Consider the following 114,759-nt stretch of genomic DNA (forward strand, 5'->3'; position numbering starts at 1 on the left):
ACTTCTTGTTCTACTGCACCGAGAAGATAAATAATTATTTGCACTTCGGCGAATATTGAGATATAAATATCATTTTGTGGAACAAACTTCGTGTTTCATTGCATCGAGAAAGGGAACATGAAAATTGATATATAAGTCACTCCATATCGGACTCAGAGTCACTGTCGCTGGATGCGGCACTACGCGCAGCAGCATGTATTGAAGCCGTGTCCACAGCTAGGTTCGACTGCACATACACAAGCTTTCGAACGCGTTCCACTGAAAGCCTGTTGCGAATCCTTATATGGACGTTTCCGAAACGTGACCAGTTTCGTTCGCAGCTGGGGGATGATGGTGGTATCTGCAGCAGTCGGCAAGAGTTCGCGGCTGGTTGGTGCAAAGGCCTTGCCACCAGGTAGATGGGGCCACGTGCTTCGCTGAAGATCCTTGTCCTGGACCAAATTCCTGCGGATGTCCTTTACTCTGCTACGTTGGAAATCTAGAAGCTAGGCTTGTATTTGGCTAAAACCGCGTACGTGCACAGCAGCCTATGTGCACGTATGTGCACATAGGCTGTATGTGCCATGTGTGTAGTGCTGTAGAATTTGCAGCCATTTTGTTCTACTTCAGCTGTGAGTTCAAGTATTAGTGTGTTTTTAAGTCAAGCCTGGGTCTTATACGTGACCTGGCTTTCAACCCGCGTACTCGCAGCATGAACATTTTATAAAGCACTACCTGGAACCGGCGATGCCGACTTCTCCAATCGTTCAACGATGCACGCTGTAATGGTTTTAAAAGCAAAAACAAAAACCTACACTAAAAGCAAGCAATCATAAAACCTTGAAATTTCATTCTGAAATTTTCGATGTTTCTTTCCATTTTTAAAACCTCGTCTGAAAGAAACGAAAAAAAAAACGTTTTTTTTTTCAAAATTGCAGTGTTTTTTTCAGGCCTTCACATCTCTATTCGGGTTGCTGTTGTTAGAGTGATAAACGCCAGAGGCTGCTCACGGTGAGCTTTTGCGGCGCCCCGCCAGCAACCACTGGTGCTTATCTGGGAACCAACAGCAATGACTTATCCGTGTCGTGGACAGCGCTGAAGGCGTGAGGCTGGCAGCGCTTTAGCAAGCCGCAGTTGAGAGCGCTGTAATTGCGGTGCATTCCTGAATGGAGTCCCTGGACCACCACTGGCTGTCCCCACTTTGTGCAACCTCCAGCTTTTGCTGGCCCGCTGTGCGTGGGAAAAACAGCCAGCGCTGGTCTTTTGTAAAGAGGGGTCCATCCGGAACGACAAATGTTTTTTTTTCCTTCATTTGATTAAAGTTTCAACTGTCTCTCATTCTGGTGAGCACGGTGCACGCTGTTAGGAAGTATTTTGTTTAAATTTCGCGGGAATCCATATTTAGAGGACCGCGCTAACGCTACCCCTTCGAAAGCGGTTGGGTCTCTTCATTTTCATGGCACTCAAAAAGTTCCCAATCCACACAAGATCAATGCACACAAGATCTGCGGTCGCTGCGGGACGCCGCCAGTTCTGTTGGTGGCGACTGTCTAGCGTATTGCATAAGCGAATCACCGATTTCGGGAGGTTCACCAGTACGAGCGTCCAGGACTTCTACGGCCGTGGGATTAATAGTTCATTAGAGTGTTACGATGTTCTCCTTCAGATCGGGGACCTGTATTTTGTATGTAGAGCAATCTATAAGCCGTCACTGAGTTCCCTCCTCGCACGTCGTTTTCCCCACTACATGCCTCGATGAATCCCTTCAGGGGCGGCAGGCCAGCGCACTGATGGAGTTCTGTGGTTCGCTTATTTCGTGGTCGTCCAGTGATTGCACGAAGCCACGTATGGAGTTCACTATGGAGGGTCTCTAGCAGTTTTGTTGGGTGTTGTGTTGACGATGAACCATGTAGCTCGGCAACACGCATTAAAAATGAGGGCGGCAAGACAGAATGGGTTGTTAGTGCAGGCTCCCGCACCTTCAATGCGACTACCGATGCTCCTGATTAAATAAAGATGCCTTCGCCAGGCTAACCGGAGCGATGAATGATAATCTTTCAGATATCATTACGGAATGCTCAATAAAAGTGATGGCTAGGCGATTTGGAGATTAAAAATGCGAATTCTCAGAAAAGAGCAAAAAAAAAAAATCCCTGTGTGAAACCTCTAACGGAGATATATATGGACTAACAAAACTGTCAAAGCTAATCAAGAATAGTAGGTAACCGACGTATGGAGCACACTATAGAGAGAATCGAACACGTTCTAAACAATTAATGCAACCTAAAAGTGGTGAAGAGGAAACTAGCTATAATAAAAGAAAGTAAGGACGATCAATTGGACTGATGCGGAGCTAAAGTGAGAGCAATTTTTTCAATTGTGATTGTATTTCATTAATGATATTGTTCCATTTCGGGTTCTATTCTGAACTTATTTTTGTTATATTTTTATTTGTAATCACTCTTTTTTTCATTTGTACTAAGTCAACCATTTTCATTTTAGGAGAGCCATTCTTTGTCCTGTGTCTCTCTCATTTCCCTTACAAGTAGAGAGGGAGAGGACTGTTAACAGGTTGAAAGTGGAGAGAGGGAAATCTCACTACAGCCACCGACCACGGCTGGTCCTGCAGGTTTCACATCGGTGCCGACGTTTACGCCAAACAGTTTTCGGCTTCATAACCGAATCAAATGTACGGAATGCCATGTCACTTATTAAGGCGGAATGCAATTTACGGAGACAGGAAAATCGGGTGTACAGAGTGAAATATGGTAGCTGATATAGATAACACGGTTAAAGCAGCCGAGGAATTCTAGATAGATTTCTTGAGTAGCCTGAATAATCAGGACGCCACTGACGGAGCCAGAGTTGACAAGGAATGGGACATCCAGCTAGTAACGAAACGGGAAGTAGAGAAAGCCTTACATGCAGTGCAAAGGGGACAGAGGATGGCAAGGAGAAGGTAACTGCAGATCCGGTCAAGGCCGGTTGAAAATTGTGCTATGAAATTGTTTACCCTGCTTACGGAATTCTTCGTGACCTTCAGTGCAACCGGAACCTGAATATCAATTATTAAGAAAAAGGGACGCCTTGGAGCTTGAAAAATTGGACAAATCAGCTAGTTAGTCAACTATAAGATGTTTACGAAGGGGATTTGTAATAGAATTATTTAGCTGCCGCGGTGGCTTAGTGGTTATGCTATTCGGCTGCTGACCCGAAAGACGCCGGTTTGATTCTGACACGCGCACGCACACGCGCACGCACACGCTCACGCACGCACACACACACACACACACACACACACACACACACACACACACACACACACACACACACACGTACGCACACACACGCACACACGCACACACACACACACACACACAGAATTATAAGATCTTTACATTTCAGTCAATAAAAGCACAAAGTAGGCTCCCAGGAATGCTACTAGAGAATGGACAGGTGTGCCGCAACCAATCAGGTGATACACAAATGAATCATATATAACAGACTGCTATTTGGCATAGATTAAGAGCGAACCGATGAATCAGTTGAAATCTCAGCATTTGAGGTGGCATTGTGAAACCAGGGTGAAGAAATCGGACGTGTAAAGGTAGTGGAGAGTATAGCATGTGTTTGGAAACTGTTACCGAAAAAGAAAATTTAGAAATTTGGTCCACCTTCGATCTTGCAGCCCCTCAATGTCGCAATATAACTCTGGCCCCTGACATGAAAAAATGACAGTTGATTCGCTAAATTTAGTTAAGTTTGTAATTAATGAACTCTATCAGGCACAAAATGCCCGCAATTCTTTGGAATGAGCTCGTACAAACCGCATTGTCGTGCCTCTCATGCCTTTTTAAGCGAAAATCGGTATATTGTAATCTGAACGTCTGTAGAGCCCCCGTAGTCCCCCACAGAGAAACTCAAAAAATCCTAAACAGGAAGGGTGCACTGCAGGCAGACATTATCTCTTCAGTGCTATTTCCCGCGTGTTTACAAGCGGCATTCAGAAGATTCGAGTTCAAAGAGATGGGGATGAAAGTTCATGGAGAATATCTTGTAATTTCTGGTTTACTGATGAAATGTTCTTTGTAACTAACTCAGCGGAAGGACTGGAAAGCACGATCGAAGATCCCGGCAGACAAAGGAGAACGGTAGGAGTAAATAGCAATAAGAATAAATCTAAAAAATAGTGAAATAATCTCTCAAAGGCACAAAACATTACAGCCGAAGGGAAGCATTGGAAGTTGTCAGGAATGCAACTATTTAGGGCAGGCAGTAACCGCTTACACGGTCCACGAGAGTGATCTAATAAAGTAAATAAGAACTAGGTGGAGAGTATCCGATCACCGCTCTCGCGTCATGAGTAGCATATTATCAGTGACCCTCAAAAATGAAATATACAACCGTTGTATCATGCCATGGAGGACTAGCTCATAGCGCTTAAACATGTAGGTTAAAAAATGAATAAGGTCAGGTCAGCGCTGCTAGATGTGGAAGCGTGGCAGGGCGTGAAAGCAAGATAACCAATTTGGAGTGACTTCGAAGTGAAAGAAACATATCAGAAAGAGGCAGAAAGTTAAGTCGGTGGATACGATTATTAATCTCGCGGGAATAAGGTGGCTGCAGGTGCCCCAGAGCATGGTTAATTACAGGTTATATAAGAGGCCTTTTGTCTCCTGCAGTGGACTTATTTATGTAGACTAGGATGGTGACGAGCTATTAAATTGCTTTCTTAGTTGGTGTCTCCACCGCGTGAGATTATATATCGATCAATTTACTGTTCCAGATGCATCAAGCAGCACGCACTCTTAAAATGGAGTGAATAAGACTGCTTTTTCAACTCAGGAATAAAGCAGTAACTGCATCTAGGTGATTATGGTGGGTGACTCCAACATCACTATAATTGAATTGTTTTGTCTCCTGCCGATGCACTAACGGCATCGCATTGTGCAAAAACATCGCTCTGCTACCTTCAAATTTACAAAGTTAAGAGCGAAGTCTTATTCAGCATTGCCAATTTCGAACGAACCGAATAACTTACATACAAGGTGTGCGCAGAATTTCTTGGATCAGTCACATGAAGACAACATGCTGGCTAAAGACCATCACTGTGTTTCCCAGAGAGTACTGGGACAACCGTGGAGAGCTATTGCACTAACTTACAGCTCCTAAAGTGCTAATTGTTTATTTAAGAGGAATTTTTCCATTTATATTGTGCCCTTTTATTTACTTTCTTGCTGCAGACTGAGAGCGTTTATTGCACTGTTGAAAAAATACATCAGGTGACAAGCACTTCCAACTTCATACCTACAATAACAGCGTCGTTTATCACAGTGTTCGAAATTCACGAAAACGATTAAGTGTAGCCTGCCCATTGCAGTGTGCCGATTATTTCACAGATACTTCACACGACGGAGCACAGATGTACTCCAGATCATTAAAATTCTCGCCAAATTCAGGTCACGTGAGCTGCCGCCGAACAAACGCCAGATCCTGGCGGTGCCATTCCCGCAAGGTTCCACTTGCGATATTCTGCAGTTAATGGGGGTGCTGCTTTCCTCAACTTCGTTACAGCGGTCACGTTCATTCGAGGAGGAAAGAAATGCCGAAAATTCGCGTAGTAGAACCGAGGCGACATCGTTTTATCTTCCCAGTCTTCTCCCATCTAGTCCGCGTGTCATCGCTACCATCGGGGGTGATCGTACTGAAAATATTATTCCCTTATGTGGCCTTCGCTCTGTCGTTAGCGATGCGAACAAATGTCATACTGCACATTGGTTTCATACCCTTTCTCCTAGTGGCATACTCTCCGCCAGCACAGAGGTAGTCTATGTCGTGGTTCTGTGGATGAGAAAGGGCATGCGTACCTATTGTATTAATGAGCGAAACAGTATAAAATGGCTCGCCGCACCGAGTCGGTTAGCAGTTGGCTCAACACCACTCCAAAAGTAACCATGGTAAGGCAGCTTCTTTTGCTACCCAGCACAGTCTAAAGCAGGGCGTTGTTACAATGCTGGTATTTGCTATTTCTTTAGAATTTCCACTCCACCTCTAAGACTCCTAAGCCGAATTGTCAGATTTTAATATAAAGTATTATACTGTATTGGACAATAGCGACAAATGTGATTTGGATGCAAGAACTTACGTCAGCAACCAGGAGCGTAGCATCTCAAGGCTTTTAGGCTTTTGAAATGCTCGCATTTTTTTACATTGGGGGGTTTATCACAACTGCTAAGGTAGCGAACTCGTGCAAGTCGCAGTACGTTCTTAGAAAAGCGGCATTTCAATTTCGCCCGGGTTTGCAGGCAATCGTTGCAAGTGCGGCTCGAGTGCCAGGCATCTGTAGACTTATTGTAGAGCGGCAATTTGTCACGATTCTCAATTCATGATTTTCTTTATGTACGAATCACAGCGGATACGTGTGAAAGCCGGTACCACGCTGTGCAAACAATTAAAGGCTCCGGAAACCTTTATATGAAGTGAAACGGAATATTTCCAGTAGAGAATAAATTATGACTACAAGCCTACGTGCGACAGTCTAATAGGAACTTTTTAGGTCGGTCTTGCCAAAGACAATTCAGCACTTTTCTGTGCACTAACCCCAGACGCGAATCAAGCATTTTAACAAGCAAATATAAGACGTTTACGCGAACTTCAACTTCTAGCCGCGCCTACGGATGACGATCAAACCACCGCGACCCCGTGTCATCTCTGAGCACGGCCGCTCCTTGCATAGCACCCTAAAGCGATGAATGGATGGATTGGTGGAACCACGGGAGATAGGAGCGTCCCATTTAAAACGGGGTGGTGGAAGTGGTCACCATGTGCGGCTTTTTTTCCCACCTTTTTCTTGATATTTCTTTTGTTCAGTTTACGGGGGTTTAACGTCCTAAAGCAACCCAGGCTATGACATACTCCGCAGCGAAGGGCTCCAGAAATTTCGACCACCTTGTGTTCTTTAACGAGCACTGACATCGCACAGTACACAGGCCTCTAGCATTTCGACTCAATTAAAATGAGACCGCCACGGCTGGAATTGAACCCGCGTCTTTCGGGTCAGCAGCTGAGCGCCATAACCCCTGAACCACCACGGATGCCTTTAATATTTCTCTAAGGGTGTTATAAATCGGTCGTATATTCGCCATTTTCCTTAAATACATTTTAACCTTACGCTTCTAATGTTATGTCTGCTCTCTGATTTTGAGCCACTAGTCTTCCAATAGATTTTTGCTGCCTTCCACCGCAGATTTATTCACATGAGCATTGTTATCTCTAAAATCTACCGCCTCAAGGAGAGTGACTGCCTGAATCGATTCCCGGATGGATGCCATCACATTCGAAAATAAAATGGGTAATTGTTTCTCCATATTTACCACACACTGCACATGTCTACGAACGGCAAACGAGAATGAGGCATTCGCGAATCACGCGATCGAACCCATAAAGTCGCAACCTGTCACCTCTAGCGTTGTTGCTGAAAATCATGTTTTGGCGCTAATTTCGTTGACAGTCTTCATGAGCACAAAGAGCGGTACCTACGTTTTAAAACGGTGTTTCCCATAATGCAGTGACAAAGGAGTTTTCCCATCTACAATCTCTTGAAAAATTTTTTTCCAGTAAAGTCGGAATATTTCCTTTTCAGATCCGTGCCTGCATCCTCTTGGCTCTCGCCACCAGCGCTCTTGCTGGCTACACCGGCTACGGCCTTGGCTACGGTGGCCTCGGCTACGGTCTTGGCTATGGTGGCCTCGGCTACGGTCTTGGCTACGGAGGACATGGCTTCGGTCTTGGCTACACTGGCTACGCTCCATCTGTGGCCACCGTCGCCCACGCCCCAGCTGTCGCGACTGTTGCCCATGCTGCCCCAGCTGTCGCCACCTACGCTGCCGCTCCAGCCGTGACCAGGGTTGCCACCACCTACGCCGCTGCTCCAGCCGTCACCACAGTCGCCCACGCTGCCCCAGCTGTGGCTAGCTACGCCGTCGCCCCAGCTGTGACTCGTGTTGCCGCCTACCACGCTGCTCCAGCTGTCGCCACCTACGCTGCTGCTCCAGTTGTTGCCGCTGCTCCAGCTGTGACCAAGGTTGCCACCACCTACGCCGCTGCCCCAGCCTTTGCCACCTACGCTGCTGCCCCAGCTGTCGCCACCGTCGCTCACGCTGCTCCAGTCGCCGCCTACGCCGCTGCTCCAGTCGCCACCTACGCTGCTGCCCCAGCTGTCGCTGCCGTCCACGCCGCCCCAGCTGTTACCACCACCACCGTCCACCACGCCCCAGCTGTGGCCACCGTTGCCCACGCTGCCCCAGCCGTCGCTGCCTACCACGCCGCCCCAGTCTACGGCTACGGCGTTGGCACCCTCGGCTACGGTGCTGGCCACTACGGTTTCGGCCATGGTCTCCTCGGCTACGGCCTGAACTACGGCTATGGTCTTGGCTCTCCCTTCCACTACGGTGCTCTTCTCCGCAAGAAGAAGTGTAAGTAGCCTCCCTCCCCCTCTTTTTTTTCGTATTGAAGCTACCTTGAGGTGAACTACCTATTTGACCACACGATGGTTTGAATAAGTCCTGACCAACTGTGAACTCACCTACTCAAAGATGTCTCAGTACTCATTTTCCAAGCATTTCACCATAAAGAAGTCAAGCACAAGGCCAGGGGAAAGCTTGTCCACATTTTTCACGTTTCGTAACCATCAGCATTAGGAATCGAACATCGCAGCTAGTGCAGTGCGAAGCTCGTACCATTCAGCATGCGTTTTACAAAGAGGATTATAAGAATACCAGAAGTACAAATACAGAATTCTTCATATCTGTTGGTATCTATAAATACCTCTATTATATATGTCGAAGCATAATATTGTGTTGATTTTGTTTGGCATCGGTTGAGATTAATAATTCAATACGAAATTGATTTTTTCACACAGCTAGCAAAGAACGCGAGTTTTCAGCTTATCTGATGCAGTTTTGGTGATTCCTTTTCTTTTTCCACATTTCAGAAATTACCAGCTAGAGAGAGATCTGGATGACGTCTGCACGAGGATCAGCCCACCTTTCCTCGGACATTGGATACAAGATGCACAAATAAATGACTCTATGCGTACTTTCTTCTTGTTCGTTGGGAGCAGTTTACTGGCAGTTTACAGTCTGCTTCAATGTTCACCGAAACGCAAAGGTCTAAGTCTTGGTTTACAACCCGATAGATGGATAGAATAACTTTATTATCCAACATATACTGTGAGGGCTTTAGCCCTCCCGCCTGCACGACAGCTAGGAGTCCTTAGATCCCGGCGGCGACTTCGGCGTGTCCTACGGTCCGAAGTTGAGTCTCTGGGTCAGAGCTAAGTAGCAGGGACTACCTTGAGATGGCGCCATTAGGCATCCCCATATCGTATGGCTCAGGTTAGCCCTATGCTTTCATGACTTACACCTATCAGTGTACTGCCCCAATCGGAGTCTCATTCCATGCCCAAATCGAAATTAACGTCAAAAATAACATGGAATGAGAAAGAGTCTGCACCTGCGGAGCATCAACAGGCTTAAAGCAATCAAAAATAAAAGAACAGGGCCCAAGTGGCGAAAAGCCGAATTTCGTGGAAAAAGGCAATGGGAAAAATAAAGTAGGGCACGGTAACATTGTATCCTAAGGGCTCAACGAGCACAGAGAAATGATTGTTCGTGGGTGAGCGTCTTTTATTCAGAAAAACTATGACGGTGCCAAAGGAAGAAAAAAAAAGAGAAACTACCGCTCAACATGGTTTCCGTTCGGGCCTATCGTGTACAACTCAGCTCACTGAGTTCATCCATGATGTCGCGGAAGGTATAGATAGGGGTGTTCAAATAGACGCAGTTTTTCTTGATTTCCGCAAGGCTTTTCACGTGGTTTCGCATTCTCTGCTCTTAACAAAGTTATATTTAGGTATACCTTCTAGACTTCTTGGATGGATTCAAGAATATTTGTATGCACGGCAACAACGGGTACTTATAAATGGTGTCACTTCGCAGTCTGTTCAGGTTTTATCGGGTGTGCCGCAAGGCTCGGTACTTGGGCCTTTGTTCTTTCTTGTTTTTGTAAATGATTTGCCGAGTGATCTGTGCTCCCGTGTTAGGCTGTACGCCGATGACTGAGTTCTTTACCGTTCTGTCACGTGCGCAAATGATACCATTCTGTTGCAGTCTGACCTTGACACGGTATGTGCGTGGTGTGACAAATGGAAGATGACTCTCAACACCAGTAAATGTTACCTCATGCAGTTCACAAAAAAAAAGAAGATATGGGGCAACTATAATCTAAATCAATCTGTTGTACAGACAAAGGACAGAGTAAAGTATCTCGGGATCACATTTACAGCCAAGTTTGATTGGACCGCACACGTCGACGCGGTAACTGCCAACGCTTCCCGCGTTCTCAACATTTTTAAAAGAAACTTTAAACATACAACTCCACGCCTAAAAGAAACATTGTACGTTACGAATGTCAGGCCAATTCTCGAATATGGATGCTTATGTTGGGACCCGTTCACAAATATTTTAATAGACAAGCTAGAACGAGTTCAGAAGCGGGCAGCAAGGTTCGTAACTGGGAATTATAATTTTAAGGTTAGAAGTTCTGAACTTCGGGAAGCTCTTGGTTGGAAGTTATTATCCCACCGAAGAAAAGTTTTTAGAATAAAGTTTTTGTACGACATTTAAAATATTGAAACAGGAATTAATAAAAGCGCCTATTTAAGGCAACCTCACTACGTTTCAAGTAGAAGGGACAATACCATGAAAATTAGAGGATAATAACTGCCGGATTAATACATTTAAATATTCATTTTTCCCCAACACAATAAGTGACTGGAACCTGCTGCCTAATGAAGTGTTTGAGAGCGAGAATTTCCAGGCTGCAATTGACCATGCAGTAATCTGATTATGCTGTTGTCAGTGTTGGTTCTGCGTGTCGGGTGCAATCAGAATGCTTTTATCTTTATGGAGGTTCTTAACATTTTTCTGTAACTTTTCTTTCTGTTTTGTTCTCTTGTGCTGTATTGAATTTTACTGTTATTGTACTTACCCCCCTCCCCTACAATAATGCCTCACAAGGCGCTGTAGGTACCTTGAATAAATACATAAATAAATAAATAAAATAGAAAAAAGAAAGAAAGAAAAAAAACGAAACGAGGACGAACAAAAAAAAACAAAGGTAACACACACAAAAAAAAACAAAAAAACAACCACAAACAAACAACAAAAAAAGAAAAAAAAGAAATGAGAATAGAAAAGAGTGAAGGAAAGAAAAGTTAGAAATAATAAATAAACAAGAAATGAAAATATAAAAGAAAAGAAAAAGAAGTGTGATGGGTATGAAGCACGAGTGATGAGGAAAGGCACAAGTTGAAACCAGGTGATGAAGGTCGATGGCACGTGAATCTAGGCGGCAGGAGATGGAAGATCTCGAAGAGCGAGTAGAAAGGGAAAAACTCAAGATCTTAGCGGTGCAGTACACGGAATAAAAAATCTGTGGAGTAATAAAGGAGATGGGAAAGCAGCGGAAAAGAAAGGTATGCCAATTTAGATATGTTATGAGAATGTGCCTTTCCTACTTGATTTTCATGAAAGAGCAAAAGAATAGAAGCAAAAAAAGGAAAGTAAAGAAAAGTAAAAGGTTACGTAGGAATAAGAAATGTGTGAAAATTGTGTGCAGAATGTTAGAAAAGAAGAAAAATGTAGAGGAAATGTAAGTGTTGTGTAGGTGTAATGAAAGTGATGTCGATTGTCCTTGGCGAATGTGAAAAAGAGCGAAAGAATAGAGGCAAGGAAGAAAACGAAAAGGAAAAGAAAAGAATATGTGAAGAGAAAGCAGGTGCACGAGTGGTAAATAGGAACTGTAATTTAAAAATGAATCGAATAGGACAGGATGGAAAATAAGGTATGTGTAATTGTAGTATAAGTGTATTGAAAGGGATGTCAAATAAAAGAAAAGTATAATATGTAAGTGTGCTGAGTGACCAAGGCCCATAACTATAGAAACGCACAAATGCAAGCAGTGTAACTTAATTGAAGAATAAACAAAAGACAGTGTCGCTATGAAAAATGTCAGAATCTTGAGTGGAAGGGTGACGGTGTATTTCACAAACCGTTTCTGTATGAAACTAGGAATTGTGCAATATCACAAGTACACAAAGTAAATGGACCAAAAAAAGAGTTGTTCCTGGAAATGATTAAAGGAAGAACTTTGGTAAATTGGTTTCTGAGGAAAGGAAATGGCGCAGTATCTGTCTGACATATCTCGGCGGACACCGGAACTTCACCGTAATGGAAGAGAGGGAGGTGGGAGTGATAGAAGAAAGAGAGAACGAGATACCGATTTGGGGGTCTCCGGAATAATTTTGATCCCTTGGGGATCTTTAACGTGCACTGACAATGCACAGCACACGGGCGCCTCTTGCGTTCCGCCTCCATCGAAACGCGGCCGCCGCGGTCGAGTTAGAACCCGGGTACTCCGGCTCGGTAGACGGGCGCCTTAACCACTGAGCCACCGCAGCGGGTGAAGCACTTTGTAATAATGCCAATCTAGACGTTTCACTATGTGAAAAGAAGTGGACAACGGACGAACGCTACCTTTGTGTCGAGGGCCCAAAGAAACTTGTGACCTCATACAAGGTAGGAAAATTGATGGTAGCGCAATGCGCGAACGCACAAAAAATCATCAGACACTGTGCGTATCTCATGGTGAAGGTGCCGTGTACGAAATTTTCTTGTCATGCGGAATTCAGTAAATCGGACATACTGGGTTATTTTCCTATTTCCGCACCGTCGCAACAACAGCCGTGTTTTGTAAATTTTTCTAATTTTTCTTCCTACAGAACTCTGGTTAAATCATTTCATTAATGTAAAGCCACATAAACGCACTTTTTATTATGACATTCGCGAAGTGTTCGAAGCCGCACTTCCATGTTTTATGACCGAAAGCAAAGAATTCAGAAAACATTATCACAAAACGTGTAAAAACATGTTTACATTAACACATTTTTGAAACCTTTCGTAATATGCAGAATTTATGCCTACACAATAGTAGTAGTAGAAGGCCTTTATTCGACCATGATTTATAGGCCTAGCATGTCGACCGCCTGGGCGACCAGAAGTCGCTATTCTTTCTCCCCTTCATCGCCAAGCCAGTCGAGCCAGGTGGTGATGGATAAAGAAAGGGGGGGGTAGGAACCCGACTGGTGAGGAGCCGGACAATAGAAGAGGCAATGGGCAAGGTCCGTACAGATACAGGGGCAGTTAGGACAGGAAGGAATAAAAAATGCTGACAACATCACATTTGTTGCCCGAACGGATTTCCGCCTAGAAAACAACCACTTTATGCTCCAGAGTTTGGCAGGCCATTGGGCAAAACGAAGCCGGGTCAAGCCTCTTCCGCGTAGCCGGCATCAAATCCTGCCTCACTGATTTGAAAACGCTACAAAGCACACAAATAACATCAGTAACTAAAATATCATTTACCAAAACTGCCGCTGAGTCGAGCGAAATAGGCCAAAAGAAGAAACTAACGGGCGCCTCTTGCGTTCCGCCTCCATCGAAACGCGGCCGCCGCGGTCGAGTTAGAACCCTGGTAGTCCGGCTCGGTAGACGGGCGCCTTAACCACTGAGCCACCGCGGCGGGTGAAGCACTTTGTACTAATGCCAATCTAGACGTTTCACTATGTGAAAAGAAGTGGACAACGGACGAACGTTACCTTTGTGTCGAGGGCCCAAAGAAACTTGTGACCTCATACAAGGTAGGAAAATTGATGGTAGCGCAATGTGCGAATGCACAAAAAATCATCAGACACTGTGCGTATCTCATGGTGAAGGTGCCGTGTAAGAGGGTTCTCACGCAGCTTCCGCCCTCTCCGTTCGATGACGTTCTGCGTCACACCTGCGGTAACTCAGGACGTTCTACGTCCGCCGCTATTGAACGTGGGTGGCGCTGATGAACACTCTCCAGGTTGGGTTACTTGTAAACATAAATACCCCCGAAAGCAGAAGATTTGACAGCCGTCGCCGTAGCTCAGAGGTAGAGCACCAGACGCGTAATTCGGAGGTTGTGGATTCGGATCCCACTGGCGGCATGTGGTTGTTTTTTCTTCTGCTTTTCTAATCAATTTGCTTTAAGTGATAACATATTAAGTAATATTCTAAACTGATCAACACCACACAATAAATAAATAATTTAAAAAAATCCCCTGTGTCCTTTAGTTTTTGTGGCTGTTGGCTTCTGGCATATTTATAACGAGCCCCTCATTCCCTTTCTCTTGTTAGCTTAATTGCTTAGCGAGGGCCTCGGTTCTGGCAGCCTTGACGCCATAGGAAGCATAAGAGGGTTCTCACGCAGCTTCCACCCTCTCTGTTCGATGACGTTCTACGTCACACCTGCGGTAATTCAGGACGTTCGACGTCCGCCGCTTATGAACGTGGGTGGCGCTGATGAACACTCTCAAGGTTAGGTTACTTGTAAACATAAATACCCCCGAAAGCAGAAGATTTGACAGCCGTCGCCGTAGCTCAGAGGTAGAGCACCGGACGCGTAATTCGGAGGTCGTGGGTTCGGATCCGACCGGCGGCATGTGGTTGTTTTTTCTTCTACTTTTCTAATCAATTTGCTTTAAGCGATAACATATAAAGTAATATTCTAAATTGATCAACACCACACAATAAATAAATAAATAAAAAAAAATCCCCTGTGCACTTTAGTTTCTGTGGCTGTTGGCTTCTGGCATATTTATAACGAGCCCCTCATCCCCTTTCTCTTGTTAGCTTATGTACTGGGCAAGTACGTCGCGTCTGCTTCGTCCTCTCAACTAAAGTCGGATGCAAAGGCAGTATCCTCAGATTCACTGCTACATAGATCGCTGACAAAATCATCCATGAACGGGTCTGGGTCCTACGATTTGCCGCGCTTCAGGTCGCGTGCCATGCTGGCGGCGGCCATTCTCAACTTGCGGGCTCCGCTGACCTCACAAGGCGTTGAAAATGGGCGCTACAAGGAAGCGCGACAAGCGCGACAAGTAAGCAACTGTTACGTGTAAGCGCTTGTCGTGTGTGTTCATTTACTTTCGTCTCCGTCTTGTCGCGCTTTGGAACCCATCATGAATGTTAACCAACTTGCTCAACTTTTTGCCCTCCTTCAATGCATTTCTAGTACATCGGGCTCTGTTATGTGTAAGCGCTTGTCGTGTGCGTTCTTTTCATTTCGTCTCCGTCTTGTCGCGCTTTGGAACCAATCAGGAATGTTTACCAACTTGCCCAACTTTTTGCCCTCCTTCAATGCATTTCTAGTACATCGGTCTCTGTTATGTGTAAGCGCTCGTCGTGTGTGTTCTTTTACTTTCGTCTCCGTTTTGTCGCGCTTTGGAACCCATCATGAACGCAATTTATTATTGATCTAGCTTGCTATCAGCGAATGTCGATGCATCCCGATCGATGTATTCATGGGCTGAATGAATCGGTACAGTGCTGGGCGAAAATACCTTATCGATCCCGCAAATCACATTACCTCTAAAACCATGACAAGTACCCTGCGCTGGTTTTATGGCAGGAGTGCTAGTTCCAAACGAGGTGCCGGTACGAATTATAGATTGAGTTGTTAATTTACTCGGGCAGTTTTGTGCATTCGTACTTGGAGTTGTCAATACATCACACATTGCTTACTAGTGTCCAGCCAGTAGCCAATGTGACAGGTCTCTAAATTTGCTGAAAAATATTCCATCAACTTTCCGCCCATACAAATTAGTTTACCAGAGACATTGTCTAATCTCATGTCACTGCAGGTGAATTTAGAGCGGCGACAGAAATATTTCATTAGGCTTCAATTAAAGACAAAATATGGTACTGGCGATAAAATATTACAAATGCGGACACTTAAATCCACGTTACAGTGATGCTTTCGCCAAAGAAAACAAGAATTAGAGATTTTAAAACAATCGTTATCAAGAATTCAGTGCAGTGGTTTAATTCGCACGTTTTGTCAGCACGTGGCGCAATTCGTTGAGCATTAGAAATGCAGTCGCGTACGCTGGTGATGATATTTAGAAAAACAAATTGTAAAATAAAAATTTATACCTTGTCATCATAGCTTCCAGTCAGAGCCAGGACATGGCCTGCGATCATTTGCAAAATAGACATAGGCTAGCTTGGGCTGGCTCGCAACTGGCGGTTATTCTACGTCAGAGTTGATATTAGTAACAGGTGCGGATTAAAAATTACAGCGGTGCTTCCACCAGGCTGTAGTCGGCAGCAAGTACTTCTTTAAAGCTTATATTAATTACTGCGCTTATTGGTATTTCTTACTGATATTTGGTCGGCGGTAAAACTTCCGATGCCTTGTTATCTTGCAAAGTACAAAAATTGTACCTGCTACAGCCTGCTTGCAGACTGCTGCAGAACTGAAGGTGTTGCGATTTATTGGATTAATGCGTTTTTTTTCTATTCTAAGGAAGGTAAAGGATATATAGGATAACTCTTGAAAATTTTCAAACAGGTGTCTAAAGAAACGTTACATTGCTGACGTAGAGGAGAAATTGGCATCTGGACTCTTCAGAATTGTCTTAATGCAAATAACTATTTTTCGGTATAGAAAACATTCTTTATCAGATTACTTTATCTCCTGCTTTTTCTTAAAAAATTATTTTAAATGGGAAACAAACATATTTTCGTTCTCGCTGCTGACAGTCTTTTCTGACAGTCGATTCCATTGTAATAGTGCAAACAAAGAGAGCTTCCGCGCACATAACGATTCTGGTAATTTGTCCTGTGTTCTCTAGCTCAGACTGAATCTGCTCTTAGTTAAACACTTCCCGCACCAAATTTCTTACATCCCTCGGAGAAGGCTCCTTAATTATACAATAGCTGCGCGCCACATACATCCCACGCTTCTACGTAAATCACCGGTAATGACGTTTTTGACGACAAACTCTTTTCGTCCAACTTGTAGGCTAATCTAGATTAAAACTTTTTAATAAACATTAATAAAGTGGTGCAATAGGATGCATTTGCTATCTTTCATGTCCATTGGCGTTTGGTATCTTTCCTTTTTAGTTCTCTCCTTGTATGTTTTTCGTAAGCATCAACTAAATGGGGAGCAGTAATTATTGATATTAATACTTGCATAGAGCTTCCGAATGCATGTCACGTATAACTTTCAAAAAAAAGAACACGAACGAAATTTTTACAGAGGTACGAATTGCGCTTATTTGTCACCAAGCTGACTGCACTGTAAAAGAAAAAAAACTCTCACTTCTGTTCTGCATTGTTGAAAAAGCCCGATTTTTGATCCCCACGTTTTTCTTTTTCAAGCGTAACTGCCACTCCACACCAATTTTTTTCATACTGCCTGGTGTACAATGTTTCGAACAGGTAACTTCGTTTACTTTGCAAAAGCTGTGATATGCAGTAAGCAGCTGTCGCATTTTGCCGGACTGGGTGCACCATTACTGAATGATTAACTAAAATTGACCATGTACATTAAAAAAAATTTTTCGCTCTCCTGTTGCCTTACAAGTAAAAAAAAATTACCGACGATTACGTTACTTCCTAATGCGAAATTTGAGCGCAGCAAATAAGCTGTTTCACCTTTTCGATAGTGAGTCAACCCCAGCTGCGAAGTTGGTTTCAGGGACAACGCCGCCGATGCCGACACAAACAATATGATACCCTCGCTTCCGCAGCGCTAAGAACCAGGTCTAGCCGTGGGAAGGTGGTCACGTATTCGTCGACGTGCCGGGGCCTACGTGAAATAACCGGCGCGTCGGCAACTGAAGAGCACCCTATCCGCCACACAAGAACAGGGGGGGGGGGACCCTTTCCTCCTCTTTCTGCATGGCGGCGACGGTGTTCTATGCAGTCACGCTATCTTGACTCTCTAGCGGCGTCAGCGGCATCCAGCGGTATCAGTCGGTCGCTGCTAGCGCTGGGGGGATGAAAGGGGGGCGGAGCTGGTTACGAGGCCGACGACAACGCCGACGACGACGCGAAACCCAGGAACGGACGCCAAAGAGCTGCGCTCTAAAACAAAGAAAGCCTACCAAATCACCGTTCTCCATTGCGGCTGCTTACAGCTACTTCGTTCTTAAAATAAGTCATTTAATAACATTAATTAAACACTTTATTTAGGTATTCTAAGGATTCGGCTTATTTTCTTGCATCGTTGACACAGGCTTTATTTCGTTCTCAAGAAATGCGCCAAAGGCCAACGATACGATTTTTAATAACTATCTATTAAACAACGTCTCTTAACAAGCCGTTGAAAACTATGAAAACCAGTTAACTTCAGAGCTGCATTCACCCCGTGCAGATAAACCTACACAGGCCTGAACTGGCGAGGGCCTTTTTGCTGCTTAAAATTATCTTTGAATGCACTGCACGTCAGCGCCCGCTGAAAACATGTCATGTCTTGCCATTGCCATACCTGCACGTCCTTGTGTGCGTTTCTTCACAGTTAATGCTGGCGTTGATTTCCTCTAGTTCGTTACCACGGTCACGTTTCGTCGAGAATAAAAGAAATTCAGAAAACGTCCGTAGACGACAGCAGACTACGCTTTACCTTCTTCATCTCCTCACACTGGACCCCACGTGTCATCGCAGCCATCACGTTGATCGCGCACTGCAAATAATGCGGAACTTACTCGACCTTGGCGTCTTTTGGAGCGATACGAGCTGTTTTCTTTTACAGTACTGCTTTCACACCCTTTCTCCCAGCTGCACCCTCTACGTTTACCGAGAGGTTACACTGAAGGCCGCCACAAAGGCTTTCCACAATTCGGCTCTTTCGATGGGAAAGGGTACGTGAACCTGTCGCACAAGTGAGAGGCATAGTATAAAAGGCTCGACGCACCGACTCATTCAGCAGTTGGCTCAATACCACTCCTAAAGAAATCATGGTAAGACGCCATCTTCTGCATCTCTACCCTCTGTAATAGGCTTCGTCGTAATGATATTTCTTTTCTTTTTAGAGAAATTTAACTTTGTGAGACAAAGACAAACCCCTATTCCGACATGTCAGCCTTTAATAGCAAGGCCAATATTGTGCTTAATTTTCTACCAGTGAAGGAGAATATAGACCCTGCGTCAAGAAATGAAGAGACAGAATCTTCAAACTTTGTTTTTGAGAGTTAGCTAAGTTACTCTACTGCTTTGGGCTGACACGACAGCGAAAGCAAGCCGAAAATCGTCTTTAGTAGCGAGCTGCTTTAGGCCTTTAGTCATGGATATATGCAGGAACTCATTCAATGTTCCACTTGAGTGTTAACTGAGTGTACCTATAGTGTACCGTGCTCAGTAAAAATTATTCTCTTTTGCGTTCGTTGTTGTGCATCTCTACCCTTCTACCCACAACGTATGATGCTAGGGCTCACAACTAGCATTGCAGGCCTTGGGCAACCGCTATAGAAAGCGAAACGTCGCAATGGCACATCCATGAGATAAAATACTGCTGCGAAACGTTCCATTTTACTTCAGTTTGAAAGGCCAGTCAGCGCTTTCTGTGCAGAAGATAGCAATTACAAGGAACCCCTCATACTATTAAGCATATTCTGGAAAACATCCTGGCTGCAACATTACGAGGAACAGCATAAGTTATTTTATCCTTTATGTCATAATATATCGGCAAAACATTGTGCTAATCAACAGAGCGATATACTTGACGAAGGCAACAGCTGTGCGTGAGGGGGCCATCATACTATGAGTGAAATTCAGCAAACTTTTCCAGAAATCCTATGACATCTGACCTGTTTTGAGTGCCGCACAGGCAGCGGAGAAATCGTCATTCGTGGTTAATATGCATTAATAATTACAACACGAAAAACATCACCAAAAGCGTCACAAAAGTAAAGCGCGTATTTTACACTTGCTTTTCCAACATCGGTGACTGGTCTATTGCTGCAGCGAAGTCTGGCTTTAGCCAAAGCAGAGTAAAGCACCCTTACTGTGCCCTAAACCCTGGAGACAGAGCCTTAACCAAAGCGTTGGTCAGCACACCACCACTTAGTGCAAACCCCTTTCCAATAAGTGCAGCCTCAGGATACACCCGACAGGGCGAATGCACTGAAATGACCCCCGTAGGGCGCGCGCTTTGAGCCCCAGTACATTTGTACGTTTTAGTGCTGCTAGCAATTTCGCGCTCTTCTTCGTCAGAATTGCCGTACATAATGAAGGAGTTCAAAAGTGGAATGTTTGCTGGGGTTTTAAAAATGGTAACATTAGCATACATACAGTAACCCAGTACTCAAGTCTTCACTAGGTGTACATACATGCTCCTGACGAGTTCAACTTAACAAGCGCCTCGAGGTCCTGACCACTACTCCAAGGTTTCAGCCCTCTACCTGCTCTTTTCGCCGCAGCTCCCGTCATTGCCACCTTCAGTTAGATACACCGTTCTGTGACATCTCCTTTCTGTATTAAATGCAGTAAAAGGCATAATATGAGAGTTTCGAAGGCAAACCAGATAATCAATATAGCCTTTTGGCTTTGATCATGTGTGATTGTAGTTTGATAAGGTTCACCTGTATTAAATCGATATACTTCTTCAGATCCGTGCCTGCATCCTCTTGGCTCTTGCCACCAGCACTTTCGCTGGCTACACCGGCTTCGGCTACGGTGGTCTCGGCTACGGTGGTCTCGGCTACGGCCTTGGCTACGCTGGCTACGCCCCAGGTGTCGCGACCGTCGCCCATGCTGCCCCAGCAGTCGCTACCGTCGCCCACGCTGCCCCAGCCGTTGCAGCCTACCACACCGCCCCCGCTATCGCTACCTATGCCGCTGCTCCAGCTGTGACCAAGGTTGCTACCACTTACGCCGCTGCTCCAGCCGTCACCACTGTCGCCCACGCTGCCCCAGCCGTGGCTAGCTACGCCGTCGCCCCAGCTGTGACTCGCGTTGCCGCCTACCATGCTGCCCCAGCTGTCGCCACCTACGCTGCTGCTCCAGTTGTTGCCGCTGCTCCAGCTGTGACCAAGGTTGCCACCACCTACGCCGCTGCCCCAGCCGTTGCCACCTACGCTGCTGCCCCAGCTGTTGCCACCGTTGCTCACGCTGCTCCAGCCTTCGCCACCTACGCCGCTGCCCCAGCTGTTGCCACTACCGCCATCCACCACGCCCCAGCTGTGGCCACCGTTGCCCACGCTGCTCCAGCTGTCGCTGCCTACCACGCCGCCCCAGTCTACGGTTACGGTGTCAGCACCCTCGGCTATGGTGCCGGTCACTACGGCTTCGGTCACGGTCTCCTCGGCTACGGCCTGAACTACGGCTATGGCCTCGGCTCTCCCTTCCACTATGGCGCTCTCCTCCGCAAGAAGAAGTGTAAGTAATCCCGTCTGTTCTCATTGAAAGGATCCTTGTGAGAAATGCCTGGTAGAAATTCGTACAATGACGCTTAGATTTTACAAGCAGGATTATAAGAACTTTTAGGCGTCTCATGCAGATGATGTGATATTCTAATGTGTATGCAGCAAAGAAACTAGATATTGATTTTTTTATTTATTTATAAATAAAGCGAATTAGGCACTGCGAATCTAGCGAATCTAGCGAATTAGGCACAGCTAGCAGCTAATAGCTCAAAATATTGACACTGGCTGTCGCACGAACTATGGCAAGCAGATGCTTCTCCACAGGCTTCCTGTGCTACTTAATCAGCACTCACGCAATAGTCGAAAAGAATGAACCATTGTTCCCGTATAACAATTTCGTCAAATGTTTTTATGAACAATTTGTCTATGTCCCCATTAGTGTGTTTTACGTGATGTATTTTGATTCTTTTTTGTGCTTGCATTCTAAAACTGCATTCAATTTTAATTTATTGATGTAAAAAATTCAATCAGTTAATTTATCCTGCGCTGCCTAATGCCGTCAGTAAGGTGGTAGTCGCCGCGTCAAGCTGCTCTCCGAAGCAGCTTTTTCGCGGCTGATCCTTTCCTCGTAAAAGAGGAAAAATAAACAAGTTATTATAATTATTATGGTTGGTTTATGGGGTTTAACGTCCCAAAGCGACTAAGGCTATGATAGACGCCGTAGTGGAGGGCTCCGGAAATTTTGACCACCTGGGGTTCTTTAACGTGCACTGACATCGCACAATACACGGGCCTCTAGAATTTCTCCTCCAAAGAAATTCAACCGCCGCGGCCGGGATCGAACCCGCGACTTTCGGGTTCGATCCCGGCCGCGGCGGTTGAATTTCTTTGGAGGAGAAATTATTATAATAAAACGTCTTTGATTCTTCTCATTTGTTCGGCACAAATTGATACTTTCTTCGTTGGCTCACGCAATGAATTTTCTCAAATTTGTTTCGCTCTTTTACAGAATTTATGAAGTAAAGAGACATCCGGATGGCGTGTGCAAGAGGATCAATCCAACTTGCCTCGGACTTCGCATAGAAGATGTACAAATAAATCTTTCTATAAGTAGAGACTACTGCTCTTCGTGGTCACTGTTCAATCAATGGTTTAGTGCATTAGCACTCGAGCTTTCACTCAGACACTTAGTTTTTGTCTGTAGGGTCTCACTGCGTGCCCATTGGATTGTGGGCAAATTAGATGGGCCACTTGCCACCTAGGTTTCTAAGTTTTCAGAGTACTGCGTTTGATTTCCCCGCGGTGCCGGGCCTGTAAGAAACATGGCTGCCGTGGACAAATGTTGACAGAATATTTAACATAATAATTAGCAGGGACTTCCCACACAGAGGCAGGCTACCAAAGCCTCAGAGGATTTCTCTAGGACTAACACGCATGCGCAAGATGTGGTTTCAGCACGTTTAAAAAAATTTGCAGACGGTTTAGCATGGCTAGTCGTGGGATATTGTGTAGTGGCGGTAAAGTGGGCACTTAAGGTCCTTACGTGCTAAAGGCATTCGACCTAGAGGTCTTTACCGTAAAAAAAACTTATCCTAAAGGCCTCTACAAGGAAGACATTTACCGTAAAGGCAAATGATTAAGGCCTTTGACCTTGAGGTCTTTACCTTGAAGGCGTTTACCGAGGTTCACCCTTCACCCAGGTGAAGGCCTGCCAGATGAACACCAATGGTAGGTTGCCCCCAACCCGGTGGGCACGTGGCCCACTTGGTGCAGAGCAGGCTTCCGGGACGCCCTTGCATGATCGCCCACATCTAACGTGAACACCTATGCGCCACATGATCGATACTTGCAAACTAACGAGCAAGCGCAGAGAGCTCAGGGAGCGGCCTTGGTTGTCGCGCTTCGGCCATGTGCTAAGTAAAGTTTACATCAGTCTCGTGTGAGGGTTTGCAGAGATGTCATTTAACTTCACCACGCGTTCCTGGTTTCACATCAGAAGTGGACGACCCTGTACGTATGCCCAAAATCGGGAAATGCTCTAATATTGCTACCGCTCTAAAATTGTTTTTTCCAATTTATTGAGTGTCCGCTTATGTTATCTCCGAAGTTAGCTGTGGCAATCGCAAAAAAGTTTTAGTTGCGAAGCAGGATACACAGGGAGCAACGAATGCGACTGTAGTGTGCTGGGAATGTCAGTTAGCCTCGGGAAGCCTTGAAGCTTCCCGATCCGGAGGTCGGGAGGGAAGAATCATGGTGCCCTGAAAACTTATCCGATGACTCCAGTTATTTCTGCAATGATGATAGCAAAAGGGTGTAAACGTGCGCAAAGCCGTTTTGGCGAGGGAACGGTAGCGGAGGGAGAGTTTACAGAGTTATGTTGAGTGCTCAACGTGCGCTATGCGTACGTGTATCCAAATCGCACCAGCCGATTACAATGCGGCGTGCGAGAGTCGGCGCCCATATTTAGTAATGCAAAGGCATTACTAGGATATGTCGGCGGCTTTCTCTCATCAAATTTGTGTCCGCAGCCATTGTGTGAAGCTAGAAAGAGGTATCGTCTCATACGTGGTTATAATCGAAGGAGATTGATGTGAAGATGCGGCGAAAAAATTTTGTGCCGATCGGATGATTAATTATATAGTTAGAGCCAACAAAGTGACCAAAAGTAGGTGTGGTCGGGCCGGGAGTGGCGCAAAATTTGAATCGCCGGAAGTACGATGCCACGTGACACACCATGTGATGTAGCACGTGATTGGCCCACGTGACCGGAAAAGCGGGTGAAGCAAACGCGTGGCGCGAAATTTGAATGTCCGAAATAATTGGTTTGATTTATTGGGGTTTAACGTACCAAAGCGACTCAGGCTATGAGGGACGCCGTAATACAGAGGTGAAACGATGGGGGCTTTGAAGTTAATCGAAGTCTAATCAATAATAGCAAGTTATAGAAACGGCAGTTGTAAATGAAGATTAATTAAGGTGATTTAATTATAAATTAAGGTGGATTCATGTGGGTATAATGCGACTTAATGATACATTGGAATTAATTAAAGGTGAACTAAAGTAAATCACTTGCAAATTAATTGTGAAATACGAGTGAATTAAATTAATCAAATCCGAAATAATTGTATTAAGTGTGAATGAAATAAATTAATTTTGAATAAAACTTGACATAATTAGTCTAAGGTGAATTATGTGATTGGATTCTCAGACGCGACGTCACAATCGACAAAGATGCAAAGAGGAGCAATTAGAGGCAAAGAGGACCAATTAGAGGCGGCGAGGAGGCGTCAATGCTTTAGCATTAATCCAATGCTGTTTCCGCGGTGCCCTCTAACGTTTTTGTTTCCTCCGGGCTTTTGACATATTCTGCTCTCAGGTTTTATTTATGAATACTGTCAACCCTCATTTGAGGGTCATTACAGGGAGGGAAAGTGAAGAGACAAAAAAAATGCACATATAACCATGAATGAACAAGCTTCTTTGAGCATACAATACAAGAGAGCATTGAAACGCAATACAGTTCACACCACTGTAGAACCACCTGCTATACAAAAAGCAATTGTACATTATCCATACCTTTTAAAGCCTGTTTGCGGAATGCGATTTTCGTTTATTAGTGCGTACGAGCCTCCTGAAACCCGCAAAGCTAAAGCTGGAGGAGGGACCTTCCATAGCTTTGTGGTCATGAAGCTTCCGCGTAAAGCCATGAGAAAGCTTTCTGCAATGTCAGGGGTTGACGCCCCGCTAGTGCTCGCGTGGGGACCAGTGGTTGAAGGCGCCCGCTATCGACAGTGGAGTGATGCGTTGGCATCGTAACAAAATGACATGTAATTTCTGCGGTTCATTTTGTGTAGTGAGTGTGAAATGCTGATTGAGACCGCGACGATCAATGCGGGAGATGTGGAGTGCTGTAATGGGCAACGCCTCGGCAGGAAACCTTTGGTGTTTCTTTCGACTATCGGAACGTACACGCCTATATAAACCATATTGGCGCAAACGATATCAACCTTAACATCGAGGCTGCCGTCAGATGTTGCGTGGTAGCAGGTGAAACTCGCTGCTCCCGCTAAAAATACAGGACGGACGAACCGATGCCGTCTTCGCGGCTCCGGCCGGCTCGTAATCTCAGGCTTCGCGGAGTGTTTGCTGAAATCGGGATTGATTATTTGACATTTGACGCGTCAGAAATACGAAGAATGCAGTCTAAATCTGTCACCTTATTAGGCCACACCAGTAAGTGACGCCTATCCCGTGCTCAAACATGTCCAGCAAAATTGATATAAACGACGGCTCGTACGTAGCAGTACAGTAGCAGCTACGCGCTTCGCTTTCTACTCGTTTATTTCACCATCAGGTTCGCGCTGTGGACACTGGAGCTCTAAGTGCTTTAGCTTTGTTTTGTACTGATATCGCGAGTTAACACTGACACTTCATTTGCATGAGTATCGCCTATCAGCCACGCAAGTGCCAGACAGCGGACTACATTGTTCATCGCCCTGTAAAAGGGCACTACATCATTAGCATCCATCATTAGCTACATCCATTCAACCTGCTTTCACTTTTTCCGCGACCTTTCTCTCCAGAGATACCATGCCGTCTATTCTACAAAAAAAAAATGCATTCCAATCTTTTCTGCATAAAGAAAGAAATATATCAGGTGCCATTAAAATAGGACTTTTTGCTGCAGTTTCCTCAAGGCAAACCTGGCTTGTTTCATGTTTGATTACACGAGTTACGATTTCAGATGAGCTTTCTCTTGGCTTGAATTCCACGTGCAGCCTTCCAAAGAACAAACTTCCCTTCTAATACAAACTGCAAATATAAAACTGCAGCTCACAACGAGCTCTTAGTGAAGATACAAACCTCTATGTAAGCTATCCAAGCGAATGTTGGATAAAGCGGCCATAACTTGGCAAAAAATTTCTGCTTCTGTCGCAATGGAGAGTAGATGCAAGCATGAAATGGTTACGGGCATGCAAATGACGCAGCGCAGTAGCAGACTTGATTCTAAATGCCCGAACACGCTAAAAGTTGCTGCCGCCTCGACCGCCGGCGTCGGGTGGTCCACGCGCGTATGTGGGACCGTGGCGCCATCCTTGGGGGCGATGCGGAAGCCGTTCTTCCGCTCAGCGCCCCTCTTACCCTGGTGCCCCGCCTTACCCAAGAGCGGCGCTCTCTGCAATGTCTTGACAGCCAACGGATGGTAATGTATGGTATCACTTGTCCACAATATATTCTTACACCGTGCACGTGTCTGACTTTTCGATGGGTTATTAGAAATTGCAAATTAGAATTCAGCGTATTTTTATGCACAGCTTCAGAGATTTCCACAAACACTCGGAAGAAATTAGAAAGAATGATTTTTATAACTCTCTTGGTCAGTACATAGTGTTAGTATGCTGGTCCTGTACGAGGGCTTAGAGAGCGGGTAGCATATCTCGTAGTCTTGTTTGGTGCTCGGATGATATTCTTCCGGCTCCCAGGGGACGGTAGATCAGTGCTTGGATGTTTGCTTTTTGGCTTGATGTCACCTCAAGACCAACACGAAGTAAAAGCGTTTCGCACTTACAAACTGCGGCTGTATGGCCAGAACAGCGCTGCTGCCGTGGCTTCCTCCGTATCCCCAAGGGGAACAGAAATATTTTTCCATCAGTGTGGTTCTCTTGCATTGGCGCAATGTCTTTAAACAGAAGGGGGATCGATAGCTTGTTGCGTATTGTAGTACTTCAAATAATTTGGTGGATGCTTGAATCATCATAAAAATCTAAAATGCGTTTTTTTTCGTTCAATATTTCATGCCAAAAGAAAGTGTTGCTCTACTGGCATTTGCACTTCTTCGTAGTTGGATGACTCAGGAAGAATAACAAGAACTCCTCTCTCGGTTCTATGATGTGCTGTGGTGTTATGAGTGCCTGCGGCACTTTCGATATTTAGTTATGAATTTAGTTTAGTTATGAACCTCCTTATCCGATGTAAACGTAAGCGCAACACTTGATCAGAGCTGTGTCATATCAGAAAAGGAAGGCTTTTATTTCAGGAATACCAAAATCTTTGAGCATTAACGTTCTTCCTGCCCCTACAAGGACTGTGATTTGCATGGGAAAAGTGATCGAAGCCAAGATAAGTGTTCGAAGTGAAAAAGAAATGATTTATAAAGGTATAAGAGAAGGTATTACGCGTGAGAGTCAGCATGCGCTGCGAAATGAAAGCGGTTGGAAACAATCCCGTGACTTTTCACTGCGGCCTGCATGAAGTAAGCGAACTAGGCAAGTGAACAGTCGCCCAGCTGTTCATTTCTCGCGTACCGCTGAAGCGCAGCGGCACTAAGGTCGAGCGCACTGCACGCGTCTCGTCCTGCAGTACTGCGGAAATGCACTCGTCCTGAAGAAATGCAGTGCATTACTAAGTGCATTTCTTCAGTACTCGTCCTGCAGAAATGCAGTGCATTACTACGTGCATTTCTTCGCATAACTTGAGCTCATACTTAAAGATTACAAACAACAACCGGTTATTCGAGGTTGCGTAAGCCGACTGCTGGCCCAAGTGGCCCTTGTGAGTTTCTCATTCTCTGCTTTCTTGGCTTCGATTACCTTTCGAACAGGAGCTGACATTTTCCGATTTCGGCTTCGTAACAGTCATTATAATGAACACAGGTGAGCATGCTTGTCTAGAGTGTTCGAGTAGTGTGCGCGGGAGCAAATTAACTGAAGTATTGAGGTAGCTACTGTACTAGGGATAAGGTACGTGTGCCGTCCATGGTTTTTATGACTATCCGGTTGCGGTCGATGCGCAAATATAATATGTGAAACATGAGTTCTTGGTTTACTTTTGGCTTCCTCTCATCCGCAGAACGCAGCTCGAGCACTCCAAACCAGTGTGCTCACGTCTGTACGTAGCTTGCGGCAATACGTCGCACGAGGTGAAGTAACGAGCAGACATCTCCAAATGCTGGCTGCGTACTCTCATGTTGCGCCACCAATTAAATATTCGTACAGCAAAGTAGAGTTCAGGAAAAAACGTTTATTTGCCAAAATTGCATCGTAGATTAAGCAAAAGGAACTGTTGAGGTGCTCTTTCTGAAGGTCAATTTTCGCTGCGGGATTTCTGAAAAATGGCGAAGAAAAAGTTAACGACGCAAGCATTTTAAGTACTCGGAAATTTACAAAGCTAGCTAAATACGATTATTTGATAAAAAATACCATTTGCTGGCTCAACCTATCAGCCTTTACAAACATAGGAACGCACTGGTAATACAAATTTACTCGAGACCCATAAATACTTTGATCACATGTTTTGGTGAGAAAAGATTCTCATGACTACGTAACATATGTGGCTCCGTCATACCTTGCGAATTTACGCTTAGGGCACAACAATATATTTTAAAATAGCACTGATATATAGTGAATGATACCACGCCCCAAAACTATAAATGTACTCACACTTCCTCTTGCGAAAGAGAGCGCCGTAGTGGAAGGGGCTGCCGAGACCGTAGCCGTAGTTCAGGCCATAGCCGAGGAGACCGCTGCCATAACCGTAGTGACCGGCACCATAGCCAAGGGTGCCAACACCGTAACCGTAGACTGGTGCGGCGTGATAGGAAGCGACGGCTGGGGCAGCATGGGTAACGGAGGCCACAGCTGGGGTGTGATGGACGGTGGTGGAGGCAACAGCTGGTGCAGCATGGACGGCAGTGACGGCTGGGGCAGCAGCGTAGGTGGCGATGGCTGGGGCAGCGTGGTAGGCGGCAACACCCGTCACGGCCGGAGCCACGGCGTAGCTAGCGACGGCTGGGGCGGCGTGGGCGATAGTGGTGACAGCTGGAGCAGCATGGGCAACAGTGGCCACAGACGGGGCGTATCCGGCGTATCCAAGTCCGTAGCCAGCGTAGCCCAGGCCGTAGCCGAGGCCGTATCCAGCGTAGCCAGCAAAAGCGCTGGTGGCAAGAGCCAAGAGGATGCAGGCACGGATCTGCAAAAGATATTTTCGTTAGGCTATTTCTCAAAGTCTGTGGTATATTTCTCTCTTAGGTTCTTATCTTCAACAGCATTCTTAGCACAAGCCTCTGTTCGACTGAAAACTACGACTTCTGCAACTTTTTTTTTCATTATAAGCTTCTTAGAACATAGTAGCAAAATGGTCGAAACAGTATCCCGCAGTGTGGCAGATGCGTTTACCATGGTGTCTTGAAGCCGGTGTAGAGCCAACTGCTGCTCGAGCTGTCTTCTTCGGGGGCTTTTATACCCGGCTTGTTTCGGGTGTTACCTCAGGTGACAACCGACACTCTGTTCATAGCGGCAGGCAGAAAAGAAAGAATGCTCTTTGGGGGGGGGGTTACAGTGATGACCGACGCGTGAGATCTGTGCACAGTATTCATGAGAAAGTGGTACGCTTTCGGAACATTAATGGCACTCCACCCTGCCAGCTCAAATGCGTGACGAGAGTTTTCAAGGTTTGCAATGTAGCTATAATCTTCGGGCGGTGGCACGTGGACTTAAAGAAAGATGTAGCAGATAAGGCGCAGCTTGCCCCTTCGCTTCCTTGTGTTTGTGTGTCCCGACGTAACCGCAGTACGTGACAGTTCTAAGGAAACATCCCTGTAAAGTACATAACATTCTGGCCTATATGTTCGCATGAAGACTGATGTCATTGAAACAAAAGCTGGTGAAATGAGGTTTCCAACTTGTAGTTCTTCGTTTCGCCAGTGCTCTACCCTGTTAGTTCCAATTTCCCTGAACTGGTCGATAGTTTTTGGAGATTTTCCTTCGACAGCAGCCCAGTCCTGAATACGTAATTGTCCTTGATATCAAACAGCTGTTCCAACAAAGCAAAGTGAACAACACAGGTGCAAAATGAATTTTTTTTTAGCATAAGCATGGTTGACGAAAAAACTCCCATGCCGGTCAATGTACTTTGAAGAAAAGAACCATAAATTTGAAGCCATCAAACATGTTGTGGCGCTTAGTCGGTGGTGAAGAGATCATGGCCAGTAGAGTAAACATTATAATCCTGCGTGCCAGTCACCAATTCTTATGTTCCACCAGACTAAGAGCACCTTGTCCTAGGTTCCAGTAGGTTCTGATAAGCTTTCTCATACTGACGTAATGATGTGTTACATACTAACTTAGCAGGCCACAAACAAGGGCGACTTCTGTATCGGAAAGAGTTATATTTACACTACAGTTTTATCCGCCAGGAAAAGCTATAGTGGTTCATCAACTTGACGCAAAACCGGAAAAGTTGCTTCCAACGCCCTATCACAACATTATCAAACCGCAGGCCACTTCCCTAACTGCGATTCCGCCCGCATTTTCAAAAATCTTATCCGTGCGGCTGCTCAAGGAGACCCTTCACATTCAAATGACAAGCGAAGCGATAAACAGGACGCGGGGCAATCTGCTAAAATACAGATAAGCTCTGTACGCCACGTTTTTCCTCCATAAACAACGGGCCATTTGCTTCTGTCTCATTGTGAACGAGGCACCATTTGCGGTGCTCAAATATCAATGTTTTTACGTTTTTCTTCATAGTTCACCTGGAGGAGTGCTTGTTTCTTCCGATACAGAATTTAATTCGCGAGACGGGTTTTCGTGGAGCCCTGAACTATGTACTGCTCTTGATCAATAATGAAATAGGGTTAATTGGTGACCATAGCCTGAACATGACACTGAAACAGGTTTAAGCGCTAAATATTAAAACTATAAAAAGCATGCTGCGGGTAACATCTGTATGCCAGGACACCCACGGCCAAATATTGGGCGCAACAAACACTTGAAACATAATTTTATTCCTCACTAAAGAGCCCTTTCATAGTCTTTCTCTCTCTGGCGACATAAAGACATATGGGCCTTCCAACAACAGATGACAACAACAATGCTAGTGACCTCACGGCACAGTGGCTTGTCGTATTATGAGCGGCGACACGAGACACTAGTGCCCGCGGTAGATGGAAAGATCGGCAGATCCTGGTGCTGACGACGATACCAGCACGACAGTGGCTATTTATGAGAGTAGTGCGGTGTGTTTTTGAGGCCAACCGGTTGGCCAACGGTTGTCCGCTTCTTAACGGCAGAGCGGGGGTCGAGCAAAACCTTCACGCCGATGATATGATGGCCTCAGTAGTTTCACTGGCCTTTACCTAATTCTTATTACAAATACACAAGGGAAGTGACCGAGGACATTTCATGTATTTGTGCTTCAACACTAACCAGCAGCATACACTAAGCGATGTTTGAAACATCGCTTAGTGAAACATACACTCAGTGTCAGCGATGTTCGAAACAAAGAACACGCAAAAAAATGCTACGGCTTAGCTCAGCTAACCATGGTTATGCAAGCGAGAGTAATGCTTGCATAATCAACGTGAAGTCAAGCTGCGGCCTATTGCTGCAGTGCTGCCTGTCTGCCTCAACGATGCCAGCGCTAACGCATGCACCGCACGCATGCAGCTCACATCTTTCTGTCGCCACCGGCCATTCATCCCATCCCCAACCCAACCTGGGAGCACTTGGAGGCGACCCTGCTCGGCTGCCTCGACTTACAGACGCAACAAGCCCGAGAGGCGGCCACCACCACTGGGGTCCCAAACTATGGACCTTCTTTTTAGTGCAATTTTAAGGATCGGTCCCTTACGGGCTTATCCAAGCATACCTCCTGTCCCTACTTTATAGATGTATTCACCCCCACCACCACCGCCACATACCTCAAAGCGCGATGGAGCCCTCAACTGACCCAGGAAGTCAGTTATGCGCCCTTCCTTTCCTCAAAATCATCGGAGTGGATAACATTAAGGCCAACGCCAATAAACACAATAACGCCGACGGCCTAGAGCTTCAGTGTCGCGTTTCTGCCAGAACGTTGACAATAACAATCCATGCAGCGCACATCTGTCACCACTGTCACGTAGCTTAAGGCACGAATGAGGTGTCCACTTTCCCAAGGGGCCAGTCCTGCGCCTTTCCTTTGCTTTCGAAGCTCCCGCTCTTTGTCGGTTTCGGCTGCCAGTCTAGCGCGTTGACGCTCGCTGTCGATTGCTAAATCCCTCGAATGGTCGGCAACCTCGACCAGATGATCAGACTAGGCCCGACGTCTTCGAGTACCCCCTCTCGAGGACGTCGGCTCCGGCTAACTTGCTTCATACATAACTACACACTGGATAGGCAGTGAGTAGCGGTCCGCGCAGGGCCGTGGCGACGGCGCAGAGCGTGGCTGCAGCTGCTGCGAGTCACATGGTACGTCACGTGGTTACTTACGCAGCTCAGCTCCTCCTATTTAAGGTCATTCGTGGAGACACGGCGAAGTCCGCGCCGCTTGGCTAGTAAAGCTTTCGCTTTAAAAAGGGGTGTTTCTACTCCTTTAACTGCATTGCATCCAATTCTTACACTCCAGCTTACTTCCTCCCCTTTGTATATATCTGCATTAATTACTCTTTTAAATAAACGTATTCTTTAAGAGGCAGAAGTATTTCAGTAATTATTCGAGACAGTTTTTGAATTCCAACACTACTGAGCATTACTTTACATTGTACTCGTGTTAGGCCAGCCGGCAGCACTTTATGAATATATGCCGCCAATCTTTCGCTGCAGTTTCAGGCCTGATTTACTTAGCCCTGAAATGGCCTAGTTCATAGAGCTGCGTGTTTTTGGTGCAGCTGTCTCAAGGCCTCTGTAAATATGTACTGAGCAGCAACAAACGTACAGTGGGTGCCCCCTTAACGGCATTTCTGATTTCAGATTTGTCATTCCTCGCAAAGGCGATGGCAGCCGTTGCTCAGACCGCGAGAATGTTATCTTGCATTGTCACATATTCTTTCACAATGCTCTGATTGTAATATTTCTGGACGATTTCTCGTCTTTAAAATGAATAAAATGCGTTTTAGAGAACTACGAAGGATATAAAAGGCTATATGAAAGAACTTTATTTTTTATACATAGGCTAATGTCATTAGAATGACCTACTATTTAATATCCGCTCGGAGAAATGCTATTGTTTTATTTATATATCTCATTGATGGAATAATTTCACCTTGCATCAAATTTTTGAGCCACGTCGAGTGCGGTCTGCGTTCATAAAGTTGTTGCTGACATAACTCACCTTACTTCATATAATACCAGGCTCTATATGACTGACGATTAAACATCCTTAAACTCTGGCTTCTATTGTTTCATCATAGAGTAGCTAATACTGCGTACATTCTCTATTCATATGAGTCTCGATCTTTACGGTTTGGTTTATGAGCGTTTAAGGTCCCAAAGCGACTCAGGCTAAGGGGGGCGCCGTAGTGAAGGGCTCCGGAAATTTCGACCACCTGGGGTTCTTTAATATGCACTGACATCGCACAGTACACGGGTCTCTAGAATTTCGCCTCGATAGAAACTCAATCGCCGCGGCCGTTATCGAACCGGCGTTTGTCGGGTCAGCAGCCGAGCGCCATAACCACGGAGCCATCGCGGTGGCTCTCGTGCTCTACGCTTGATGCACACTTACACAGAGATATACGAAGCGTTTTGTGTTTTCATGCGTTTCTAGCGTAAACCCACTTGCGAAGACATCGCCCTATATAGTTTAAGCTTTAAGCGAGCTCAGGTTTTGGCACCGACACGTATAGAGCACAGAAATATTGCCGTTCTGAGAGTGTGTTCACTTCCAAGAGTATTGGCTCATTGTATTCGCTTAATCGCTTCCATGTGTATTCGCGATTAAGCCCGTTCCTGTGACCAACTGTTAAGATGTACTCACAACCACAAATTACTCGTCCCAGAATTGTGGTTCCACCTGGCCAAACGGGCAGCAAAGCACTAAAGGCTCCTTTGAACGTGGGGAATTCCACGGGTGCCAAATGATTCACAATAAACGGGTGACCCAACGCTCGGTATGGATCTGCGATGCTCAAAGCTGTTTGAAATGCACCGCACGCGACCTTACAAGTTGTCTCCTCCCGTCATAGGCGACTGTACTATTTGCCGCACTTCACTCCTTCCTTATAACTATCACGTGCCAGACTGACAGTAGGCACCAAAAAAAAGAAACAAAAAACGAAAAATAAAGCCTCAAAAGGGCACCATGTACGCGGCACTTGTTGCTTTAGGCTATGTGGCATTACTTGAATTATTCTGGCTGATGTTGAAATGTTGGAAACCTGCACTATTCTCCTTGCAAACCCTAGGGCAAAATACCATCAATCTTCTCACAGCCTACAGCGTTTCGATCACCACAGCGAGTAGGAGTCACGTGTCGGCTGTCCTTGTGGACACTCCTCAAAACAATTCCTTCTCCTTCACCCATTCCTACTATTAAATGACGTAGCGCGATATAAGACGAATCTTGCGCGGTGAGTATAAAAGGGTTCGGAGAACTGGCTCAGTCAGCAGCTCGCTCAGCACCGGAATTAAGGACACCATGGTAAGGCGACAGACTGCGGTATCTTAGCGTACTTATCACGCGGCTGTACTTTAAGAACCTTGGTAAGACGAAAATAACTGGCAAGCAGTAACTGAATGAAAGCAGCTTGCAGTTACAACCGAGAAAATAACTATAAATGAAGATATTATGACCGCTCGGTTTAACTGAAGTGTATGCTACTTGGTCAAATGTTTAAGAGAATCCCCCAAGGTGCTCTCTTCGTAAAAATGCACTCCAGCGTGGGGGATTCAACTAAATATTTGACCAACACTAATCCCACTTCGAGTTATTGATCTATTCGCTCCCTCCTACCATTAGCTTGCTCAGTTTGTAGAGCTCAGTTGGTTAGCTCAGTTGGTAAAGCGACTGCTCCGTTGAAGCGGTGGCCCCTTGCTCGAGCATCGGATCAGGACAAATTTTCCTTTAATTGCGAAGTTTCTGAGGAAGCTGTACAGCTTTCTTTTGTAGTCGTATGGCTGCGCTTAGGTGGATGTCACTGAGTAATTTCTCCCTTATTATATGCGCTACTTTCTTTTGCAGATCCGTACCTGCATTTTCCTGGCACTTGCCACCAGCGCCTTCGCTGGATACACCGGATACGGCCTCGGCTACGGTGCCGGCTACGCCGGCTACGGTGTTGGCTACGCTCCATCTGTGGCCACCGTTGCCCACACCCCAGCTGTCGCCACCTACCATGCTGCCCCAGCCGTCGCCAGCTACGCCGTGGCTCCAGCCGTGACCCGTGTTGCCGCCTACCACGCTGCTCCAGCCGTCGCTACATATGCTGCTGCCCCAGCCGTTGCAACCGTCGCGCATGCTGCTCCAGTAGCCACATACGCCGCTGCCCCAGCTGTTGCCACCACCACCGTCCACCACGCCCCAGCTGTGGGCACCGTTGCCCACGCTGCATACAGCGCCGCTCCAGTCTATGGCTACGGTGTTGGGAACATCGGTTACGGTGTCGGCCACTACGGTTACGGCAATGGTCTTCTCGGCTACGGCCTGAACTATGGCTACGGCCTCGGAAGCCCCTTCCACTATGGCGCTCTCCTTCGCAAGAGGAAATGTGAGTCGAGAAATTTAGATTACTTAATCTTTACTTCTGCTATATTTGGCTTCTCAGATTATCTCAGAAAAACATTTTTGTCCCAGAAAATGCAAAAAAGGATTTAGTGCTGTAGCCTACAGCTTAAAATATTGACTAGCAAAAAATGTGGCTCTTCTCGGCATCAGTTGTATAGTTCGCAGTTGATAGATCAATTAGGCAGTCTTCGAAATTTTCATGAATAATGCATTCAGATTGATCCCTTTACGTCACCATCACCTGTGCCATGGTTTCTTACTGTATTTTTTTGTGGATTTCAGAGGTTCCAACGCCCTGAGGCACCTTCAAGAACTGCACGGTACCTGCTCACCTGACCTCTGCCGACGGCAAGCAAGTTTCGAATTAAACATACCATGTTTCTTCACTCTGGTTTCATGTCGAAAATTTTATTCGGAGCTCCACCTAACAGAGAAAATAAGCATTTTCGAACATCCGTTTAATCCTGCCACCCGTGGCATGTTGTGCGGACACTGCCCAACCGCATTTGAGAACCTAAGCTGTCAGAATGTTATGCACTGTCGGTCCCCAGGTGCGGCTTTTGTTTCAAGCTGTTTCCTTCTGCAATGCAAAAATGTCATCTTTATTCTCTACGTGTTAATACGATTTCTAGTTCTTCATAAATCCCGAGGACTTTACACCTCTTTTTTCGTTAGGGCAGCTTTTTTATCATCAACCATTGAGGAGAAAGGTTGTTCTTGTGCAAGAATTCTGGACGTACAGTACATCCCAAGAATGCTTTTACCCATGCGAAAAACAAACATCTGTCTTCCGCGACGGGACAGAGGCTCAGCGGATGATTAATCTGGAGCGATTTTCGAAAGAAGGCTTTTTTTTTCACACTGAACTTGAGAAGTGTTTGTTTGGAGTCAGGTCAATACAACACTTTGAAAAGAACTGAGTACACTTGCTGAATTTTCGACTTCTGCAACCTTGCAAGTTCGAAGCAGTAGAATAGCAACAGTAGACATACATTTATATAAGCGTAAAACAAACCACAAACTATTACCGACAAGAACACATGCTCCCCGTCGTCATTTATCTTAAGATGCATTGCCAAAACGAGGGTTTGTATTATCACACATATTTCATGGCAAATCAGTCCATACGACTCCTAAATTTGCTATACTATTCTAAGACACTACAGTCGAACCCCGCAATTACGAAACCGCCGGGGCAGGAAAACCTTTTAGTTGTCGTGAGAATTTCGCTGTCGCGAAAATAGACTAATAAGCACACCCATTACCTTGCAGAACAAAAATTTAATGAAAAAAGTCGCTTATTTTGCTCTGCTTGACATTGCTGTGCAGGAGCTTGACGACTCTGGCTTCGCAGCTTGATAAGCTATGCATAGCTTCGTCGTCGTCATGGTCGCCGAGAAAAGTCCGGATAACGTCAAAAACATCAAGCACATCACGCGAGCTTACTTGCTTACCTTGTGTTTGGTTTTCGCAATCTTCGTCGTCACTCGCCTCATTTCCTTTGCGCACACTGTAGCGTCGTCGCTGAATTCCTCATGATGCCATTCTTTGATTTCAGAATCGTAGAAAGTGAGCTGGACGGGATACTGAACTCTTCCGCAATGTCCGTCTTCTTTCTGCCTTTTTCAGCTTCGGCGATGATTGCAGCCTTTTCCTGCAGCGTCAAAAACTTGCGCTTCTTTACATGAGGCGGCATGTTTCCGACAGTCAAAAAAACAACAAAAAACACTGTACACAAGCAAGTCGCGGGCGAATTCGGCTTGCACAAGGCGGACGGCGAGATCGGCGAGATAGCGTGGTCGGCGCACTAGCGAAAAGGAAAAAAAAAAGGGTTCCTTGCTCTTCCCCGGTTGGCCGGCGGTGTCGTCACGTGAAACGTCACGTGCGTGCGTAGTCGCCAACCATCGCCAACAGACGGGCTAGCAAAAATCAGCTTTCAGCGGGCAAAAAAAAATGCTTTGCTATCATCATCATTACCGAACCAACCGAAAGTAAACAAAAATGGCTGCGGGGGTGCTTGTTGGGAGGTGAAATGAACGGGCCCGACTTGTCGGATGAGTGTGCTGCTGCAGTTTTGCCCATTCTATGTTCCCGAGTGGCTGATGTGCCGAATAAATGTTGCAGATCACTACCTCAAACTTTCGTTAATGCGGGACTGCTTTTTAAAACCCTTCGCTGTTGAGAGGGGACAAATGCATTGAACCCTATGGGAGTTCGCCGGGGGTGCCAGAATTTTTCGTTGCCGCGAGAATTTCGTTCTTGAGGGCTTTCGTTATTGAGGGGTTCAACTGTATAATTATAGGTAAATTGAGGTAAATATATTCTTTTCAAACAAACAAACAAACAAACAAACAAAAAGGGCAAACATACAAGCAAGGTATGTAATAAGGGAGTAATTACTGATTGACATCCACCCGAGCGCAGCCAAACGGCTACAAAGGAAAGCTATGCAGCTTTCTCAGAAACTTCGTAGTTAAAGAAAAATTCGTTCAGGTCCGGGGTTCGAAACCGGGACCACTGCTTCACAGGAGCAGCAACTCAACGAATTGAGCTAAGCGGGACGGCAAACTTGTGGTAGGGCGGGAGCAAATTGATCCATTAGTCGAAGTGGGAACAGTATTGGTCAAATATTTACGCGAATCCCCCAAGGTGGAATAGGGGGATTCCCCTTCGCCATAGGGGATTCCCCTAAATATTTGACCAAACAAGGTATGGCATCTCATTCACTTCTGCTGTTATACATAAGCGACGTTGGTGCAGAAAGTGAGAAAATAGAGTGTTTCAGTGTAACGTAAGCGTGATTGCGGACCAAAGGCAAATGAAGTTAGCGTGCTGTACGCAACTTATATCGACACTGGGAGTTTTAGCATAGAGATCCGAACTTGTTAAACCAGATATTCATTACATGTAGAGGAAAGGTGCTGTTAAGATGGCCTCCACAACCCCTAATTCGCCAAAAGAGTACATGGCGGAACTTTTTGTAGCCTGTTAATAAAGGAACTCGCCTTTCCTCCTGCAAAACCCCTCAAAATGCTTCGGCGATCGAAAATATACTAAATAAGAAACCTGAACCTTGCTGCACCCTTTGAATAGGGGGATGCGAAGTAAAAGCCGTTCAAGAAGTAATACTTTCCACAAGCACACGCAATACTCAAAAACATGTGCAGTTTTAGCAATATTTGCTATGATAAATTATTGAAACACACAAAGCACTGTGAAAAAGCTCGAAACCTAATTATGTTGCGTTCCGAGCGGCTGCACATGGTTGCAGCGCAGCGGGAGGCCGCATTAGGCTTGAGCGCGCAGAACTGAGAGTGTTTCGCAAAAATTGGCAGGGGCTTAGCTTTGGTTAACCTCGTAGGTTGCGAAAGCAACAGTTCAGCGCCTCCAACTGAAGGAACGCAGAGCGCCGCGTCTACAGGTCACGCGTGGCTACCGGCCGCCGCTGCGCGACGACTGAAAGCGTCTTGGAACGCAGTGCGCCGCGTTTACAGGTCACGCGTGGCTATCGGCCGCCGCTGCGCGACGACTCAAAGCGTCTTCGGTCATTTTTTTATATTTTGTTTTTGATGTTGTTGCCACTGAGAGAAAGAAAACATAATCTACAGCTGGTATGACGTCACAGCGTGCCACAGGTGCGCAGCGCGGCAAACACACACCGTAACTGCAGCCGGGCTCTCTGAAGGAACGAGTTGGTCGCCCATATTCACTCCGCTAAAGGTCAAACGTAACTGCGGCCGGGTCACGCGAAGGCTTGAAAGTGCGACTAGTATTTGTTTTGCAATTAATATAACATAATCTACAGCTGGTATGACGTCACAGCGGCAGCAGCGCCACAGGTGCGCAGAGCTGCAAACACACACCGTAACTGCAGCCGGGCTATAGTGCCAGTATATTCTAGGCACTATAGCCGGGCTCTCCGAAGGAGCGAGTTGGTCGCCCATAATCTACAGCTGCTATGACGTCACAGCGGCAGTAGCGCCACAGGTGGGCGGCGCGGCGTAACTGCAGCCGGGTTGTCTGAAGGATCGAGTTGGTCGCCCATATTCACTCCGCTAAAGGTCAAACGTAACTGCGGTCGGGTCACGCGAAGGCTTGAAAGTGCGAGTAGTATTGCTTTCGCAATAAAAACTGGGCTAAATTGCAGCGTCAAATTTGTCGTTGAAAAATGAGGTTAGTCATAGCAAAAAGCAACGATACCAGTCGTTACCGGCATACGGGCCGACGGAGCCGCAAGGACTACTTATTCGACTGAAGCGGGCGGCTCTCGCTTTGAAGCACCGCTGTATGTTTTCACGCTAGAACGCGAAAGCCGCAACTGCCGCTACGCTAACTTCTGAAATATTCGGGCGTCAGCGCTAATTCGCCGTTAGCTTCCAGCGCATGCGAAGTCTCGATTAATTTTTGCGCTAAGCACGCACTCACGGAAAGCCCGCCGGCCTGAAATTTGATACCTGAAAATTTGCGTTATGAAAATTTGCGTCATATTGGTAAAGTGTTCGAACAATCCTCGCACTTAGCTAAGCGAATTGTAACTTCGACATGCGCAATGAGGTTTAGTGTTTGAAATTGTTAAATGTTTGGTGTGTTTCATTCCGAGAGGTAGACGGAATAGCTGTTGCAAACATTATCATTGACTATTGTCACAAACAATTTCAGGTGATAGCCCGTAGCCATCACTTTAAAATTGAACACTTATGCGAAAGGCCGCGTTTCTTCAAAAAACTCATAAATGCCTCGAGGCGAGGTACTGCATGTGAAATATCTGAAATGGAAGATGGTTTCTTGAAAAATTGTCCTAGAATTGTTTTGCTGGAGGGAATGCTTTATTTCTTTAACCTAACGTCGCATTTTCGGTATTCACAGCCGATTGTAGTCCAGCGTGGATGTTGCACAATGATGAAAAAAATATTAAGGCGGAAGCCTTTAATGTCTCATCGTTGTAAGCAGAAGTTGTCGACAGAAATATCACGCTTTTGAATTGGTCGAAACGGTCGTGACGTCACAGTGCGCGAATTTCAGACGGGGTTAATTGTACTTTGGCTAGTAACCATGCAACTAATTGAAGGGATCATATGGTGATGCTCCAAGTAAGTGGGACTGAGATTAGTTAATTGCTGAATTACCTAATTAGCCTAATTAACTTTCCAGTCAGGCCATATAAATAAATAAAACCGAGTAGGATATTGGTCGAGCTCAGGAATCGAACCCCGGTCTTCGGAGTGCGAGACGAGCATGCTATCCAGTCCGCCATGGCAGCTCTTTTTTTTTCTTTATTGCCTGTCTTTGGCTCATGACATTGCACAACAAAAATACACATAACGCTATATACATACGACACTGTCGTGGTCAGCCAGCACGAGACTGGCTTCGTCAGCTTAAAATTCCCGCAACATACACTACGGCTCTAGTCTTGAGAGCCACTCGGGAGGCTCCGCAGCTGCTTTTTGGATTGCAAGAAACAAGTCCATGCTTTCCCGAAAATAAATTCGGGCCGGTCGTGCGTCTTTGTCACAATGGTAGCCTGCCATTCTGGAGCGCCATATACAGTGGAGGCCCAAGAGCATTATGAGATCAAAAGGTGCCCCATCCTAATTATCAGTGCTTAAATAGCGAATTCCGTGCGCGTCAAGTGGTAGCTCTTTCTTTATGGTCCTTTGTAACACGTCCCAAAAATAAACCCCTTCCCAGCAATGCAAAAAAACATGGTCTATTGTTTCAGGCTGTTTACAAATTAAGCAGTTCGATCCCCACGGTAAAAAGAAATCCTTTCCCTCTAGAAACTGTTTAACTGCTAACGTCCCCGGTGTGTAACTTAAACGAAAGTCTTTACTCCTGGTGGCACCTGCATTTTCTTCACCCTTTTTAAAACATCCCCTCCCGGGCCTCCACTCTACAAGGCCCTGTACATGGGCTCTGGGAAAACAATATCACAAAGATCATTGTACAACTTTTTCCTTTTGCTTTTCCACAAATAATCGGTGGAAAAACGTGCCGAAAGAAACCTAACGCTTGCTACAATCTCTTTGTAGTAACCAAAAGCTCCACCAGAGAGCTCTTCTGTGGATACCACAAACTCCGGCAGCAATCGCCGCAGCTTCACTCGATGGCAGCTCGGTTTGGAATGAACAAAGGCGCGTCTAGTGAATACGGTGTCTTCGCTCACTCCCATCCTCCTCCCTTCCCTTCCGGTGAGGTTAAGGTGTCCACCCAGATATGAGAGACAGATACATTTCCTTTCCTCAAAAACCAATTTACCGACGAGCGAGGCGTAGAACCGAATGGGCAATGGCGTTATATGGACTCCCTGGCAGCGTTGCAAGACGCTGTCGCGTTCCACTCTCAGAGGCGAAGCTTAGCATCTTAACCACACATCAGCGACCGCACTTTAGGTCAAAAAATGGCTGAGGCTTAACTTGGTTAAGCCTGGAGAATGCGAAGCATCATCGTGTCGCGTAATTTGGAGGCGCACAACCACAGCGACGGCGCGAGGTGGGCCCCCGTTTCTCCACTGTCGTGACGTCATCAAGTCATGTGGTGTGACGTCATGTATCACGTGATTTGGAGGCGCACAACTACAGCGACGGCGCGAAGTGGGCCCCCGTTTCTCCACTGTCGTGACGTCATCGTGTCACGTGGTGTGACGTCGTTGTCGTGACGTCATCGTGTCACGTGGTGTGACGTTGTGTCACGTGATTTGGAGGCGCACAACCCCAGCGACAGCGCGAGGTGGGCCCCCGTTTCTCCACTGTCGTGACGTCATCGTGTCACGTGGTGTGACGTCATGTATCACGTGATTTGGAGGCGCATAACCACGGTGAAGGGCTGAAGTGGTAGCTAAAGTAGTATGCTTCGCATAAAAAGTGCCCCCTGAATTTCCACGGGTGTCCACCGAGATTGTGAGACAGTTACTGCGTAATTTCCTAGCCACAAATACAATTTTCATTTTCTTCATTACGGGCCCTGTTTGTCTTTCTTCTTTCACTCCCACTTCCTCCCTTCCTCTACGCTGCGGTTCAGGTGTCCACCGAGATGACAGAGAATTACTGCGCCATTTCCTTTCCTCAAAAAGCGTTGCGTTCAAAAGGCAAGGGCATTGCGCCGAACGGGTGGTGGTGTCCGTGGACTGCCTGGCAGCGCTACAACACGCTGTCGCGTTCCACTCCTAAAAGCGAAGCTGAAGCGTAATTAATTAGCAGTTAATTAGTATTCAGGCATTAATCAGTAATTAACCATTAATTAGTGATCTGTCATAACTTAGTAATTAGTACTCAATTATATGTGACGCCACGGTACTCACCTATGGGGCAGAAACGTCGAGGCTAGCAAATAGAGTTCAGCTGAAGTTGAGGACAACGCAGCGAGCTATGGGAAGAAAAATGATAGGTGTAACGGTAAGAGATCGGAAGCGGGCGGAGTGGGTGAGAGAACAAACGCGCGTTAATGATATCCTAGTTGAAATCAAGAGGAAGAAGTGGGCTTGAGCAGGGCATGTAATGCAAAGGTCTTTAAGGGACCTGAAGGGTAACGGAGTGGATTCCAAGTGAAGGTAAACGTGGCAGGGGGCGGCAGAAAATTAGGTGAGCGGATGAGATTAAGAAATTTGCGGGAATATGGTGGCCGCAGCTGGCGAAGGACAGGGGTAATTGGAGAGACATGAGAGAGGCCTTTGCCCTGCAGTGGGCCTAGTCAGGCTGCTGCTGATGATGATGATTATAATTATTTTTGTTCTTGTTTTCGGTCGCCGGCTAGCTTGTTCCCGTTTTCATTCGACGCTGACAGTATCTAAGACGTAGGCGCCCTGTGAGCGTCATGCGAAACGCGAACCTAAAGAGTTTAAAGGAAACATTAAACTAAAAAGTTTCGACTAGCGTCAGACTGCATATAATTCAACCTGATTTCCACTTTGATAGTTTCAAGACCCCAGCGTGGAAGCGTCACAGAGCTTCTTCCACATCTACTTAACTAGATATTTGTGTTATCGTTACTGAGTTGTTTAAATGGTGTTTTTTATGGTAACGGTAGCATGCCATAGACGTGAAGTGGCTAACATGATGATGATGACCAATTTATTGGCGCAAGGGCATCTGTGGCCAAAGAGCTCCATGGCACATGATTTTTTCTTCTACTCAAGGTGAGGTCAAAGACCTATTTTCCAAGCATTTCACTCTAAAGAAGCCGAGCATCAGGCAGGGGAAAGCTTCTACCCATTGTATCACCGGTTGGTGCCCGGCGGCACTGGGGATCGAACCCCGCCCTTCCCTCATGCGAGGCGGAGGCTCAAACGACTAGGCCACCGCAGTGGTCAAGTGGTCAACAAAAAACCATTGAAATTGGAATTTAAAGACTGCACTAATTTCGTACAGCTTCTGTTCAGTGTATGTTTCTGCCTTTCGGCAAGTGGAGCAGTGTGTCACGGTTCGTTAGCATGACAGCAAGGATTACGTCACATGGGTGGAACTGAAATTCTGGCTTGTTTTATTCATGCGTCTGTGAGGAGGAGCATCGTGAGATAGCTCGTTTTTTGCGACGTGAGAATTTTAAAAAAGTCGATAATGATCGAAATATGCAGAAGTAGAGGGACGCCTGGCGGTCGCTTCTAAATATTCCTGAGCAACACAGAAAGCTTGCTGCAGTGCTTCGACAGTCCCTTAACGAAACACGCTCCGGACATCAATCTACTGCTACTACGCCCGATCTTATTGCTACTGTGAAAGTAATGGTATTTGACGACCAATGGATAACTATCGACTAGGTGGATCAAGGATTGAATATTAGACAAGGCGGAGAGCATGAGATTATCTGCGTGGTCTTCCACTAGCGCAACTGAAGCCACACCTTACTGTCAAGTAAGAAAAACTTTGGCGGTGCTGCGAAGCTTATTGAGATCACTTCGTGTATCATATAGGGGCAGGAAACTAATCCTGGGTCCACTAATTCCAGTCACAGCCTAAACAAGCAAACAAGGAGTGGTTTTATCTATCCCCGCCGAAAGTGTAGAAATTTCTTGCAAGTCTCGACTTGCAAATCAGAATTTTCAAGGCCTGGAGACCGCCAATCGTGGTGCATTACATGATAAAAGGGGTTACTGAAGGAAGCAGGAAATCGCTTCTAAACGCCATACGTAACATCAGCGTTAAACAGGGAGGAGTTTGCACCATTCATCACCTCCTTCAAAGCTTTGTTACATGGGCTCGCATGACATTCAGAGGCAAATATTGCGGAACACGTGGGGTGCTACGACCGGTCTACCTAATGGAATAGTGTAGAGCGCGACCAACATTAAGTTTTGGTTACAAATATGAATGCCGCCTGCAGTAAGACGTTTATTCGTTTATATTTTTCAAAAACACACGAGAAAAAACAATGTTTTGGTACATCTCAGCGCTTCTTTTTAAATTACAAAAGCCTAGTTTTGAGCACCTCTCAAAAATAGCTCGAACCTGGTCAAGGGCACAGTGCTTATTTTTCAGCAAATACCTGAGCTGCCTATCACCCGACTTTATCATTTGGTAAAAAAAAAAGAGATTGGCGATTCGTACTAATCAAAATTGTAGAATATTCTCTATAAACAGCTTCATATATGCACCAATTAACCATTCCCTCCATGAATGGAAAGAACGCTAACACGTATGGCATATTACTTTTTTCTGCTGTTACTTTCGCGTAATGTTCGACGCAAAGTGTAAAACCATGCGGGCCATTTACTTTGGCTGGCGAAGGGGGTAACAACTGCAGTTCGCATGGAATATTCGGTGCAGTTCGGTACTAAGACCTTCGCCAGCGAAATTGGGCTGATCATTTAACGACGCACATAGGAAGCAACATTGTTGTATTCATCATGCAAGAAAGACCGCAGTACTAATCTGCCTATGAACGCAGTTCGATGAATAGTTCAGTGATGCTGATGTTGTTACACAATTCCTTTTGAAAATGCTTTGTCATTCCCGTGAAGCACGTGACAAGCTTGCTACGAGAAAGGAAGCGGTGACATTCACGAAAGGCTGTGGGCTCAAAACAGGTTGGCGCTAAGAGTACGCGGTCCCATGTATAGTGTTTCTTGCCGCATATTTCAAAAATCAAAATCAAAACAGCCAACATTGGTTCTGGCCTTCTGCAGCGTGCCGTGACACTCTACTGAAAAGCACTCAATACGTCCTCCTTCGTTTAAGCGTTCCTTTAACTCCCAGATTTTTCTGACAGTGTGCTGCACCAAGGAGTGAATTAAGTGTTTACGATGAATTTAGCATCCTTCAGTTCGCAAATAGCATAGTTTTTTTTGCGTGTGCTTGTCGCGTAGCGAATGCCGTATTTTCGAAAAATGGCGAGCAGGGTACTACATCACCCGCCTTTTTTTTTTTTGCTAACAAATCTTACTGTAAGTAATAACATTAGATTTCTTTCGCAGCTCCAAGAGCACTGTTCTTTCTAACACAATGCTTTCAGTATGAACCATTCCTCTGCCGCCGCGGTGGCTTAGCGGTTATGGTGCTCGGCTGCTGACCCAAAAGACGCGGGTTCGATCCCGGCCGCGGCGGCTAGAATTTCTTTGGAGGAGAAATTCTAGAGGCCCGTGTACTGTGCGATGTCAGTGCACGTTAAAGAACCCCAGGTGGTCGAAATTTCCGGAGCCCTCCACTACGACGTCTCTCATAGCCTTAGTCGCTTTGGGACGTTTAAACCCCATAAACCAAACCAAACCAAACCAAACCATTCCTCTTGATAATGCATGAGCGGTAGAGTATTTTGTACAGATACCTTTTATCGCTCGGCATTTAGGCATTTTGAGGAAAGCTGGAAGCTTACAGCAGGCCCACCATGCCTTTGGGGAACGCGCCAGTTTTGGAAGGTTGTGGCTGTCATGCACGAACTTGGTTACTGCCTTGCTGGCGTGCTCGGCCAACTACACAAATACGAACCAATGGCGAACTGAAAGCCCACTGCCTCGCATTAATCAGCGCCGGTCAGTCACGATGCAGGTGCAGGTTACGCCTCTGCAGCCAGAATTACCACCCCAGTCGACCACCAGACACAAGAATCTGGACTCATGGGAGCCAACACCGGGCCGTGTAGGCATTTATAGCCTACACAGGTCTGCATATGCACACATAACTTATGTCGAAGGGCACACACTTGCGCCATAAAAAGAAGAGCAATGCCCTTCTTCAAAGCAGAAATTGGTTGCAGTATTCCCCGGGGTTTGTCTTGGTAAGCTCTTCGATTTTCACTTCGATATTCTCTGAGTTAGTCGGCTATGAAAGCGTTATATAAAACCTTAAACAGTCCTGTGAAAACGTAAAAGAAACAAAGTGCACCTTCAAAGCAGAAACTGATTGCACGATTCTTCGGCATTGTCTTGTTAAATTCCACGGCTTATCAAGGTGTGGGATTTCGATTTTGCAATTTCTATGTATTATGAAAACAATATTCAAAACTTTGCACGCCCCTGTAAAAAATAACCACTTGCATTTTGCGCTAGGAATTTACGAATTTTTCTTTCTGGAGGCCTGAATATTTTATTTACCTCAAAAATTTTCGTTTTTGATAAACACAGAGAGTGGTGGCTGAGAGGAAATGCTAAAAAAAACGTCGTTGTGTAGATTTCAAAAATTTTTGTCTGTAATGTAGAAGCCAAGTGCGTACTGCCGGAGACGAACTTTCAAAACACCCTGAAAGCGATTTAGGCCAATAGGCGGCATATTTTTCAAGCGATCGCATCATTTAATTAAGACTGATCAAAGAGGATAAATTCGACTTCACCTTACACATGAGTGGTCTCCATCCGAGAGATAATAATATAACTATAGGCTTTGTTTGCTGTTCACCCTTCGTAGGGACATCTGTTGCTGCCATTACATGTTTGGCTTTTTAGACATTCACCCCGAAAATATTTTGAAAACAGTGAGCCTTCGTAAACACTTCTGGCAGCTTTATAGATTGCCTGCGGCGCCCTCAGCAGTCATCCTTGCAATCTTGCTGTAGATCTCCCAAGTACTGTTTACTCCGAGTTTATCCACGTGACATTACTCGGTGTTATTTCAGGTTTCAATACCCTACGAGGATGCCGTTTGAACCCACAGTTCTTCTCACGATTTTAATTTTATACAGCTCCGTAGAGAGCCAAGCAAGCAAACAGTTGACATCTTTTTATTCACATGTGCTAAGAGAGAGATGTTTGCGCCAAATAGTGGCACATCTACTTCGTTTAAGGATCTAACTCGAAACACCTCCCACGTTAGGTGGGAAAATACATATGTAGCACATAAAAGGTATCAACCAACTTGCGTGTCAGCGAGGCACTGCACATATGCACTGGCTCATCGGGGCCCCGTAACAAAGCGCTGATAGCTGATATGAGTCTTTCAAAACCATGTTCTCGCTAACTCTCATCAAGGTAAAAAAAAAAAATCTGCAATTCCGAAGCCTTAGCTGCAAATAGTCGGGTCATCTTTGCAGCTCTATAGTGTTGAGCAAAACGCTGTTAACGAAGAACAGCTTCAACACGGCAAGCTGTCAATGCAAGGTCTACACCTTGCACTTCAAAATCGGTTTTCACTGTTCTTGTGTGTCAACAACTTGCCTCCCTTCTCTTGTCATGACTTCTTATGGGGGCATGTTGAGTGGGAGTGAACATCTGTCACTCACACCTAGTCATTTGCCGCGCTGACAGAACATCTCCGGTACGAAGATCCAACTTGGACTATGGTTTTGAAATGGTTTCAATGGTTCCAATGGATAAACTTCCATATTACAGATAAACTGAGTGGACATCAATAATCGGACGATGCGAGCTGTAAATTTGAGCGTTACTTCTATTGAGAAATCAGTGTTAGAAGAACCTGGACGATATTGGAAGAGTTTTTGTAGATACTTTATAATTGCAGGAAAACGCAAAACTTAAGCATCGGATGCGAGTAGTACAACTGCACAGAAAGTTCAGCGCACGAGGCCTTCCGTTCTTTGCAACACGAAGAAATGAGTGACGAATTTCTCGGAGGGTTTGTCTACTCGTTTAAACAAGAAAGTGGCCAGATTTTCATAAACGTTTACTAGACACAAAGTTTATGGATTTTTACACTATGGTTTCAGAAAGCAAGAAATGATCAATGGTACGTTCCAAGAACAGAGACCGCACTCTAAGTAAAGCTTTTCGCTTTGAATCGTTATTGAGGGTAGTGTTCGAAAATGTCTAAAACAACAATAAAACTATTCGTGCTATCTAGCGTGCTGAAGGCGGAAAAAGAGCGCCAACAATTTGCGGAGAAGGATGCCTGTCACCGTTCTTCGATCATCTCAAGGATCATCGCAGTTGAGCACTCAGTCCATTTGTTTTATATCATTAAAACGCGCTTGAACCCCGAGCAGCTCACACCTCTGTCTTCATCTCCACCTCTAATATTCAATTCCTGCACTCACTGCCATATCAACCGGACATTGCACGTTTTGCCTTTTTTCATGCATGAAACACCATCTTCGAGTGAAAGTGCTTAATGACAAAAGCCAGGCCGGTGCTGCGGTGAGCAGAAAGCTCCTAAAATGTGCGAAGGAGTGAATTCAAAGCCTGATTTGAAAGGTGGATCTGGCGAGTGAGGGAATGTCTTATATCGGTAATTGCAGAAAAACGAACGGATTATCTCAATGTAATTAAATTTCGGTGCCCTCAATTTATCAAGTCATTGACATTTCTACCCCCTTGATTCCTCGTTTATCCTAGAAGCGAGTGTACTGTGCGGCGAAGACAGTGCACGTTAAGAACCCCAGGTGGTCGAAATCTTCGCAGCCCTTCACTACGGCGTCCCTGAAAGCCTGAGTTGCTTTGGGACGTTGAACCCCAAAAAACAAACCAAACCAATAGTATCATGGCGGTAGCTAACGTGGCACGAGGCGAAAGGACGCGGGAAGCCCCAAATATACAGTGCATTCTACAGATGGCCGAAACGTCTATAATCCTGAAAAAGTGATCAAAGAGCAGCCATGCTTAGAAATTAAGATTCACTGAGTGAGGCTCTGCCCATGAAGTTTTGCTTGAAAATGAAGTGTGTGACATTACAAATCATTTCCTCCTGTTCTCTTTGCTGACAACGCTAAGAAGTGCGCTCCTTATTACACTCACGTAACACATTACCATTGGGCGCCACAAAACCATAACAACATAAAGGAGCGAAATGCAGCCCTGAACGCTTCAATTGGTTTTTTAGATCTGGTGACATACTCGAATATTTCTGTCTCTAGCTGCAAAGTTGCACGACCGGGGTTGGAAATGCTTTCGTATTGTGACGCCATACCGCCTTCTCATCACTGCTATGCGCAAAAGCCACGTGTTGGCAATCACGGTGAAAAATAAGAAAACAATTATTTTGCCTTTACCCCGTTGATCAGGCAATGGGCGGGGTGCAGTTTGCGAAGTATACCTGAATCCTCTCAGTATAAAAGCTTTCGAAGGAGTGCTTCATTCAGCAATTGGCTCAGCACCGGCTCTGAAGACATCATGGTAAGGAGCTTTAGTATTTTGCCGCGGTTATCAAGAAACGGTACTTAGAGCAGCTTGCAATTTTAAAATAATTAGCAAACTATTATTTGACGGAGAGTTGTTGCGTTTACACTGAAAAAAATAAAGGCCGGAAAAAAGAAACAACGACAACTCGGTTTTACTCAAGGCTATGCAACTTTCTTTTAAAGATTCGTACCTGCATCCTCCTGGCTCTCGCCGCCAGCGCCTTCGGTGGTTACACCGGTTACGGTCTTGGCTATGCTGGTTATGGCCTAGGATACGCCGGATACGCCCCGGCTGTGGCCACCGTAGCCCACGCCCCAGCTGTCGCCAGTGTCGCCCCCGTTGCTCCAGCCGTCGCGGCCTACCATGCTGCTCCAGCTGTGGCGACTTACGCGGCTGCCCCGGCCATTGCCACCTATGCTGCCGCCCCAGCTGTCGCCACAACAACCATCCACCACGCCCCAGCTGTGGCTACCGTTGCCCACGCTGCCCCAGCCTACGGCTACGGTGTTGGTACCGTCGGTTACGGTATCGGCCACTATGGTTACGGCCATGGTCTCCTCGGCTACGGTCTGAACTACGGCTACGGCCTCGGCAGCCCCTACCACTATGGCGCTCTCCTTCGCAAAAAGTGTGAGTGAATGTCCCTGTCTTTTGAATTTAACATATCGAGTGTACCTGATGTTTATCTGTTGTATATTTCGGTTGTATTGTTTGTACTGTGAACGACCGCTGGCAAGAGGCTGTGCAGTGACGAGTACACGAAAAGAAACTCCATCTCATTCCCTAGCACATTATAGGGCCATTCGTGCTGTGATGGACTAAAAATATATTGGTTCTGAAAAGACATTGCTTTCTGCGCCATGTTTTTTATAGTTTTCAGTTTCAGGGAGTAATGCCTCCTAATATCTCTATTTGCTGTCACAGTTACCTCTCACGTGTTGTCTTATCGTATATCTTTATGATTTTCAGAGGTTTGGACCTGATGACAGACCCCCACAAACAGCACTCCCACTGCCCATCTGGGATTTGCCGATGGCAAGCCAGTTTTAGGAATAAATACTTCATTTTTTACTGCAATTTCTTGACTCGATGCTTATTCATGGCGCAGCCTGACAGCGTACATCTCACCATTTCGAAAATTTCTTGCTTCTAGCCACGCATGCCATCTTCTACTAGCAGCGCCACAGTGCCATGAAAATCTATACTTACTGCGCTGCTCTTGTCATGCCGGACGCCCGCCTTATATGGATGCACGAATGAGCATTTGTGACCATGCAACCGCACGTGAGCCGCGCTTTAGCCTGAACTCCAGCCCATACTCTCTCGGTAGTAACATAACCCAGCTCTTACAACACCCTGAGTAAAAAGCCTTCCCTAAGGCTAACGATCTGTACTAATGAAAGGATACAATAGAAGATCAACTGAATACGACAAGAACAAAGCATAACTTAGGATGCACCCTTTCCAGAATGTCAGTTATCATATAATGAACGATGTTGTTGCTTTTGTCCTGTCATGTTCCCGGTGGTTCGCTGGCTCCGCGACGCGTTTCGACGAGCGAAGAAGGCTTCATATTCGCCAACTGCGCAAGTTTACTTTACCGTTATTTACAACATGGTCGTCGGGTGGGGTCTGCAGACGTTCCACACTAAAACGTTTTGAGATTTTAACAAAAGCAATCCTGCGGAATCAGGTCAGAGCACGCATCAAGCAAGGAGGCCGCATCAAGCGAGGTCTCTCTGCCTTCGCTCTGAAGTTGGTCGAAGTCCGCACCAAACGAGGTCCAGTCAGCCTCTGGCTCCTCAAGTGTCTGACATACAATTCAATACGAATCAGGGATTGTGAAAGTCTACACGTAGAACGCAGGTTATTCCCAAGAAACGACCTTTTTTCTGTTAGAAATAAAAGAAATTTCGACACACTTAGCTCAACACCATCATAATATAACGCTGCCCTCCATCCCACCAAAAAAAAAAAAAAAAAATTACCAAAGTAGCCTATCTACCAAAAATATTTACTCAATATGAATTGTTGTTGTTTCAAAAATTAAGCTTCTAGAAATTAAATTTGGCTTTCTTATGATCCAGTAAAAACAGCAATCCTGGCTGTACATTTAGTAAAAGGAAACTAAGAAAGCTTGGCCATTTACAGGGTTCGTGCGCGGAACTAACGTTGCGTGTGGGGCATTTAAAACCAGTTTGGGCGTGGTAGATGCGCTCAGAATACAATGCTTGCAACATTCTGGCCACGCTTCTGTTGTCGTCCGTGCCAGGACTTAAGCGCGGTTTAGATGTACCGTCCTGATAATACAAGGAAAACAACTGCGCTAGGAGAACTCGGCGTGAGTGTTACAAGAGATCTGGGATTGCTCTCACTGGCCAAGACTGACACGAAGATTTCTGGACGAAGGTATGATATTACAAAAATAGAAATGTATCCTAGAAATGACGAGAAAAAGTGTCACTGAAGTTTTCTTAGAGAATCATACAAAACTGGAGCGAAAATTATTTTTTGGGGGCAGAAAGTGATTTTTGAAACCATGAAAACCAGTGGGAGTAATGAAAAGGAATAGTTATGAGCTTTGTGCCGCCGGAATCAACTCTAACTATTCCAGACAGGCAGCATTTTCTAATGAGAAAATCTGAAAATTTGTGTGTGTATATTTGCACCCCCGACTTTCCAAAGATATTTTAAGGTGATAAAATATTCAGTTATTCACGCAAATCACGCTCTTTCACGTATTCGAAATTTCAGCCAATATTCCTTTATCACCAATTAATTTTTCTCTATCACCAAGTGCTGTTTCAACAATGAAAACTTGCCACAGCGCCTTTTATTAAATCATTCCAGCGCATGACAGAAGAAAAAGTTACGGCGACAGAAAGCGCTCTCTAGAAGCATCCTAGAACTTCGGGAAGTCAGTTGTTATTTGTTAACTTTTTTAGAAAAATGAGCCTTTTTTCTCCAGGCAATTCATAGCCCGAAATTTCAGGTTTTCATATGTAGCCGGCATCGCTGACTTCGTGAGGGCACTTCTATATGCTTAAAATAAATGTTTTTAAAAGTCGCATGCACAAACGTAGACGTCTAGCCGTGAAGGAATAACAGTGCTGTATTTTTAGAGCAATAGCTTCTAGTGTAATTTATCTCTGCGGCGTTTACGGCGAGACACGTTCAAGTGGTGGTTGCTTCCTGCCATAGATTGTCTTCACCGAGATTTCAAGCAGTCGACAGCTGACCAATCAGAGTGTGGGCGAAGTGCTAAGGGGCATGCATCAACAGGTGCAAAAATATAGGTTCTCATTATGGTGACAGTTCTCGTTGTCACAACTTTGCCCCCGTCAGCGCGAAAAAGTCTGTAAGTTTCAAACGAATGAAAATTCTGGAACTATCTGCCTAATTTTTCCCCAAGAAAAACTTAAAAATTTAAATGTTCGTTCCCACAGAGTCGGGTGAGGTTCTTAACCTAATTATTTGGTGAAAGTGCGCGCTACGCTTTTTAAGGTGCAGACGGGAGATGGAAGTGGAAAGGCAGATCACTATATATTCTCTACACATTGTAAAAGTGAGAAAGCTTTCTATTCTAGGCCATCGTGGCATACATGGTACCTAAGGTTTTGCTATTGCTAGTGTGTAGGTGGCATGGTCGGGCCGTAGCCATACTCAAGAATTCTCAACAAAAGCTTTTCTGAGCGGTAAAGCGCTGATAAACGCAATTTTTACATATAATGCAAGATTTTACCATATCAATATATCCCCAGGGCAGCTGACGAAAGTCTTGATTTTTTTTCTATTAACCTTTTTGCTATCATATAAACCGTCCCCCATTGGTTTTCTACGCCAGTATTCACTTTTCGATACGATGAATGCAAACACTACAAAGAATGATTTTTCTACATATCAGAATACTATATCATTACTTTCAATATTTTTATAACAGAAACGTACAGTTTTCAAAATTTTTGTCAGAAAATGTTTGAAATAAAGGGCGGGGAGCCGGAGAAGAGGTTACGAAGAGAAAGAAGTATAAGTTTAAGCACAGTATCTGTAATGCAACAGGAGCTTACTGCGAACCTGTGGTGTTATCCGTAATGAAAATGTTTGGCAAGGAGAAGTCAATGGATACAATTTCACAATGTACGTTGGAAAAAAAAACATTTCTTCATGGTGCAATATGCGGTGCTCCTATTCGTATTAATACTATTCTATGGATAATCCAAAAAACGGTAACGCTGTCACATCACGATTCTCGTTTAAAAAAGCTAGTGGCCACCGCATCACTCCCGTGGTGCATATTACAAGCTTTCTACGTATGAAAGGTCGTGGTGCTATTTGCGTGTGGTTATTAGTTGAAAACAGGCTTGCGTTAAGCGTAGGCTTCCGCATGTGGGGTGTTTCTTTCCTGGTATTTCACAAAGCGAGCTCCAAATCAGCAGACAGTGGTAGTCACCTTCCAGAGGTTGCCAGTGCCTTCTATTGAAAAGCACTTACACGGTCTACTTCCTTTAAATAAAACTAAAAAATAACTTACTAAGATATACAGGCGCTGAAGTTGCACAAGAAAAATAAGAGAAGCCAGGGGAGACGTTCATCGCGGTCTTCTTTTTCTTGTAAAACTATGTCTTGCCCAATCTGTCAGCCTATACCTTATTACTACTCCTTTTCCTTCTCTATAAACGCTCCTCCTTCCATCAGTTCACCGCCTGTGTCTTGGCCACTCCCCCGTAGTGGGCATGTGCCATTTTATTTGAGGGCAACCAACCAACCAAAAGTATGCAGCGCCTGCAATTTACTCCAGTAACAAAGAACCAATTAGCCCGAACACAAACTATGCGTAAGAAAATCCCTTCGTTCCAATAGTCGCAATTTAATTGATATTGAAAAGAATTTCGCTATGCTGTGAGGTGATTTGCTCCACAAATATTCTCAGGCCACAGAGATCTCGAAAACACTTTATCTTCACTGGATGCCTCCGGCGCCGGCAGCAGACTTCTTTATATTCTAGCTGAAGATCAACCAGGCACTGTTTACTCCAAGCTTATCCGCATGCCATTCCTCGGTGTTATTTGGAATTTCAGAACGCTACACGGATCCCACCACATTCCGAAGGCGCTCAGACGATTTTAATTTTCTTAAGGTAGAGAGCTAGACGGACAGCAGTTTACACTTTTCCTTTTACACGCGTGTATGAAGAGAAGTTGCAACCAGATAGTGGGGCAGCGATGATGTTTTTTTCAAAAGAAAGAGGCAGAACTCGGAAAGATTCACATATCAGTCGCAAAATGCATGTGTAGCAAACAAAACCAGGCTACGTGTATGACACGTAGAAAGCTATTAAGCTGCTTCTACCGGCCTCTTCAGAATGCGCTGACAGAACGCAAGGACAAGCTATCGCATATTCCGCGCTAGCCGCGATAGAGATATAGAACAAATCAACAGTTTGAAAGCTTTAGCTGCAAACTGAGTCATCTCTTTTTGCAGTTTTGCTGTTACGCTCCCGCGAAAACGACTTGAACCAGTGTTGAAGGTGAGAAGCGTGAGCACGCTGCGATGGGGAGAGAACGGAGCGAGGTTATGCTCCAACAAACGAACGGCTAGAATAAAGGTTCAATTTTGCGCTCAAGATGATGTATCCGCGTCGATCGTTACAGCTGTTCCAAAGTGGCCACACCACACCAGCCATGTGCGATTGTGGATAGCGTACAGTTTATCAATATTACCAAGAGCAAAAGCTGGCGCCACCTTCTATGCTAGTTGCTTAAACAGTAGCAAAGCAGACATTTGGGCTAGTTGGTGTGAATTCATGATGGAAAAAACAGCGCAAACTAAGACAGAAAACACAGATAAAGAGGGGAGGCACTACAAGCGCTGACTCGCAACTAAGGTTTATTCGAAAAAACAGACAGAATATATACACTAACTACCCACGACTGCGTACGTCATAACACCGGGGAAAAAACAGATTACATGCATGGCGTGAAAGGTGATCTAAACAGGAGCAGCGCGCGTGTGCACCTGGTTATTGCACCCGGGTGTGCACCTGTTGTTCTGTGTTTTCTGTCTTAGCTTGCGCTGTTTTTCCAACATGAATTGCTTAAACAGCCCTTCAATTCAGCTGTAACGATGAAAATATTAGGTTTATTATCTAGCTTGATTTGTGTTGGGCCGAAAACTCGGATTCTACTTCTGAATCGGCAGCTGCTCTGCGATGCTCTTCTCTGCACGCCGATTAAATTATTTTAATTGTGCGTTTTTCCTTTCTTCCGTGAATTTAAGGCATGAAAACTTTCACGGCCTTTCTTTGAAGTTTGCCGCGAGAAGATTCGAATTGTTATGGCTGAGTCCGCATTAATGCTCAACAATAGCCAAACCAAATACGAAACCTGGTCCTCCAGGTATCTCCCGCATTCCATCATGGCATTCCTCTCCATGGGGGTTGAAGTACAGTGCTGCCTGCTATGACTCTAGAGAACGTTAGGACATTCTACGCCGGGCAGATACAAAGAGGAAATTACTGCCGCGCACCTGTAAATAACTCCGTCCACTCGGGGGATCAAAACCCTTCCTCGTTTTTGCTCGCGCTATTTTTTACCTTTTTTTATCCACGATCAGGTTGAATGGACAAATACAGTCGTTGTTACTGGGTTATACGGCTCCTTTATACTGTTATACGGCACTGTTTTACGGCTCAGTAAATGTGCCCTTTGGTCGTGAGTTCTCTCTGGCTTGCTGATAAGTCACTTTTCGGCGGCCGACGAAGTGACACCAGACACATTCAGCGGCACGCAGCGTCGCACCACTGCAGCCAAAGGAAAAGAGAGGAAGAGAGAGGCACATCGTGTTCGTCAGAGACAGGCGTTTACCGGTGCATGCCGCTAATTGTGCTTATTGGCCGTCGAGGGTACAGTTCATACGTCGGGAGAGCCAAATTTCATAACACTTGAAATGAAGGGCATATATAATTTGATACAGATAGGCACCGTAAACCAAATATAGTTAACTAACTGAGCACATATTTTTTTTTTATTTGAAAACAGAAATGAATACAGCAAACTATGTACAGTCGTGAGCAAAAGTGGAGAGATCGGCGCTTCGGCGGCGGGAGCAGTTGCGGGGCCGCCCCACGGCGCTGCTATCTCGCCGCGCTCGCTCGCTGCGAGAGTGCCTCGAGTGACGACAAACTTCCCCTTCGCTCTCGCGCGGGTGTTTATCGCGACTGACACCCGCGCGAGAGTGTCGGGCCCAACACAAGGGGCTTCAGAAGTTTCGCGGAATTCGACAGCAAAACTCACTATATATATTGTTTCTCAAGTGTAGTACGATAGTGGTGCTTCCATGAGTCTATAAACGTACGAAGCCTTCAGCTTTAGTTCCCAGCTAAACATGGCCTTAGGAATATAACGAAGTACGGGCAGGTGCTTAGGCCAGTGGTGACGTCCTCCAAAGAGCAAAAATGGACCATCATCTTTACTGTCGCATCGCACCCAGCTAGTCACTTGTAGAGATTCAATAACATCTCGGGAGTTAACACCTATCTGGGATCATGATTTTAAGGGACTTAACGATTCCAAAGAATACTCTTTTAAATCGCATATAAATAAAACAGCGGACATACGCATTCCTCATGCGATGGATGATGCGAATGCTGCGGCCTTTGCAAAAACAGTTAGAAGAGCCTCAAATAACATTGAAGAGATTGGCGCATTATTTTGAGCCGCGAAAAGCATTAGTCCTAAGCGACGTGCGAGAGCGACTAAACCTCACCAAGAAATCAGTGTGCACTGTGGCCCGTGTCTTGAAACCGGAAGAAAATACTGAGCTGATTTTTGCCGTGGGTTTCTCCGCTTGTGTGATGATAAAACCACAATACTTCAATTATATTTTCCTGGTGATGACGGGTGTTTCTAGAACATGAATCACCAAAACGAGCAAAAATCAAGTGAGTAAACAAGAAGAATGACGGCCGCCAGAGGAGGTGCTGTTATAGTTCGTGGGTGAAGGTGATGTTAGTCATATGCTTCATACTAGAGAAGGTTGTAGCTGCCATCCCATCTGCTGAAGACCAAACAATGAAGCCAGCCGTCTACGGGGAGAAGAGCTTGCGGAAGAAGAACGGGGAAAAGTGTTCTACAACATCCTGGGCCACCACAGTCACGTGCCCAATGAATTCATTCTCAGTCATGGCAGCCCATCTGCTTGCCAATCAAAGAACAACCGATATCTTTAGTAATATCGACATCTATAGCGACACGAGATTCACTGACATTGCTGACAATTATACACAGAAATGTAGACTAGAGTTTCTTCGATGTAACTGAAAACTTTTCTCTCCATTTATCAACCAAACTTCACGATGTTTGTCACACGCCTCTCGTATATCCTAACGAAAATATCGACAGCAGCATGGCGCTGGCTTTGTTGACGCGACGTGTAGACGTATGGTAAACGCCCCCTCCAACAGTTCACTTTGCAGTTGCCCAGGAATTGCCCATGACACTTCGCACAAGCCCATTACTATAAAGGAGTCGGCGAAGAGGAGCCAGGCGTAGTAACTGCGGTTAACTGCGCGTAGTAACTGAGCAAGCCATGACGTAGTACACTTGGGAAAATCACACAATTTTACCCCAACCTCAGGCGTCAGTCAACACGTAACAAGCACACGTCCTTCGCAGAGGTTAAACTAACACTTTCCTCGCACTGATGCTGCACAACTTAGGATGGCTTGACAAAGCTCCTTGTCCCAACTGCTCTGAGATCAGCGCAAATATAAAACATATTCTGTACTCACGTAACACTGCGATTATCTCTCCTTAATTCCATTACCACGCCTCCCCCCCCCCCCCCCCCCGTCCTTCTTCCTGGAGTGCTTGTCTTCACAGGGTTGTGCAGATGATCAGAGGGCCTTAGGGGAACAAGCGGTCTTGTTTACTTGTCATTAGTGCCGGCATGAAATGAAGTTTTTCCTCCACCTCCTCGATGGCCATCCCGTTTTTCAGCAAACTAATGTCGGTGGACTTCTGAATGATTTCCTCATGTGCGCTATGGCAATAGCCTTTTACACCGCGTTGCGCTACTTCGTTACACAGCTCACGTTTCATACTCACTGTGGGATCCCCACAGCTAAAAGAAACTAAAGCCGCAGAACGGCATCGTATTCTCTGGACTTCCTCCTTTAAGCTTTTCGACATTACTCGAATAATTCTACCTCTACTATCAGTGTTAAGCGCCATCGCATCCTAAGGCCGACTGCTATTAATATTCTGCCGCCGCACCACCTACACATCGATGCTTTCCTATTTGGCAGCGCAAAAAACTGAACAACAAAGCGCTGACGAAACACAACATGGGCATTGCGTTCAAACGCGTGTCACGAATCAATCTAAAAAAAAAGAAACCAAAACGAGTTTCTACTCTTTCACCCCTTGCTCCAGAGAAATACCGTGTTGCCATCCGCGACACATTTGTGGGTGCTGGGAGTATAAAAGCATTCTATATAGTGGCTCAGTCAGCAGTGACCTCAGCACCAGCTCTAAGACATCATGGTAAGGAGCAGACACAAGAGCATATTTCCGAGACCATCATGCGACCGCGGCTTGCAATGACAAAAAAAATATTTGCAAACTGCTATTCAGTGCAAAACTGTGCGCACAACACTAGGGTGAAAGCGCATCTACAAAAGAAGAATGTGTTCTCTTGGTTTAATACTAACAAAAGAATCAATATTTTTTTTTGCAGATTCGTGCGTGCATCATCCTGGCTTTTGCCGCTACCGCTTTTGGTGGCTACAGCGGATACGGCATTGGCTACAGTAATGGCTACACTGGCTACAATCTTGGCTACCCTGGATACTCCGGAAACGTCCCAGCTGTCGCCACGGTCACCCACGCTGTCCCGGAAGTCTCCACCTACCATTCTGCCCCAACTGTGGCTACTTACGCCGCTGCTCCAGCCGTGACCAAGGTTGCCGCCACTTACGCAGCTGCTCCAGCCATCGCAAATTACGCTGTCGCCCCAGCTTATGCATCAGTCGCTCACGCTGCTCCAGTTGCCACCTACGCTGCTGCTCCTGCCATCGCCACCTACGCTGCTGCCCCAGCTGTTTCCACCACTACGGTCCACCACGCCCCAGCTGTGGCCGCCGTTTCCCACGCTGCCCCTGTGTACGGCTACGGTGTTGGCAACCTTGGCTACGGCGTCGGGAACTACGGTTACGGCAATGGACTCCTCGGCTACGGCCTGAACTATGGCTATGGCCTCGGCAGCCCCTTCCAATATGGGTCTCTCCTTCGCAAGAGGAAGTGTGAGTAATGGTTGCTTTCTTTAGACTTGGAAAAAATCCGGAAACGTGAACTTTTTTAGGTATCTTTCACATGTACTCTTATTGCCGGAAATGCTAGTTGGCCGCGAGTAAAATACTGATTAGCTTGCTGGCCGAAACACTTTGTTTTTGTGAAAGATGAAAAAGGGCAAGGGCATTCGCCGACTGGCATGCTGTAGTAATCATCAATCTTAAAAATATACTACTTCTTACTTTCTGAGTTCTAGTTCTTCGTGGTTTCTTCACGAATTAATCTTAGTTTCAAAATCTTTCGAATGAACCTTTCAGATCTATATTGTTTTAACGTCACAATCTGCTCTAATATGGTCTACTACCTCATTTCTTTCTTTCTTGCAGAGTTTCCGACCAGATGAGGCAACTGCTGGAACAGCACGTCAAATGGCAACGTTGCTTTCGCCCATGCCAAGCAAGCTTTAGAAATAAACTCTGTTTTTCAGTGTTGTTTTCTCATGTTTTTTTTTTTTATCGAGAGGAAGCCCCACAGCGCCAGCCAGATTTTCTAACATTTCTTCCTTCCTAGCACGATTGCCACTTTTTGTGGACAGTGCCCAAAGCCTCTGAATAGCCTGAGAGAACGGTCAGTAAATTCTAGCTCCAGGTTAAGATTTTTGCTGAAGAATGCTCTCTCATTAAAAGTTTGAAAATTCCATTTTCAAAATGTAAATAAGCTTTCCCTTGGTCCTGAAATTTTGGTTAGAATAGCTGGGTTACTCAGACTTAGCAATGAGAGATGTTCAAACGCTTTAGGATTTTTAACCATAGAACTCAAGATATCCTTTCAACGCAAACAAAATGCCTTTTTTATCAGCAAACACCCGTCCTCCGTAGCTTCCGTACCATCTTAGGCCTTCAGTGAAGAATTAGGGGATAACGCTACAAATATTTTTATTTAAAACTGAACTAAAGAACTGATGACAGCCCTACACCCTCGTCATCGCTTTCTATACACCCTCCCGAGAACGAACTTTCAGCATATCATTCAGGAAACGAAGTAGCTCCCTCACAAACCATTTTTTCCTCAACCTACCGTAGGTCCACTAAACCTCAGAGCAATGAGTTATGCGCGGCTTAGTTCATGATATAAGGAATTTAAAATGAGTGTTTGTAATGCTTACGTACAAGTTATAATAAAGGTCCTGGAATTTAAGCAAATAGTGGGCATTGGAAAATCAGTTTCATGCCTGATCATAATCGGTGCAAGCTTCATAGCAAGCGTCAGGACATGCCCCAGGATGAAAATTTCGGGGGACACTTAAGATCCTTCATAGCGGTATGGCCTGATAACGTTAATGGGTCCGTTAAGCTTTTTTGGGCCCTCTGCATACCACTTAGCAGACATGCACCCTGTTGACTAGCCTATCATAATTTTTATTTAATTTATTGTCATTTATTTATATTTTTATTTTTATTGTTTTTACAATTTAATGCAAACATTGTAGGACAGATTACACTCTCCTGTAAGACTGATGGTACAGCGACGCTGTTCGGGAGCTGACGAGCCCGGATCGCTTGTCGACGCATCTGGTTGAACACACGCTTCGCTCGGTAACACGGGCTCGGAACTCGAATACTTTGTTGAAACTCGCTGCCATCTTGACGCATGCTCAGCAGTACTATATTCGGGAACGGACCGAAGTCGTCGCATCCGTTCTCGAGCAGCGGCACGTCGGCTTTCACGCCACGCTTCCTCTTCTTTAGGAGATTTTTCCGCGGCTCCGCGATCTATCTTAGTCGGAGACACACACGGTCGCTCCGTCGGGCGCCGGAGAGCAGCTCCTTTTATTATACCACTTGGTTGCGCAATGTACTCGAGGGTGTCTGTTTTGTTTTTTGTATTAGCTGTCATCTGCTCCGACAGGGGGCGTCAGGCGTCCGTGGGTGACCTCATTCCTACGAACACAGCCATCGCTGCGCACGACGAACATGCCGCTGCGCAGGGTTAACGGAACAGCATCCGGCTTAAACAGTATCGCTGTTAAGCAAGTGGCCTCCATTTAAGTCAAATGTAAATCCCTCAGCGGTCGCGGAGTAACACGACTCAAGGAGCAGCTGTCCTAGCACCGGCTCGACATTTTTTTTAGTGGAATTGGTTTTATTTCTTTCGAGGCACTACGTAATCGTTGTGGAATGACGCACGGCCCTGTTTACCAAAGAGGAATGGTAGAGTAACGTTATCACTGTTGTACTGTGTGATCGTTCTGGGGTGTTTGATTTAACCGCGCGAGGTCATGTGGTTGTTATGTCACGGCCCTTGGCGACCAATTCCTTATTTCCTCGACACGCCAATGCCAACAACTACGGCGATTTCTCCTCTGAAAGAGACACTTAACGCTGTCACTTTTATATATTTGGATAGTAAACAAGGGGCTCTTCATTATAGTCAAGTCCCTCATTGGACCGAATGTCCGAAGTTTTAACACTCATTAAGTCTCAATATCTCTACGAGCACACGCGACTTGTGCTGCTCGCTTGTGTTATGCAGGGGTGACGCAAAGCAGGCGACAACTGTGGCAAGAAAGCCTGCGCTCAACTCGAAAGTTGTTTATTCCGTGAACTCATACCCTGAAACTAGTATGTAGTTAGGTGCTGGCTACAGTAGCAAGTGTTCTCAATGGTCAGTTCAGGTGAGGACTACAGCCGCTGTGGACCTCGCAGAATTTTAAAGTTAAAACGAAATTACTACTTAACGCGCCTAATACACTTCGACAATGTCTAACGTCGAGGAAGCACTTGCACATGGCTGCCGCCAGTCGACAGAAATCTGGCCCTCGCACGCGTGGCAAATAAAATCGTTAAGTCCGCGCGCCTGTGTCTTCGAGTAAACAATTACTTTTCTTGGCAGCGCGTGGTAATACATTCGTCGTTAATTTTCTTACCAGATGTCGATACAGAGCTCTTGTTTTAGAAAGTTGGGACATATTATCGGAGATAAATGTGCCCAGGACGTGTTCTTGGCCTAGGAGATATACGAGTCCCAGCGATCAATTAATTTGACAATAAACGTTACTGTACGCGTGTCTAACTTTAACCTTTACAAGCATCGCCTCATGCCACCAGCTAATAAAGGCGCTATCATGCAGCCTCACTGCTCCCGCGTCCTGGAGAATTTTGTCCGCGATAGTGTATTTTTGTGGATAATGATTCGAAGGTACGCTGAGGCAGTGGTCCACGCTGCCCTGGAGTAAAAGTTAACACAACATCTGGGGAACCTTCAATACAAAACTATACAGCATTCATAGGTTTACTGTTCTTCCAATGGTCATGAAACGTGGAGGCTAGCGACTAGGTTCCATATTAAATTCAGTGTAACCGAGCAAGCGGTGAAAGGAAATTGATAGCAGTATCATTATGGGTTTCTAATAGAACAGAATGGGCTAAAAAAAACAATAGTTAATGATGCCGTAGCTAGAATCAAGAGTAGCATTGGTTTCGGACCTGGACCGTAGAAAAGATTTCACAAGCAGTTGCGCTACGCCACCGCCGCCGCGATGCACTCTGGGAGTTGTGGTACTCCGGCCGGCGGCCGCGTCGGCGCGGTGCGTGGCGCACGCGCAAGAAACAGCCCTGTTTGCGTCGCCACACGATGTTTCTCTGCATAAATGCTAGATTTGCGGCACTGTGGACGCCTGAGAGGTGTCATGAGCTCCGACAACTGTGCAAAGCAGAGGGTCCCGGATTTTCCGTTTTATAGAAGAGAAAAAGTACCCAAGACATTGCGTAGAAGCTGTTCACGAAAGGCAGGTGAAGAAGTCTTGTTCAGTGCATTTAGCCGTATTGTCCCTGTTGATCAGTGGACATTGAAAAATTTTCAAGTTCTGAAGCTGTATGAAATGTCTTTTATGCGCCGCTCAGCTTTGAGGCGGTCCCTTAAATTGTTAAAAAGAAGGCGATCGGATTTGCCTTCGTGCTGCGTCGTCAAGCCGTCCTTGCAGAGATTTCTGCCCGGTGCGAGGTTGTAAGGGAACAAGTGTGCTCAGATTTATTGTCATATTCAGGAACCCACAATGTTCTTTTGATACACGTATTCACTCCTGATGTCTCGAGCTGCCATACTAGCGATAATGCTTTCTCTATTTCACGGAATGAGAAAGCGAGGCTATAAAACTGTAGAAATGTGGAATAATTCCAGCTCACTGGTCGTTGAGCATAAGTGGCATTCCAGTATCAACCACATACTATTTATGCCGGGATAGCATCCACATTTTGCCCGTTGTTTTCGAAAAAAAAAGGCCATCTACTGTACTCGTACTGCGAAAATAGCGAGAGTGAGTCGTACGGGAGACGCCCTGGCAGAAGATTATATTAACCTAAATAAAAAAGTAATTAGTGTAGCAATAATCAAAATAAAACTATTGGTCACGAAATTAAAAATCCCTAAACCCTAGTTAAGCGTACTCAAAAGCTCCTCGATTGGCTTGTCTTTTTCTCGTTTTGTACTGAACACAAGCATTTGTCACATCTCCATTTAGAAAAACGGCTTAGCTCGCTCGAATGCTCATCTTTCCTGCTGGTGACCCGCCGAGCACGTCGTGAATACACTAATGTGTCTATGTGAATAAAAAAAACTATCGCATGGCCAGTTTTCAGCAAGGGCTATGACGAAAAAATAGACAACAAACGCTGTGTGACACGTCTATAGCGAATGCCTAGATGAATACAGCGAATACTGGAACAGCTAAATGTGGTGGCAAGAAATGTAAATACTGTCCGAAGACGTTAATAAAATCGCGTGCATCGCTATGCGTTGAAATATTCTGCTGACAAAATTAACGAAAGCGGCGGTCAAGCGCGTTTGCATCGTCACCTGCAGCATTTTCCAAAGCAAGGCTCTAGTAACAAGCGCAGCGTCGCCACCACGTTCACTCCACTTCAAGGGGCAACTGACCACCCTCTCTGCGCTGCTCCTACCGCGATCAGCATTGCACCCCTCGAAACTACGCCGTGGAGCCTCTGTTTCCTTTATAGAGCTCAACACAATAAACGAAACTGCGGAAAGTGCGGCCGGGTATAATGCTTGTCAAGGCGCAAAGTAATGTGGGCTGTCGTGCAGACGACGCCACGAAGGACTACAACCAAGATGGCGGCTGGCTACTTCCGGTAAACGCGCGCATGCGCAGTAGGCTTTGTGAAATCGGTCTATTGTTTTATTCTCGTTTTCTTTCACGCTGACAGAAGTGAATGTGCGCGAAAATGAGGACAGTTTAAGGGACACTGGGCGCTTGCCCAAGAACGGAAGCCTAAATATCTACATATTGTACTCAGGTTCATCATGTCTTTAAGCGTACGCGTGTATTACTACACCTTTGCTAGTAACGCCGATAGTAACGAGCGCCGAGAGTAACAGAGAGATCGCTAAATGTATGTCTGCCTGTAGTACTGGCTCTTTTAAATAATTACTTTAAACGCTGGAAATCTAGATCAACTAACCGTTCATATATTCTTGTAAAACTACCGTTCAGATAACAATTCATCGAAAAAAATTGATTGAGCACGATCAGCAAACTGTGCTGCGTTGAAGCGACAAAGTAACCGAAAAGCGCGCGATGAGAACGGGCGGAAGGCTTTAGAGAATGCGACGCGCGTCCTGAGAGCAATGAAACCGCCCCTTCAAGGTTAAAAGCAAAACCTTTGGAGTAAGGCACTGGTTGTACATGGGTGCATTCAAAGAACACGTCGTCACTTGCCGTGAAGTCTCCGAGGAGCCGAGCGTTGATGCAACGTCGTTGGACCGTCCGAGAAGGCTCGCACGCAGTAGCTAGAATGTTCCCAAAACCTTCGCCTTGCGGTCACTACTACTTTTACCACGAACTACACAACGAGATGCGAAAATATTTGACGCAAACACTCACTATGTACAGACACACTTGCAAAAAACTCAGGGGGCACTTTGGCTCTCTAAAGATCTGCAAGGTGAAAGCGTTTCCTGGCGCACAGTGAATTTATTTTTTTTCGTCTACTGTGCGATGTCAGTGCACGTTAAATAACCCCAGGTGGTCGAAATTTGCGGAGCCCTTCACCACGGCGTCCCTTATAGCCTTGGTTGCTTTCGGATGTTAAACCCCAATAAACCAATAAACTAAACCAGCTTGCTTTTTTTTTCGTAGTTTATTTTCGCTTTATTACTTTTGTAATTTCGTTTCTTTTCTTACTTTCGTTTTATTTCATTTTTATTTTTGTTTATTTTCTTTTAATTTTTTATTTCTTTTATCTTATTTATGGAACCCATTCACTAATGGCGTCTTTATTCATGCTCAAACCCTGAGCCCTTGTGGCGGAGTGGTAGCCTCTCCACTTGAAATACCAAAGGCCCTGGTTCGATTCCCAGCCTCGACACAGTTTTCTTTAAGTAGTGACGCCGAAACGCGGACACACTTGCTAACATTCCTTGGTCACGACAGTATGAGGCATTAAAGGCTTTCTCCTTACAAGGCAACACGGCGACCACGCTTAGCTGCGGCTGCTGCCCCCTTGGGAAAGAAAAGTTTCGACATACGCCTTATTTCATACGCTAAGCCCGTGATATCTCGAAAGAGCGTGTTAGAAATAAGCTTAATTATTACTTCCACAAGAAACCGCTGCTAGAAACTACTAACTTGATAATTAGGATGCGTCCATCGTTAGGCAAAAGAGGACTAAATTACCTGCATTTAAACGCATGGGCGCATATTTTGCTTTTGAATTTTTTGAAATATTTTTTACAATTTAACTTAGCTTGACAGAGTGCGAACACAAATCTGGCAACTTCTCAATGGCGTTTTCTAATTGATGACTCTGGCGAGAGATATTGGCAAGCGTTTGGTTCCATCTAACGCGACGGCGTACTGAAAAAGCCAACGTGTAAGCGCGTGGTCGCGCTGTTCGGAGCGCCAGTACGTCCAACGCGGCCTCGCAATGACGCAAAGTGGCGCAGGTAAATAGGGACCTGGCGATATTGTTTCTCTTTGCCTGCCACTTTACTTCTTTGCGCGGCCAATTCACCCTAACAGTGGACTTCCCGCTTTCAACTGCTCGGCGTTCGTAACGACCGACCCTGCCGCCAATGCCCCATATTTGCCACGCTGTATGTAGCATGTAGAAAAACATTGGCAGTAAAGCCACCACTGACGAAGTTAAACCGCCCAATTACAGAAGTCGTCTTTGTGCCACTCTCGTTTCCGAGCAGCGTCCGTGAAGAAAGCTGCCATGAAGATGCTGGCTGCTCCATAGCAGTGAATCCATACCAGCTTACCCAATTAGCCGTTCGAGAGTGAATGAAAAGAAACGCTAGTGCTTATTAAAACCAGAAAGAAAGTTCACTAAAGGACATCTGCGTAGAGCACCGTGACATGACTTGGAAGTTAGACGAAATGGCTCAAAAGTACATTACCCCAGCTGCCATCAGTTTAAAAATTGAGAGAAGTGTGAATGGACCCTTAATTCGTGAAACGTGTGATGGCCGCTCGCATACTGCGGCAGACGATGTCTCAAGAATCGCTAGTACATTACTACCCCAGCCATACAACAGGTAGCAAAGTCCGTCGTCAGAATGGCAAAAGTAGTTGGGCAATTTCTTCATGAGTATTCTGTGCCATACTTTGGAATAAATAGAAATGGGCGGCGACCAAGTGCCTAGACAATGCACAGCATGAAACCGCGAAATAAAAAAAACTCTGACACAATATATTTAGCGTCCGCATTGCCATGTTAGGGCAGTGGAGGTTTCTTCATTGGGGGGCCGAAATAAATGAGGAGAAAATAAGTGAGTGCCAATAGCTTTCGTACCTATCACTTTTACATTGCCTGAAATGGGAGTTTGCATATTAAAAAGATATAAATACGAGGGCAAGTAAACAGCGTTCAAATAGCGATTGAAAGTATTGCTATGTATTCATGCAGAGTTCTATTAAGAATATGGTGTTCCACGTAGCCAGATAAGGCAGAGTGTGGTTTGACAGCATGACAACACGTCACAAGAGGGTACTAAAGATGCTAGCCCCTTTGTAATGCTGCATGCCGGAGGATCATCATGCGAGGTTTCGTTTTTTGACAAGATAGAAACGAAAACAGTTTTTCATAAATAAATATTTCCTCACAAAGGCACAAGCTCTACGACACCTGTCTTTCTTTTCATCACATTTGCTATTGAGAAAGACAGCTTAAAACTAGGGCTTAGATATCGCCTGCGCAACACTTGACGTGGGACCACGATGCACCCTCCCGAGGAAGGAATGGTCATTACAGTACGACCAAAAATATTTACGATATAAACGCCCGAGCAGGATGCATATAATAAAACTTTGTGCATCAATTGTAGGCAATCAGGAATTTGATGACGACGGTTATATTTTATTTCAATGTCCACCTGTCTTGATTAGAGTACGATCGAAAACTGCTTTAGTGTGCGCCACACCCTTTGCTTTTTAAAAAAAAAAGTCTGAAACCCTAATCTTGAGCACGCTACAAGTAGCTTCACTCTGGTCCCGGATACCTTGCCCAATTTCAGTGCAATGGCTCAGCTGACAATATGGCTTAATCTTTGAGAAAGCATGACAGAGGCTCCCAGCAATACCCCTTATATAATAATTGCCCTAATGAAGATAAGCAATGGAAACACGAATTGAATTCGATACGTACTTGGTAAGTCATGTAAACGCAACTTCAGTGCAACAATAGCAAAAAAAGTCCTCGTTTGGGAATCGCTAGAACAGCGGAGAACTAAGCTGAGGCTCAAACTCTTCCATAACATATACTACTCCCACATTGGCATTCCACGCGAAACATACATCTTCACACCACATTACGTATCCGCACGCCTTGACCATGATCAAAAAGTACGTGAATACAAATGCAGGACGGCAGCATACAGCGACTCTTTTTTTGCGAAAACCATTCGTCAATGGAACCGTTTGCCGGCCGTTGTTACTTCCATCTCATCAAATGCATCCTTTTATTCCGCTTTGAACAGTGTCACGTCATTTCATATTTAGACGGTGCGTCGTTATCTGTGCGCTGCTTCTTCGTTCGTTTCGTGCGTTGCACTGTGTATACCTGTGTCTTCCTGTCAATGCGCAGTATACCTGCGTGAAATACACGTTTGAAGTTTTTTTCTTTTTATGTCTACTGCGTTGGTGCTTTCTCCTAAAATGCACGTTTATTGGGTGAACAACACAGTTGACTTTCTTGTACCCCAAATTCTGTACATAGATGCGCATTGCGTCAATTTTGTTATTCTTTGCTTACTTTGTGAATGCTTGGGCTGCTGTTTCTCTTTTTTGTATTTACCTGCATTTATGTGCTGTATTACTGTATCAACCCCCCCCCCCCCCCCCCCCACTGTAATGCCAAATGGCGCTGTGGGTAGAAGATAAATAAATAAATAAATAAATTACCCTTTCCAAATATTTCTCAAGCTTAACGTTGCCGCAAAGTGGAAAACAATTCGCGCCGTTCACTACAACTGCAAAGTATTTTTAAAACTAGCAACGCAAGCTCACTCAGAAGCTCTGGTTATGCACTCGGAAATTCTTCCCCGGTAGTTGCCTCTTACGGTGCACATAAAAAACAACATTCTTTCATTGTGCAGGAGGGGGTGCTGTGTTAAATTTTTTATTAATGTGATTTGATTTCGGTTTATGGAATTTAACGTCCCAAACCTGGTGAGGCTATGAGGGACGCCGTAGTAGAGGCCTCAGAATAATTTCGACAACCCGGGGTTCTTTAACATGCACTGACAGCATACAGTAGACAGGCCTCTTGTATTTCGGTTCCACCGAAATGTGGCCACCGCGGCCGGAATGAAACCCGAGTCTTTCAGGTTAGGAGCTGAGCACCATAACCACTGAGTCACCATGACTGCTTTCTTAATCTGATTCGGTGGGTAATTCACACGATGTTAACGTTGTTACAGGATAAGTCTGGTTTAAAAATGCTCGTAGCCGCAGCATAACTCGTGTGATGCACGTGACAAGCTTGCAATACGAAACGTTGCGGTTAACTTTGGTGCCGGCTGTGGGCACGGAACTGGTTTGTGCTGAGCCTAAGCTCCCTCATATACTGACAGGGGTTCTTTCCTGATATTTCAGAAAGCAAATTACAAGTAAGTAGCCACTGGTCGTCGCCCCCAAAACAGGCCATGGCACTCTAAAACAAAAAAAAAATCTCTGCTGGCGTCCTAATTAACATAATAAAAAATACCTTTTATGCGAATATCCTTAACTTGTTAAATAATGCAAAAAAAATTGCGTCCTTCACACTGAAGGAAATTGCTTCGCAAGCCCCCGGAAATCCAACCCCTCGAAAACACGTACGGTAGATTCATTGAATGCCGCGGCGTCGCACTAAGCAGCCGGGTTTGCAATCTCGCTGTAGATCTGAAGAGCGCTGTTTACTCCAAGCATGTCCACGTGCCATACTTCGGTGTTACTGGAATTGCAGCGCCCTACGCGGATGCCGCCACATTCCGTAGCTGCCTCGGGGAATTCCATTTTTCTTAAGCTAGGTGGATGGCAAGACAGGCCAATAGTTCATAAATCTTCATATACATCTGTGCTTAGAGAGAGATCACCGCTAAGTACCGAGGCAAACTGGGTGCTTTATTGAAAAAAAGAAGGATAGAAATAGTAAAAGCTGGTTTGGTTTGATTTATGGGGTTTAACGTCCCAAAGCGACCAAGGCTATGAGAGACGCCGTAGTGGAGGGCTCCGGAAATTTCGACCACCTGGGGTTCTTTAACGTGCACTGACATCGCACAGTACACGGGCCTCTAGAACTTCTCCTCCAAAGAAATTCAACCGCCGCGGCCGGGATCGAACCCGCGTCTATCGGGTCAGCAGCCGAGCACCATAACCACTGTGCCACCGCGGCGGCAGAAATAGTAAAAAGTAAAAGCATCCATATTAGGTCAGAAAAGTCAAATCTAGTAAACACAAAAAGAATACCTACTTTTGAGGGAGGAACATCTAGCGCATATAACGTGGTTCCCCCTTAACCCCCCCCCCCCCTCCCCCCTCCCAAGAGCGCACTGATAGGCTGCCACGACTCTATACCTGTATGGAAGAGTGAAACGGCAAATCGGGAGGGACTCAAACCATGATAAATCAAGAGGCAGCACTTTATTCTTTGAAGAGAGATCGGGTTCTCTCAGAACACTAAACTACAAAAGAAGAAGAGATATAAGTAATAATGCATATACCGAGCGCATGTGCAGTGTGTAGTATGAGTAGAAAGAACTGAGCATATCTTACTTCAATGTACCCGTATCTTCCAGATGTTGATTCAGGCTGTCAGTCTCTTCGGGCGCAGGAATAGCAAAGATAATGTGAATGAATCTGCGGTAGGCGCCAGCGAAATGAGATTGGAAAACTGGTACTTCTGAAACAGCGCGGTGACGCAAGGATACAAGTTTTGGATTAAGCATTGGTCATACGTGAACGTCAAAAGAATTTGTATCTAAAAAACGGATAATTTAGAGATAATTCCCTTAAATTTCTCAGACTGGTTCAATAGATATAAATAAAAAGAAACACCGAGCATGATGGGACCTGCGGCCAACCCTTTTCTCATGGGACACTCCTATTATCTACAGATCAATCCACCCAAGATTTAAAGTATTCCCGTTAAACGTGATTTAGCTAGGATGACAAATCAGCAGTTTCAAAGCCATCACCCAAATTTGTCACGTCTTCGTCGTATTTGTACCGTTCTGCTCCCACAAAAACGATTCAAATCAGTTTTTAAGGTGCGATGCGAAAGAACACAGAGATCATGGTGCTGTGCTCCATTAATCATGTGTCTGGAAGAAAGTTTTGGTCGCCAAGCGCATGTGTTGTGAGCCTATAAAAACAGAATTTTCGGCCCGAAGCACATAGTGCGTAGCGATTTCCACATAACTGATACTGGGAGCACTGATGGTTCTTTGCACTTATAAAACTAAAAAGAAGACAACGAATTTTCTAATTAAAAACAGTTTGGGAGTGTTTATCTAAGACCGTTCTGAATCTCAGCATCATCTTACCGCACCATCTTCACAATTAAATTACGTCTTGCCAATTCCGTCTCTGTGAACGCGTGATGAAAAGATAATAGTATTGTAAAAGTGCATTTTTAAAATAATAGATTTCCCAAGAACATCATTTTAGCAACACTTTGTATTCTAAGCGAACATTTTAACCTTGGCATGCGTAATAAATTGTCTGCTTTCCAGTATCCATTAATGAAATGAAATTCGTATCCTGGTACAAAACTTGGTCTGGATCTATCAACAATTACTGCAAATTTTTTTGTGAGAACTTGTGAGATATACAGTTAATAATTTTTCTTTTTTTTTGGCATTACTATTCGCATTTAAATATTGCAAAACAATAACTACCGCCCACAAGTATTCTCAGACTGCCTTCCAAATGGTACCAACAGAGGAAAGAGCGTAACCTGATATGCTTCCTCTTTTTATGAACCCCAATTGTCCAACTCGCGAAAAAGAAACCGAGTAGAGTAGTCGACTAAAGGTTCACAAATCACCTCTTGCTGAGAACTATAAGCTCAGCCAAGAGCACAAATTTTCCACCACCGACTGCGCCCATGTGCGGCAATACGACGTTGTGAGCTTATATGGCGGTACACGTCTTCGCCAAAAATAGCCACGCTGACCTTACCGATTGCCCTTATAATTGTGAAAGCTGCGGCTCACGTTTTCTGCGTATAACAAGGGGGGGGGGGGGGGGGGGTTTCAACCATTGCCGCAGAGCATTGCCTCGGACTGGGCCTTCGTTTCCTCAATATACACCGTGTCCTCGAAGACTTATTGCTGCGCGCCGTCTTCGGCTCAGTGTTGCTTTTATAAAGCAGTACACATTACGGGTTGTGATGGCGAACAGCCCTGCTTGTGGAGCATACTAAACAATTCTAGACTAAAGCATTTTTGAACGGGGAGAATTTAATGAGAGTAATTTTTTCATATACTGCCAGGTTTCACAATAATAATCAGTATATCCGAAGATCTACCATAGGTAAGCTTGTAGCTTTTTGCTGCTAATGTGTTTGTTATCGTCAAAAGCGTTGCCTATTGCTTTGCTGCGGCGGTCTTAACTGCACGATGCGAGCGATGGAAACACTAAAAGAGAGATTTTGCTACATACCGGCAGAATTAACCATTACTATCAACAATTCTATAGAAGTACCTTACAATTTTCTAGTATCTGAAATTTTTGTACAAGAATGTTGTAAATAGATGTGGCTGCGAGGAGAAAATCATACATCATACAGTGCCCTTCTTTTGCGACCGAAAGCTTAGTGCTCTGAACTACCACGACCCTCGCCCAGAGGATAACGTCGTCGGACCATGGACACCGCTGTCGACTGCCCTCAATGCCTATGAGGTACAGTTTTGCAACCTGCAAGTGACTGCCTTGAGGGAAAAATTGTAACTGTGTAAATCGTAACCCTCCTACATCTTTCCCTTTTCAATACACTTATTTCTCTTACCCAGTGCAGGCTATCTGACCGGACACCCTTGTGATTAATATCCCTTTCTTCAATCCTTCATTCTTCCTTTTTTCCTGTATGAAAGCTGCAACGGAATGATTTTTAGGCCTGTTTAAAGATGAAGTCATCGCAAGACTAAATGCACGCCATTAATCTAAATCAGATCTGTAAACGTGGAATAGACAGATTTTGCACTGAAAGAAATGAAATTCCGTTTTCACTTTCTGAACATATAAATCGAAATAGGGCAAAAATTTTAACAGTTTCCTCTTTTGTATATTCTAATACAAAAATATTTCCGCGACAGGATGGCGGCACTCCTGCTGACGCGAGTTGGAAAGTTGCGAAAGTGCTTGTCCACCACTTCACACTACATATGATGAGAGATTCAACATGAAAAGCTGGCCGACACGCCCCTCCGCGAGGAGTCCGCGAGAAGCAGTGAGGCGTAGTAATTAGGATTCACGACGGCAAGCGACCCTTAATCAAGCGCTTTTTTTCTTTCCAAAAATAATGTTACTGACCTTCCGAATGATTTCCTCCTCCGTTGACGAGCCCTTCTCACCGTGCTACCATGCTTCCTCACGCCTTTCACGTATCAGATTGACACTCGACGCCACACAACCGAAACAGAATAAAGCAGCGCAACACGATTCCCAAGAATTCCTGCTTCAAAACTAGGACGTTAATCGAATAATTCTGGCTCAACTAGCAATCTTGAATACATACACAACTGACCTGGCGGGTCTTTGGGTGGAGTGCCATTAATATGCTGCTAGCATACCGCATTTCTGTCATCGCTGACCTTATACAGGGCACTTGTCGGCTGTCATTCTGGACAATCCACTCAAACCCTTCTCCTCCTTGACTGCTTGCTACGTAGAAACGCCATAGTATCATCTTTCCCACACCCCTCGGCGCTCTTAGTATAAAAGGTCTCATAGGAGTGGCTCAGTTAGCAGTTGTCTCAACACCGGCTGAAGAAACACCATGGTAAGAAGCAGACGCCAGTCACTATAATGCTACTATCATCATGTGACATACATTGAGAAACTTAAAATGCCCCTAAAATTTGAAGCGGTTATTATCAGAAAAATTGTTACTTTGATGCTTGTGAACAAAAACGTAGAAAAAGGTAAATAGAATGTTAACATCTCTGTTTAACAACCTTCTGTGAAACACGTTTGCAGATCCGTACCTGCATCCTCCTGGCTCTTGCCGCCAGCGCTTTCGGTGGCTACACCGGATACGGCCTTGGCTATGGTGTTGGCTACGCTGGCTACGGCCTTGGCTACGCCGGATACGCTCCATCTGTGGCCACCGTTGCCCACGCCCCAGCTGTCGCCACGTACCATGCTGCCCCAGCTGTTGCTACTTACGGCGCTGCTCCTGCAGTGACCAAGGTTGCCACCACCTACGCGGCTGCCCCGGCCATCGCCACCTACGCTGCTGCCCCGGCTGTTGCCACCATCGCTCACGCTGCTCCAGTCGCCACCTACGCCGCTGCTCCAGCCGTCGCTACTTACGCCGCTGCTCCTGCCGTTGCCACCACCACCGTCCACCACGTTCCAGCCGTGGCCACCGTTGCCCATGCTGCGCCAGCTGTTGCTTCTTATCACGCCGCCCCAGTTTATGGCTACGGTGTTGGCACTGTCGGCTACGGCGTCGGCCACTACGGTTACGGCCATGGTCTCCTCGGCTACGGCCTGAACTACGGCTATGGCCTCGGCAGCCCCTACCATTATGGCGCTCTCCTTCGCAAGAGGAAGTGTGAGTAACAGTAATTTAATTTTAGCCAGCACGGAAACCTGATCTCTGCTTTTGAGATCTGTTATCTGTTACCTTAGTATCTATAATTCTGGTGAAGGGTGTAAAGTATTGATAAATTTACTGTATGCATGCAGCTCCTCGTCCTCCAAAAAGTGGCAAGAGGGCCTATTAGTTTGATATCTTGCAAGCGTGAATGTTGATCTGAAGTGATAAGAGTGCTTACTTCTTGAATCATATTTTGCGGTTGAGGTGTGTATAATGGCTGCTTTTAGTGTTCAAAAATTGCTCATCGATCTGCATTTTTGACGTCGCCCTAATTATAACGTGTCTCCTTTCCGTATTTCTTTGTTACTTTCAGAGGTTCGGACGGGATTAGACATCTGCACAAACACCACGACTACTGCGCAGCTTTCACTTCCCCATGTCAAGAAGGTTTTCGGAATAAACACCTAATTTTTTTTTTCACTGTTGTTTTTTGATGCGCCATTATTCAGGGTGGTACCTGACAGCAGGCAGTATGCAATTTCGGAATCCTCCTGTCTTCATTTGTGTGGCGCGCTGTGTGCGCAGAGCTAAATACATTTTAAAATCTAGGCTCCCGGAGTACACAGTATGTTCAATTTCAAGGTGCAGGTTTGTTCAGAGCGTGGTCGCTCTGAAGAAACCGCCAAGGCAACCGCCATCTCCGGCAAGGCCATTGGCGCGCTAGCTTGAGATGGCGGTTGCCTCTCCGCTCGACAGATGGCGCACCATGTCAACGCAGCTTCTCGACTCGCTTAGAGATGTGAAGGCCTGAAAAAAACTGCAATTTTGGAAAAAAGCGTTTTTTTTTTGTTTTTTTTTCAGACGAGAAAAAATGGAAAGAAACATCGAACATTTCACAATGCACTTTCAAGGTTTTATGATTGCTTGCTTTCAGTTTAGGTGTTTGTTTTTGCTTTGAAAACCATTACAGTGTCATCATTGAACGATTGGAGAGCAGTGGTCATCGCCGGTGCCAGGTAGTGCTTTTAAAACGTTAGTGTGGCGAGTATGCGGTTGAAGGCCAGGTCACATATAATATCGAGGCTTGACTGAAAAAACACACTAATACTTGAACTCACGGCTGAAGTAGAACAAAATGGCAGCAAATTCTACAGCGCTACACACACGGCATAAATAACATAGGCTGCTGTGCACGTAAGAGATTTTAGCCAAATACAAGCCTAGCTTCTTTTTTTCCAACGTAGCAGAGTGTATGACATCCGCAGGAATTTGATCCAGGACAGGGGTCTGGGACGCAGCGAAGCACGTGGCCCCATCTACCTGGTGGTAAGGCCTTCGCACCAACCAGCCGCTAACTCGTCTGGCTTGCCGACTGCTGCAGATACCACAACCAACCGCCAGCTGCGAACGAAACTGGTCACGTTTCGGAAACATGCGAACAAGGATTCGCAACATGCTTCCAGGGGAACGCGTTCGAAAGCTCGTGTATGCGCAGTCGAACCTAGCTGTGGACACAACTTCAATCCATGCTGCCGCGCGTAGTGCCGCATCCAGCGACAGTGACTCTGGGTCCGATATGGAGTGACTTATAGATCAGTGTTCATGTTCCCTTTCTCGGTGCAATAGAACAAGAAATTTGTTCGACAAATATGATATTTATATCTCCATATTGGCCTGAAGTGCAAATCATTATTTATCTTCTCGGTGCAATAGAACAAGAAGTTCGTTTCACAATATGACATCTATAACTGCATATTCGGCTGAACTTTGGAGCATTATTACTGATCGTTGTGCTGTTGCAAATAAATCTGTTTTTAACACGTTTTGCAAAATTTCCAATTTTTTTATGAAAAAAACTATGAAAAGAACCGTGTTTTACAAGCCATTCAAAATTTCTTTAAATTTTACATCTCTAGGTCACTCGCTTCTGCGAAAATTGTGCAAGCTGCCGAGAGCAGTTTTCCGTCCATTCCGGAAAATCTAGGCAAGTACCGATGTTGAAATACTTATCAGATAACGTAGACCATATTTTGTATTTTGCTACTTTCTGAACGTTATTTCAGCTCGAATAGGACAGTAGATTTTGCATACGAATTTTTTAAAACCCGGCCCCCAAATATTCAAGACCCGGTACATTGAATTAATTTCTGTGGAGGAACTATCGGGTTTTTCGGTGATCTAATAAAGCGTTCCTGAGCTTTTCTGACACATTTAGGCCATTATGTCCCGAAAGCAGTACCTTACCAGCAATTTATGCTGATATGGGCGTATGTGTAGCTTGAATTGCCGAAATACATATCATTAAAAAACAGCGTAAGCTAAGTAATAGAAGCGGCTGACAAAACTATGGCAGTGTTTTAACAAACTGGTTACGAAGTAGACCGAGTGGTAAAGCATGTGTTTAGCCTGGTTGGCACACGGTTTTGCTTTGCTCTGTCGTCGGCATGACTGGCGACGATATTAGTTCGACAGTAGCATCAGTCGATGAAGACGACCGTGTGCAATGATCAGTGCGTGCGTGTGCGTGCGAGGCATGATCGCCTGCGGCGATAACATAGTGCTCTCGTGCAGTGGATAGCGGTTTGAGCCGGCCGCCACGGTTGGAATATCAGTCGCGGCGACATTTATTTATTTATTGTTTCTCAATGTTACCCTCCAGTTCAAGCTCCATACAAATTTGGTGAGCCGGTTAGACTTCGTGAAGTAGAGCTGTCGCACAGAAACGCACACTGCCGCTTGGTCTTATTACACGTTTGTCATGTTATCGCTGGGCTGTTGCTCTTAGTTGAGCGAGAGGACGAGACATCAGGTGGTCTGCGTGCCGAATTCAGTAAAAGAACTATCACTGAGCCGTGGCGGTTGACAGAAAACGACACTTTTCAATCACGCTCATTCTTTCACTTTAAAAGTACATCCCCCACCAAACGTATACAGCAGAAGGGGTTCGCTTGTAAGCTGTTTAGTGGAGCTCCCTAGAACATCTAGCAATCCAAAGCTTGGGAGCAATGAGGAGTCGAAGCTGTTTGCCTTCGAGAGATTACGGTCGCTAAGTAGGCATAACCAGGTATGCTGAAAGCATCAGAAGCAAACCCCTTGGGCTGTGTACTTTTGTCGGGCGGGGGGGGGGGGGGGGGGGGGGTGTACATGCTGTGAACAAACTAGGCTAACCAAAAAACTACCCTGAGGGGATAATCTCAGATAATATATCCGGGATAGCGGGCAACGTATGGAGAGGTGTGGAGCCTTCTAAGGTCTTCAGAGGCGTGCAAGGTCGAAAATAAAATGCCTGAAAATGTGCAACCATGTTATTTATTACAACGGTAGCGTCATTTCACCCCAACCCAGGCATGCCGACCTTTTTTTTGCTCCTTGGACTGAGTATATCTCCTACTCGATAGCCAGCAAGCTGTTGGGTGCATGTCAGTGATAATACAATTTTTCAGTTTAAGCTGAATTTCGTAAACTGAGTTTGGTAAATTCGCAAATTGGTTTCTGAGAACAGGAAATAGCGCAGTAGCTGTCTCACATATCTCGGTGGATGGACACCTGAACCGCGCCGTAAGAAAAGGGAGGAAGGTGGAAGCGAAAGAAGAAAGAGAGAAAGGTGCCATTGAGGAGGTTTCCTGCAGTAATTTGACCCCCTGGGGATCTTTAACGGGCACTGACATGGCACAGCACATGGGCTCCTTTTGCGTTCCGCCTCCATCGAAACGCGGCCGCCGCGGTCGGGTTCGAGCCCGGGTAGTCCGGCACGGTCGACGAATGCATTAACCATTGAGCCACCATGGTGGCCTACTATTACCGTTTTTTTTAAACCGCCAAGTCCAGTTCCAGTTATAAATGACGTCGACCGGCGGCCTGCATTTAAAACCTGTCGATAGGCATCGAAGCATTGGAAATGGCCACGGCAAGCAAGTTTGTAGGGCAAGTAGTGACCACATATACTGACGAAAAGAAGAAAACAGGTCTTAAAAAAGAAAGTATGGGGTGCAGTCAATTTTCCTGAAAGGAACATTCAAGAAAAAAATTATAGAAAAGTTATGTCTTGCAGCACACGCCAGGAGGTCCAGGAACCTAGAGGCAGCTATAAGTGGGGTTTGCAATCAAATGGATGACAACCAAGCAAGGTATAGAAAGGCAAACGATGCAGGTAACGTGAGGACACAGGAAGGGAGAAGGATGGATCACAGAATAAACGCAATCTATACAACCAAGTATCGCAAGTATCGGCGCAACCGATACTAGCAGCGAATGTGATCACTACATCGTATTGCTTTTTCCTCCAGTGGCGGTGGCCGCTGTCCTGCGCAGTGTACTCGTATGCGGGAGAAGGAGTCATGCCATCGCTGATTTTCACCCTTCACTGGCGGTGTAATGTTATTGGCCGTTTGTGAACGAGCTATAGACTCTTGGTAAGCACCTATGGCTGAGGAACACTTAGAAAGACCATTGCAGCGTACAGTAAGCACGGCCTAGAACCCTATATTGTCTCCTTCATGTTTCTATCTATAACTGGTATAAAGATAAAAAAAAACATAAATATAAAACCCTCTATAACGATTTTTCTGTTTTCCTCCTCGTGAGATCGTGCCCAGATTCTTCGTCCTTTCTGTGTCACGACCGCGCTACATGCACAACAACAATATTAGGACGTGATGACATCATGTCGTCCATGGTTGCCTAATAATGAAATCCTTCTCATTTTGAACTGTGTAGTAAGCACCTACTGTGCCTTTACCCCTTCTTCTTTCTTCGGAAGCTTGAAAATCGTCATGGTCCTTTTCTCTAACTGCATTATTTTATACACCCGACCGGCTCTTGTCCAAACGGACAAAGATTTGGATTGTTGGAGTGTTTTTTTTAAATAGAATAAGAACTTCATTTCAGGATTATCGTTGTTTTCCAATTCCATACTTTTCGCGCACACATGGGACAATTAGTGACTTGAAGAAAGCTCCTCTGATGACAGCGTCTTATTTTAGCACCACATTGTGCATGTTCGCTAGTATCGCATGCCAACAATGATAGGCCCTTAAAAGTTCCCACTCTCCCCCATGCATCTCATATGTACATGAACTTTTGGCACCAGCTGGCAGCCCAGCTGTTGAGCGCTGGATTTCTCGGAGAGGACATTTAATGGCAGCAGTCTACCAGCGGTTCTAAGGATCATGACATAAACATCGCAAAAAAAATGCGTCTGGAAGTCATGGCTATATAACCTAAATATTAATTACAGTTTCTTGCGAGACGCATTTAGAGGTTCTCCATATATTATAGCCGCAGGCTTTAGTCATTTAAAATCTTTCTCAATACCTGTGTAAAGAAATAGTTTAAACCGCGGTAATTTAGAAACGAACCTCGGCCACGGCATTTATAACTATGTGCAGCATAATCTGTTTCTTTCTCGCAATACCAAACTTTCGTTGGGAACTGGTCGTCTCGGACTCGACCAGTGAGTGCACCATCAACTGTCGTCTGACAACCTCGCCGAGTTCTATTGTAGCACTGCCCGCTGTCCTGTTATCAAGATAAAACATCTAAAACGTGCTTTCGCTTTTTCTGCGGGAAGGGAAACGAGTTCAGAACATCAAAAATAAAGCATTTGCACCATGGCTAGCATTCTGGGGCTGATTTAAAATGTGGAACAGGAAATGCGAAAGCAGGGACCAGCTCCAAGCACGGACCGTTCATAATGTCCGGGGTTCCACAATTTTCTTCGGGGCATAGCCCAGATAATATTCTATGAAGGTGTTTTGCAGACGCAGTCGAAACTTAGACGGTCTCAGGAACGCCATCCACGTGCTCGAGTCAGAGCTTTTCTATGGCATTAAGAATGAACGTGTGGCGCAAGCCTCATACCTTTTTTTTTAACGGCGAATATTTCTATCTAATTTTCACTCGTTTTCTTTTTCAACTTAGACAAGGCATATTATAACACCTCGACCGGAACCGTGGTCTTCTGATTATTAGTCTTAATGCGCTCACATATGCCCAGCTAATGACTTCACGAACGTTTCTCATTATGAAAGTGTCTAGTGTCAAGTGTTAAGTTTTCTAGTGGTGCATGCCACAAATGGCACAAGAACCTTCTTGTGAGCTGTTATGCACGACCACAGATACCACAGCTGGTAGTTTGTAGCTGGCTCTTACGTCTACCAACTTTGGCAGGTGAAAGTGTTCTTCCCGTGCCAGTCACCTTCTGTTCTTTTCTTGCCCTCTTCTTGAAGAAGAGCGGAGGATTCCCTAATCTCCGCTTTGTCACCTGCCACAGCGGCAAGTAGAATGTCACTTAGGCTGTTCGGTGTACGAACCTGCCAATGTTGGCACGTATAACTTGGAGCTTTGCGGGTTTAAAAATGTGACATGAGTAGTCAGTGCAGGTAAATAGGCGGGTGCAAAGCTCGATGGTATAAGAGACAATTTAGCGAAGCATTTTGCGCCTTTTCGCCTGTCTGTGGTACGCACTGAATGAAAGAATGGTAAATGGCAGACTTATTCAACACACCCCTATATTTCGGCTCTAGCTCCACTTCCCCAAAAAGAGCCCGCCTCCACATACTGCCCGTAGCGAATCAGTTCAAGCCCGCATGGTAGCCAGTGTTCACAGCTAATCATTCATTAGTTAAGCAATTTCTGCTCCAACGCTCGGTAAAGGTGGGGTGGCTGTCCGGTGATGAGCTTTTCAGCTTGCTTTTGCTAAGTATCCAATGAAAAAAGCATCGTATACTCATATTTTTTTCTTCGAAAACATAGCGCGAAAAGGACACGGACGACACAGAAGTGGACAGGACAGGCGCTAACTTGCAACTTTATTTTCGAAATGCCACCACGTGTAATATATAGGAGCCGATCACCACCATCAAGCGATGAACATGTGCAAAAAAGAGCACAATAAAGATTTCAGCGTGTGAAAAATAATCAAAAATTACGACAAAATAAGAACAGGAAAACACGGTGCCGGAGGAATCAATGAACAGAAAAGGGACATCGCGTATTGAAACTTACTGCAAAAATGCGCTTTTCAAGCTTGTCAAGGTTAAGAGAAAAACAAATAACACGGCGAAAATGAGGAGATAAAGATAGATCGACTAAAAGATGAAGGGAGGGTACATGGCTCCACACTAAGGCAAACGTGTGGTGAAGAAAGGCAGAATGACAATGGGGAAATTACATTTATGAGCATGGCAAGGGAATAAAAGATAGCAGGAAATTAGGTCGAAAACCGACAAGGGCTGTAATACTGTATATAGTAAAATGAAAAAAAAAGTAAAAACTAGGATACTATAAAATATATGTACATAAAAAAATACCAAATGAACGAAACAGAAAAGGGTAAATCGAGAATTATAAAACATGAGTGTAGAGGGCTCCACGCTAAAACAACAAAGGGGGGGGGGGGGTGAAGGGTGAATGGGATATGCAAATATGAGAAATGGTAATAACAAATGAAGTAAAAGCCAATAAAACGCCAAGGAATAGAAGCAAGAAAACGCAAAGGAAAAGCGGGACCATTCCAGTTCAGAACAACAAGGAAAGGTGCTTACGGAAAGCAGTCTGAACACATGGTTCACACCTACAGATAGCCATCAAGGAATTCAACCTCACTGTCATGTAAATGAATAGAAGGTGCGCTGACGCACTTTTCTCCGCTTTGCTTATAAAATACGCCCCCATGACTTCACGCTTGGTTTTTCCTTTAAATGATGTTAAGAATTCTGTTTTATCTATTTTTGGATAGCATCCGTTCTCTTGCTCTGTTTCACATGCTTTGCAATGGTCGGATAGGTTACCTCCTGACTTGATGCGTTCGCATAATCTATGTTCTCTCGCCCTCTCCTTGAAGCATCTTCCTGTCTGCCCAATGTAATGACGGCAGCAGCTGATAGGAATTCTGTACACAACGTTCGCCTTGCATTCCGTAAACTTCGTTTGATGTTTCGTCAGGGAGTCATCTCGTTTTTTCATTTTCTTAGTGCAGACCCTGGAAAGTTTGCATGGGGCAGAGAAATCTACTTGTACATTATAACGCGCTGCCAGCTTCTTGAAATTATGTGAAAACCTATGATAATATGGTATTACCTGGACAGGAGTCTTGCTTTTGTTCTCTTGACTCCCCTGCTCACTACAGGAAACCTTGGAGGCTTTCAGCTTTTGCAAAACGCTTTCACACAATGCCCGACAGAAGGGCAGCATGTTTGCCCGACTAAGAAAGACAAAATTGTAGACGCTGTGGAGAGACATGTTTAATAGTTTCAAATCTGGTTGTTATTGTTTGTCTCGAGTGGAGTCCCGCATAATATTATTTCGCTTCTAGGAGGAGCATTGAATTCTCCGCCTTTGCAGAAACATGGAAGTAGTTTTGCAATGTACAGTGCCACAACAGTCTGCACAATTCACGAATAGTCGAGAAGCACTCATGAAAGTTTACTGTTTACTGCAGCCTAGTGCAGCGAAAACAAAGGTGTAATGCTGTGATCGCAACAGCCTGCATAATCAAGTACCCTTATTTTCAGCAATATCTCCATAATTCGCGGGTTCCTTTCTTTTTTATGCCTTTCAGATTTCCCTTTTCCTTTCAAGAACATACGATAACTTTTGACTGAAAAAGTAGCATTCCTGGAGATTTTTTTCTATAGTGACACAGATTCTCGGTATTTTCGTCGTTTTTATGTGCTTCAGGTGTCAGGCTCCATTTTCAGACACCAGGCATAGGTGAGAGATGTTCACTCACCCCAAGCACTCGCCGCAGGCTAGGCCAATAGCGCTGACCTCTTGCTACCTACGCTTTGCAAGTGTGTAAATATAGATATTGTGAGATCGATTAGATGCCCAATCGCTAACTGCATGTAGCGATTTTGACTATAGTAACCATGCCTCCTTGACTGCTTTTTATGCAGTTTAGGTACTTTATCGTGAAATGGATTATTGCTATGGCAGATGTTGCCATTAACGAGGTTATCCTTGCAATCGTGCAACGCTTGCCACCGCCATTACTCCGCCATGCCGCAAGGGCACTCTGGAAGCTGCCATGCTATCCCGGTTAAATATGTCTTGGAGGTTACATGCAAGCCTCAGTAGCCTGGACTCGTACTCGATTACACCAGATGGCCGAACCCAGACCGCCGCTTGCGCACCACGAGTAGCACCAAGGAGCACATTTTGTCGCCTACTTTTGTTCTGCGACTGCACGTGCAAGAAATTTGTTCTTTACTTTCTAAATTTTACTTGCCGAAAATCTCCAACATCATGGTGACAAGTGAAAAGCTTTCTGGTAGCATAAACCCTAGAGCAAATTAAGCTAACGGCCGCACACGGGTTCAAAAGAAAACAGGCCCATAACAACGTGGCGGTTCGATCTCCTGTAAAAGTGTGGAAAGCTGCAATAAGCTCCCCCTCTCCTACTGCATTCAAGACATTCCCAGGGATTCAATATCAAACTGCGTTCAACAATGTCATCGCTTTGAAAAAATCGTCAGTAATCAGCTAGGAGTACAACAACTCTGATTCACTGTACGCGAACCATAGGTCATCACGTTTTGCTGGCAGGAAAGGTCGAAAGGTCGGATACCATCTGAATTCCCCTTGCGCTCTTACGCAACAGCGCTACACACCCAGCCGTGCTGTTTCCTTAAAAATGTCATGTAATAAACTTGATGTATGTCCCACGAAAACACAATAAAATAAAACGGCAAAATAGCACCTTTAGCGCTTAACAACTTCCTTTAAGGCTCATAAAATTACTGAAATAATTCTTGCTATGGTGAAGGTCCCATGGTGGAGTCTCATCAATGCTCCGCCGGTGCACCGTCTTTCTACTGCTGCTGAGCCTAGACGAGACATGTTGAATACCACTCGAAAGACCTCAAAAACATTTCCTCCTTCTTCCCCTCTTGATACAGGCAAATGGCGAGGCGCAAACACCGTCACAGTTCTGGCCGCTCTGGTATACAAGCTCCGGGAGGAGCTGCTCGGTTAGCAGTTGGCTCCACACCGACTCAAAAGATATCATGGTAAGCAGCAGACACTCTTCAGTGTACTGCCGCAATCGTCATGTTACCATAACCAAACAAACGTACCAGAACAGTAATATTATCAAACTGTTATTCAGTGAACAATTGTATGCGTACCACCAGATAAAAAGTGTTAAGAGAACAGAAAATATTTCATTTTCTTCAGCACTCACATTTTAAACTTTCGTTTGCAGATCCGTGCCTGCGTTCTCTTGGCTATTGCCGCTAGCGCTTTCGGTGGCTACACCGGATACGGCCTTGGCTACGGTCATGGCTACGCTGGCTACGCTGGCTACGGCCTTGGCTACGCCGGATACGCCCCAGCTGTGGCCACCGTTGCCCACGCTCCAGCTTTTGTCACTGTGGCCCACGCTGCCCCAGCTGTGGCTACATATGCTGCTGCCACTGTGGTTGCCGCTGCTCTAGCCGTGACTGAGGTTGCCACCACGTACGCGGCTGCTCCTGCCGTCACCACTGTCGCCCACGCAACCCCAGCCTTCCCCACCTACGCCGCTGCCCCAGCTGTCGCTGCTTACGCCGCGGCCCCTGCTGTTGCCACCACCACCCTCCACCACGCCCCAGCTGTGGCCACCGTTGCCCACGCTGCCCCAGCTGTTCCTTCCTACCACGCCGCTCCAGTTTACGGCTACGGTGTTGGCACAGTCGGCTACGGTGTCGGCCACTACGGTTACGGCCATGGTCTCCTCGGCTACGGCCTGAACTACGGCTACGGCCTCGGCAGCCCCTACCACTATGGTGCCCTTCTTCGCAAGAGGAAGCGTGAGTATCTGTTTATTTCTCACTTGTCTAATCGAGGAATTATGTTTTACGAATTTTTGCACACTTTCGGCTATATTCGTAACACTGGCAACGCGCAATGGCTGTGAGCTGTCTATTATTGAGTCTACTGCGCAAGGCATCTCCTTCAAGAATATGAAAAGGGGCATGAATGCTCTGAGTCAGTGGAGCAAGAAGGGATAGTAAAAAGACCCAAACTTTCCTTCCTATGTTCATGATTCGCGATTGGTTCATAAATCGTTCATGGTTGGGAATTTTTTTCAGCTATGTTCACACATTTGTTCGTTAAGCCTTTTTCTTAGTAAGGACTTTTTTTTACCTTATTTCTTTTATTATTTCAGAGGCTACGACCACCATAGGTACCTGCTTGAACACCATCTGAATTGCCGGTTGCTTTGGCATTGACAAAGAAGTTTTAGGAATAAACACATTGTGTTTCTCCACTCTTTTTCCTTGGCATGATATGGACTGAGGGCGCTAATTCACAGCGCATATTCTGCCTTTTCGGACATCAGGCCATTTTTTCTGCTCCTGTCTTGTAGTGCGTTCTCTCTATAACGTTGATTGAGAATCCAGATTCATTAAATGGCTTGCGCACATTGGTTTGTTTATACACATTAAATTAATTAGGATTGAGATTCGTTATCCTTTGCGATGAATTCCACAATCTCTATCATATTCAGGCACTAACGGCTGTCTAGTTCTAGAACCAGCCATCGATGATAGCAGTTGGCCCGTCCTAAGGATTGTATCGCTTGGAAGTCGGGAACCACTCTCTTGCTGTCTCCGCAACGTTATAAAAGTTCAGCGATACACTAAACTATTCGCAAATCCAGATCATTTGTCACCACCTATCGGCTTCGTCAAGAAAATCCTACGTTGCAACGCGCTAGTTTTTCGTTTCTCGTGCTTTTTAAAACTGAATATTTTTTGTCGAGCGAACTTGTCGCGCCAGCAGTTCCATTATTCAAGACGAAGTAACTACTGCGCCAAAGGGACAAAGATGGGCTAGAAATATAACAGACACACGCGAAGTGTAAGTTGAAAGCGTTTCTTCCCCATCGTTTATGCTTTCGTGAAGAAGTTACTCCACTTCCGTTCTGAACTCGTCATGATACCATCGAATGAAGTACAAAAGACGAGAAGCGATTGTCTGCTGAAAGAGGTCTGCTGCGTTCCGTCTTGTCTGTTTTTTAGAAGAAAATCCGCACAGTGAAATTTTGTTGTTTTTTTTTCGAGAAGAAAACGTTTATAACCTGTATTTCATGAGCCCTCGCAAGTGGCCCAAAAATACGGAGGCCAAGAAAATTGTTCGCAATTTAATTTCTAATAAAGTGGTTCGTAATTTAGGCTAATAGTGGTTCAGCTAATAAAGTGGTTCGAAATTTAGAAACAGCAGGACGGAAAGGCAGGGAGGTAAACCAGGCGATGCCCAGTAGGCTACCCACCCTACACGTGGGAGGGGAACAAAGGGGGAAAAAAGAAAAAGAGCGGCAACGAAATGAGTTTTTCAAGTGCCCAGCGATCACTATGACAACGGGACATAGGGCGCAGATTTAAATCTTAAAGTTTATAGAAGGCAACACAACTCCGAGTACTTTAAGAACCTCAGGAGAGCTTTGTGAGTTCAAGCGGAGATTTCCCTGGTTTTAGTAGTGGTATCAGGCGACTCTATTTTCATTTGTGAGGAATAACATCTGCGAGAGAGTAGAATGGCAGTATGATTTAGGGTGCAGACGCTAGTTGTTATTATCATTACTGGAATCAAGAGCAACAAATGGATTTCGAAAGGGCACGGTGACATGAGTAGAGATGCATATGGTTCTTTATGGTAACTGGTTGTATTCTAAGGAAGGTTAGATTTAGCACGTGGCCGTTTTCAAGCCAGGTGAGCAGACGAGGGCTAAGTGGGCTACGCGACTACTGGCACCCGCGGTGGTGAAATAACGATTAAACCTGCCAGCAAGCATAGCTTTTCCGGGATCTAGCCGCTAACTCCGCAGGTGTAGAATACATATTGAAGCTATTGCTATAAAAATTGAAATATTTTTGTGAACTGATATTTTTGAAGAACAGAAGTTCAGGTCCTCGTTTTCATCATTCACACAGGTTTGAAGGTTCTTAAAACCCGCTGAATGCCCAGGTGAAGAATTATTTTCATGCGACAGTAGCCTGTTGATTTCTTTGTCAACTTCGGCGGCCAGATTTACCGCTGCTGTCAGTTTATACAGTTTTATCTTTGGGCCAGTAAACTCTCGTCACATCACTTCGTTTTAGACTCTACCAGCGAGTGCAACTCGGGGTGCCTTCTGAAACGAATGCTGAGTTGTATTGAAGTAATGAGCCCCTACTTACTATCACGACGAAGCATCTGAAGCGCCATTTTACTGTTCGCACGGTCGACAACAGACGTGTGTTGGGAATGTTAAATACGGTAACGTGTCTTCCATGCCCAGGCTAATATTAAATGTCCTGCACGGAACGTGAAAAGAAGTGCCAGTTCCGTGCTCCAGTCCTGCATAATTGCCAAGGTTTCACAATTCCTTGCAAGGCATTAGCCTGATACGCTCCTTTCTAGGCTTTCCGTCGAAGCAGAGGAAACTGATACTGAATCCAAAGGACGTCTGCGATGTCCTTGAGTCTGATCTGTCCTTGTCCTTGTTCCGTAGCGCTGTTTGTGAATCTGTTTATTATGCTTTTAGTACCCGTACAGAAAATATTTTCGTTCTTTCTTTGTTCTTTGCTCAAACTCGACGTTCTGTGACATCCTGATAGGAAGGCTCATTTGTTTAAACCTCCATAGTTAATGATAATGAGCGCTTTTTCAGCTTTTTATTGTTACACGCTGGAAAAAAACGCTACATCTAACAACACCAGTCAGATAAGATGAGGTTTCAAGGAAGAAGACATGCACAGGACGTTTTTTATATATCGAGCATGAGATCTCTGCCGACTATGCTTGATGTCAGTCAGATTTCTGAGCAAATATTGCTATGCCTTGTTTATACGATCAGAGGTTACTGTTTTATATTGTCATGAACAAAATACCCAACTTTATCAGAAAACGTGCAGTGAATAAGTGAGAGGTAAATTTACCATTCTTCCCGGATAAGGATAGCATCTCTCTCCACTTTTTTATATGACGACCAGCAGCTGCTTACAGGCGGCACATACATATCAAAGTCGGGGAAATACTCCGCCGAAGACCTTTCTTCTCCTCAGAATACCCTCAGAGAAAAGTCTTAAATGCCCATTCAATCCCCGCAAGCGATGCCAGGCTGCTCTAAACGAGGTAGATAGCGCCAACATATCTTGCATTCAATCTTTTTCATTGCACTGCAACAGCCTAAAGCCGTTTCTAAAGAAGAGAAAAGATGCTCCCGTGGTATACAAAAATGTGGGAACCCGACAGCGGTTGTTACCTGAATAACAAAAAAGTCACCAGTATTGACGACTATCAGAAGATCGAGAAACTCCAAACCAAATCTCCTATGGGAGAATTCATGATGTTCACATTTTCGACTGTGCATATATATTGAATGCAAGTTGAACAAAATGCGAAGCACACATACCTCGTTGACAAGTAGAAAATGCACACTGTGCATTTGTGGAAAACCTGCGCCCCCCCCCCCCCCCCCCCCCCCCCTTTGATGACCATCTTCATCACCGTGCTCCAAGACAGCACCGGCTGGGCGAGGAGGGGCGCCCCTGCCCCAGCCGGTAACTCGGAGACCCTTCTTACGTAGCCTTCTACTTCCGAGGAATGCCTCGTTGAAGTTCTGTAGCTAGCTGGTCTGCTCGGTATATTAACTGCATGTGTAATAAATAGCATATAAGTGTACACGCTTTGTCGTTCCTATCTTTGTCCCTCGAGCAAGAACCCCTCTGCTGTTAGCAAGCGGAAACGCTGCATCCGCGAAGTGGGAGTGCGGGGCGGAAGGCTGTCCCCCCAAATATTTTCACACATTTTAGGGTAATATTGCTGTAAAGCATTTCTACCATAATCCCCACCGCCAAGTAGCATTCCTGGTGACACTTTAAGCCCCGACTCCTCGAGCTACATGCAGCTTCGAATAAAAGAAAACGATAAGCGCTGTGCTGATCCTTCCTGACTCGTAATATGAATGGTTATTTAGATTACAGAAAACAGCTCTTGTCCCCTACCCGGCAAAAATTGAGTTCCAAGTGAAACATAAACTACCGTTGAAAAAAAAACTTCTTAAACTTATTTTGGAACTGGAATACAAGTATGTTACAAACGGCATGCAGAAGCAAACAGGGGGACGTTAAGTGGAGCTGAATTTATACTTTTGATCAACGTAAAGGTTCTAAACCGGTTCAGAAGATCTAAACCTTCAAACAACGAATGTATGGGACCCCTGCGCGCAAAAAAGAAAATGAACGGACTGAAAAGACACCTTCAAGCTCTTGGTGATTTCTTTTTGCTCAACCTTGTTAATTTTAGTCCACTGCGGTAAAATAGGCAGTTTGACGTGAGTAAAAACATTTTGTAGAATGAGTAATAAGCAATCTGGCGTGATTTATGGAAAACTAGCTTCACTATGGGCTTTTACTTTTTCCTTGGGCTATAAGAAGGGCAAAATTATGTCCGCTCACTCATTGCGAACGCGATTGCGACTATGAGAATTTCAGCGTTTTTTCCATTTTGCCTTTGTAGGAGCATTTCTAGAGCGTTGTTTTGTGAACAATCGATTCAGCCGCGGGTAGCTCGGATTGTATCTGCTTACCAGATCACACGCAACACTTAAAGAAGAAAGGTAACACACTAAAAAAATACGCTGCATTATTGGCACACATAGTTTTTTAAGCTTAAGCTGTGCACAGCCTACCCTGGAGCAATATGTGATGACTACCTCCCAAAAGGCTTTCCAGGTTCTGTTCCAGCAGCCTGTAAGCGTATTTTTCAAACCACTCGTTCGCATTATATATGGCGCCTTCTAATTTTTATCATTCGCCTAAGCACGCTTGCTTCTATATGCGCTCTCATAAGTGCTTGACGGCTGTTCACTGACAATAATACCAGTCTGTGGTTCAGGTAAGAAACAGCATCACGCTCGAGGCAGAGATAGAGGTTTCGTGAAGGATAAGGATACCTATATGTGAGGGGTAGGGCACAATACTGCAGTGAAAACTTAGCTGAAAGAAATGTAGATGCTTATATTTTAGGAATTGATGTTTAATTGTTTACTCACTCAGAATGGTTGCCACTGCCTGTGATGTTTCAGCCAATAGTGAGGAAAAAATCTATTTTACCGGCTCTGGGATAAAATAGGTTGAGAACTAGGAGAAATCTTCGAGGCTAAACAATGATTTATGAAGGAATGCTAAAAAAGTTTTCACCCGTAGTAACAGTTTCTTCTGTGCGTATTTCTGACTTAAGATCAAGGCTCTGTTTTCAGATGTTTCCGGAACCAAGTAAAAGTGTTATATGTAAACAGTTAACCTTCCCTGCCAGATTTAGAAGTAATACACATGAAATTATATGCCCGCCACATGGCAAAATAAATCCGCATACATAATTTAGACCTTCGTCTCCGGCATTACAAAGACGTGTCATGTTGGCAGTATTCGCATCTACCACTTACGGTGTGTTGTGTCTCTGACTGTGTCCTTCTTCTTGTCCCGTTCGTTGCGCAGTAGTCATGAAACCCTTTACGGTGCCGCCGCCCCATTTCGCCCTCCAGTACACCCGATAGCTTATATGGAGTAACGATGCGAGGCTTGGTTCGACGTCTCCTGCCGAACTGGCGTAGGAAATTTATGCGAATTGGATGGCCTTGGCTAGTGCTGCACAGTGGTAATAGCAGAAAAATAGGAGAGGCCTTTCTTCAGCAATGCGTGCAGCTGTGCTCATGGACTTCTGTAATGTTAGCGGGAGCTCCGTACTGTTAGCTGTCATGCTTAAATTTTACCTTATTATTCCGCATAAGGTTTCATTTTGCAAGCAGCGGTTGCAGCACGTGGATATATACATATCCGCCTATAAAGCCCGCAAAATCCTAGAAACACTTGAAAGCGATCGCATTTCTGTCCATTGCAGCTGTGCCAGGGGTAGGAAACCGGAGTTTTTTTTTCGCTTTGAGCTACTTTACGTCATCCTGGTGACTGAAGGAGCACAGATATCTAACAGTGTGTACTTGCTGCACACTGCAAGTAGAAACAGAGGCTGCGGAGATGGCCAGATTGCATGAGGTACCAAAAAACGACGCTGCTCCGTTCTCGCCGGTGGTGGTCCGAGGTCCGGATCCCACTAGGGCATTTTTTCCATCATCTGGATTTCGTTGCCATGACAACCGTACGACGCTCCAGGTGTCTCTCCTCCGGCCGATGTGGCAGGAAATGGCGCTCACGTCAGGATTGCCTGGACAATAGTGTGCATGAGTTTCCAACCACTGGTTATGCTGTCACAGGAGAGATTCTAAGATCGAGAAGGTTGGATCACCAAGTCAATTCAAATTTTGGTTTGGAAAACTTGGTCAGTGATCACGAATCTTTAAAACAGTAGGGTAAAATGAAGATCACAAAGGAAACCACAGACGAAATCTTTAGCGTTGTACAGAGGGCAAAACGCATATCTAGAACACGTTCTGAGCGTGTTTCGGGCTTAAAACGCGATATCTAGCAATAAGATTTGGTTAAAAATGGTCTGGATGTAAACATCTGCAGTTAAACTCATAAAATTTTATCGTCATTTTTTGCCGTCTTGGTCGCAGCGGCTTTGTGAGCTTTGGAACACACAGTTTGGCTGTTCTAGGCATTTGTTTTGCCCTCTGTACGTGTCTTCTCTGTCCTCTGTTTCTTCACCTTACTCGTTTTTCGCCCTTCTCTAAATCTCTCATCATATTAGAATATTTCGTTCAAAAGCGTACGGTCAAAACTGTGAATGTTTGCAGTGCGCATTTTTGGACCAGTCATTTTTTTCTGGACAGCCCCGGTGCGCTGTAATTTTGACAGAAGTAAATCATGACCCACCCCCGGGGTGCAAGAATTTTCAGCACAGAGCATTTCGCCATACAGGTACCTTCTGTAGAAATGAAAAAAAAATGTTTTCTGAATGATTCAATCTATGCAATGCTTGAAACCAGCAGACCATCCTTGCGCCTTCGCCGTTGTTGACCTTGACTTTCGAAGCGCGTCTTGTAGAGGCACGCTGTTGCTTCTTAGTGCAGGCGCCTTGCCCCCAAAACAGGTCCATAAGCTGAAAGACACAAATGAGAGTTTCCTAAAGAATGTTGTATTGTATCAAAACGATGCTTTATTACATGATGGTTACACGCTTAGATGCGCCCTCCCCCCCCGCCCACACACACACACAGAAAAAAAAACCTTGAACGATAGGAAGGTGATAACCCCTCTTTCCGCTACCATGGAGTCTTCAAAGGTAGACACTGGTATTATTAACCCGATCCGAGTTGATTGTCTGCAGACGAAACTTTGTCAGGCAAAAAAAGTATCAGACTTATGGAAAAGCAATGCATCTGCCATAAACATGAAAAGAAAGTTGAACCAGATAACTCAAACGGAAGCGCGAAAACACCGAAGTATTAGCTTCTGAATAGAAGATCTAAACCGCCTTCGTTACCACTTCACTTTCCTTGAACAATGTAAGCGAATGCAAGTCGATGTAAGCGAAAATGAGGACAGTGTAAGGGGCACTAGGCATTTTCGCTTGCATAACAACGAAGAGTAAAATATCCACATCTGAAACTCAGCTTCATCACGTCGTTTTGCATATGCGTGTTTTCGTGCACTATTTCTTACAACGCCGATCACAGCAAGCGCCGAGCATAAAGGACAAACCTCTAACACAGCCTGATAACACTCCCTCTGATAATACTGCCTCATTTAAACGATTGCATTGAACTCTGCAAATTTATAGTTACTTAAGGATTTATTATGTCCATATGTTAGACTACCGTTCACATAATAATTAACCAAAAAAAAATTGAGAAGCATCACCGAAATCTGGCGCATTAATGCGATGCAGGATGCGCTCAGCAAGCAGAGCGGGCGGAAGACTTTAGGAAATGCGACGCGGTCCCGAGAGCAATAAAACCGCTCCTTCAAGGTTAAATGCAAAGGCGTTGTAGCGAGATACTGGTTGTGCAAATGTGCGTCCACAGAACACGCCGCTACTTGCCGCGACATCTCCGAAGGGCCAAGCGTTTGCTCAGCATCGTCGGAGCACCTGAGAAGGTTCGAATGTAGCAGCTATTAACGTTGTCGATGTGAACCCACAGCCTTCACCTTGCTGTCGCAGCGACCTTTACTGCGACCTGAACAACCAAATGCAAAAATATTTGTCAGAAACGCTCACGATGTAGAGATATCTACGCTTGCAAAAAGCAAAACGGCGACGAATCTTAACTGGGACTGCCCTGTCTTCGGGCGCAAAAAGTTTTACACACGTCTTGTCTCCTGCCCTAAGCGAGCTGCCGGGTCTACTAAGCCGAGAAAGGTAGCTAGAAACAAGTTAAAATACTAATGCTACAAGACACAGCTATTATCAACTAGTAACTAAATTGTTACATTGTTAAAAAATAAAACAACTAAGTTGAACTAAATTACTTCCATTTAAGCGCAAGATCGCATACTTGTGTTCGAGTTTTGGAAACTTTTTTTTTTATAAATTTAGCTTGGCGGAATGGCAACAGAGCTTTGATGTCCTTTCCTTCGCTGTTTCAAATTGATGTCGCTGGCAATATATATTTGGCAAATGCTTTGCTCCTTCTTAGGCAATCACCTACGTGAAGGGTCGTCCACTCTCAGGGCAAACACACAAGCTCGTGGCCGAGTTTTCGGAGTGCTAGTGCACCCCTGCGCAAAAGTGGACAGACCACGCCAACTAACAGACCTGCGTTCCATTGATTTCTCATGGTGGAGCGCCTTTTTTGAAGATATGCATAGGATGGCTGTTCAATGCCTGCAAGCTAGGCATGGCTAGTCAGCACAACCAACGAGAGTGAACAATGGGGGTGCTAAAGACACCGACAGCGAAGGCCACCGTTACATTGCATTGCGCTTGCCTTCCAAAGCACTAGCCCATCTCTCGGGCAATGTAGCCGTGTGCGAAGAAAGGAGGCACACCATCAGTGATTTCGCACCCTTCACTGGCAAGAAGTCTGCGTGTTCATCAGAACTTGTTAAATGGGCAGTGCACGATCACAAAACAGCGGAATGTTACTGCGCATTTGCCAACGAGGTGGAATCACTTGGTAAGCTTTATTTTTTGAAGTGTAATAGTGACACGGCAAGAGGCCAAAGGAAGCGAAGAGACGAGATGCAGCGCTGACTAACAAAAGATAGTTTAGTCAGGAAGTCAAAGTTTATGTTAAAGAAAAACAGGCAACAATTAAAAAAACAGAAAAACATCAAGAATAGCAACAGAAATCTCTCTGGGCATGCATTTTTCTTTATTACATGAGGCGAAGCTACTGATTTATAAAATCTAGTTTTTTCTTAGAGATCGCAACAGATGGGGTGCTTACACAACTCGGACATAACCTGATAATCTCAGGTGCCTCGATGATTTATCTTGTGAGCTGATCATTGCTTTTACCCACAATTCGGCTGTTTTCATACAATGGCTGACAGGGACGATCGTGGCACTGAATTCTGATGTAGCGGACGGCACTCTTGCTATTCTTTTCGTGCTTCCTGAGGCTATTATTGGCACAAAAACTATTTTGGCCAACATAGGATTCACCAGAAATCAGAGGGACTTAGTAAACAAGGTTTTCTGCGCATTTCAAACATTTCTCTTCTTTTTTGTGTTACATACGGGACCAGCTTGACATGCTTTTTCGGAACCATATAAACGCGCGCACGTTTCTCAATTTGAGAGGAGCTCAAAAGACAATATCTGCTCCCGCTCTTTTTCCAATTCTTTTCAAATTACAGGAGATCACTTAAATGCGCATGTGATACCTTATATCACATGCGCATTGCTCTCTCGGTTACTGTGGTTCACTGTGTTGTACAATTTTGGCGTTCTCTGTTGTTCTTTTTCTTTGGCCTCGTGCTTCGTCACCGTTTGTACTATAAATTATGCGTGAGCACCGTGCACACCAGTTCATGTTGCCCAGGTAAGTATTTATGGCCAAGGAACACATTGAAGGAGCAAGGAAGAATAGAATAAGGTTCTTTTCTAAACTTATATCTTCTGCTTGTTTTATCCTCCACTTGTTTTATTTTCCGTGTAAAGATTTTTCTGTGCTCCTGTACGTAAGCTCGTGTCTGGATTCCTCGTCCCACTTGCGACACGACCGTGATACCTAGGCATCAGCAATGACCGTACTGATCATATCATGTCGACAACGATTGGGTTACAAAGAAACCTTTGACATTTCCAACTGTGTATTAAACACCAACTGCACCCTTGCCCCTCGTTCTATCTTGGTGAGCTTGAAAAATGACACGGGATTTTTTTGAAACCGTTTCAGGTTCGAATACTTTACCGGCTCTGTCGAAACAGGCAGAGATTTGAATTGATCGTTTCTTTTTAAGTGGTAAATGCACTTTGTTTCATAATTTTCATGCCTTTCCAATTGCATACTCTTCGCACTCACTTGAGACAATGTAAGGATTGTGAGAAATCTCTTCTTTCTGAGAGCGTCCTCTTTTAGCACCAAGTTGTGCGTGTCCGCTGGTATCGCATGCCAGAAACTGCAGGCCGTCAGTAGTTCCTGCACGCCCGTACGCATCTCCTACACGCATTTCTGTCACCTTTTGATAACCAGCTGTTGACCACTGGAGCCCTCCATGAGGACATTTCAAGGCAGCAGGCAACCTGTACTTCAGCGTATCACGACAGAAGCACCGCCGAGAAACATTTATCTTGAACGCATCGCTAAAAACCCTACAAGGTGTTCACACTCCCTTCTGCTGAAGATGAGCATTTCCATATGTTTTCCATTTTATTATTACCACCTACTTGAATTATTTCAAACTTCTCTCAATACCCCAGAAAAAGAAACAGCTTAGACCAAAGTACCATAAAAGTCGTAAGCTAACTTCAGCCCCACATATTTATCGTTTTGTATAGTAGTTGGTTCCATTTTTACGATACCCTACTTCGTTCTGAAATCGTCTCAGATTAAGCCAGTGAGTGCAGTCTTAACTGCAAGCTGAGATCTGCGCGGAGTTCTGTTATAGCGTTGCCCTCCTGTATTTTATCAAGAGGAAACATCTAAAACGTGCTTTCGCCGTTCGCACGGACATACATTAGTGTGGGCAGGGAAAAAGAAAGAAAAAATGTTGCCCAGCCCGCACCGGTTCGCACGGACAGGGAAACGTGTCCGGAAAGTCAAGAGTAAAACATTATCTGCGTGGCTAGCACCTTCAGGCTAATTTAAACTGTGGGACACGCGACGCCAAAGGAGGAGCCAGTTCCGAGTATGGACCCACCATAAAGGCAGGGGTTCCACCATTTCCTTCAGGGCACAGGCCCGGTCAGTTTCTTTGTATGCGTTTTGCAGACAGAGTGGAAACTGAGAAGGTCCGAGGAACGCCGTCCACGTGGCTGACTCAGAGCTTTTCTGTGGCCCCAAGGCCCCCCGGCTGGCGCAAGCCTCATGTCTATGTTTTCTAATATGTTTTCTAAATGGCCAGTATTTCTACGGACTTTTTCGTTGCTTTTTTTGCTTAGACAAGATATTTTGTAAAGGCTTGACCGGATGGCTCGTTATCTTAATTATTATATGAGTCTTAATGCTCTTACGAGTGGCCATGTAATGACTGCGAGAACGCTTCTCATTGCTAAGGTGTCCTGTTCTATCACCACAGAGCGCATGTTGCCTAGAGTCACGTCCCACAATTGGCACGTCCTCAGTTGTTAATGAAGGTAGGCTCTTTTCCGGCCTTGTTTTTGTTCTTAATAAGACGTAAACAAAGTGATGCAATAAATGATCACCGAAAAATCTGCGCAGAAAGCAAAATGCTTGGGGGGCACCTAACGAGCATCAGCTCTGATAATGCGATAGTGTAACAATCTCGCTGTAATCTGTCATGCACGACTACACATGCGATACAAATAGACAGTGGGATTTTTGGACAAGTGGACAGTGGGATATGGCCTCCTGGCAAAGTTGGCAGCTCCCTTCCCTGGAAGAGGAGAGAGGAATTGTCCTCTCTAAACTTTTCTAGCTGCCAACAGTGGCAGGCGGCAGGTCGCATCTAGCTCTTCCTTGTAAGAACCTGCGAGCTTGCCAAGATTGTCACTTGCCGCTTGCAGCCTTGCAGGTTTAAAAATTTGGCACCCGGTGTCGGTGCGGCAACATGGGGTTCTTATGCTATTGTGAGACAGTAGGCTCAGAGACAATTGAACTGAGCAATGCTCCTTGCCCCCGTCGTATCCACCAAATCTACGAAGGGTAAATGGCAGGCTCATTTGTCACAGCCCGATCTTTCACCTCTAGCAATTATTCCCCAAAATGAGTGCACTTCGTTAGAATGCCAGAGTTTGTCGCTACTCTTTCAGCACTTTCTGTTGCGACGTGAGGCCACACCTTACAATGATCGCTTTATAGTAATGGCGCAGTGCCTGTACAATGACGATCTTGCTTCTGCAAGGCATCCCTCGAGAAAACAGCCATATCATCTGATTTGTTTCCACAGAAGTGAAAAATAAAGTATATACTTCTTTCAAAAGATAAGCTTTACCCCGGCCGACCCTGTGGAAGTTCAACTAAAAATTGCAACACTAAATTAGTGTGATACAAGGAGTACACTTAGTCGTTGTAGGGTTCCTCTAAAATGTCTATCCGTGCTTTACTCCTGCAGCCTGCAAGCGTATTTTTTAAATTTCTGGTTCTCGTTTTGCGTGCACATCTTATAGGTTCTTTTGTTCTCCCACAAATGCTTGTTTCCATACTAACTTTCATAAAATGTTCGACTGCAGTTCACTGACAACTGCACCGCTGTGTGGTCCAGATGAGAAATAACTTGCTCGATGCAGCGATAGCATTTCCCCCCAAGAAAACGATGCGAGCGATCGAGCACAGTAGTGCCTAGAAAGCGTGAAGAGAGGAAATCAAGGAGGTTCTTTTATATTTTTGGGGGAATTTTAACGTGCTTTACCCTATTGATACATTTGCCACCGCCTGTGACGTCATGGCTACTAGCGAGGAAGAAACCTTTGTTGCAACATACCATAGCGGGCGAGTCGGTATTGCATCTTGCAACAACAGAACCGGGCAACTGAAACGAAGGACAGCGCTTTGTGCGTGTGTTTCCTTTGCCTGGTCCTTTTCAGTTCTGCTGTTTCGTTATTTCAGTCTGCGCTTGTGCGTGTGTCACCTTTCCCTTGTCCGTCGTTTTAGTTGGGTTCTTTTGTTCTTTCAAAGAAAGAGTGCAATTCGCCAAACTGTGGCATCTTGCTACAATCATTTCTTGCACACAGGGGTCCTTTCTTTGTCCTCTTCAGCGCTTGTGGGCGGCTTTCCTTTGATCGATCCCTCGTTTTGGTTGCGCAGTATCGTTCGCAAAAAAATATTATGGTACCCTCTCTGGGAAGAGACGTGATGTGTACCAGTGGCAGCTATCGATGCAAAACAATGATCTATAAAGGAATCCTGAAAAATATTCGCAGTTGATGAACGTTTACTTTAGTCAAAACATCAGTACTGTCGTTTCACAAGTTTCAAGGACCAAGCCAAAGTGTGATACGTCAACAGTTAATGTTCTCAGTGGGACTTACATCTCCATCTTCAGGTGCGTTGCTTCTTCAGACGCAACGGGCCAGCGAAAAAAATTGCAGCCATAAGAAATTATATTGGGTCAAAATTTCACTATCAACTTCGTCATCAATCTACACGAACTTGCCCAAACGTCTGCTCTACTACAGTAAATGTCTGTTAGAGTGAGCTCCACTTTTTGTTCTAATTTTAACGCAACCAACCCGGCTGTAGTCGCGTCCCTAATCACTGTATATCAGCGCTGGTGGTGTCTCCCTTCATGTTCTTTGCGTTCTGTCAATGTGTTTGGAGCTATTTTCGCAACTCTCAACATGTCCCATTCGACGCAAGTGTTTCAAAGAAGGGTGACACTAATTGTTCAAAGTAGGGTTTTTAGGCAAAAAGAAGGCTTTTCCGCGCGGTATTTCCAGTTCTGGCGAATTTCGGTCAACAGAGAAAATATTCCATTTTTGGGCTAGTTGGTGCATACTTGAAATAGAGAAAAAAAAAATAGCGCAAATCATGCACACCACGAGAAAGGAACGAGGCGCAATTTTTTTTTCTCTGAGGCAAAATATATTACCTATTAAAGTGCGAGCTAAACTCCAATACTCAGCTTGCTAACTGCTACAGAAAGGTGCAAGTAGCTGCAATGTAAAAGCACTTTTTTCATGCACCATGTGATTACCCTTCTAATTTGCGCTTTGTTGTATTCCTAGCTGTCATAAATTGGAAATATATTAACGGCAATCTAGAATAAGGTACCGATGGTTCATTTTGGTAAACGATTCTGTTCCAAGAGAAGGCAAAGCTAGCATGTTACAGTACAGGATCTGGTGAGCAGTCAAGGGCTATTGCGCTACCTGGACACTGGCACTCGCGGTGGTGAAATAATGGGCCAGCCGGCAGCCACGGCTTCTCCCTATGACGCCGCCAACTCCGCTGAGTAAAACGCATCTACTAGCTATCGCTACGAAAATTCAAATTTTTGGAGAACTGATGATTTCGGAGAGCGGACGTTCGGTTCGCTTCTTGCTTTTCACAATTATCACAGGTTGTCAGGTGTTAAAAGCTCTTTGAATGCGCTAGTAGAAAAATGATGTGCTACTGTTTCCTGTTGATTTTTGGCCAACTTCGGCGACAGCGTATTCTGTTTAATTTTTATAATAGCAAACTTTAGTTGATATCTTCTCGTTTCAAACTCTGCCAGTGAGTGCATTCTCGGCTTTTTTCTAACATGAATGCAGAGTTAAATTGCAATAGTACGCTCCTTCCTATCAGAACGAAGAATCTAAAACGTGCTTTCACCGCTCGCATGGTCGGCAGGTGAAGCGTGTCCAGACTGTAAATAATTCCTTGCGTCCCTTCTGTGGGCAGGCTGATATTAATTGTCCAACAGGGAACGTGAAAGGAACGGCCAGTTACGTGCTCGAATCCTGCATAATTGTCTTAGTTCCACAGTTCCCTTAAATTCGTTAGCTTGATATGCTTTTCTTTCGAGTTTTTCTCTCGACGAAGTGAAAACTGTGAGTAGGTCTAAGGGACGTCTGCCTCATGCTTAAATCTAAGCTTTTCTGAAGCCATATTACTGCCCGTGAACCGCGAGCCTCTTGTCTGCCATTCCCGAAAAGCCAATACTTACATCTTTCATTCTCTGTTGCTCTCTTAGACGCGGCATACTCTTTCTGTCCTGGTGAGAAGGCTTGCAGAAGCCGGAACTGCATGAAAAACTAGCACACGTGCATGCAACAAAAATATAAAAACAGACTATCTACGAAGACGCACTGTCTACGTAAAACACAGATAAATCTACATAATATTAATGAATAATCTCTCAGAAGCCACGCAACGGCTGTGCGCCTTCGACAGCACAAGAAAGGGAACGACACATTCGTACTCTACTATCTGAGCCGGAAAAAATGGGTGTTGTTTGTTGTTCGACTTTATGTTGCTGTTTTCTTGCTGTTATTGGTATTTTGTTTTGATTTTGTTTATTAGTATTCTGACTGCTCTTTTTTTTGTGTTGAATGACTCTGATTTTCCTACGAATGCTTCATTCTGCTTTTCCTAAGAAATGTCGTCTCTGTTGTTATGGCAATGATAGTGATGCCTTTTGCGCCATTGGTAATAAGGATTCTACGACAATATAATTTTGATTACTGATGGGTTTGAAAGCTTTCGTGTTAGTGCTTGTCTTCGGAGCAATCGATCATGTGATGTGACACGTGCCTGGGTTTGGTGTTGTATTTCTCGTTTTCGTGAAATAAATAATTGTTAGTGTGAGCATGTGTCCTTTTTTTTCTTGTGCGGTCGTACTTGCGCCTCTGTTATATTGCACCATTCGCCACTCGCTGAGCAAGGTTATTTTGAATTTCTGGGAATTAGCGCTAACCAGTGGAGCGAGCACCCAATGCAGCTAAATCAGATTCGAAAAACCATATATGCCTGCTCTATATGCACAACCAGCTATTAAACGTAGAGTGCAATAAACTCGCACCAGGGACAGCATCGTGAAGTTGAGCAGCAGAAAACTGCCAAAGTGGCCAGAGTTGCATAAGTTGCAAACACTCCGTCGCTAATAGCACCGCCGGCTATCTCTCATGCTCAGTGGCGTGAGCCTTTTTATCGGCCTTGTACATTCGGCCCACCTAGCCGTCCCATACTTCCTTCAGTACGTGGTCGGCGAACAGACAAGAAAAAATAATTTCTCCAGCGAGTAAAGGGTGTGAACACACCTTGATTATCTGCTCACGTTTCTGGCACTGACGACGAGTCTTAGATACGGCGTTCGCTCACCGCATCCTAAACTGAATGCGGGAATCGGGCCTTTAAAAACGCCCCTGCTGTGAAAATAGCGGTGTTCGCATCGGTATTGCATAGAGCGCACGGCTGATGACGAAGCTGGCAAGGGGAAACAGCGCTATAAATAAGGGCTGAAAGTTTCGGTTTATGTTGAAAAGAACCAATCAAGTACTCCGAATTGAATTTTTAAAATTCGGTTTTAAGCGAGGAAGATAATTTTCTACACGCAAATAGCTCTTTATTCAAAGTGAAAAACTGGATCACTCGAAGAAATTCACGAAATGTGGAAGCCAGAGCTAAGGTGAAATAGTTGGATAGTTAAATTCAGTGGAGCCCTTGTTAGGTCCGAATACTTGCTTCGCGGACTCGACCACTCGAACCTATAGCGCAGATCGCTAGGCTGTATTCTATTTCCAAGCGTCGTCTTTTAGCTCTTCACCGTCTGCTCACCCATGGGGCTGTTACTCGGTCACATGCGTTTTCCTAGCGTTTGAAACGACACTAAAAACGTCCTTAACCATTACAAAGAACTGCCAACGCGATGAAGGGCAAAAGCATCTCCGAAACATTGCATGGGCTCAGTTAGAATGGAAGGATCTTCCTTCGCATGAGTGAAAACAAAAGAGAGGGCTGCTCGTTAGTGACAGCACTCAGTTGGTGTTGTTTGGGTTTTCGCTTTTTTTGCCCTGCCGTAAAAGTGCCAATGGCATTTTCGGAAATATTCTATACCCTGAGGTGGGGTTAACTGAACCTGCTCATATGCGGGTTTTTTCACTGCTGTCAAGAGGAGTGCGAAAGTAGCTGTGGTGTTTGCAGCTGCCTTACGTTGTCTTTCCTTATTTGTGTATTTGATAAGAGGGAGAGACTTGAGCACCATGCGTTGGCTGGGACACAATTTGGCACGAAAATAAAAAAAATTCCTCAGCGAGTGAGAGCTCGAACTGGGGTTGGGTGGGGAAGACGGTTAACATGAGAGGAAAGGAGGGCCTATTTGACGCAGAGGGGCGGGAGACATGAGCCACGCTTAGGGCTTTTCCTCTTGGATCTTTCTCCTACTCCTTTTCAGAATAAAGGTCAGTGAGGATGTAAATGTTTCTCACATAAAACGAATTTTCTGCTTCTTTTTGTTTGTGCATTGATTTCTCCTCGATATATGAAAAGCCTACTGGTGGCTATGATGCTTGCAGGCGCACAGGAGAAACAAAGAAGGACGTACTATGATTTTCAATCATTTATAGAGACCAAGTATAAGCATTCGTATAAAGCGTTTCATGAATTTGCAGGGTTGAACAGGTTCGAAAAGAATCGATTGGGGTTTGATTGGAATCCTATACACAATTTCAGCTGTGCTGAATGGATGTTTTTTTTCTTGCTCGCCAGAACCTCTCATGCTTGGTCAAATTTTTTTCAGATATAAAATAAATATGGTGTCATAATTTTGTTCCATCAAAGCAAAAGCTTTGGTTACGCACAATTGCCCGCATTGCAATACTACAAGCGTCTATAGGCTGAAAAAGTGGCAGGAACACGAGAATGTGTTAATTCTTACATCAAGAAAAAATTCATTTTAATATTTAGCCTCCTTCCAAACGACTAAATGGAAGCGATGCGTGTACCAGTTATCAGGCCAAGATAGCCGAGGCCCACAAGTATCACATGACTATAGATATTGCATTTCGCAGTCACCCATTATTTTACTCTCATTATCACATCAAGAGCACATCTATGTCCAATGCAGGCAAAATTCTCCCTCAGACAAGGAAACCAATGAATTCGCCGGTTGTGTGCACTGCTTTTCGCGCAAACTTCCTATCATTTGTCGCCCACCTGATTTTATCGTCGTGCTCGGCTACTTTTCTCCTGTCCCGGAATGCACTGCGTTACCCTTGCGCACTAACGGCGATCTCTCTTTCGCATCACATGTTCTGTTCATGTTCATTTCCTCTTCACGGTTTCAGCTAAGATAGCACTCACTCGCGTTTCTTCCATAGCCCGCTCTGCTCTCCCTTCTTGTATCTCAATGCTACCCTTTCAATCTCTCTTTCATAGCTGGCTACATTGTTCTGAAACTAATGCGAAAAATTTCTCTTCCTAGTCCAAGTTTCTGTGCCCCACAAATTCTGCCAAGCCGCTACAGTTCAGTGATTAGCTCTTGAGGTGTATTTGTAAGCTGCTACTCACGGCCTGGAGTAGCTGTAAAATGCGCTCCACAAGATATTTATTCTGTTAGCCATTTCTCTGTAATGGTGTTGATCTGTGGTGCTGCCTAGGTACATGTACACATCTGCCAGTTCTAAAGCGGTGCTTCTTATCGCAACCTATTCACCTCCCAGATCATTATTTATTACTGTATGTTTGGTCCGCTCAATGCTCATAGAACAGATCCAGCTAGAATATGCTCCCTTAGGAGATGACATTTATTGTTTCGAATAAAAGCCATCCCTAGGGAGCCCGCTATTCGAATATGCTGACGCAGTAAGAGAGCCGCATACGAGAACGGATGCCCAAAGTGTAGGCCTTCTTTTTTTCTTTGTTTGCTATTGACAAAGCACTGTGCAGTTACATCCCCACTCCTGCCTTGGCCAACAAAAGGCGGCTGGCGGTATTGAATAAATAAATAAATAAATAAATAAATAAATAAATAAATAAATAAATAAATAAATAAATAAATAAATAAATAAATAAATAAATAAATAAATAAATAAATAAATAAATAAATAAATAAATAAATAAATAAATAAATAAATAAATAAATAAATAATATACCTTTAGCACAGAGACAGCATAAAACCAGTATAAATGCCTTAATAAGTGTATCATATATAGATAACCACGATGAAAATTTCTGGGCGCGAACAAAGAAAAGACAGCGAAGAAACCACAGGACACGCGCCTTTTTCACAACTAGTTTGAAACTAGTTGTGAAAAAGGCGCGTGTCCTGTGGTTTCTTCGCTGTCTTTTCTTTGTTCGCGCCCAGAAATTTTCATAATGAACAACCTACAACTAGCCCAGCTTTCCATTCTGTTGAACTATAGATAACCACGTCACGCATATTGACTCAAGTAAAATATTTCTGCCCCTTATAAATGGCAGAAATGACAAGCATAAGTTTATCGAAACCAATCCCGCCGTAGGCGGTACCACTTGCAAACCAACGTGATACAACCAACAAAGATGGTGTATTTTCGAGGGCTCCTCCCAGCGCAAATAAGTTACTAGTTGCACATGCACTCCACGATAAATTTCTCTTTAGTAAGAAAAGCAAAGCGGTCATTACCGGTTGCAACGCATGATACGGACAGCGAAGACGACGGCTTCTATGCCGTAAACTTTTGTGTTCTTGAGCTTAACGAAAATTACTAACTTTACAAATTTCGATGCAGAAAAATACTTGTAAAAAAAGCTTAAATTTATCGTTTCGTAAGGGCGTCTTGTCCTGATCCGGATATATAACAATCATACATATAAAGGCTAATTTCTTCAATAAACTTGGAAAGAACACAACGCACTTCTCGTCACCACGGTGCTGGCATGTGCCGATCGGATGAGCGCAGCCTTCAAGCAGTCCGCATCATTCGATGCCTTTTAATGCTATGTTGATTAAAAATATTTACACGAATGTCCACACTGTAAAGCTATACCTATGCAGCTGAGGGAGGTCACTTTAGAATGCATCGCACACAATGTCCACTCACCAATTTGTACTGCAAGACCTGGCCGTAGTAATTCGAAATTATTTCCTCATTCGATCTCAAGCATCTGCTGTAATTAATGCGCAATGCACTTTCCCTTGAAATGCCACGTGGTATTGTGACAACGGGCGCCAAAGGTCTACGAAAAAGGATACTGACTGTCTATATTTGATCAATCAGCACTTGTAGACGAAGTTTCGCGGACAACTGGACATTAAAGCTGGACATTAAGCACTGAACAGTTTCTGTATCAGCACTGAAGGCCACTTGGGGAATCACCATGCGTGATCTACCGCTCAGCCCTTTCCTTTATTGGCTTTGCAAAGCCGTCACGTCTTGTTTATCATCATGGGCATTCCCAAAATCAAACTTCCTTGATCACATCTCCACTCTACATAGAGGGCGCTTTATCCTTTGTATAATATCTGCAGCCAGCTCAAGTATAAAAGCTCTCCGGTACGAGGTTGGGTTAGCAGTTGTCTCAATACCGGCTCAAGAACATCATGGTAAGTTCCACAGAATACTGGAAAATTGCAACAGTCATTAGGAAACCAGAAATTTTATTTTAAAAAATTGCAAGAAAATATATAAGGCAGGCAGTTATATACTTCTCGCTGTTAAAAAAGAAGGCAGCCAACCAATAATATTTTTTTTTCCAGATCCGTGCCTGTGTCTTTTTGGCTCTTGCCACCACCGCCTTTGCTGGTTACACTGGCTATGGCCTCGGCTATGGTAGCCTCGGGTACGGCACCCTCGGGTATGGTAACCTTGGCTACGGCCTAGGCTACGCTGGCTATGCTCCCTCTGTGGCCACCGTTGCCCACGCCCCAGCTGTCGCCACTGTCGCCCACGCTGCCCCGGCCGTCGCTAGCTACGCTGTTGCTCCAGCTGTGACTCGAGTTGCCGCTTACCACGCTGCCCCAGCTGTCGCCACCTACGCCACTGCTCCAGCTGTCACCACTGTCGCCCACGCTGCCCCAGCTGTCGCTACCATTGCTCACGCTGCTCCCATCGCCACCTACGCCGCTGCTCCAGCCGTCGCCACTTACGCTGCTGCTCCAGCTGTCGCTGCCTACCACGCCGCCCCAGCTGTCACTACCACCACCGTGCACCATGCCCCAGCTGTGGCCACTGTTGCCCACGCCGCCCCAGTCTACGGATACGGTGTTGGTACCCTCGGCTACGGTGCTGGAAACTACGGCTATGGCCATGGTCTCCTCGGTTACGGCCTGAACTACGGCTATGGCCTCGGTTCTCCATTCCACTATGGTGCTCTCCTCCGCAAGAAGAAGTGTGAGTATGCAATATAGATGACGTCTTTAGACTATATTCTTTTTCCCGCACGTCACCCAGCAATGGTTCAGGCCTTATCATTCAGTTGAGCTGGACGGGAAAGCTATGTTTTATGTTTCCCCCAAGGATATAAAACCACGGTACTATTACAACATTTCTCTGGACTAAATAAGAATGAAAAGGAAGGAAGGAAGGAAGGAAGGAAGGAAGGAAGGAAGGAAGGAAGGAAGGAAGGAAGGAAGGAAGGAAGGAAGGAAGGAAGGAAGGAAGGAAGGAAAGAGACTTTAATGGATAATGGAGAGCTTAAAGAATGAAAAGATACTGGAACGTAAATCACGCGCATTGCATTGCAAGCTCTGCGCTATTGAGACTATTCTGTTCCTTTTACGCCATTTTCCTTCAGCTGACAATAATTTTTTCCTTTGTCGCGTATTCTCATCGTTATTTATGTGCTCATTTATGCTGTTGGTTTGCACTCTTTCAGAAACTCCCGCTTCAGAAACCATCTGCCTGTAGTGCACGTCAACTGCCAGCTTGCCTTGACCAGGGCAAGGAGTTTTTTAGAAATAAAGATTCTATAAGTGATCACGCTTCTTTTTTGCGGACAGCATTCATTCTGGACTCAAATTAACGGCATATGCAGCCTGAGTTCGGCGAGCTGCCCACTAGTCTCACAAGGCGCGCGGTGGTGCCTGCCGCCAGGTACCGCTTAAGAGCAATAGAGGTTTTGAAAGTGTCCTTATACAGGGTGTTTGACCTAAGACTCTACACGCTTTTTCAACGAGTTAGAAGAGCGCTTTTTTAGGCACAGCATTGTCAGCGGTGTGGTGCATCAGAATGCAGATAAGACATGCTAATTAGCAGGCTGGTTAACCAGCATTTGTTAGTTAACTTTTTAGCTGTTTAGCTCCTTAATGAATGAGACCAGTGTAGCCCGCCGTTAATAATATTCACATCAGTTTTTAGAATTCCGAAAACGCGGTTACCCTGGGCGCTGTGGCCTCAAAACTTTTGGCTACATCGTGCCAAAATCGCTTTCGAGAAGCTTGCACTCAAAGCAGCCTACCCAGTTCACATAACTCGTCGATATCGCCAAATTGTGTTGGATCACAGCGTTGAGCGTAACCGCGGGTTCAAAATTATAAAAACAGATGTGAATATTAATAATGGCGGGCTACACTCGTCTCAATAATTAAGGAGCTTAACAGCTAAAAAGTCAACTAAAAAATACTGGTTAACCAGCCTGCTAGTTAGCACGTCTTATCTTCAGTCTGATGTACCACGCCGCTGACAATACTGTGCCGAATAAAGCGCTCTTCAGCTCAAAAAGCCTATATTCAAATATTGTGTAAAATCATAGGTGAGCAAACTCTAGACCGGTTGAAGACGCAGGCTCATTTTCAACAGTGCTTCTTTATTTTTCTAAGGAGCGTATAAAACACGGCATAAAGATTCTCAGAAGTCTTTTTAGGTGGACTTGTCTTTCCATCCGGCGCGTATAAAAATGAATGAATGAATGAATGAATGAATGAATGAATGAATGAATGAATGAATGAATGAATGAATGAATGAATGAATGAATGAATGAATGAATATCGTCGTGACGACAGTTCGATATGTCTAAGCAACTGGCGGCCGACAAGCCGTTCTGTGTCACGTATTTTGTTCCGACTTTGTCTACTTCCCTGGAACTATGCTAATCCAGAAAGCAATTCATTGTATTGTTCTCCTTTCTCCTCAAGATAGCCCACCTTCAATTAAACGTTGCAGGCGTCAATTGCTGTTTCGATTGAAAATGAATCTTCATCTTCCTAAATGATCATTGCGCGCCTCAAGAAAAACAGTTGCTTAGTTTTGCAACGCAAAACACGAATTCTTAACTCTTTTTCGTTGAAGCACCAGGATCTGCCTAACAAACATTTGAGAGTCCATTCATCCACTACGTTTTTCGAAGATGTAAATGATGCTAGAAACTTAGGGAAAAAAACTGCACTGTTACTCACGGCCAAATTTGTCTCTACAAAAAAGTTGAAGTACTTGCTACTAAGCCCATTGTTCAGAGAAATGTTATTTCTTGCGTTCGCCAGTTGGTATTATAGAGACCGTGTTTCCAGTATAAACAAAATTGAATTTTGCTGAAGCAAGGAAAGCACTTGTAAATGCAGCAAAGCTGGGAGTTCGCTTTGTACCCAGCTCTGTCCGCAGCGTCTGAAAAAACGTCAAGCACTGTATCTGATTGTTACTTCATATGTATAATTGAAGGGAGCAATTTGCTTCATGTGGGCTGTGCGAAGGTGTGCTTACACGCCCTGATTAGGCATGGTACAGAGGCAGGTGAGCGGCTAATGTCCCTTTCGAGCATAAAATATTATTAATGGAGACATACGGACCTCTCAGCACAATATCGACCAGCCGCATTTGACCGAGTCTGAAACGCATTCACCACCGACTCATGATAGCGAGGGGAGATTAAAACCTTGAGGACCATTTAGAGCATCCTCACCTTCAATGTGCAGTTAGAGAACATTTTCTTTGGTAGTATGGAATAAAAGGAATGTTTTAATAATGTATTTGCGGTGCCCTCTTTCTCTTTCACGTGCTTTTTTTTCGTCTGTAGGTAAAACAACATCTCTTTCGATTTTCAGGTGGAAAGAAACTTTTGCCTTTTATGCTCTCTTTTGCTTCGCTGTTCGAAACTATGTCGGTTCTTTGCTTGCTTTGCGGAAACTGAGGCTGAAAGATACGGCATCATTTTTCCAGCAATATAGGCTTCGTGGTGTGAAGTAAAAACATGTCCTGTGTGATTCAGCGCCCCTTCGTCATCAAATGGGGAAGAGTTGTGAAACGAATAATACATACGTCGTATTCGCTTACTACCATGTCCTTTTGACGGGACAGCACTCTTAACTCCTTCACACACTATGCACAATGAGGACCACAGATTGTAGAAACACTTGAAAGCGTTGTTTTACGGCGCGCTTAGGCCTATGTGTGTCCCCTTGTATTTGCGGCGTGACCATACCAAGGGCAGGACCCCGGCACTGAGAGTACGTGAGCAGTGTGATGAGCCCGCTGCGATACCAGCTGAACAACGCGTTGAAGTGTTCTATTAAAGTTTGCGCCACTGTATACACATAGCGGAGTCACAATTTTTTCTGTGAATGTCCCACAATTACAATTACTTGTTTTTGCCAGGTGGACTTCCCACACCAACCGTCTGTGGGATGTGTCGATGGCCCTTAAACATTCGGGGTACATTGACCACTCAGAGATGGAGGTTACCTAACTAAACGGAGTGTATGCAGAACTGAACAAAATGCGACAACCGATTCCGCCTGAGAAGTGAAATACTTCCTTTCAAAGACGCATGTTAGTCATGCTTGAATGTGAGGTGATGGAACCTTGCCTAATTTAGCTCGTTCTTTCAATCTCTGCCAGCAAAAGCGGCGTATTAAATTGCTTGGCGGTAGCTATGCAGAGGGGTCATCTGTCCAGGAAATAATGTGCATCATGAACTATCAGAAGTGTATCATGAACTATATCAAGTATCAGAACTACCATTCATGCGCTGGCCGGTAACTCCGAAACATCTACGGTTTACCTCAGAACGCTTTCATGAAAGAACAGGTACCAAAGAAAACTTAGGCTGTAGGGAAGCTTGACCCTTGCAAATATTTACTGGCTATCTAGTAGCCGAAATTGAGCCAAGCATTGTGAAACGAGAAAAAATTTTTCTCTCATCTGACCTCAATAAATGTTTTTACAGATGCTTATCTCGGTCATGCTTGTTAATTCCTGTCAAACTGAGAGCATTAGAGTTGCCTTTGGTATCCCATACGCACTCTACGATCGACCCGTAGGCACTGATACGACCGCAAAACCTGCATAAGACGGAGTGTTTGCGGGAGGACCACGTTATTTTCAAAACTGTGTTCTTCAAGATAAGATTATGGTTCCGTTAAGGCCATGGTGGAGGTGGCGGTGGGCGTCAGTACACGGGTGAGATATTTTTTATTATTAAGCTCTTAAAGAAGAACCTCCCAATTAACAATTTAATTTTTTTTCAGTTAGGTGCTTTTTTCCTAGGTTTGTTTTCAGTCGGAAGAGCTCCCTTTTTGAATGGAACGCTGTTATGTACTGTAAATATCGTGTTTGTTGCGCGCGGTGGGCACTGCCTCATCCGGGTTAACAAACCCACCGAGGGGCTTTGGTGGTGTCGCAGGAAACATTGCAATGAAAATTCTAAATAAAGAATGTTTATTGTTATCATCGAAAGTCTTTAAGTTAGGAATCGATAAATTTGTGCCTTTATTTCTTGATTATGAGAGCATTCTCAATCAATAAAGTTTTATTCATGGTCACTCTGCTCTAACAAACCTTTCAGATTTCATATCAAAACCTGCCCTTCAAACCTTCTGTAGGAGCCATATTAAACCTGTGTTTTGTGACATTAGTGCGGGCTTCGAAGTAGTGAGCCACCCGATGTTCATTGTAAATATCCTTTTTTCAGAAGTTGCAGCTTCCATTCTGGTTCATACACACAGCTGCTTCCGGGACCGTGACTGCTATGTCAGAGTTAATAAGCTAAGCGCCTTCAGGTACCAAGCAACCAGTAGTGTCTCACAGCACTCTTTGTTGGATTCCCTCCTCGTTTATGTTTTAACAAACAATCTTGCTACTGTTCTTTTTGCTTTATGCTTGAGACACAAAAAATTCAGGGGGCACTTTGACTGTCTAAAGTGGGTAGAGGCGGAAGCGTTTTCCGCGCCACCTTCGCTGTTTCTGTGACACCGGTGGCGTCACGTATAATTGAGTACTAATTACCAAGTGATTACAAATAACTAATTAATTGTTAATTACTGATTAACGCCTGAATATTAACTGCTAATTAAAGACGCTTAAGCTTCGCCTTTAGGAGTGGAACGCGACAGCGCGTTGTAGCGCTGCCAGGGAGTCCACGGAACACCACCCGTTCAGCGCGATGCCTTGCCCTTTGAACGCAACGCTTTTTGAGGAAAGGAAATGGCGCAGTAATTCTCTGTCATCTCGGTGGACACCTGAACCGCACCGTAGAGGAAGGGAGGAAGTGGGAGTGAAACAAGATAGATAAAGAGGAGCCGGCCGTAATGAAGCAAATGAAAATTGTATTTGAGGAAAGGAAATTACGCAGTAACTGTCTCACAAAATTCAGGGGGGCACTTTTTTGATCTAAAGTGTGGTCACTGATGCCCCTAAGAGTGAAACGCGACAGCGTCTTGCAACACTGCCAAGGAGTCCATAGAACGCCATCGCCCATTCGGTTCTACGCCTCGCTTGTCAGTAAATTGGTTTTTGAGGAAAGGAAATGTATCTATCTCTCATTTGTCGGTGGACAACTAAACCTCGCGGGAAGGGAATGGAGGAGGATGAGAGTGAGTGAAGACACCGTATTCACTAGACGCTCCTTTGTTCATTCCAAACCATCGAGCTGGCATGGCGGAGTGGATAGCATGCTCGTCTCTCACGCCGAAGACCGGGGTTCGATTCCTGAGCTCGACCAATTTCTTAATCGGTTTTATTTATTTATATGGCCTGACTAGTAAAGCTAATTAGGCTAATTGGATAATTAAGCTATTAACTAAGCTCAGTCCCACCTAATTGGAGCATCACTGTACGATCCTTTCAATTGGTTGCATGGTTACTAGCCAAAGTACAATTGGCCCCGTTTGAAATTCGCGCACTGTGACGTCACGACCGTTTCCACCAATTGAAAAGCGTGACATTTTCTGTCGACAGCTGCTGCTTACAACGATGAGACATTAAAGGCTTCCGCCTTAATATATTTAAGTAAGCATGCAACGATCAGGACTGCAACGCTGTGCTGTATGAAATCACATCTCTCAAGTGATGATGCTACAAAACAATATTATTTTCAATGTGTCGCAAAGGAATCTTACCTCCTACAGGCGAAAAAAAAACAGTGGTAGTTCTATTCTGATCAATTCGGAAGTAGATGTTTGCCGAGGGGTGCCTAAATTCGGGATTTACATGTACTTTTTTATTCATCGCTTTCAATTTCACTCCACCTCACTCAGATTCCTCGCAGCACTCTTCGCTGTATTTCCTTACAAAAAAAGTTCTAGACAGTCTATAGTGTGTCTATAGACTTCTCTCTGTAAAGTCTACTGACAGTCTAGAGACCTGGAGAACAGTCTATAGGCAATACAAATGCCATAGACAGTCTATGGACAATCTATAGATTTATGGCCATACACTTTTAGTAGACTTTTGTCTATAGACCGTCTATAAACTGTGAATAGACAAAAAGCAATATCTATAGAAAGTCAATAAAGTCAATAAGAAGTCTATAGACTGTCTATAGACCATTTTTATAAGGGTTGGCGCTGTATTGGCCGTTTGTAGATTTTTGAGAGAATTTTGACGTTGCCTTCTTTTCTTAAAGGTGCACAACTATCTGTGCTTTTCAGTTCTCGAAAACAAATAAAGCGTTTCGGATAGAAACTCAAAGTCCAAAACACCATGTCCTGCATGAAAAAGAGGAGCGCCTGAATGCAATGATACGTAAAGATCGAAAAGAGGTGGGTTACGCCGAGCGCGCTGTCAAGACGGTAACAAAGTGATTGATGGCTGCGGGTAATGAGGCCGCTAAAGCAACCAAG

The 114,759-nt window shown here is 45.0% G+C and overlaps 5 protein-coding genes across 5 annotated transcripts; all 5 read left to right on the top strand.

Moving 5' to 3' along the window:
* Positions 1–5,876: 5,876 nt before the first annotated feature.
* On the top strand, positions 5,877–8,461 carry LOC149363363 (uncharacterized). The gene is made up of 2 exons (XM_089568484.1): positions 5,877–5,936; positions 7,622–8,461. The coding sequence occupies exons 1-2, from the start codon at positions 5,877–5,879 to the stop codon at positions 8,459–8,461; spliced, it is 900 nt and encodes a 299-aa protein (XP_089424610.1).
* Positions 8,462–20,518: 12,057 nt separating this feature from the next.
* LOC149363364 (uncharacterized) lies at positions 20,519–40,434 on the top strand (the record flags this gene model as incomplete). The annotated part of the gene is made up of 5 exons (XM_089568485.1): positions 20,519–21,293; positions 22,952–23,008; positions 28,737–29,240; positions 35,328–35,744; positions 40,421–40,434. Coding segments are annotated over 5 exons (1,767 nt in total), but the record flags the coding sequence as incomplete, so codon positions are not given.
* Positions 40,435–46,734: 6,300 nt separating this feature from the next.
* Positions 46,735–50,896, top strand: LOC149363365 (uncharacterized). Its single transcript, XM_089568487.1, has 2 exons — positions 46,735–46,830; positions 50,441–50,896. Exons 1-2 carry the CDS (start codon positions 46,735–46,737, stop codon positions 50,894–50,896), a joined length of 552 nt encoding a protein of 183 aa, XP_089424613.1.
* A 634-nt stretch (positions 50,897–51,530) lies between these two features.
* Positions 51,531–75,833, top strand: LOC149363366 (uncharacterized). Its single transcript, XM_089568488.1, has 4 exons — positions 51,531–51,542; positions 59,994–60,416; positions 68,075–68,108; positions 75,349–75,833. The coding sequence occupies exons 1-4, from the start codon at positions 51,531–51,533 to the stop codon at positions 75,831–75,833; spliced, it is 954 nt and encodes a 317-aa protein (XP_089424614.1).
* Positions 75,834–79,708: 3,875 nt separating this feature from the next.
* Positions 79,709–108,117, top strand: LOC149363367 (uncharacterized). Its single transcript, XM_089568489.1, has 4 exons — positions 79,709–79,717; positions 86,015–86,600; positions 96,711–96,724; positions 107,467–108,117. Exons 1-4 carry the CDS (start codon positions 79,709–79,711, stop codon positions 108,115–108,117), a joined length of 1,260 nt encoding a protein of 419 aa, XP_089424615.1.
* Positions 108,118–114,759: the final 6,642 nt, after the last annotated feature.

This window comes from Amblyomma mixtum, chromosome 2 (assembly GCF_055824585.1).
Source record: "Amblyomma mixtum isolate Tamu chromosome 2, ASM5582458v1, whole genome shotgun sequence".
NCBI classification, from domain to species: Eukaryota; Metazoa; Arthropoda; class Arachnida; order Ixodida; family Ixodidae; genus Amblyomma; species Amblyomma mixtum.

Coding starts and splice junctions, on each gene's coding strand:
- LOC149363366 (XM_089568488.1), top strand. Junction 60,417..68,074: donor CCGTTTCCCACGCTGCCCCT/GTGTACGGCTAC, acceptor AAGAATCGCTAG/TACATTACTACCCCAGCCAT. Junction 68,109..75,348: donor AGCCATACAACAGGTAGCAA/AGTCCGTCGTCA, acceptor ACGGCCTTGGCT/ACGCCGGATACGCTCCATCT.
- LOC149363365 (XM_089568487.1), top strand. CDS start 46,735: ATGCAGGTGCAGGTTACGCCTCTGCAGCCAGAATTACCACCCCAGTCG. Junction 46,831..50,440: donor GGGAGCCAACACCGGGCCGT/GTAGGCATTTAT, acceptor TTTCTTTTAAAG/ATTCGTACCTGCATCCTCCT.
- LOC149363363 (XM_089568484.1), top strand. CDS start 5,877: ATGGCTCGCCGCACCGAGTCGGTTAGCAGTTGGCTCAACACCACTCCA. Junction 5,937..7,621: donor CCACTCCAAAAGTAACCATG/GTAAGGCAGCTT, acceptor TTTCCTTTTCAG/ATCCGTGCCTGCATCCTCTT.